The following is a 144,179-nucleotide window of genomic DNA, read 5'->3' as shown; positions in this document are numbered from 1 at the left end:
CTCAGTGAGACGCTGGGACCGACGTCTCCGCTGAGCAGGCTCCACTGCGGCCGATGCAGAATGGAAGACCGCAGCAGACACGGATCGAGATTCCTCCTGTGCAGCAGAGGAAACTTGACTCCTAACATTACCCCCCTCCTAGGGCCCCCCTCCTTGAGCCTCGCTGCGCTCAAAAGCTGCAATGAGTAGCGGAGCCCGAATGTGCTCCACAGGCTCCCAGGTTCAGATGAAACTCGACTCCTAACAGAAGCTTTCCGCAACCTGATGGCAGTGGCCGTCCCAAGGTACTCAATCCCCAGTCGCCACTATTTCTCCCAGGGTGCCGTACCGCCATTACTCCAGCATGTGTCCCACAACATTACCCGTGCCCTCAACAATGCTGTTACTGTGAAAGTCCACCTAACCACAGACATGTGGACAAGTGCTTGTGTGCAGGGATGGTACATCTCACTTACGGCACACAGGGTTAACATAGTGGATGCCGGGACCCAGTCACACCTTGGGATGGAACACATCCTCCCGATGCCAAGGATTGCAGGCCCTACATCAATCAGGGTTGCCTGCACAGTCTACAGCTCCTGTACCTCCTCCTCCACTACAGCCTCCTAAGCCAAGCGGCAACAGGCTGTGCTGAAGCTAATCTGCTTAGGTGACACAATGCTGAAGAGTTGTGGATAGCGCTGAAAGAGCAGTCAGAATTTTGTCTGACACCGCTGAACCTACAGCCAGGCATGGTTGTGTGTGCCAATGGCCAGAACCTGATGGCGGCTCTGAGGCGAGGTGCGCTCACACACGTACCTTGCCTGGCCCATGTGCTAAATGCTGTCGTGCAACGTTTTCTCAAAAGCTACTCTGAGATGCCAGATCTGCTAGTGAAAGTACGCCGCCTGTCTGCCCATTTTGGAAAGTCAGCTACAGCTTCAGCCACCCTTGCCTTGCTTCAGCAGCGTTTGCAGCTTCCAGCTCACCGACTGGTGTGTGATGTCCCCAAGCGTTGGAACTCTACACTGCATATGTTGGAAATGATTTGTGAGCAGAAGTGGGCAGTTGTTGACTACCAGCATCAACAAGGTCGTCGTTATTCAGTTCAGAGTCCACATATAAGACTTCACGAGTGGACATTTGTACCATTCTACAAAACTTTGAGGACTGCACTAAGATGGTGAGTGGCGATGATGCCATAATTAGCATCACCATCCAGCTTCTCTGCATTCCGGACACCTCTCTTTTCACAATTAAATAGGATGCATTGCTGGTGGAGCACGAGGACATGGAGCAAGGAACCATGCAGTGTGATTACACACAGCCCAGCCTCATGTCTTCCCAACGTGGATTGGTAGACAATGAGGAAGAGGAGTAGGTAGAACAGGAGCTACTTTCATGCGCTTTAGACGGTACTACATGCACAGCTGTCATACCGTCTGTTCAGCGTGGATGGTCTGAGGACAGAGAGGAGGAAGATGAGAAGAAGGAGGACAGCATGGAAAGTTGTCCTGTTGGTGAGGTCACGAAAGTATTGCCTGTTAGCAGTCTGGCATGCATGGTTTACTTTATGTTGCACTGCGTTTCCCGTGACCCTCGCATTATTAAAATTTTCTGTGAAACTCATTACTGGTTGGTGACACTTCTAGACCCAGGCTACAAGGGGAACTTTCAATCTTTTCTTCCCCAGGCAGCCAGGTGTACTAAAATGGTGCAGTACCAGAGGGCCCTTGTAGCAAAATTACTAAAAAATTTCCCATCTGAGAATGCTGGCAGCAGACGTCAGAGTTTGTTGTACAACCAAGGAGTACAGGAGAGAGAGACAGAAGTACAATCCAGTACAGGCAGGGGAACAATGGCAAAGTTCTGGGACAGTTTTCTCAGACCCTCCCATCGTGTCAGCAGAAAGGCAAGGGGTGCTATTGAACGAAGTGCAATGTTTGGGAAGATGCTGAGGGAGTACCTTGCTGATCTTACAAACATCCTCCGTGATTCCTCTGTGCCTTTTAATTATTTGGTATTGAAGCTGGATACGTGGCATGAACTGGCTCTCTCACCTTGGAGGTACTAACCTGCCCTGCTGCTAGCGTTCTGTTAGAGCAGGTTTTTAGTGCCGGAATTATATCTGATAAGCGCATCCGCCTGTCAACTTTTATAAAAATGAACAAGGGCTGGATTGGGCAAGACTTCTCTACACCACCAAATGAAAACAGCTAAACATAACCTCAAATACATTGTCTTTTTTGGGGAGGTGTATTTTCATGCACCTCTTTACAACCACACATGGGTATACACTTCCTGATTTTGTCTATTTGGTGTTATCTTCCTCCTTAGGGCTTGTTTCCACATGCGAGAATCACGTCCGTGTCTCGCATGTGGAAACCAAGCTCTGGCGCCGCCACTTTGGAGTGGAGCGTGCAGCTCCATGTGTTCGTATGCGGCCGCACGCTCTGCTCCGGAGTGCAGACACCAGAGCTTGGTTTCTACATGCGAGATACGGACGTGTGCCTCGCATGTGGAAATGAGCCCTTATACTCATCCTCATCATCCAGAACCACTATAATACCAGGATGAACACATTCCGTGATGCAAAAGCTACTCAATTTTTGTGCAAGGGTGTTTTTATGATGCCCGTTGTTAGGAGTCGAGTTTCCTCTGCTGCACAGGGGGAATCTCGATCCATCTCTGCTGCGGTCTCCCATTCTCCTTCGGCCGCGGTGGAGCCTGCTCAGCGGAGACGTCGGTCCCAGCATCTCACTGAGTCTGATTCAGTGCAAAGGGTTTTTGCTGCCTCTCCAGGCTCTGCTATTGTACCCTGCACTGATCTACGGTGAACAAGCTTTTCTGGGACTAAGTCCTGCTTTGCACACACTGAGCATGCCCAGGGTAAGATCTCTCAGTGGAGATCAAGGGTCACATGTTCAGGTACTGCAGCCAAGTCTATTGGTCTTTCTAGGAAGGTCCTGTAGTTACGCAGACTCAGCAGCAATCTCGCATTGGTCCTCTTCTTTAAGGTCCTGTACGTGCTGCAGCTATTTAAGGCTCGCATGGCCGCACGGCCATGCGCTAGTATCTTTTAAAGTTACATGCTTTGCGCCACTGTGGTCATATGCGTGAATGTGTTCAGGGACCCGGCTAAAATAAGCCCCTAGAATGCTGGCACCTCCGGCGAGGAGATTGTGTATGAGAGTATTCAGGGACCCGGCTGAAATAAGCCCCTAGAATGCTGGCACCTCCGGCGAGGAGTGTTGTGTGCATGCATGACCACTGACTGCTCTCTTCTGGGTAGTTAGCCTGTGTCTCTGTGAGAGTTAACAGGGCACAGAGCTTTGCTTTCTCGGCTGCTCTGTGAAGCTAACAGAGCTGGTTAATACCGCTATAGTGTCGCCATTTACTTAGCGGCAGGATATTTCCTGCACGGTGGATCCCGGGTAGCGAACGCACCAATCACATCAATAAATATATTCGGTGCGTTCCGCAAACCCTAACACCCGTTACTAATTTGCAACTACAAAATATTTTACTCCTCTGGGGGGAAATGTTTGTCAGCCCATGCACTTAAGGTACCGTCACACTGAGCAACTTTTGAACGAGAACGACGACGATCCGTGACGTTGCAGCGTCCTGGATAGCAATCTCGTTGTGTTTGACACGCAGCAGCGATCTGAATCCCGCTGTGATATCGCTGGTCGGAGCTAGAAGTCCAGAACTTTATTTTGTCGCTGGAACACCCGCTGTCATCGCTGGATTGGTGTGTGTGACACCGATACAGCGATGTGTTCACTTGTAACCAGGGTAAACATCGGGTTACTAAGTGCAGGGCCACACTTAGTAACCCGATGTTTACCCTGGTTACCATTGTAAATGTAAAAAAAAAAAAACAGTAAATACTTACATTCCGGTGTCTGTCACGTCCCCCGCCGTCAGCTTCCCGCACTGACTGTGAGCGCCGGCCGTAAAGTAAAAGCAGAGCACAGCGGTGACGTCACCGCTGTGCTGTGCTTTACGGCCGGCACTGACACAGTCAGTGCGGGAAGCTGACGGCGGAGGACGTGACAGACATCGGAATGTGAGTATGTAGTGGTTTTTTTTTTACATTTACAATGGTAACCAGGGTAAACATCGGGTTACTAAGCGCGGCCCTGCACTTAGTAACCCGATGTTTACCCTGGTTACCCGGGGACTTCGGCATCGTTGGTCGCTGGAGAGCTGTCTGTGTGACAGCTCTCCAGCGACCACACAACGACTTACCAATGATCACGGCCAGATCGTATCGCTGGTCGTGATCGTTGGTAAATCGTTTAGTGTAACGGTACCTTTAGTGTATGGGCATTAAGAGTCTAGCAGATCCGCTCCTTTAAATTGGGCCTATTTTTTAATGAGGCCTTCCTCCACATCTCATCATCCACCGTCACTAGATCACCAGGGTTAATGTGTTCCATGCTGCTACAGACAGTCAATTTTTTGTCAAGGGTGTTTTGATTCCCATAAAATTTGTTTAAAAATTTACCCCCCATGGGGAACTGTTGGTCAGCCCATACACTACTGTATGGGCATTACGAGTCTAGGAGTCCCACTCCCTTAAATTGTGCCTATTTTTTAATGAGGCCTTCCTCCAAGTCTCAATATCCACCTCCACTAGATCACCAGGGTTAACGTGTTCCGTGCTGCTACAGCCAGTCAATTTTTTGGCAAGGGTGTCTATGATCCCCATGAAAATTTTTTAAAAAATGTACCCCCCATGGGGAAATGTTTGTCAGCCCATGCACTTAGTGTATGGGCATTACGAGTCTAGGAGACCCGCTCCTTTAAATTGGGCCTATTTTTTAATGATGCCTTCCTCCACTTCTCATCATCCACCGCCACTAGATCACCAGGGATAATGTGTTCCGTGCTGCTACAGCCAGTCAATTTTTTGGCAAGGGTGTCTATGATCCCCATGAAAAATTTTTAAAAAATGTACCCCCCAAGGAGAAATGTTTGTCAGCCCATGCACTTAGTGTATAAGCATTACGAGTTTAGGAGACCCGCTCCTTTGAAGTGGGCCTATTTTTTAATGATGCCTTCCTCCACGTCTCATCATCCCCCGCCAATAGATCACCAGGGTTAACGTGTTCTGTGCTGTTACAGCCAGTCTGTTTTTTGGCAAGAGTGTCTATGATCCCCATAAAAAAATTTTTTTAAATGTGCCACCATGGTGAAATGTTAGTCAGCCCATATACTTACTGTATGGGCATTACGAGTGTAGGAGACCTGCTCCCTTAAATTGTGCCTTTTTTTTAATGAGGCATTCCTCCACGTCTCATCATCCACCGCCACTAGATCAGCAGAGTTAACGTGTTCCGTGCTGCTACAGCCAGTCAATTTTTTGGTAAAGGTGTCTATTAGTGATGGGCGAGCACTAAAATGCTCGGGTGCTCGTTGCTCGGGTCGAGCAAATTGGAATACTCGGGTACTCGGCCAGAACAATGAGCCCAATGTAAGTCTATGGGAGACCCGAGTATTTTTACCGTGATCCCCCTCGGAGGTGCTTTTAAGGTCTAAAAACATCTGAAAATGATGGAAACACTGCTCAAATGACAAAGGGACATCATGGGGATCGCCCCTGGAAGCATTCCTGACTCCTAGTTCACAGCTTTAATAATTTTTTCCCGAGATTCATGCCATTTTTCCCGATGCCTCAAAAACACATGAAAACGAAACCAAAACGGGTTTTGCTTGGAAATATGTCAAGGTGCATCCTTTGCAGGTTAATGACTTGCCTGTACGGCCATGTATTTAAGCCCAGACCGAAAATTTCCTCTCCCACTTATGCTTAGTTCAGACACAGCGTTTTTGAAGCGTTTTTCAACTTTAACATTGCTTTCAACCACTACAAATGCATTCACTGGGGAAAGTAATTGTAACATTTAACACCCCTAGCTGGCCATGTGTTGTGTGACACATAAGCAGACCCATCTTGTTTCATTTACGAAGGAGGGACTCTTAAAGTCACAGAGCTTACTTTTACTGGTGCATCAGGCGGCATTAATCTTCTTAAAGGGCCATTATGAAACAGTGGGTCTCCTAAGCTGTTGTAGCCTATGCTGTGAGTGGATTGGCTGCCAAGAATTACGAAGCACCACAATACCCCTGTCATAAGATGTCCAGGGGGGACTCCTGAAAAAGTGTTGCATTGATTTCAAGGCCTGCCCTGCTACCAATTCATATGCACCCCAATAAGCCTTTGAACCCACATAGTGGATGGGCCCATGAAAATCCACTTCACAATATGCATTTTGTACTCCGTACTCCTTTGTTTTACACATTGGCGGCAAGGTGAGACCTGCTGCATATTCATATGCACCCCATAATGCCTTAGAACCCACATACTGGATGGGCCCAGGAAAATCCACTTTACAATATGCATTTTGTGCTCCTGTACTCCTTTGTTTTACACATTGGCAGGAAGGCCAGCCCTGCTGCATAGTACAGACCCGTGGAAGCGCAGTGAGAGTGCGAAACAGCTGTCGTCTTCACACTGCTCACAGGAGCTCCTTGTTTACTCTCCCGGCCATGATGTTTTAATGAACATTTAATAAAGCAAAGTCAAGCTTCAGATCGGTGAGTGCCCTCCTTCCTTTCTTATGCAATCCACATAGTGGATGGGCCCAGGAAAATCCACTTCACAATATGTATTGTGTGCTCCATACTCCTTTGTTTTATACATTGGCAGGAAGGCGATCCCTGCTGCATAGTCATATGCACCCTATTAGGCCTTGGAACCCACATACTGGAAGGGCCTTGGAAAAGGCACTTCACAATATGCATTTTGTACTCCCATACTCCTTAGTTTTACACATTGGCAGGAAGGCGAGCCCAGCTGCATAGTCATATGCACCCCATTAGGCCTTGGTATGTTGTTTCGCCCTCTTTGCACAATTATTTACAGGAGAATTTGGCATGTTTTTAACACTAAGGTTCAGATACGGCTTTAAAAAAGGCAAATACTTGCAATACAAGGCAATTGTATTGCAAACTACAAAATTCAAGGAATAGTATGATTGAATAGTGTGAGTACGTACACTTTTGTATGTGCTAACATGCACAGGTTAATAAGTACATATAAGGATTAAATAAATATAGTGATTACGTATATATGAAGATTAACTACATACAGTATACTTACATCATCACCAAGAGGCTTTTAAACATCATCCATCTGGAATATCAGAGAAGCAACAGCAAGACAGAGAACCCCTAGAAAATAAAAGCGACAAGGATTTAGATCAAACCACCACCGACATAGTTTCAGTAAACCTTAATGTTTTACAATGACAAACAGCAAATATATAGAGGCTTAGAACTGTTTGTGAAGTGAATAAACAAACATGTATCAAGATTGTGTCACTATGAGCATTGTCTGTCACATCTCTAAATGTTTTACAAGAAATGCAGCTATGTGATTGTCTGAATGCATTCGGTATAGAGTATTTCAATCTTGTTTACAAAGCGCCATTTGTATATTCTCCATTTGTACATTTTAGGCAGACAAAGTTAAGGCTCGCAAGGAGAGAAACAAATATAGTGGACAAAGCTATATTTTTTATGAACTACTGAGGCAATGTAACAGCATTGCTTTATCAAATTTATATGAAGTGTATTGTGTCCAATGTTAGCAACCAGGCAACACAAAAAGGATCTTTTCAAGTGAGCTCTTTAAGGTACACAAACGTTTTGAAGTGTTTCCAACAAGGATATGGTTTCACCAATGGGGGTACCCAAACTTAGAGCACAGAGATATATGATGGCTGTAACAGAAATACCACACTGGCAAATCTGTGGCCTTTCAATTTTTTGGGATGCTAAATAGCTCTGTATAGAATTTGAGTATCACACAGCCACAAAATAAGTACACCGGCCTCCAATGCCCAAACTTAGAGCAAAAAGATATATGACGGTTGACGGCTGTAACGGAAATACCACACTGGCAAATCTGTGACCTTTCAATTTTTTGGGATGCTAAACAGCGCTGTATAGAATTTGAGTATCACGCAGCCACAAAGTAAGTACACCGGCCTCCAATGCCCAAACTTAGAACACAGAGATATAATGACGGCTCTAATGAAAATACCACACTGGCAAATCTGAGGCCTTTCAAATTTTAATAGTAAATAGCTCTGTATAAAATTTGAGTATCACACAGCCACAAAACAAGTACACCGGCCTCCAATTACCTAACTTGGAGCACAGAGATATATGACGGTTGACGGCTGTAACGGAAATACCACACTGGCAAATCTGTGGCCTTTGAATTTTTTTTAGGCTAAGTAGCGCTATTTAGAATTTGAGTTTCACACAGCCAAAAAATAAGTACACCGGCCTCCAATGCCAAGACTTGGAGCAGAGATATATGACGGTTGTAACATAAATACCACACTGGCAAATCTGTGGACTTTCAATTTTTTTTTTTAGGCTAAATAGTGCTGTATAGAATTTGAGTTTCACACAGCCAAAAAATAAGTACACCGGCCTCCAATGCCAAAACTTGGAGCAGAGAAATATGACGGCTGTAACAGAAATACCACACTGGCAAATCTGTGGCCTTTCCAACTTTTTTTTAGGCTGAGTAGCGCTGTATAGAAGTTGAGTTTCACACAGCCAAAAAATAAGTACACCGGCCTTCAATGCCAAAACTTGGAGCAGAGATATATGGCAGCTGTAACAGAAATACCACACTGGCAAATCTGTGGCCTTTAACCCCTTAAGCCCCGAGGGTGGTTTGCACGTTAATGACCGGGCCAATTTTTACAATTCTGACCCATGTCCCTTTATGAGGTTATAACTCTGGAACACTTCAACAGATCTAGGTGATTCTGACAATGTTTTCTCATGATATATTGTTCTTCATGATAGTCATAAAATTTATTTGATATTACCTGCGTTTATTTGTGAAAAAATTGGAAATTTGGCGAAAATTTTGAAAATTTCGCAATTTTCCAACTTTGAATTTGTATGCAATTGAATCATAGAGATATGTCACACAAAATACTTAATAATTAACATTTTCCACATGTCTACTTTACATCAGCACAATTTTGGAACCAACATTTTTTTTGTTAGGGAGTTATAAGGGTTAAAAGTTGACCAGTAATTTCTCATTTTTACAACACCATTTTTTTTTAGGGACCACATCTCATTTGAAGTCATTTTGAGGGGTCTATATGATAGAAAACACCCAAGTGTGACACGATTCTAAAAACTGCACCCCTCAAGGTGCTCAAAACCACATTCAAAAAGTTTATTAACACTTCAGGTGTTTCACAGGAATTTTTGGAATGTTTAAATAAAAATGAACATTTCACTTTTTTTCACAAAAAATTTACTTCAGCTCCAATTTGTTTTATTTTACCAAGGGTAACAGGAGAAAATGGACCCCAAAAGTTGTTGCACAATTTTTCCTGAGTATGCCGATATCCCATATGTGGGGGTAAACCACTGTTTTGGCACATGGCAGAGCTCGGAAACAAAGGAGCACCATTTGACTTTTCAATGCAAAATTGACTGGAATTGAGATGGGATGCCATGTTGCGTTTGGAGAGCCCCTGATGTGCCTAAACATTGAAACCCCCACAAGTGACACCATTTTGGAAAGTAGACCCCCTAAGGAACTTATCTAGATGTGTGGTGAGCACTTTGACTCATTAAATGATTCACAGAAGTTTATAATGCAGAGCCGTAAAAATAAAAAATCATATTTTTGCACAAAAATGATTTTTTTGCCCCAGTTTTTTATTTTCCCAAGGGTAATAGATTAAATTGGACCCCAAAAGTTGTTGTACAATTTATCCTGAGTACGCTGATACCCCATATGGGGGGGTAAACCACTGTTTTGGCGCATGGGAGAGCTCAGAAGGGAAGGAGCGCAGTTTGACTTTTCAATGGAAAATTTACAGGAATTGACATGGGACGCCATGTTGCGTTTGGAGAGCCACTGATGTGCCTAAACATTGAAATCCCCCACAAGTGACACCATTTTGAAAAGTAGACCCCCTAAGGAACTCATCTAGCTAGATGTGTTGTGAGAGCTTTGATCCCCCAAGTGTTTCACTACAGTTTATAACGCAGAGCCGTGAAAATGAAAATTCTTTTTTTTTTCCACAAAAAATATTTTTTAGCCCCCAGTTTTGTATTTTTCCAAAGGTAACAGTTGAAATTAGACCCCAAAAGTTGTTGTGCAATTTGTCCTGAGTACGCTGCTACCCCAAATGTTGGGGGGAACCATTGTTTGAGCGCATGGCAGAGCTCAGAAAGGAAGGAGCGTCATTTGAAATGCAGACTTAGATGGATTGGTCTGCAGGTGTCACATTGCGTTTGCAGAGCCCCTAATGTACCTAAACAGTAGAAACCCCCCACAAGTGATGCCATATTGGAAACTAGACCCCCCAAGGAACTTATCTAGATGTGTTGTGAGAACTTTGAACCCCCAAGTGTTTCACTAGAGTTTATAACGCAGAGCCGTGAAAATAAAAATCTTTTTTTTTCCACAAAAATTATTTTTAGCCCCCAGTTTTGTATTTTGCCGAGGGTAACAGGAGAAATTGGACCCCAAAAGTTGTTGTCCAATTTGTCCTGAGTACGCTGATACCCCATATGTGGGGGGAACCACCGTTTGGGTGCATGGGAGAGCTCGGAAGGGAAGGAGCGCTATTTGGAAGGCAGACTTAGATGGAATGGTCTGCAGGCATCACATTGCGTTTGCAGAGCCCCTAATGTACCTAAACAGTAGAAACCCCCCCAAGTGACCCCATATTGGAAACTAGACCCCCCACGGAACTTATATAGATGTGTTGTGAGAACTCTAAACCCCCAAGTGTTTCACTGCAGTTTATAACGCAGAGCCGTGAAAATAAAAAATCCTTTTTTTTAAATAAAAATTATTTTTTAGCCTCGAGTTTTGTATTTTTCCAAGGGCAACAGTTGAAATTGAACCGCAAGAGTTGTTGTCCAATTTGTCCTGAGTACGCTGATACCCCATATGTGGGGGGAACCACCGTTTGGGCGCATGGCAGAGCTTGGAAGGGAAGGAGCGCCATTTGGAATGCAGACTTAGATGGATTGGTCTGCAGGCATCTCGTTGCATTCTTAGAGCCCCTGATGTAACTAAACAGTAGAAACCCCCCACAAGTTACCCCATATTTGAAACTAGACCCCCCAAGGAACTTATCTAGATGTGTTGTGAGAACTTTGAACTCCCAGGTGTTTCACTACAGTTTATAACGCAGAGCCGTGAAAATAATAAAAAAAAAATTTCCACAAAAATTATTTTTTAGCCCCCAGTTTTGCATTTTCCCAATGGTAACAGGAAAAATTGGACCCCAACAGTTGTTGTCCAATGTGTCCTGAGTACGATGATAACCCATATGTTGGGGTAAACCCCTGTTTGGGCACACGGGAGAGCTCGGAAGGGAAGGAGCACTGTTTTACTTTTTCAACACAGAATTGGCTGGAGTTGAGATCGGACGCCATGTCGCGTTTGGAGAGCCCCTGATGTGCCTAAACAGTGGAAACCCCCCAATTATAACTGAAGCCCTAATCCAAACACATCCCTAACCCTAATCCCAATGGTAACCCTAACCACACCCCTAACCCTTACACACCCCTAACCCTAATCCCAACCTTATTCCCAAACGTAAATGTAATCCAAACCCTAATACCAACTTTAGCCCCAGCCCAACCCTAACTGTAGCCTTAACCCTAACCCTAGCCCTAACCCTTGCCCTAGCCCTAACCCTAGCCCTAACCCTAGCCCTAGCCCTAGCCCTAACCCTAACCCTAGCCCTAACCCTAACTCTAGTCCTAACCTTAACCCTAACCCTAGCCCTAACTCTAACCCTAGCCCTAACCCTAATGTGAAAATGGAAATGAATACATTTTTTTAAATTTTTTAATTTTTTGATAACTAAAGGGGTGACGAAGGGGGATTGATTTACTTTTATAGTGGTTTTTTTAGTGGATTTTTATGATTGGCAGCCGTCACACACTGAAAGACGCTTTTTATTGCAAAAAATATTTTTTGCATTACCACATTTTGAGGGCTATAATTTTTCCACATTTTGGTCCACAGAGTCATGTGAGGTCTTGTTTTTTGTGGGACAAGTTGACGTTTTTATTGGTAACATTTTTGGGCACGTGACATTTTTTGATCGCTTTTTATTCCGATTTTTGTGAGGCAGAATGACCAAAAACCAGCTATTCATGAATTTCTTTTGGGGGAGGCTTTTATACTGTTCCACGTTTGGTAAAATGGATGAAGTAGTTTTATTCTTCGGGTCAGTACGATTACAGCGATACCTCATTTATATAATTGTTTTATGTTTTGGCGCTTTTATACGATAAAAACTATTTTATAGAAAAAATAATTATTTTTGCATCGCTTTATTCTGAGGACTATAACTTTTTTATTTTTTCTTTGATGATGCTGTATGGTGGCTCGTTTTTTGCGGGACAAGATGACGTTTTCAGCGGTTCCATGATTATTTAGATCCATCTTTTTGATCGCGTGTTATTCCACTTTTTGTTTGGCGGTATGATAACAAAGCATTGTTTTTTGCCTCGTTTTTTTTTCAGTGTACGGTGTTCACTGAAGGGGTTAACTAGTGGGACAGTTTTATAGGTCAGGTCGTTACGGATGCGGCGATACTAAATATGTGTACTTTTAATGTTTTTTTTAATTTAGATAAAGAAATGTATTTATAGGAACAATATTTTTTTTGGGGGGGGGAATATTTTTTGGAATTTTTTTTTTTTTTTACACATGTGAATATTTTTTTTTTACACTATAACATTTCCCCGGGGGGGCATCATGTTATAGAGTAAGATCGCTGATCTGACACTTTGCTGTGCACTGTGTCAGATCGGCGATCTGACGTGCACAGCTCCAGGCTTTACAGGCGCCTGCTCTGAGCAGGCGCTGTGAAGCCACCTACATGCAGGACCCGGATGCCGCGGCCATTTTGGATCAGGCCTGCTGCAGGGAGGCGGAGGCAAGAGACCCTTCGGGGGTGTCAGGGAAGCACGCAGGGATGCTTCCCTATACCGCCGGAACACTGCAATCATGTTTCATCGCAGTGTGCCGAAGGTTAATGTGCCGGGGGTGGTCTGTGACCGCTCCTGGCACATAGTGCCGGATGTCAGCTGACACCAGGCCGCGATCGGCCGCGCTCCCCCCGTGATCGCGGCCAATCGCATATGACGTACTATCCTGTCACTGGGAATTAAGTCCCAGGTTACCTTGATGGGATAGTACATCATATGGGATTAAGGGGTTAAACATTTTTTTAGGCTGAATAGCGCTGTATAGAATTTGAGTATCACACAGCCCAAAAATAAGTACACCGGCCTCCAATGCCAAAACTTTGAGCAGAGATATATGACGGCTGTAACAGAAATATCACACTGGCAAATCTGTGGCCTTTCAATTTTTTTAGGCGAAATAGTGCTGTATAGAATTTGACTATCAGACAGCCAAAATAAAAATACACCGGCCTCCAATGACCAAACTTGGAGCATGCAGATATATCAGGCCTTTTTCGGTGAATTTAAAACACAAAAAAAGGGGCACAAGAGTAGCACGCACAGCTATGCTACGTATGCCTGACAAACTATAACTTTTTAACAGGCCTCAGTCTGACAGAACAGACTGTATAGTTTTCTTTTCGAGGGGGGGGAATTTTTTGGAAAAAAAAAAGTATATAGACAGTAAATAAGCTGCAGCAGCAGGCAGTTATGGAGCGTTGGGAAGGATGCAGTGTGACCAAAGGATGCATGTACAGTGCCTGTTGGCCTTGCACTGATGTGGATATGCTGTGCCCTGCCTGCCTAGCGCTGCAATATCGGGACCCACGAATTAGCCCTAAATAGGACTTTTGGTTTCTGAGGAGTGCTGGATGTAAGCGTTGCAGACCTACACTAACTGTAAAACCATGATTCTGACCCTATCTCGGGCAGCAGCTCTCCCTACTCTCGCTGAAACAGGAACAGAATGTGGCGAGCAGGGTGGCGCCAGGTCTCTTATACTCGGGATGATGCTGTGCGGCCCAGCCAATCACTCCACGACCACAACAAAGATGGCTGTGGCGTTTCATGGCCTGGCAGACAATCCCTGCACCGTGACTGGGTCTCTAAAGTCCGCCAAAAATGCAGGGTGGAGACTGCAGTTACCGCCAAATAATCCCGGAAATGCTCGCTGCCCGCCGAGCATGCTGAGCATAGCGATACTAGGGTGAGTAACGAGTAGTGGCGAGCACGTTCGCCCATCACTAGTGTCTATGATCCCCATGAATTTTTTTTTAAAAAATGTACCCCTCGTGGAGAAATGTTTGTCAGCCCATGCACTTAGTGTATGGGCACTACGAGTTTAGGAGACCTGTTCCTTTAAATTGGGACTATTTTTAATGAGGCCTTCGTCCACGTCTCATCTTCCACCACCACTAGAACACCAGGGTGAACGTGTTCTATGCTGCTACAGCCAGTCAATTTTTTGGCAAAGGTGTCTATGATCCCCATGAAAAAATTTTTTAAAATGTACCCCCCATGGTGAAATATTTGTCAGCCCATACACTTAGTGCATAAGTTAACAGTATGGAAGGACCAACTGAAGAATGTGAAGTGGGTTTTCCTGTGGCCATCCAGTACCTGGGTTCAAAGGCTTATTGGGGTGCATATGACTTAGTAGCAGGGCAGGCCTTGCAGTCAATACATAAGAAAACAGTATGGGAGTACAAAATGAATAACGTGAAGTGGGTTTTCCTATGGCCATCCAGTACCTGGGTTCAAAGCATCCTTGGGGTGCATATGACTTGATAGAAGGGCAGGCCTTGGATTCAATGCAACATTTTTTCAGTAAGCTCTCCTGTACCTCTCGTGAAAGGGGTATTGGGGTGCATCGTAATTCTTGGCAGCCAAGCCACTCACTGCATAGGCAAAAACATCATTGGAGACCCACTGTTCCATAATGGCCCCTTAAGAATATTAATGTTGCCTGATGCTCCTCTAAAAATAGGCTTTGTGACTTTAAGAGTCCCTCCTTCATAAATGAAACAAGATGGGTCTGCTTATGTGTCACACAACACATAGCCAGCTAGGGTTGTTAAATGTTACAATGACATTTTGGCATTTCCAAGTGAATGCATTTTTATTGGTTGAAAGCGATGTAAAAGTTGAAAAACACATCAAAAACGCTGCGTGTGAGCATAGCCCAAGTGATGGAGGAACATTTTGGTCTGGGGTTAATTATTTTGCCTTATATATAAGTCATTACCCTGGAAAGGATGGACCTTAACATATTTCCCTGCAAAATCCATTTTGGTTTAGTTTTTGGTGCACCTGTAAAAATGGCATCAAACTCTGTTATCATTGCTTACAGCTGTGACCTAGGAGTCAGGAATGCTTCCAGGGGTGATCCGCATGAGGTCCCTGTGTCATTTGAGCAGTGTTCCCATCATTTTCAGATGTTTTTAGACCTTAAAATGACCCCGGAGGGGATTGTGATGAAAATGCTCGGGTTTCCCATAGACTTACATTTGGCTCAGTGCTCAGGTCGAGTACCCGAGTATTCCAATTTGCTCGACCCGAGCAACCAGCACTAGAGCATTTTAGTGCTCGCCCATCACTATTCTTTACCTGTTTAGCTCTGCAAAGTCTCTCTATTTTCTTCTGAAAATCTATTGTTCATACTAAAGCCCAATGGATATATTGTCTTCTCCGCCATCAATACTTCCTTCCTGTTGTCAATATTACCCACCGCAAATGTGCTATGTAAATTGATTTTGTGGATTGACCTAAATAAATCAATTTCAAACTCATTCAATTTAAAGCAATTTGTGACACAGAAATTCAGTTCCCTAGAAAGAACAGTTATACACTCATCAAACAGTTCAACTCCTGAAATATTAGTCACAGAAGATGTGCATCATGTTCAATGAGGGTTTTCTCACAAGAAAAATCAGTATTTAGCATCTCCAAGAGACATACTTGCTTCCATGCTTCCTCTGTTGCTTCTTCTGCCTCTGGCAGTCCCTTTTAACCCTTGTCAGGCTGCATAATTTTACAACCTTAACAGGCTGCATAGGTACAATTGTACCTTCACATATACCTCCACTGTGGGAAGACTTTACTTGGTTTCAGAAACTAAAGTTCATTCAGCTACAAATGTTATGCTGATATCTATTGTTCAGTGTTGTTACTGGTCACTTATGTTGCTGTCAATTAAGTTAATTCAAACTGGGAGTGGCTTCTACTTATCTTCCTGCCTCCCTCCTCTCATTAGCCATTTTGCTGTTCATCTCATTGCTGTGAGCACACATTTCTAGGCTTGTGAAGTCTTCAATTTCTTGGAAACGAAGGTAGGAAAGTCTCACAGCATCTAACAGCCAGTTATACCTTTATTCTCATTATGTGGGGACAGAACAGTCAAATTGTCTTTCAGCCTGGACTTGGCTTACATATATTTTGTATGAAACTTATCACTATAGGTATAATTTTTATACGAAAAATGGATAATAATTAGTATCTACATATTGTTTTACGATGTTTTATTTATATTCAGCACAAAATACGAAGCCAAAATTCATCTAGCAAGTCATCATGAGTGATAGTAATGCTGGATCTAGTTTCCGCCATAATCCAAGAAAACGTGTTTGCAGGTTAGTATAATTTTGTGAAAAGCCAATAATGTAGTATTTCGGAAAATTATTTATTTTACATTTTTTCATATTTACAGATTTACGTCTGACGAACTAATGCGAATGCTAGAAGAATCTGATTCTGAGCATGAGGATGAACCATATGTTGCATCTGATGATGAAAACTATGTACCACAAGTGGATGTTACTGAAGAAGATTCAGACATTGAACAAGAAATGGTCATAGAGCATGAAAATGAATACGAATCAGACGAAAGTGTTGAGGATGATTCTGTGCCTCAAAGTGCAGGCGACATTTGGACTGCTAAGGATGAAACTCAATGGTGCAGTAATCCACTGCCAAATGCACAAACAAAATCTCGTAATGTCCTACGACAAAGAGGTGGCCCTGCAGCAATCAGCAACCTATATACAGCAAAAGAGCTATTCAAGTCCATCATGACTCCCGAGATGTGTGACATCATATTACGGGAAACGAATCGAAAGGCCAAGAGAGTTTGTGATGCTTACAACAACGAACTGGTACAACGTTTTCCTGATTCTTCCAAACGGCCACCACAAAAAACATTCAAGCAATTTACTGAAACTGAACTTCATGCATTTTTGGGCATACTGATTGCTGCTGGTGTGCACAGAGCCAACAAAGAGAATCTGGAGGAAATGTGGAATGTTGCTGCTCTGCCTCTTATACGTGCAGCCATGTCTCGTGACCGCTTCAAGATGATACTCAGATTTATCAGGTTTGACAACGAAAATACACGTGCAGAACGTGTGCAAACAGATAAAGCTGCACCAATACGGGACATCTGGACAATGCTGAACAGTAATCTGGAGAGAGCCTACAAGCCATATCATTGTATCACCGTCGACGAGCAATTATTTCCATTTAGAGGTCATACTAAATTTACCCAGTATATACCTTCAAAACCAGCTAAATATGGCATAAAGATTTTCTGGGCTTGTGACTCATCAAATGCCTACCCTTTACAAGGTCAGCTCTACACTGGGAAACCAACTGATGGTCCTCGACAAGTAAACATTGGAGAACGAACAGTATTGGACCTAGTGAGCTCGTATAAAGGCTCTGGAAGAAATGTCACCACCGATAACTTCTTTACAACCATGGAACTAGCTAAGGTATTGAACTCCTGGAACATGACACTAGTTGGTACAGTGAGAAAAAACAAAAGGTTCCTACCTAACAACATGCAGCCTGCCAAAGAAAGGCCTGTAAACTCGACAAATTTTGCCTACAATCATGATGCAACAGTCTGTTCATATGTACCAAAGAAGAACAAATCAGTCGTGCTTCTATCATCTATGCACATGACGGGAGAAGTTGAAGAGACACTAGCAGCCAAGCCAGAGATAATAAAATACTACAACATAACAAAAGGTGGCGTTGATGTTATGGATAAAATGTTGGGAGAGTACACTGTGAAACGACGAACATCACGTTGGACTTTGGCATTTTTCTACAATATGATTGATGTCAGTGGGTTAGCATCCTACATCATCTACAGAGAACACAATCCAAGCTTCAGGGCAAAGGATCAACGAAGAAAGTTCCTGAAAGATCTCGCAAATCAGCTGTGTATAATTGCAATTGAAGATCGTAGTACAAACAAAATGATAATGAGAAACCATTTTCTTCGAGGTGCAGTAGAAATGGTGCTTGGACGATGCATTGTGGTAGCATCGCAGCCAGCAGCTGGCCCCAACATACCTCATGGTAGTCGTGGACCCTCCCCTGTTGTTGGTAGTTGCTATGTCTGCAGAGACCTGAGGCGAAAACAACGCAAGACTAGAAAGTCTTGTGTGGTTTGTGTGAAACCCATTTGCGATGAACACTCTGTAGCAAAGCCAACATGCATTACTTGCAAAGAAAATCAATAAAAAAAAGTTTCTTACATTTTCTTTTATAATGTAAATGAACAGTTTTTTACTTGTTTATAATAGTTAAATAGCATTATCATTAAAAAAAAATTTATGCTTTTTCCCTTGCATTATCTTCATTCAAAATATATGAGGTACATTTGTACCTATGCAGCTTGTTATGGATGCAAAAAGATCTCGACCCCTTATCTCGGAAGCGGGTGGAGATATTTTATTGAAATTTGGCCAATATATTCTGGACCAAAAATGTAGAGATGTCACGAAATTTCAGCCCTCTACGTCTTTTCAAAAAAAAGTTATTGCAATTTTAAAACGGAATAGTTACAATTGTACCTATTCAGCCGGATAAGGGTTAATGGATCTTCTAAAGGGGTTTCACATGTGCATGAAATATTCTCGGAAATGTCCATTTTATGTGCACACCATACAACTTCATTCGTTGTACTGGAATGTGACCCCGAGTTCAATAATCTGTTCTCTTGTATTGTCTTCTCCTATACTTGCTACGATTCTTTTACCAATCTCTTGTCCAATTTGTTTGAAAAATTACTTCATTTAACATCTTCCATTTGCTTCTTTATTTGCATTTTGTTTTTTAACAATTCTTCAGTAGTACCATTATATTTCATTTGGGTGAGTTTTAAAACCAAACGTGTCAATTCCAAGATTAACCGCACATGTGCCTCTTTCCATTCGGCAGTAAACTCCACATAATCTTGGTATTATGAAATTTCTTTATACATTTTTAATCTCATAGAGATCTATTACTATCACAGTAAGATTGTAGAGAATTTCATTGTCCAAAAAACTCTAATCTCCTTTTCAGCGTAAGTCCAAACTTGTGATATTAAAGATTTGGTACTGAGTACCTACAGCTCCTCGGTGGAGTTGCATTGTTTAAAAAAAGTTTCTACATCTTCACACCCCTTTATAAGTGCTCCTGAATTGTTTTCAGATTCAACCCATGTACAGAGGTAATTTCTAGCATAAAAGCAAATGTCCATTAATTGTATAAGAGTGTAAAACTCTGGCACTGCTGACAAGTCCGTATAATTTATAATGAGAACTATCACATTAAATCCGTTCAGCAATCAGGAAAAAACAGTATAAACTGAAAATAGTGATACTGCAAATATGGACAAGAGAAAAGTGTGAAATTAGTGGCACTAACCACTGGTTACTTAATACAGCAACTTTATTGGGGTAACATGTGCAGGACGTTGACCTGAAGAAAACAGATGAGCGACATCGGTATTGGTTCATGATACAAACCCATGAACCACATACAATTAGGATCACTATTGTGTACCTTCCTCATATGGGTAATCAACGTTGGTGAACCTTTTCCGGATGTAAGTGAATGAATATGTTCACTAAAGTGTTTGTATAAAGGGCAAATAGATTGCCCTATATGGAACCTTCGGCAATCACATTAACCCCTTAAGCCCCGAGGGTGGTTTGCACGTTAATGACCGGGCCAATTTTTACAATTCTGACCACTGTCCCTTTATGAGGCTATAACTCTGGAACGCTTTGACGGATCTTGGCTATTCTGACATTGTTTTCTCGTGACATATTGTACTTCATGTTAGTGGTAAAATTTATTCGATATAACTTGCGTTTATTTGTGAAAAAAATGGAAATTTGGCGAAAATTTTGAAAATTTCGCAATTTTCCAACTTTGAATTTTTATGCCCTTAAATCACAGACATATGTCACACAAAATACTTAATAAGTAACATTTCCCACATGTCTACTTTACATCAGTACAATTTTGGAACCAAAATTTTTTTTTGTGACGGAGTTATAAGGGTTAAAAGTTGACCAGCAATTTCTCATTTTTACAACACCATTTTTTTTTAGGGACCACATCTCATTTGAAGTCATTTTGAGGGGTCTATATGATAGAAAATACCCAAGTGTGACTCCATTCTAAAAACTGCACCCCTCAAGGTGCTCAAAACCACATTCAAGAAGTTTATTAACCCTTCAGGTGTTTCACAGGAATTTTTGGAATGTTTAAATAAAAATGAACATTTAACTTTTTTTCACACAAAATTTATTTCAGCTCCAATTTGTTTTATTTTACCAAGGGTAACAGGAGAAAATGGACCCCCAAAGTTGTTGTACAATTTGTCCTTAGTACGCTGATACCCCATATGTGGGGGTAAACCACTGTTTGGGCGCATGGCAGAGCTCGGAAGGAAAGGAGCGCCATTTGACTTTTCAATGCAAAATTGACTGGAATTGAGATGGGACGCCATGTTGCGTTTGGAGAGCCTCTGATGTGCCTAAACATTGAAACCCCCTACAAGTGACACCATTTTGGAAAGTAGACCCCCTAAGGAACTTATCTAGATGTGTGGTGAGCACTTTGACCCACCAAGTGCTTCACAGAAGTTTATAATGCAGAGTCGTAAAAATAAAAAATCATATTTTTTCACAAAAATTATCTTTTCGCCCCCAATTTTTTATTTTCCCAAGGGTAAGAGAAGAAATTGGACCCCAAAAAATGTTGTGCAATTTGTCCTGAGTACGCTGATACCCCATATGTGGGTGTAAACCATTGTTTGGGCGCATGGCAGAGCTTGGAAGGGAAGGAGCGCCATTTGACTTTTCAATGCAAAATTGACTGGAATTGAGATGGGACGCCATGTTGTGTTTGGAGAGCCCCTGATGTGCCTAAACATTGAAACCCCCACAAGTGACACCATTTTGGAAAGTAGACCCCCTAAGAAACTTATCTAGATGTGTTTTGAGAGCTTTGAACCTTCAAGTGTTTCACTACAGATTATAACGCAGAGCCGTGAAAATAATTTTTTTTTTTTTTCTCAAAAATGATTTTTTAGCCCCCAGCTTTGTATTTTTACAAGGGTAACAGAATAAATTGGACCCCAAAATTTGTTTTCCAATTTGTCCTGAGTACGCTGATACCCCATATGTGGGGGGGAACCACTGTTTGGGCGCATGACAGAGCTCGAAAGGGAAGGAGCGCCATTTGGAATGCAGACTTAAATGGATTGGTCAGCAGCCGTCACGTTGCATTTGCAGAGCCCCTGATGTACCCAAACAGTACAAACCCCCCACAAGTGACCCCATATTGGAAACTAGACTTCCCAAGGAACTTATCTAGATGTGTTTTGAGAACTTTGAACCCCTAAGTGTTTCACTAAAGTGTATAGCGCAAAGCCGTGAAAATAAAAATTCTTTTTTTTTTTCACAAAAATGATTTTTTAGCCCCCAGTTTTGTATTTTCACAAGGGTATCAGGATAAATTAGACCCTAAAAGTTGTTGTCCAATTTGTCCTGAGTACGCTGATACCCCATATGTGGGGGGGAACCACTGTTTGGGCGCATGACAGAGCTCGGAAGGGAAGGAGCGCCATTTGGAATGCAGCCTTAAATGGATTGGTCTGCAGGCGTCACGTTGCATTTGCAGAGCCCCTGATGTACCCAAACAGTACAAACCCACCACAAGTGACCCCATATTGGAAACTAGACCTCCCAAGGAACGTATCTAGATGTGTTGTGAGAACTTTGAACCCCCAAGTGTTTCACTACAGTTTATAACGCAGAGCCGTGAAAATAAAACATCTTTTTTTTCCCACAAAAATGATTTTTAGCCCCCCAAATTTTTATTTTCCCAAGGATAACAAGAGAACTTGGACCCCAGAAGTTGTTGTTCAATTTGTCCCGAGTACGCTGATAACCCATATGTTGGGGTAAACCCCTTTTTGGGCGCACGGGAGAGCTCGGAAGGGAAGGAGCACTGTTTTACTTTTTCAACGCAGAATTGGCTGGAATTGAGATTGGACGCCATGTCCCGTTTGGAGAGCCCCTGATGTGCCTGGACAGTGGAAACTTACCAATTCTACCTGAAACCCTAATCCAAACAGACCCCTAGCCCTAATCCCAACGGTAACCCTAACCACACCCCTAGCCCTGACACACCCATAATTCTAATCCCAACCCTAATCCAAACCGTAAATGTAATCCAAACCCTAACCCTAACTTTAGCCCCAACCCTAACCCTAACTTTACCTCCAACCCTAGCCCTAACCCTAACCCTACCCCTAACCCTAACCCTAAACGTGACTGAAATACGTGGCACTGAAATACGTGGCACTGAAATACGTGGCACTGAAATACGTGATACGTGGCACTGAAATACGTGGCACTGAAATACGTGGCACTGAAATACGTGGCACTGAAATATGTGGCACTGAACTACGTGATACGTGGCACTGAAATACGTGGCACTGAAATACGTGGCACTGAAATACGTGGCACTGAAATACGTGGCACTGAAATACGTGGCACTGAAATACGTGATACGTGGCACTGAAATACGTGGCACTGAAATACGTGGCACTGAAATACGTGGCACTGAAATACGTGGCACTGAAACACGTGGCACTGAAATACGTGATACGTGGCACTGAAATATGTGGCACTGAAATACGTGGCACTGAAATACGTGGCACTGAAATACGTGGTACTTAAATACGTGGCACTAAAATATGTGGCACTGAAATATGTGATACGTGGCACTGAAATACGTGACACTTAAATACGTGGCACTGAAACACGTGGCACTGAAACACGTGGCACTGAAATACGTGATACGTGGCACTGAAATACGTGGCACTGAAATACGTGGCACTGAAATACGTGGCACTGAAATACGTGGCACTGAAATACGTGGCACTATGACTGTCAGAAAATGTTCATTAAACGGTTAGGGGTGAGGTTAGGGGTAGAGTTAGGGTTAGGGTTTGGATCCCTTTATCACCTTGATGGTGGTGGGTGGCTTTTCAGTGTGTTTTCTGTTTTTTTTTCGATAAAAACGCATGCGTTTTTAACGCAAACGCATGTGCTTAAAAACGCAAGAAAATACTGCAGGCTGTATTTCTGAAAATGAACACATGCAGAAAAAAAACGCATGCGTTTGAAAACGCGACCAAACGCGTACAAAAAAACGCATGCGTTTTCAATGTTAAATATAGGGAAAAAACGCATGTGTTTTTTTGTGCAAAAAACGCTGCAGACAAAAACGCAAGTGTGAAACCAGCGACGCTTTTTATAGCAAAAAAGTTTTTGCGTCTCCACATTTTGAGACCTATAATTTTTCCACATTTTGCTCCACAGAGTCATGTGAGGTCTTGTTTTTTGCAGGACGAGTTGACGTTTTTATTGGTAACATTTTCGGACACGTGACCATTTTTGATCACTTTTTATTCCGATTTTTGTGAGGCAGAATGACCAAAAACCTGCTATTCATGAATTTCTTTTGGGAGAGGCGTTTATACCGTTCCGCGTTTGGTAAAATTGATAAAGCAGTTTTATTCGACGGGTCAGTACGATTACAGCGATACCTCATTTATATCATTTTTTTATGTTTTGGCGCTTTTATACGATAAAAACTATTTTATAGAAAAAATAATTATTTTGGTATCGCTTTATTCTCAGGACTATAACTTTTTTATTTTTTTGCTGATAATGCTATTTGGCGGCTCGTTTTTTGCGGGACAAGATGACGTTTTCAGCGGTACCATGATTATTTATATCAGTCTTTTTGATCGCGTGTTATTCCTCTTTTTGTTCGGCGGTATGGTAATAAAGCGTTGTTTTTTGCCTCGTTTTTTTTTTTTTTTTTCTCTTACGGTGTTTACTGAAGGGGTTAACTAGTGGGGCAGTTTTATAGGTTGGGTCGTTACGGACGCGGCGATACTAAATATGTGTACTTTTATTGTTTTGGTTTTTTTATTTAGATAAAGAAATGTATTTATGGGAATAATATATATATATTTTTTTATTATTTATTTAGGATTTTTTTTTTTTTTTTTACACATGTGGAAAAATTTTTTTTTTACTTTTTTACTTTGTCCCAGGGGGGGACATCACAGATCGATGATCTGATAGTGTGCACTGCACTTTATCAGATCACCGATCTCACTTACATCGGTGCAGGCTTACCAGCGTCTGCTCTGAGCAGGCGCTCGGTAAGCCACCTTTCTCCCTGCAGGACCCGGATGCCGCGGCCATCTTGGATCCGGGACCTGCAGGGAGGAAGAAGGTAGGAGACCCTCAGAGCAACGTGATCACATCGCGTTGCTCCGGGGGTCTCAGGGAAGCCCGCAGGGAGCCCCCTCCCTGCGCGATGCTTCCTTATACCGCCGGTACACTGCGATCATGTTTGATCGCGGTGTGCCGGGGGTTAATGTGCCGGAGGCGGTCCGTGACCGCTCCTGGCACATAGTGCCGGATGTCAGCTGCGATAGGCAGCTGACACCCGGCCGCGATCGGCCGCGCTCCCCCCGTGAGCGCGGCCGATCGCGTATGACGTACTATCCCGTCATCGGGAATTAAGTCCCAGGTCACCTTGACGGGATAGTACGTCATACGGGATTAAGGGGTTAAATTGCATAAACTATGGCAGCACGGTGGCGCAGTGGATAGCACAGCAGCCTTGCAGCACTGGAGTCCTGGGTTCCAACCCCACCAAGGACAACATCTGCAAAGAGTTTGTATGTTCTCTCTGTGTTTGCGTGGGTTTCCTCCGGGTTCTCTGGTTTCCTCCCACATTCCAAAGACATACTGATAGGGAATTTAGATTGTGAGCCCCATCGGGGACAGTGATGATAATGTGTGCAAACTGTAAAGCGCTGCGGAATATGTTAGCGCTATATAAAAATAAAGATTATTATTATATAAACCAAAAATTTACTTTGGCATGTAATTAAATCATTCAAATTATTAGTACAACTGCCCAATTGCATAAAATTAGTACAATAATAATTACAATGTCTGCACTGGAAATTATCTTTCGATGTACTTCTGTTGAGCCAGTCTGATTTTTAGGGGTTGCGAAAATCTACCTTTATTTAACATGTCAAACTAAGATGTTTGCAATTTTGTTTGCTGAGAAAAGTGATGTACTGCAGGTTGGAGCTGTATAAGAGGAGATGTGTGATATTAAATTAAATGTATCATTATGTACTAAATTTTGAAATACCGTGTAAAACTGTCACTGAAAAAGACTTTGTCTTATGGAAGATCAGCAAATTTAACTTTTGTGAACAGTGTCAGACAGCTGCTGCCAAGCCAGATACAATCTTGGAATGCATTAAAAGAAGCATAAATTCTCATAACAAGAATATAGCTGTCATGGAGTTACCGCGACAGAGCAGTACCAGAAGACCGCAGCATCTGATGGCGCCTGCTTCGCCGCTGAGAAGAAGTACTTCTCCGGCGTATTAAGGGTGTTTGTTTTCTTTCAGCAGGAAAGGGATTAATAGGCCATGTGGAAATCCTGCTTTCAGCTGTGCTCAGTTAAGGTACCTTCACACTAAACGATATCGCTAGCGATCCGTGACGTTGCAGCGTCCTGGATAGCGATATCATTGTGTTTGACAGGCAGCAGCGATCAGGATCCTGCTGTGACATCGTTGGTCGGAGAAGAAAGGCCAGAACTTTATTTTGTCGCTGGATCTCCCGTAGACATCGCTGGATCGGTGTGTGACACCGATCCAGCGATGTCTTCACTGGTAACCAGGGTAAACATCGGGTTACTAAGCGCAGGGCCGCGCTTAGTAACCCAATGTTTACCCTGGTTACCAGCGTAAACGTAAAAAAAAAACCACATACTCACATTCCGGTGCCCGGGGTCCGCTTCACTGCACTCCTCCTGCATCCTGTGTAAGTGCCGGCCGTAAAGCAGAGCGGTGACGTCACCGCTCTGCTCTGTGGGAGATGCCGGAGATGTTCGGCGCTGACACAGGATGCAGGAGGAGTGCAGGGAAGCAGACGCCGGGCACCGGAATGTGAGTATGTGTTTTTTTTTTACGTTTACGCTGGTAACCAGGGTAAACATCGGGTTACTAAGCGCGGCCCTGCGCTTAGTAATCCGATGTTTACCCTGGTTACCAGGGGACTTCGGCATCGTTGGTCGCTGGAGAGCTGTCTGTGTGACAGCTCTCCAGCGACCACACAACGAGTAAACAGCGACGCTGCAGCGATCGGCATCGTTGTCTGTATCGCTGCAGCGTCGCTGAGGGTATGTGCACACGTTGCGGATTTCTTGCAGAAATTTCCTGAAGAAAACCGGAAATTTTCTGCAAGAAATCCGCATTTTTTTTTTGCGTTTTTTTTCCGTTTTTTTCACGTTTTTATAGCATTCTGCAAGCGTAATTAGCTTGCAGAATGCTAAAGTTTTCCAAGCGATCTGTAGCATCACTTGGAAAACTGACTGACAAGTTGGTCACACTTGTCAAACATACTGTTTGACAAGTGTGACCAACTTTTTACTATAGATGCAGCTTATGCCGCATCTATAGTAAAAGATAGAATGTTTAAAAATAATTAAAAAAATAAAAAAATGCTTATACTCACCCAGACATCTCCTCACCGGCGTCCGTTCCTCTTCCTAGCTGGTCTGTGCGCACAGGACCTTCCGTGACGTCACGGTCATGTGAGCGGTCACATGACCGCTCACGACCAATCACAGGAGAGTGACGTCATCGGCAAGGTCCTTCAGCGTACATCAGCTACAGGAACCGAAGCGACAGCATGCAGTGGAGGCGGGAAGACATCGAGGGTGAGTATAGGACTATTTTTTATTTTAATTCTTATTTTTTGACCACTTATATGGTGCCCAGTGCGTGGAGGAGAGTCTCCTCTCCTCCACCCTGGGTACCAACCGCACATAATCTGCTTACTTCCCGCATCGTGGGCACAGCCCCGTGCGGGAAGTAAGCAGATCAATGGACCCCTAGGTGTGCGGAATCCCCTGCAATTCCGCATTTTAATGAACATGTTGCTTTTTTTTCCGCGATGCGATTTTTTCGCGGAAAAAAAGGCTACATTTGCACAAAAAATGCGGAATACACTTAAAATAATAGGAGGCATATGTAAGCGTTTTTTTCGCGTTTTTATCACGTTTTTATAGCGAAAAAACGCGAAAAAAACGCGAAAAATACTTAACGTGTGCACATGGCCTTAGTGTGAAGGTACCTTAAGCCACTCCTCTCTCCTATAAAAGCTAGGCCTTCTGGCCAGATCCTTGTCTGAGATAGCACTTGCTAGATAAACCTGGAGAGTGAGGAGCTGGTGTTTGGAGAACTGGAGGAGGTTGTTGTGTGACTTTTGCTTGGTTTGTACGCTTGGAAATTCCTAATCCTTACCTGCCTTTTTTTCTTCCCCCGACCTTCACACCCTGGTGAATACCTCGGTTATTTGTGAGAGTATATTTTGTGTGAGTGGAGTTTTCCCTTACCTTTGTCTTGGTTCCCCTGTTTGTCGGGTTGGCGTACTGTGGTACACGGTAGCGCCTCTCTTCCCTGGGTGGGGAAGGGGACAGATGCAGGGCTGCAGTTAGGAGACAGGGCAAGGGCGGAGGCCCTGGCATCCTCGCCATCTGAGGTATCCCGGGCTACAGGGCGAGTTAGGGCGTCTCCTAGTGCTAGGGCCAGGAGAGGTGCCCCTGCTCCCAGATTACTCGCCAGTCCAGTCGTGACAATAGCTTTTCCTCTATACAGGTCACTACAGAACCTTACAGAGTATTATTAAATCCAATTACCCATATATAGGTATTATGGGAAAAGGAGGCTAAGGCAACAATGTAACATAAAATAAATTTTTATGAAAATATTTAAAAAACTTGATGAATATACAACAGGAAACTGTTGTGAAATTGGATTTTGGGCTCCCCCGGTGGCCACTGGTGGAATTGAACTGGTGTGCATCATCCTCTCTGTTCACCTGTTTCCATCAGGATGTGGGAGTCGCTATTTAGCCTTGCTCCTCTGTCACTTCCATGCCGGTCATCATTGTAATCAGAAGCCTTTCTGTGCATGTTCCTGCTGCTAGACAACTCCCAGCTAAGTTGGACTTTAGTCCTTGTTTGTTTTTGCATTTTGTTCCAGTTCACAGCTGTAGTTTCGTTTCTGTGTCTGGAAAGCTCTTGTGATCTGAAATTGCCACTCTGATGTTATGAGTTAATACTAGAGTCTTAAAGTAATTTCAGGATGGTATTTTGATAGGGTTTTCAGCTGACCATGAAAGTGCCTTTTCTGTCTTCCTGCTATCTAGTAAGCGGACCTCAATTTTGCTAAACCTATTTTCATACTACGTTTGTCATTTCATCTAAAATCACCGCCAATATTTGTGGGGGCCTCTGTCTGCCTTTCGGGGAAATTTCTCTAGAGGTGAGCCAGGACTATATTTTCCTCTGCCAGGATTAGTTAGTCCTCCGGCCGGCGCTGGGCGTCTAGGGATAAAACGCAGGCTACGCTACCCGGCTACTGTTAGTTGTGCGGCAGGTTTAGTTCATGGTCAGTTTAGTTTCCATCCTTCCAAGAGCTAGTTCTTATGTTTGCTGGGCTATGTTCTCTTGCCATTGAGAACCATAAGAGTTTGACCGGCCATAAAGGGTTAAAGTAATTGACAGAGAAAGGAGAGAAAAGAGAAGTCTGCTGAAGATTTTTTTTTTTTTTTTCCTTCAGTTCTGAGTGTGCTTGTAATTGAATCTCTTGCAAGTCTTCCTATATTGCAGCCTTTCTCTCTCTCTCTCCTTCTAATCCTGGAATGGCTCTGTGTTCACCTGTTTAAAATGGATATTCAGAGTTTAGCTGCAGGTTTGAATAATCTCACCACGAAAGTTCAAAATTTACAAGATTTTGTTGTTCATGTTCCTATATCTGAACCTAGAATTCCTTTGCCTGAATTTTTCTCGGGGAATAGATCTTGCTTTCAAAATTTCAAAAATAATTGCAAGTTGTTTTTGTCCCTGAAATCTCGCTCTGCTGGAGATCCTGCTCAGCAGGTCAGGATTGTGATTTCCTTGCTCCGGGGCGACCCTCAGGATTGGGCTTTTGCATTGGCTCCAGGGGATCCTGCGTTGCTCAATGTGGATGCGTTTTTTCTGGCCTTGGGGTTGCTTTATGAGGAACCTCAGTTAGAACTTCAGGCGGAAAAGGCCTTGATGTCCCTATCTCAGGGGCAAGACGAAGCTGAAATATACTGCCAGAAATTCCGTAAATGGGCTGTGCTTACTCAGTGGAATGAGTGCGCCCTGGCGGCGAATTTCAGAGAGGGTCTCTCTGATGCCATTAAGGATGTTATGGTGGGGTTCCCTGTGCCTGCGGGTCTGAATGAGTCCATGACAATGGCTATCCAGATCGATAGGCGTCTGCGGGAGCGCAAACCTGTGCACCATTTGGCGGTGTCTACTGAGAAGACGCCAGAGAATATGCAATGTGATAGAATTCTGTCCAGAAGTGAACGGCAGAATTTTAGACGAAAAAATGGGTTGTGCTTCTATTGCGGTGATTCAACTCATGTTATATCAGCATGCTCTAAGCGTACTAAGAAGCTTGATAAGTCTGTTTCTATTGGCACTTTTCAGTCTAAGTTTATTCTATCTGTGACCCTGATTTGTTCTTTATCATCTATTACCGCGGATGCCTATGTCGACTCTGGCGCCGCTTTGAGTCTTATGGATTGGTCCTTTGCCAAACGCTGTGGGTATGATTTGGAGCCTCTTGAAACTCCTATACCCCTGAAGGGGATTGACTCCACCCCATTGGCTAGCAATAAACCACAATACTGGACACAAGTAACTATGCGGATTAATCCGGATCACCAGGAGATTATTCGCTTTCTTGTGCTGTATAACCTACATGATGTGTTGGTGCTTGGATTGCCATGGCTGCAATCTCATAACCCAGTCCTTGACTGGAAAGCTATGTCTGTGTTAAGCTGGGGATGTAAGGGGACGCATGGGGACGTACCTGTGGTTTCCATTTCATCATCTATTCCCTCTGAGATTCCTGAATTCTTGACTGAATATCGTGACGTTTTTGAAGAACCTAAGCTTGGTTCATTACCTCCGCACCGGGAGTGCGATTGTGCCATAGATTTGATTCCGGGTAGTAAATACCCTAAGGGTCGTTTATTTAATCTGTCTGTGCCTGAACATGCTGCTATGCGAGAATATATAAAGGAGTCCTTGGAAAAGGGACATATTCGTCCTTCGTCATCTCCCTTAGGAGCCGGTTTTTTCTTTGTGGCTAAGAAAGATGGCTCTTTGAGGCCGTGCATTGATTATCGGCTTTTGAATAAAATCACGGTTAAATATCAATATCCGTTGCCACTGCTGACTGATTTGTTTGCTCGCATAAAGGGGGCCAAGTGGTTCTCTAAGATAGATCTCCGTGAGGCGTATAATTTGGTGCGAATTAAGCAGGGGGATGAGTGGAAAACCGCATTTAATACGCCCGAGGGCCACTTTGAGTATTTGGTGATGCCTTTTGGTCTTTCAAATGCCCCTTCAGTCTTTCAGTCCTTTATGCATGACATTTTCCGTGATTATTTGGATAAATTTATGATTGTGTATCTGGATGATATTTTGATTTTTTCGGATGACTGGGACTCTCATGTCCAGCAGGTCAGGAGGGTTTTTCAGGTTTTGCGGTCTAATTCCTTGTGTGTGAAGGGTTCTAAGTGCGTTTTTGGGGTTCAAAAGATTTCCTTTTTGGGATATATTTTTTCCCCCTCTTCCATCGAGATGGATCCTGTCAAGGTTCAGGCTATTTGTGATTGGACGCAACCCTCTTCTCTTAAGAGTCTTCAGAAATTTTTGGGCTTTGCTAACTTTTATCGTCGATTTATTGCTGGTTTTTCTGATGTTGTTAAACCATTGACTGATTTGACTAAGAAGGGTGCTGATGTTGCTGATTGGTCCCCTGCTGCTGTGGAGGCCTTTCGGGAGCTTAAGCGCCGCTTTTCTTCCGCCCCTGTGTTGCGTCAGCCTGATGTTGCTCTTCCTTTTCAGGTTGAGGTCGACGCTTCTGAAATCGGAGCTGGGGCGGTTTTGTCGCAGAGAAGTTCCGATTGCTCCGTGATGAGACCTTGTGCTTTTTTCTCGCGTAAATTTTCGCCCGCCGAGCGGAATTATGATGTTGGGAATCGGGAGCTTTTGGCCATGAAGTGGGCTTTTGAGGAGTGGCGTCATTGGCTTGAGGGGGCTAGACATCAGGTGGTGGTATTGACTGACCACAAAAATCTAATTTATCTTGAGTCCGCCAGACGCCTGAATCCTAGACAGGCGCGCTGGTCGTTGTTTTTCTCTCGGTTTAATTTTGTGGTGTCCTACCTGCCGGGTTCTAAGAATGTTAAGGCGGATGCCCTTTCTAGGAGTTTTGAGCCTGACTCCCCTGGTAATTCTGAACCTACAGGTATCCTTAAGGACAGAGTGATATTGTCTGCCGTTTCTCCAGACCTGCGGCGGGCCTTGCAGGAGTTTCAGGCGGATAGACCTGATCGTTGCCCACCTGGTAGACTGTTTGTTCCTGATGATTGGACCAGTAAAGTCATTTCTGAGGTTCATTCTTCTGCGTTGGCAGGTCATCCTGGAATCTTTGGTACCAGGGATTTGGTGGCAAGGTCCTTCTGGTGGCCTTCCCTGTCTCGAGATGTGCGAGGCTTCGTGCAGTCTTGTGACGTTTGTGCTCGGGCCAAGCCTTGTTGTTCTCGGGCTAGTGGATTGTTGTTGCCCTTGCCTATCCCGAAGAGGCCCTGGACGCACATCTCGATGGATTTTATTTCGGATCTTCCTGTTTCTCAGAAGATGTCTGTCATCTGGGTGGTGTGTGATCGTTTCTCTAAGATGGTCCATTTGGTTCCCCTGCCTAAGTTGCCTTCTTCTTCCGAGTTGGTTCCTCTGTTTTTTCAAAATGTGGTCCGTTTGCATGGTATTCCGGAGAATATCGTTTCTGACAGAGGTACCCAATTCGTGTCTAGATTTTGGCGAGCATTCTGTGCTAGGATGGGCATAGATTTGTCTTTCTCGTCTGCTTTCCATCCTCAGACTAATGGCCAGACCGAGCGGACGAATCAGACCTTGGAGACATATTTGAGGTGTTTTGTGTCTGCAGATCAGGATGATTGGGTTGCTTTTTTGCCTTTAGCGGAGTTTGCCCTCAATAATCGGGCCAGCTCTGCCACCTTGGTGTCTCCCTTTTTCTGTAATTCGGGTTTCATCCTCGATTTTCTTCTGGTCAGGTGGAATCTTCGGATTGTCCTGGAGTGGATGCTGTGGTGGAGAGGTTGCATCAGATTTGGGGGCAGGTAGTGGACAATTTGAAGTGGTCCCAGGAGAAGACTCAGCTTTTTGCCAACCGCCGGCGTCGGGTTGGTCCTCGGCTTTGTGTTGGGGACTTGGTGTGGTTGTCTTCTCGTTTTGTCCCTATGAGGGTTTCTTCTCCCAAGTTTAAGCCTCGGTTCATCGGCCCGTACAAGATATTGGAGATTCTTAACCCTGTGTCCTTCCGTTTGGACCTCCCTGCATCTTTTTCTATTCATAATGTTTTTCATCGGTCATTATTGCGCAGGTATGAGGTACCGGTTGTGCCTTCCGTTGGGCCTCCTGCTCCGGTGTTGGTTGAGGGCGAGTTGGAGTACGTTGTGGAAGGAATCTTGGACTCCCGTGTTTCCAGACGGAGACTCCAGTATCTGGTCAAATGGAAGGGATACGGTCAGGAGGATAATTCTTGGGTGACTGCCTCTGATGTTCATGCCTCCGATTTGGTCCGTGCCTTTCATAGGGCTCATCCTGATCGCCCTGGTGGTTCTGGTGAGGGTTCGGTGCCCCCTCCTTGAGGGGGGGGTACTGTTGTGAAATTGGATTTTGGGCTCCCCCGGTGGCCACTGGTGGAATTGAACTGGTGTGCATCATCCTCTCTGTTCACCTGTTTCCATCAGGATGTGGGAGTCGCTATTTAGCCTTGCTCCTCTGTCACTTCCATGCCGGTCATCATTGTAATCAGAAGCCTTTCTGTGCATGTTCCTGCTGCTAGACAACTCCCAGCTAAGTTGGACTTTAGTCCTTGTTTGTTTTTGCATTTTGTTCCAGTTCACAGCTGTAGTTTCGTTTCTGTGTCTGGAAAGCTCTTGTGATCTGAAATTGCCACTCTGATGTTATGAGTTAATACTAGAGTCTTAAAGTAATTTCAGGATGGTATTTTGATAGGGTTTTCAGCTGACCATGAAAGTGCCTTTTCTGTCTTCCTGCTATCTAGTAAGCGGACCTCAATTTTGCTAAACCTATTTTCATACTACGTTTGTCATTTCATCTAAAATCACCGCCAATATTTGTGGGGGCCTCTGTCTGCCTTTCGGGGAAATTTCTCTAGAGGTGAGCCAGGACTATATTTTCCTCTGCCAGGATTAGTTAGTCCTCCGGCCGGCGCTGGGCGTCTAGGGATAAAACGCAGGCTACGCTACCCGGCTACTGTTAGTTGTGCGGCAGGTTTAGTTCATGGTCAGTTTAGTTTCCATCCTTCCAAGAGCTAGTTCTTATGTTTGCTGGGCTATGTTCTCTTGCCATTGAGAACCATAAGAGGAAACGTTCTCATAAAAACAATGTGTGCCGAGAACAAACTCTAGGCAGAACACAAACTAATCCAAAAGTATAACACAGTATATAAGTCCACTAATAGCAATGGTATAGAATACACTAAAGCAAATGTGCCACATGGATAATTAGAGACAAAGCACATAAAGGAGACATAGAAACTGATTTCCTATGACCATGTACGGAAAATGTCGCATAAAAGATAATATTACTCCTCTGTCACATAGATAAATTTGCCACATAGATAATTTGAGACAAAGTACAGAAAGGATAATTTCCTATGACCAAATGCGGAAAATGCTGCATAAGAAGTGATATACTACTCTGTCACAAAAGAAAACTACTATTCCGCTAGAGAAACTAACCTAGTGTGAGGCACAGGTTAACTGCATCTAAATGCTAATACCCTTTCAACAACATGTTGAACTGAAGTGCCAATGCAATAAAGAGGAAAACATGGAAACTAATTTCCTATGAATATAAGCGGAGAATACCGCATGAGATGTAATATAGTAACTCTATCACACAAGGAAACCTACTAAACGGCTATAGAGACTAACCTAATGTGGGGCACAGGTAAAGTGCATAAGATACTAATAGCTTATCAACAGCATGTTGAACTGAAGTGCACAGTGCAATCATAAAGTGGACAGTGCATGATGATGTATAAACTTACATGGATAAGTGGCCAAACAAACAGAGTGTTCCACAGCGACCCCTGTCCACATTAGGTTAGTCTCTATAGCCGCTTAGTAGGTTTCCTTGTGTGATAGAGTTACTATATTACATCTCATGCGGTATTTTCCGCTTATATTCATAGGAAATTAGTTTCCATGTTTTCCTCTTTATTGCATTGGCACTTCAGTTCAACATGTTGTTGAAAGGGTATTAGCATTTAGATGCAGTTAACCTGTGCCTCACACTAGGTTAGTTTCTCTAGCGGAACAGTAGTTTTCTTTTGTGACAGAGTAGTATATCACTTCTTATGCAGCATTTTCCGCATTTGGTCATAGAAAATTAGTTTCCATGTCTCCTTTCTGTACTTTGTCTCAAATTATCTATGTGGCAAATTTATCTATGTGACAGAGGAGTAATATTATCTTTTATGCGACATTTTCCGTACATATAATCAAAAAGAACCTAGCACTCAACTTGATGCTTTAGAGTGAGCTTTATTGTAGTGGTACTCAATAAACGTTTCGGTCCTACATATGGACCTTCGTCAGTAACTACATGTGAAAAAACAACCAAATGTGAACAAAAATGACCAAAAAAGTAAATAATAACAAAATAAGCAAAACAATTATAGAAATAAAGTATATACAATAATATTGGAGAAAGATTACAGCATCAATACAAAATTATGGTCAAATGCATCCCAGAAGTATACGCAGGGGAGAAGCCCCAAGTGTCTAGGCTAAAACGTTCCACTTTGACTGAATAGAAGGGGACCGACCAGACATAGTAGTGAGAGGTGAGGTACATACCGTACTAGAGAGTAGAGAAAGGACCATAGGGTCAAGAGGCACAAGGAAGCAGCGTCTGTAGGTGTGCAAAAAACCCCATGTGAGATTCCTATCAGTCGGTAGATGAGTGGTGTGAGGGGATATACGTTAGAACATACTTTATATGTGAGCCAGATAAGAGCGGTACTGTGGGTGTATAATGATAAGGGGTTACATACCGGTAAAGAAACGGCAGAGCAAGACATGCGCTAGTGCTGAGATTTACCTGCGGAGACCGTGATAGATCCTGCGTATACTTCTGGGATGCATTTGACCATAATTTTGTATTGATGCTGTAATCTTTCTCCAATATTCTTGTATATACTTTATTTCTATAATTGTTTTGCTTATTTTGTTATTATTTACTTTTTTGGTCATTTTTGTTCACATTTGGTTGTTTTTTCACATGTAGTTACTGACGAAGGTCCATATGTAGGACCGAAACGTTTATTGAGTACCACTACAATAAAGCTCACTCTAAAGCATCAAGTTGAGTGCTAGGTTCTTTTTGATTATAGTTTACGAAGGTGTGGGAACCTAACCTTAGCACCATCTTTTCCAGTAGTGCACACGGTAATTCTGTATGATTTTCCGTACATAGTCATAGGAAATCAGTTTCCATGTCTCCTTTATGTGCTTTGTCTCTAATTATCCATGTGGCACATTTGCTTTAGTGTATTCTATACCATTGCTATTAGTGGACTTATATACTGTGTTATACTTTTGGATTAGTTTGTGTTCTGCCTAGAGTTTGTTCTCGGCACACATTGTTTTTATGAGAACGTTTCCTGTTGAATATTCATCATGTTTTTTAAATATTTTCATTAAAATTTATTTTATGTTACATTGTTGCCTTAGCCTCCTTTTCCCATAATACCTATATATGGGTAATTGGATTTAATATGTATCTTTTGAGGTATGCACAACACTATTTATGGACATATGATAAAATTGTACCTTACAGAGTATTGTATCATTTGTAAATATTGAAATTCTACTCTGTATGCCCTCCACCAGGTCATTAATAATTAAGTTAAAAAGTAGATGGCCCAATACTGACCCCTATGGTACCACACTGTTAAAAGTGACCCAACCTGTGTGAGTTCCATTAATAACCACCTATCACTAAGCCAGTTGTTAACCCAATTACACTAATTCTCCGGATGTTCCATTGTTCTCATTTTATAATTCAACCTTTTAGGTGGTACTGTATAAAATGCCTTTGAAAAGACCAGGAACGGGACATCCACGTCATTACCTAGGTTCAGTTTGGAACTTATCTTCTCAAAGAACTGAATCAGATTGATAAAATCTTTCCCTCACAAAGCCATGTTAATCTTGAGTCATGAAGTCCAGGATAGTGTCTCATATAAAATGCCCAAAGAAGTGGCGTACCACCAATGGCAGCAGGCCATGCCGCTGTTTTAAGCCTCCCGCTTGTCATGGCATTTTCAACTGTATCAGCTTTCTGGATACATCAGCTGATGATCCTTCCTAAATCATTCTTCCTCTGTGTCTGACGTGTCCGCGCAGCAAGTGCGATGACATCACTGCATTGTGCCTGCTATAATGAAATGTGCTGAGCTTCAGAACCAACATGGCAGAGATCAGAGCAGCGGGGGAATGAGTAGGAGAGGTGAGTATTTTTTTTTTTTTTTTTAAATCAGTGAACATAGTGTGGTGCCCATAAAGCGATGTAAGGGACTATGGGGGTGCATTGTACTATATGGAGGACTATGGGGAGTGCATTATTGTATAAGAAGGACATTGGGGGGTACTTTATACTATACAGAGTACTATAGAGTGCATTATACTATATGGAGATTAGTGGGTGCATGATTCTATATGAAGAACTATGGGTTTCATTATAATATATGGATATATACTGGATAGAGGACTATTGCGGTGTATACTGAAGAACTATAGGGTGCATAATATTATATTGAGTGCTATGGGATGCATTATAGTATATGGGCGTGCATTATGCCATTTGAAGGACTATGGGTAAAGCATTGTACTATATGGAGGACTATGGGTAAAGCATTATACCATACGGAGGGCTATGTGAGGCCAATAATACTATATTGAAGGCTATGTAAGAGCTTTTATAATATTTGGAGGGCCATTATAATATTTGGAAGGCTATGAGGGGCCATTATACTGTATGCAAGCAATTATACAGTGTGAAGGTTTGTATGCGGTCCATCGTACTGTGTGGAGTGCTGTGTGGAAGCCATTATACTGTTTGGAGGGCTAATGCTGACCATTATACAGTGTAGAGAGGTGTAAGGGGCATTATGCTGCATGGAGGGCATTGCGGGGGTCATATTTGGTGGATAATACTGTGTTGGGGTCACCATACTTTGCCAGTGGAGTTGATGTGGGATACAACTAATCATACTGTGCATGTGAAGGGTACTGTGGAGGAATTTACTGTGGGGGTATCATATTGTATTTGCAACATACTTAATGGGTGCAGTGAAAGGGGAATTTAGGGCTGGAGTAGGAGGAAAATTACTTTGTAAGGGCTGCAAAGTTTTGAGATATGCTCTTCTGTGATCGCCAAATAATACATATTTTTTTGGGGAGGAGCAATTACAACTTCTGCTATGGAGCCCAGTGATTAATTTCTTTGTGCGTCCCTGGCTCAAAGGTTTTGCCCACAGTAAAGGTTAAAACTACTGACTTATGAAAGTTTCTTTTTATTTTAAGGATATTGTCCCATTAAGTGGTGCTAACCAAAAAATAGAGAACAGCATCCAGTCCAGGTGAAAAAAAATATACGTTTCGACCATCAAGGTCTTTTTCAAGCAAAGATCTTAACCCCTTAATCCCATATGACGTACTATCCCGACGAGGTGGGGTGGGCCTTAATTCCCACCGACGGGATAGTACGTCATAGCGATCGGCCGCGCTCACGGGGGGAGCGCGACCGATCGCGGCCGGGTGTCAGCTGCCTATCGCAGCTGACATCCGGCACTATGTGCCAGGAGCGGTCACGGACCGGCCCCAGCACATTAACCCCCAGCACACCGCGATCAAACATGATCGCAGTGTACCGGCGGTACAGGGAAGCATCGCGCAGGGAGGGGGCTCCCTGAGTGCTTCCCTGAGACACTCGGTACAAGGCGATGTACTCACCTTGTACCGAGCGTCTCCTCCCTGCAGTCCCTGGATCCAAAATGGCCGTGGGGCTGCATCCGGGTCCTGCAGGGAGTTCTTCCAGGTGCCGTGCAGGCACTGGTAAGCCTGCAGCGATGTGAGTGAGATCGCCGATCTGATAGAGTGCTATGCAAACTGTCAGATTGGCGATCTGTGATGTCCCCCCCTGGGACAAAGTAAAAAAGTAAAAAAAAAATTTGCACGTGTAAAAAAAAATTAAAAAAAAAATTCCTAAATAAAGAAGAAAAAAAAAATATTATTCCCATAAATACATTTCTTTATCTAAAAAAAAAAAAATAAAAAAATAAAAGTACACATATTTAGTATCGCCGCGTCTACCAACCTATAAAACTGTCCCACTAGTTAACCGCTTCAGTGAACACCGTAAGAAAAAAAAAAAAACGAGCCAAAAAACAACACTTTATTATCATACTGCCGAACAAAAAGTGGAATAACACGCAATCAAAAAGACAGATATAAATAACCATGGTACCGCTGAAAACGTCATCTTATCCCGCAAAAAACGAGCCACCATATAGCATCATAAGCAAAAAAATAAAAAAGTTATAGTCCTCAGAATAAAGCGATGCCAAAATAATTATTTTTTCTATAAAATAGCTTTTATCGTATAAAAGCGCCAAAACATAAAAAAATGATATACCGTATATACTCGAGTATAAGCCGAGATTTTCAGCCCAAATTTTTGGGCTGAAAGTGCCCCTCTCGGCTTATACTCGAGTCATGATCGGTGGTGGGGTCGGCGGGTGAGCACTGTCATATACTCACCTAGTCCCGGCGTTCCTGTCGCTCCCCCTGCCTGTCACACTGTCTTCGGTGCCGCAGCCTCTTCCCCTGAGCGGTCACGTGGGACCGCTCATTAGAGAAATGAATAGGCTGCTCCACCTCCCATAGGGGCGGAGCCGCCTATTCATTTCTCTAATCAGCGGTGCCGGTGACCGCTGACAGAGGAAGAGCTGCCGCACCGAAGACCAGCTGTCCGGGGGAAGGAGCGGGACGCCGGGAGCAGGTAAGTATCGCATATTCACCTGTCCTCGTTCCACACGCCGGGCGCCGCGCCATCTTCCCGGCGTCTCTCCGCTCTGACTATTCAGGCAGAGGGCGCGATGACGCATATAGTGTGCGCGCCGCCCTCTGCCTGATCAGTCAGTGCGGAGAGACGCCGGGAAGATGGCGCCGAGGAGCTGCAAGCAAGAGAGGTGAGTATGTGTTTTATTATTTTATTGCAGCAGCACAGCTATGGGGCAATAATGGACGGTGCAGAGCACTATATGGCACAGCTATGGGGCAATGATGCAGAGCACTATATGGCACAGCTATGGGGCAACGGTGCAGAGCACTATATGGCACAGCTATGGGGCAACGGTGCAGAGCACTATATGGCACAGCTATGGGGCAACGGTGCAGAGCACTATATGGCACAGCTATGGGGCAATAATGGACGGTGCAGAGCACTATATGGCACAGCTATGGGGCAATGATGCAGAGCACTATATGGCACAGCTATGGGGCAACGGTGCAGAGCACTATATGGCACAGCTATGGGGCAACGGTGCAGAGCACTATATGGCACAGCTATGGGGCAACGGTGCAGAGCACTATATGGCACAGCTATGGGGCAACGGTGCAGAGCACTATATGGCACAGCTATGGGGCAACGGTGCAGAGCACTATATGGCACAGCTATGGGGCAATGGTGCAGAGCACTATATGGCACAGCTATGGGGCAATGGTGCTGAGCATTATATATATGGCACAGCTATGGGGCAACGGTGCAGAGCACTATATGGCACAGCTATGGGGCAACGGTGCAGAGCATTATATATGTGGCACAGCTATGGGGCAACGGTGCAGAGCATTATATATATGGCACAGCTATGGGGCAACGGTGCAGAGCATTGTATATATGGCACAGCTTTATGTGGAGTATCTATGGGGCAATGGTGCAGAGCATTGTATATATGGCACAGCTTTATGTGGAGCATCTATGGGGCCATAATGAACGGTATGGAGTATCTATTTTTAATTTTGAAATTCACCGGTACCTGCTGCATTTTCCACCCTAGGCTTATACTCGAGTCAATAAGTTTTCCCAGTTTTTTGTGGCAAAATTAGGGGGGTCGGCTTATACTCGGGTCGGCTTATACTCGAGTATATACGGTAAATGAGATATCACTGTAATCATACTGACCTGAAGAATAAAACTGCTTTATCAATTTTACCAAACGTGGAACGGTATAAACACCTCCCCCAAAAGAAATTCATGAATAGCTGGTTTTTGGTCATTCTGCCTCACAAAAATTGTAATAAAAAGCGATCAAAAAACGTCACATGTCCGAAAATGTTACCAATAAAAACGTCAACTCATCCCGCAAAAAAACAAGACCTCATATGACTCTGTGGACCAAAATACGGAAAAATTATAGGTCTCAAAATGTGGAGATGCAAAAACTTTTTTGCTATAAAAAGCGTCTTTTAGTGCGTGACAGCTGCCAATTATAAAAATCCGATATAAAAAACGCTATAAAAGTAAATCAAACCCCCCTTAATTACCCCCATAGTTAGGGAAAAATAATAAAATTTAAAAAAATGTATTTATTTCCATTTTCCCGTTAGGGTTAGGGCTAGGGCTAGGGTTAGGGCTAGGGTTAGGGCTAGGGTTAGGGTTAGGGCTAGGGTTGGGGCTAGGGTTGGAGCTAAAGTTAGGGTTTGGGCTAAAGTTAGGGATAGGGTTGGGGCTAAAGTTAGGGTTAGGGTTGGGGCTAAAGTTAGGGTTAGGGTTTGGATTACATTTATGGTTGGGATTAGGGTTGGGATTAGAATTAGGGGTGTGTCAGGGTTAGGGGTGTGCTTAGGGTTACAGTTGGAATTAGGGTTAGGGGTGTGTTTGGATTACAGTTTCAGGTAGAATTGGGGAGTTTCCACTGTTCAGGCACATCAGGGGCTCTCCAAACGCGACATGGCATCCGATCTCAATTCCAGACAATTCCCTTCCCTTCCGAGCTCTCCCGTGTGCCCAAACAGGGGTTTACCCCAACATATGGGGCATCAGCGTACTCGGGACAAATTGAACAACAACTTTTGGGGTCCAAGTTCTCTTGTTATCCTTGGGAAAATAAAAATTTGGGGGGCTAAAAATCATTTTTGTGAAAAAAAAATAATTTTTATTTTCACGGCTCTGCTTTATAAACTGTAGTGAAACACTTGGGGGTTCAAAGTTCTCACAACACATCTAGATAAGTTCCTTGGGGGGTCTAGTTTCCAATATAGGGTCACTTGTGGGGGGGGGTTGTACTTTTTGGGTACATCAGGGGCTCTGCAAATGCAACATGACGCCTGCAGACCAATCCATCTAAGTCTGCATTCCAAATGGCGCTCCTTTCCTTCCGAGCTCTGCCATGCGCCCAAACAGTGGTTCCCCCCCACATATGGGGTATCAGCATACTCAGGAAAAATTGGACAACAACTCTTGGGGTCCAATTTATGCTGTTACCCTTGTGAAAATACAAAACTGGGGGCTAAAATATCATTTTTGTGAAAAAAAAAAAGAATTTTTATTTTCACGGCTCTGCGTTATAAACTGTAGTGAAACACTTGGGGGTTCAAAGTTCTCACAACACATCTGGATAGGTTCCTTGGGAGGTCTAGTTTCCAATATGGGGTCACTTGTGGGGGGGTTGTACTGTTTGGGTACATCAGGGGCTCTGCAAATGCAACGTGACGCCTGCAGATCAATCCATCTAAGTTTGCATTCCAAATGGCGCTCCTTTCCTTCCGAGCTCTGCCATGCGCCCAAACAGTGGTTCCCCCCCACATGTGGGGTATCAGCGCACTCAGGACAAATTGGACAACAACTTTTGGGGTCAAATTTCTCCTGTTACCCTTGGGAAAATAAAAAACTGGGGGCTAAAATATTATTTTTGTGGAAAAAAAAAGAATTCTTATTTTCACGGCTCTGCGTTATAAACTGTAGTGAAACACTTGGGGGTTCAAAGCTCTCAAAGCACATCTAGATAAGTTCCTTAGGGGGTCTACTTTCCAAAATGTTGTCACTTGTGGGGGGTTTTAATGTTTAGGCACATCAGGGGCTCTCCAAACGCGACATGGTGTCCCATCTCAATTCCAGTCAATTTTGCATTGAAAAGTAAAATGGCGCTCCTTTCCTTCTGAGCTCTGCTATGCGCCCAAACAGTGGTTTACCCCCACATATGGAGTATCATTGTACTCAGGACAAATTGCACAACAACTTTTGTGGTCTAATTTCTTCTCTTACCCTTGGGAAAATAAAAAATTGGGGGCGAAAAGATCATTTTTGTGAAAAAATATGATTTTTTATTTTTACGGCTCTGCATTATAAACTTCTGTGAAGCACTTGGTGGGTCAAAGTGCTCACCACACATCTAGATAAGTTCCTTAGGGGGTCTACTTTCCAAAATGGTGTCATTTGTGGGGGGTTTCAATGTTTAGGCACATCAGGGGCTCTCCAAACGCAACATTGTGTCCCATATAAATTCCAGTCAATTTTGCATTGAAAAGTCAAATGGCGCTCCTTTCCTTCCGAGCTCTGACATGCGCCCAAACAGTGGTTTACCCCCACATATGAGGTATCAGCGTACTCAGGACAAATTGTACAACAACTATTGGTGTCCATTTTCTCCTGTTACCCTTGGTAAAATAAAACAAATTGGAGCTGAAATAAATTTTGTGTGAAAAAAAGTTAAATGTTCATTTTTATTTAAACATTCCAAAAATTCCTGTGAAACACCTGAAGGGTTAATAAACTTCTTGAAAGTGGTTTTGAGCACCATGAGGGGTGCAGTTTTTAGAATGGTGTCACACTTGGGTGTTTTCTATCATATAGACCCCTCAAAATGACTTCAAATGAGATGTGGTCCCTAAAAAAAATGGTGTTGTAAAAATGAGAAATTTCTGGTCAAATTTTAACCCTTATAACTCCCTAACAAAAATAATTTTGGATCCAAAATTGTGCTGATGTAAAGTAGACATGTGGGAAATGTTACTTATTAAGTATTTTGCGTGACATATCTCTGTGATTTAAGGGCATAAAAATTCAAAGTTGGAAAATTGTGAAATTTTCAAAATTTTTGCCAAATTTCCGTTTTTTTCACAAATAAACGCAAGATATATAGAATAAATTTTACCACTAACATGAAGTACAATATCTCACGAGAAAACAGTGTCAGAATCGCCAAGATCCATTGAAGCGTTCCAGAGTTATAACCTCATAAACGGACAGTGGTCAGAATTGTAAAAATTGGCTCGGTCATTAACGTGCAAACCACCCTCGGGGCTTAAGGGGTTAATGGTCGAAAAGTTGCATTATGGCAAAATAAAGATCGACTTTTATTATTTTCACCTTGACTGGATGCTGTTCTCTTTAATTTTTGGCATGTATTTTCAAATTGGGTTCATTGGAATCTGAACGAGCATCCGTATTTTTGAAGTGCTGTCGGCTGCTGCTTTGTATTTACTGTTAAGTGGTACTAAGTCTAACTTTTAGCCATTGGAAATTCACCTTCCTGAAGATTAATGTTCTTGAAGCCACTCCAGTATACATCCTATTAAAGAATACATGAAAAACTTATTAACTTACTGTACTATTATGTGATCACTATTAGACAAGTGACCCCAACATTAACATTTCAAATTCCAGCAAGAAAGTGTCCAAGTCCCCACTTTTGTCCAGCAGGGGTCATAGCATCGGGATCTGGATCTCAGTGGACTCACAACTGGCTGGGGTCTGCCACTGGAGCTGGAAGGGAAGATGAATCATTTGTCACTGGTGCTTGTGCTCATGCTGATGTTCTGCAGCTTCTGGTGCCTTGTGACCTTCTGGTGCCGCCATGAGGGTCTTGTTGGTGGTGTTGTCTCCAGCCTTGAGTCTCATCAGGGCAGTTTGCAATGTCCGATCCTGCCTTGCTGGGGTGAGGGGCAGGTGATGAGTGGCCTACTGTGGGACTTACTGCCAGCGACTGGCTCTTTGGGGAGACTGGGCTGGACTCCCTCTCTGCTCAAGGAACATCATCTTACACCTCCTCCCCACCATCCATAGTTTTGACCATGGCCTTCTTGGCTATGTCCCTGGTTCCACTGGCCATCCTTGCAATCTTTGGTCACAGATACAGAGCTGCAACCTGATGCACCCACACACCTTACAGAATTTGCACTCAGGCTGTCTAGTGCTAAGCTGTTCTTTAGACCCCAGCAGCTAGTGCTAAGCTGTTCTTTAGACCCCAGCATCAAAAGCTACTGCTGGTAGTCTTTTGTGTCTGGAAGTATGGGTTCCACACTCACACACACTATTATCTCAATTCCATTGTGCTGCCACCACATGTGAAGTATGGCACCGAAGAGATCACACAGAATCCCACTGCTGCCACCACATGTGATGAACCCACACCTTGCCACCTTGCCTGACATCACTATTATGTCAGAAGGATCATGTAATATGGTCTCCCCATTATCATTAACATGACATTCCGCACCTGCTGAGGACATGAAAGGTCAGCTGGGTACCATTTTACGTAGACGCCAACTGTCTACACAGTCCCAGGAAAGCACAGGGAGTTAGAGGATGTGACCCACGCAGTCAATGATGTGGCACCACACTCGCTCACAACCCTGGCAGGCTGAGAGGCCCCTTTCACTAGCACTAGGGAAACAGTACCTGGTCAGCCCAGAAGGACTGCCACCAGTTCCTTGTTAAGTATAAGCCCGGTCTGTTAACGGGATTAAATCAGACCAGAAACCAGCCCCAGTAGCATAATAAGTTAAAAATGAATGTGTGGATTTGTGGATCGAGACAAAAGAGCAGCCCAAGGTTAAATTATATATTTAATTGCCATAAGGGATCACTAGACAATACACTATATACATGAAGGTTATATATGTATCCAATAGTCAGATATGCAAATACAAATAGTGGCAGTAGAAAAGATATAAGCAGATGGATAATGTCAATTATCGGGTTGATGTTTAATCATGTGTGTGTGTTGGGCTGCAAGGGTCATGGGCTGCCAGCGTTGAGACTAAACACATGTCTGCTATCTGGTTCCCACTAGCCATTCTATGTAACTTCCCTTCCTGGGGTGATAGAATGGATCAAGACCATGGAAGGTGTTCTGCCCATTCCAGAGATATCAAAAATGTAACTGGTGTGTGGCTAGGACATACGATAAGTCCATGTTCGTCTTATGAAATGTAACAGCTGCATGTTTTCAGGAGGATTGCAAGCTGTCAGTAAATCTCCCCATACTTCACACCTCTCATCAGCAGGACTCTCACTGCAGGCAAAGGGCAGGTTCAGAACGTTATTAAGCTTTTGATTAACCCCATATTTGCACGTTGCCTATGACTAAGGGTGCAGTATCGCACCAGAAATGCGTCAGGTTTTTAATTCACTCCCCTGTTTTTAGCTGCACTTTGTCTCAATAAAAGAATAATCATTTTCACCAACCTCATTGGAGTGCCTGAGAAATCTTTTCCTTCTCTAACTGTACAAATATAGTTGTTTTCCTTAGCTGCAACACAACCTGCAACTTCCTGCAATGGCTGAACTTTATTATAGGAAAAAATGTTTGTAAACAGTAAAAAGAAGGTAAAAGAAGGAAAATGGAAACCATATTTACAATACTGGTAATTAAAGAAATTACTTTAGTTGTATTATGAGCTATGTAAACAACCTTAAAAACAAGTCTTGACAATGAAAATAAAAAAAAAAAAAAAAAACATAAATGAAACTAATATTTACATCTAATATGTCAAGATTTTCTAGTATTTGTGGATATATATAGATCATTTATCACTTTTTGTTAGCTTTCCAAATATAGATCTCCTTCTACCTTGGAGAGACCCATAAAATCTGCAGCTCTTTTTATTCGTCAGTAGGCAAATGCAATGACAGCCTTTATTTCTGTTGAACTAAAACTTATTGTTTCAAAGAAATTCAGGAAGGTTAAGTCTAATATCTTCATTGATATTTATTCTTGGCAAATTACTATTTTAAGTCTAGGGCAATACTAGCTGGAGTTGGTGTTTATATTGGCTAGTTTTTAGAGGATTTCATTAGTGCAAATCTATGAATAACGTTAAATGGCTTTTAAACCTCTATATTATTTCTTTTAAACAATCCTGAAAGCTTAAGAATAATAAAATATATTATAGTTTACTCTCATTTGCTGTTTTCATTCACCATACTTGATGCATCATCTTGAATGTAGAAAGTTTAGAATTAACTGGTTTCATATTAACCAGTTTTCAAAATTTTATATTTATTATATTTTGTCCTGAATGAGCTTTTATTTAAGATTCTTACTTTTCTATATATGTTTGGAATATTTTTTATAGCACAAGTTTGAAGTACAAATAATGTTACTATTTACTTACAAACTAACCTTCACTTAGTATTTTTTACTTATACAATTAATAATATCAGCTTTCTTTACCAAATGTATCTATTTGTCAAAAGAATAGTCTCAAGTGCTTTGAAAAAAAAAAAAAAATGAACAAATTGATGACCATCACCTTTCCTATATCATGGTGCGTTTTTACAACTAGGATACAAGATGCCCACCCTTTTAAAACAAAACATTTCTCCAAGTGTTGCCCCTTTACAAAGCCAAACCACATGTAGTTGCTAATGTCAACCACCAGATTTTTCTGAAACTACAGTGCCTTGCAAAAGTATTCGGCCCCCTGGAACTTTTCAACCTTTCCCCACATATCATGCTTCAAACATAAAAATACCAAATGTACATTTTTGGTGAAGAATCACCAACAAGTGGAACACAATTGTGAAGTTGAAGGAAATTTATTGGTTATTTTAAATTTTTGTGGAAATTCAAAAACTGAAAAGTGGTGTGCAATATTATTCGGCCCCTTTCAGTGCAGCAAACTCACTCCAGAATTTCATTGTGGATCTCTGAATGATCCAATGTTGTCCTAAATGCCTAATGATGATAAATATAATCCACCTGTGTGAAATGAAGTCTCTGTAAAAATGCACCTGCTCTGTAATAGTCTCAAGGTTCTGTTTGAAGCACAGAGAGCATCATGAATACCAAGGAACACAACAGGCAGGTCTATGATACTGTTGTGGAGAAGTTTAAAGCCGGATTTGGATACAAAATGATTTCCAAAACTTTAAACATCCAAAGGAGCACTGTGCAAGTGATCATATTGAAATGGAAGGAGTATCATACCACTGCAAATCTAACAAGACCCAGTCGTCCCTCTAAACTTTCATCTCAAAAAAGGAGAAGACTGATCAGTAGTGTTGAGCGATACTTTCCGATATCGGAAAGTATCGGTATCGGAAAGTATCGGCCGATACCGTCACAGTATCGGAATCCAATCCGATACCGATACCCGATACCAATACAAGTCAATGGGACTCAAGTATCGGACGGTATTCCTGATGGTTCCCAGGGTCTGAAGGAGAGGAAACTCTCCTTCAGGCCCTGGGAACCATATAAATGTGTAAAAGAAAGAATTAAAATAAAAAATATCGCTATACTCACCTGTCCGACGCAGCCGGGACTTCAGCGAGGGAACCGGCAGCGTTGTTTGTTTAAAATTCGCGCTATTACTTGGTTACGTGAATTCCCGGCTTGTGATTGGTCAGGTCGGCCATGTTGCCGGGACGTGGACCAATCACAGCAAGCCGTGACGAAATTACGTCACGGCTTGCTGTGATTGGTCCGCGTCCCGGCAATATGGCCGCCCTGACCAATCACAAGCCGTGACGTCACGGGAGGCTGGACACGCGCTCATTTTAAAATGGGCGCGTGTCCAGCCTCCCGTGACGTCACGGCTTGTGATTGGTTGCGCCGCGATCAACCAATCACAAGCCGGGAGGCTGGACGCGCTCATTTTGAAATGGGCGCGTGTCCAGCCTCCCGGCTTGTGATTGGTTGACCGCGACGCAACCAATCACAAGCCGTGATGTCACGGGAGGCTGGACACGCGCCCTTTTTAAAATGAGCGCGTTTCCAGCCTCCCGTGACGTCACGGCTTGTGATTGGTTAATGGCGGCCATATTGCCGGGACGCGGACCAATCACAGCAAGCCGTGACGTATTTTCGTCACGGCTTGCTGTGATTGGTCCGCGGCCCGGCAACATGGCCGCCCTGACCAATCACAAGCCGGGACTTCGCGTAACCATGTAAAAGCGGGAATTTTAAACAAACAACGCTGCCGGTTCCTGCGCTGAGGTCCCGGCTGCGTCGGACAGGTGAGTATAGCGATATTTTTTATTTTAATTCTCTATTTTACACATTTTAACATTAATGTTGTTCCGATACCCGATACCCGATACCACAAGAGTATCGGAATCCCGGTATCGGAATTCCGATACAGCAAGTATCGGCCGATACCCGATACTTGCAGCATCGGAATGCTCAACACTACTGATCAGAGATGCAGCCAAGAGGCCCATGATCACTCTGGATGAACTGCAGCAGATCTACAGCTGAGGTGGGATAGTCTGACAACAATCAGTTGTACGCTGCACAAATCTGTCCTTTATGGAAGAGTGGCAAGAAGGAAGCCATTTCTCAAAGATATCCATAAAAAGTGTCATTTAAAGTTTGCAGCAAGCCACCTGGGAGACACACTAAACATGTGGAAGAAGGTGATCTGGTCGGATGTAACCAAAATCGAAATTTTTGGCATCAATGCCAAAAGATATTCTCATGATCCGTTCCATGGTTTAGTCCTGTCTGCTCTTTTTCCGGGTGGATCATGTTAACTTTTCTCTGCCTCATTCTGGGCTCAGGTTTGCTATTTAGCTCCCAGGCATCCTGCTGGGGTGTCAGCTATAGTTCTGCCTTTGGCATGTGAACCTGACTCTGGTAACTCTTGATTTGTCCTCCTGTAATCCCTGACTTGTCCCATGTCTGTTTACTCCTTCTGTCTGCCCTTTTCCCAGCATTTCTCTGTTTTTCTGTTTGATTCTCTGGTTCCTGACTTGGCTTGTATTCGGACTCGCTTCTGCTTTCTGACTTTGTCTTATCCGCTTCTGACCGCTGCTGAGCCTCATGGCTTGTTTTTTTACCATGTTTACTGCTTATCCCTTTTTGGTACTTCAGCCTCTGATTGTATTTTGACTCGGCTTGTCTGACCACTCTCTTGCCACTTGGTGGCTCCTGTGCTGCTGCTCTGTGGTGCTTCTCTGTGTACACAGGCTCTCTTCCCTCCCAAACTCCCTCTGTTGGAGACTGCACTATATTGCTCTGCAGCAGCATGACATTATAGCTGACCCTATACATTTAAAGGGATTTCTGCATTTTTTTTCTCTGCTCTGTTTGCCATTGATCCACTCCCTACCTTAGCAGATCAAATGGACAGTTAGACAGTGATGATACAAGACCTGTTTATGGAAAAGAGGGCCTTGTCCTCATCTCATAACCACCTGCAAATGGAGCTTTCTGACACAGTTAAATTGTTGCAAACTGACTGTAAGCACTCTAACACTGTTGATGTCTCATTGCACTCTCCTGAACCTACAGTCAAACTCCCAGATACCTTCTCTGGGGATAGGGAGAGATTCCATACTTTTAAGGAGAGTTGCAAGCTTTTTTTTTCTCTTAGGGTACTGTCACACAGTGGCACTTTTGTCGCTACGACGGTACGATCCGTGACGTTCCAGCGATATCCATACGATATCACTGTGTCTGACACGCAGCAGCGATCAGGGACCCTGCTGAGAATCGTACGTCGTAGCAGATCGTTTGGAACTTTGTTTCGTCGCTGGATCTCCCGCTGTCATCGTTGGATCGGTGTGTGTGACACCGATCCAACTATGCGTTCGCTTGTAACCAGGGTAAACATTGGGTTACTAAGCACAGGGCCGCGCTTAGTAACCCGATGTTTACCCTGGTTACCATCGTAAAAGTAAAAAAAAATAAACAGTACATACTCACATTCCGGTGTCCGTCAGGTCCCTTGCAGTCTGCTTCCCGTTCTGACTGACTCACGGCCGTAAAGTGAAAGCAGATCACAGCGGTGACATCACCGCTGTGATCTGCTTTCACTTTACGGCGGCACTCAGTCAGAGTGGGAAGCAGACTGCAAGGGACCTGACGGACACCGGAATGTGAGTATGTACCTTCGGCATCGTTGGTCGCTGGAGAGCGGTCTGTGTGACAGCTCCCCAGCGACCACACAACGACTTTCCAACGATCATGACCAGGTCGTATCGCTGGTCGTGATCGTTGGAAAGTTGCAGAGTGTGACAGTACCCTTAGACCTCGGTCTTCTAGAGATTAGAGTCAGCTGGTGGGGATAATCATTTTCTTACTGCAGGAGGGACCTCAGTTGTGGGCTTTCTCTTTACCTGCTTCTGCCCCTGAACGTGTGTCTGTGGATAGATTCTCTGAGGCTATGGGACTGATTTATGATGAACCAGACCTGTTCAGGGTAGCAGAGAACATGATCATGAGTCTCTCCCAGAATGAACTCACAGCTGAACAGTGTTGTTCTGAATTAAGGCGGTGGTCCATTGAGGTGTCTTGGGGTGACTCTGCTCTGAGATGCTTGCTTGAGAGAGAACTTACTGATCATCTCAAGGACTCACTGGCCCTTCATATGCCACCCAGTTCCCTGGAGGAGGCCATGACCCAGGCCATTCATATGGACCGGAGGTCACGGGAGAGAGGAATTATCCAGCGTGAGATTCCTGTATTGCCTGCCAAGTCTGAGCTGATCAAGTCAAATAAATAAGGCAGCATACTGTGGCGCCAAAACCTGCAAACATGAAACATGAAAATTGAATTGCATTACTGCACTTGAAATATGAAAAATTGAGAAAGTTTAGCGCATAAATTGGCCAATTTATGTGTACCTTGTAGCCACGTTAAGGCATTTCTCGTATACAAGGTCCTAGCAATGCCTTTCCTCTCTGAGAATAAAGTCTTCATCTGAATGGGAACCTAAAAGGGAGTCCTCTCTTTGACTAAAAATCTCTCTGTGGAGGGGTAGTGGACCTACTGTGATTAAAAACACCTGTGGCTAAAAGGAGGAGTGCTCAGTCAGAAGGCTAATGAATACAAACTTCAAAAAACTGACCGTCACATCCAAACATAGACTAAGTGTGAATAGGTGCTGAACCTAGAGCTACCTACAGTCAAATAAATAAGGCAGCACACTGTGGCGCCAAAACCTGCAAACATGAAACATGAAAATTGAATTGCATTACTGCACTAGAAATATGAAAAATTGAGAAAGTTTAGCACATAAATTGGCCAATTTATGTGTAGCTTGTAGCCACGTTAAGGCATGAAGTTTGAAGATTGAAGTTTGAAGTCAGAGTTGATGTCATTCAAGGAGACTATGGAAGTTGGTGCCCCCAACTTCAAGGAGAAAGAGAGGAAAAGATGACGTGATGAGAAATTATGTTTTTATTGTGGAGATCCGGGACATAGGAAGAAGGACTGCCCCTCTTGTCCAACGAGTAACAAGCTGCCGAGTCTGGGTGAAGGTCTAGGAGGTCATCCAGACGCTCAGGTACCATTTTCATCATTTCAAAAAGTTTTGTTAGAGGTGGAACTTTGTTATGGAGAAGATTTTGCATCCACTTCAGTGTTTGTGGACTGTGGATCTTCCATGAACTTCATTGACTCTAGTCTGGTGTCCAAATTAAAGTTAGGGACAGTTAGGCTAGAGACTCCCATCCATATCGTTGACATTGATAAGACACCGTTGGCTCAAAATGTCCTTAAATTTTTCTCTGAGGAGTTCCTCCTCAAGGTGGGTTCCTTGCACCAGGAATGAATTTCATGTTTTGTTATGAATAATCTTCCTGCAAGACTGGTGCTGGGATTCCCATGGTTGCAGAGGCATTATCCTGTTATAGACTAGGTTTCTTGTGATATTGTTAAATGGGTTCCTAATTGTTCCAATGGTTGTCTTTCTGCAGTTAAGGTGTCTGCCATTATTCCGGGGGGTATTCTGGAGTACCTAAAGGACTTTGGGGACGTGTTCTCCGAAAAATAGGCCGAGGTCTTACCACCCCATCGACCTTATGATTGTATCATCAATCTTATTCCGGGTTCTAAATTGCCCAAAGCCCATTTGTACAGTCTTTCTGGTCCGAAACGTATTGCTATGAAAAACTATATCTCTGATAGTCTACACAAAGGTGACATCCATCCCTCTGTCTCACCTGTGGCCACGGGATTTCTTTTGTCAAAAAACGATGGTGGCTTATGCCCATGCCTCGATTTCTGGGAACTAAATAAAATTACGGAGAGAAATACCTACCCTCTCCCACTCATTCCTGATCTCTATAACCAATTGTCTGGGGCTAAGTGGTTTTCCAAACTTGATCTCAGGGGAGCATATAACCTTATCCGCATTCAGGAAGAGGATGAGTGGAAAAGGGCATTTCTCACCTCCAAAGGTCTGTTTGAAAATTTGGTCATGCCCTTCGGTCTCACGAACGCGCCCGAGGTGTTTCAGTTTTTTCTGACTTTATGGGGCGCTTTATGGTTGAACACCTGGATGACATCCTTGTTTTCTCGCCTGACAAGGAATGCCACATTGGTCATTTACGTGCTGCTCTTCACAGGTTATGGGGAAATTCTCTGTTCGCTAAACCCAAGAAATGTTTGTTTTGTGTCCAGGAGCTTTCTTTTCAGGGAATCTTTCTCTCTGCCAATGGGTTTCGGATGGATCCGGGAAAGGTACAGGTAATTGTTGATTGGGTGCAAACCAGAGACCTCAAGAGGTTGAAGCACTTTCTGAGTTTCGCCAATAATCGAAAATTCATCAAGGGTTTTTTTCAGGTGGTCAAGCCACTCACCGATCTCACTCACAAGGGGGCTGATCTCAAGGTTTGGTCACCCTTGTCGGTTGAAGCATTTGTTACATTACAAAAGTGATTTATGTCTGCTCCTGTTTTGGTTCAGCCCGATCCATCTGAGCCATTCAATGTAGAGGTGGATGCACCAGAGGTGGGAGTGGGGGCGGTGTTGTCTCAGGGACCCGTTACTTTGACCAATTTAAGACCATGTACCTTTTTCTCCAGGAAGTTTTCTTCTGCAGAGAGGAACTATGATGTTGGTAACTGGGAGTTATTGGCCATAAAATTGGCTTTTGAAGAATGGAGGCATTGAATTGGAGCAGGAGATTTGGAAGGCTAAGTCTCTTGCTCCTTCCTCTTTGCCTAACAATAAGCTCTTTGTCCCAGTTCAGTACCGGTTGAGGGTTCTCCGAGAGTTCCACGATTCTGCTCTCAGTGGACACCCGGGGATCTCCACTACCCAGAAAGCCATTGCTAGGCTGTTTTGGTGGCCCTCCATGACCTCTGATATCACTGTGTTTGTGTCTGCTTGTGATACCTGTGCCCGTGCTAAGAGCTCCCATAACCGGCTGGCCGGGGAATTGGTGCCATTGCCAATTCCGGATAGAACTTGGACTCATTTGTTCATGGATTTTATCACTGATCCCCCTCCTTCTAATGGCAAAACTGTAATCTCGGTAGTGGTTGACAGATTCAGTAAACAAGCACATTTTGTGCCTCTGGTGGGACTGCCTAATGCTGAAACACTATCTAAGCTGTTTGCTGAGCACATTGTAAGGCTGCATGGCGTGCATTTAAATTTTGTTTCGGATAAGGGGGTACATTTTGTGTCCAAATTTTGGAGGGCATTTTGTGAAAGATTGGGTGTTTGCTTGACCTTCTCCTCTGCTTACCATCCTGAGACCAACGGTCAGATGGAGAGGACCAATCAGTCACTTGAATAGATTTTGAGATGTCTTGCTACTTCTCAGCAGGATGATTGGTATTCTTCGTTTTCCATGGCTGAGTTTGCATTAATCAATAGGATTAACCAGTCCACGGGCACATCTCCATTCTCCTGTAACTATGGTTTTCACCACCATTTTGGTGAATTTTCTAGGCTGGATTTAGGATATCCAGGGGCTGATACAGCAGTGCAACAATTGGGGGAGATGTGGAGTGAGGTCCAGAACAACATTGGGGAGGCTCAGGGCCAACATAAACTTTTTGCAGATAAGCGACGGTCTGTTGGACCTATATTCCTGGTAGGAGATAAAGTGTGGTTGTCTACCAGGAACATTCATCTTAAGGTTCCTTCTGCTAAGCTAGGTCCCAGGTTTATTGGTCCTTACGAGATCAATTCACAGAAAAAACCCAAAATGCTAAAAGATACCTTTATTACCTTATTCGTTAAAAACTAGTGCACACAAAACCATCACCATAGAAATTTTAGCACTTGAATAGAAAAGACCTAGGGAGGTGCCTATCCCTAATCGCCTATCACTTATCAACACCCTACCTGACAGCGGAGGTTGGCACCCCAGACCTGCGCAATGGCGCCCCCGCTCACCGTCGACTGTCCCTTCTATCCTAACACTCCCTATGAGGGGAGGGATAGAAATGTGTATGTATATAATACTAGCAGATAGGTGCCTGCCTAACAGCGGAGGTTGGCACCCTAGACCTGCGCCATGGGATATGTGGGAAAAGGTTGAAAAGTTCCAGGAGGCCGAATACTTTCACAAGGCACTGTACATGCCATCCTTTAGTATGCTCTGCTGTCTTTATTACGGTACAGACTAGCTCTCAGAATTAATGGTTAAGTATTCTATTGGTTGTGTAACCTTAAATACTGTGAGTCTAAACTACCGTTCTCATTTTTATATTAATTTAAACTTGAGCCAACTCTGTGCACCTATTTATGGTAAAGTTTTAGGCTCTATTTACATGTTTATGGCTTGTATTGCTCTTAAAAAAACAGTACCCCAAACAGAAGCGTGATACAGTGCCTTGTGAAAGTATTCGGCCCCCTGGAACTTTTCAACCTTTTCCCACATATCATGCTTCAAACATAAAGATACCAAATGTAAATTTTTGGTGAAGAATCAACAACAAGTGGAACATAATTGTGAAGTTGAACAAAATTTATTGGTTTTAAATTTTTGTGGAAATTCAAAAACTGAAAGGTGGGGCGTACAATATTATTCGGCCCCTTTAACTTAATACTTTGTTGTGCCACCTTTTGCTGTGATTACAGCTGCAAGCCGCTTGAGGTATGTCTCTATCTCTTTTGTACATCGAGAGACTGAAATTCTTGCCCATTCTTCCTTGGCAAACAGCTCAAGCTCAGTGACGTTTGATGGAGATCGTTTGTGAACAACAGTTTTCAGCTCTTTCCACAGATTCTCAATTGGATTGAGGTCTGGACTTTGACTTGGCCATTCTAACACCTATATATCTTTATTTGTGAACCATTCCATTGTAGATTTTGCTTTATATTTGGGATCATTGTCTTGTTGGAAGACAAATCTCCATCCCAGTCTCAGGTCTTTTGCAGACTTCAACAGGTTTTCTTCAAGAATGGTCCTGTATTTGGCTCCATCCATCTTCACATCAATTTTAACCATCTTCCCTGTCCCTGCTGAAAAAAAGCAGGCCCAAACCATGATGATGCCACCACCATGTTTGACAGTGGGAATGGTGTGTCCAGGGTGATGAGCTATGTTGCCTTTACGCCAAACATATCATTAGTTATTGTTCCCAAAAATTTCAATTTTGGTTTCATTTGACAAGAGCACCTTCTTCCATATGTTTGGTGTGTCTCCCAGGTGGCTTGTTACAAACTTTAAACAACACTTTTTATGGATATCTTTGAGAAATGGCTTTCTTCTTGCCACTCTTCCATAAAGGTCAGATTTGTGCAGTGTACGACTGATTGTTGTCCTTTGGACAGACTGTCCCACCTCAGCTGCAGATCTCTGAAGTTCATACAGAGTGATCATGGGCCACTTGACTGCATCTCTGAACAGTATTCTACTTGTTTGAGATGAAAGTTTAGAGGAACGGCTGGGTCTTGTTAGATTTGCAGTGGTATGATACTCCTTCCATTTCAATATGATCACTTACACAGTGCTCCTTGGGATGTTTAAAGTTTTGGAAATCATTTTGTATCCAAATCCAGCTTTAAACTTCTCCACAACAGTATCACGGACCTGCCTGTTGTGTTCCTTGGTCTTCATGATGCTCTCTGTGCTTCAAACAGAACCCTGAGTCTATCACAGAGCAGATGCATTTATATGGAGACTTGACTACACACAGGTGGATTATATTTATCATCATTACATCATTAGGCATTTTGGACAACATTGGATCATTCAGAAATCCACAATGAACTTCTGGAGTGAATTTGCTGCACTGAAAGTAATGGGGCCTATTAATATTGCATGCCCCACTTTTCAGTTTTTGAATTTCCACAAGAATTTAAAATAACCAATACATTTTGTTCAACTTCACAATTGTATTCCACTTGTTGTTCATTCTTCATCAAAAATTTATATTTGGTATCTTTATGTTTGAAGCATAATATGTGGGAAAAGGTTGAAAGTTCCGGGTCCCGAATACTTTCGCAAGGCACTGTATGTCCCGGTTAAGTAGATGCGAATTGTTAGGACTGATTTCACTTACTTCCTATAAGAGCAACCTTATACAGCACCTAAGAGCACCTTATACAGTGGGGAAAAAGTATTTATTCAGCCACCAATTGTGCAAGTTCTCCCACTTAAAAGGATGAGAGAGGCCTGTAATTGACATCCTAAGTAGACCACAACTATGAGAGTCAAAATGAGAAAACAAATCCTGAAAATCACCTGTCTGAATTGGCAAAATTCATTTTGCAAATTATGGTGGAAAATAAGTGTTTGGTCACCTAAAACATGCAAGATTTCTGGCTCTCACAGGCCTGTAACTTCTTCTTTAAGAGGCTCCTCTGTCCGCCACTCATTACCTGTAGTAATGGCATCTGTTTGAACTTGTTATCAGTTTAAAAGACACCTGTCCACAACCTCAAACAGTCACACCATACCTACTGTGAAGCATGGGGGTGGTAACATCATGCTTTGGGGCTGTTTCTCTGCTAAGGGACCAGCACGACTGATCCATGTACATGAAAGAATGAATGGGGCCATGTATTGTGAGATTTTGAGTGCAAACCTTCTTCCATCAGCAAGGGCATTGAAGATGAAATGTGGACGGTTCGTTCAGCATGATAATTATCCCAAGCACACCGCCAGGGCAAAATAAATCTTGCCAAATCAGACAAGGTGATTTTCTGGATTTGTTTTCTCATTTTGACTTGCAGAGTTGTGGTCTACCTATGATGTCAATTACAGGCCTCTCTCATCTTTTTAAGTGGGAGAACTTGCACAGTGGGTGGCTGACTAAATACAAATCAGATGAGAGGAATTGTTGGAATGAAAACATCTTCTCCTGTGGCACATCCTGTCAAAATGGTTGCCTCAATTACATGTGGAAACAGGTTCTTAATCAAGAGTCTTGTTCCATTACACAGCTTTGGTGGATCCAAATTTCTCAATAGTAGAATAGGTGCTCCAGGTTTTAGAAAGAGGTTGTGAGGAGGATGTCCTTGTGGCTCCAAGGAATTGAGGAACTCAGTTGGATAAAATAATGCTTGAGCAGGGTCTATTACTGTATCTACTGACTTGTAGGTTGTGCACACACCTGGAAGGAGATTTAGAATTTGAAGATTGATCTTGTTGACGCTGTCATTTTTGGGAGCTAGAATAGCCCTTTCACACAGCCAGCCAGAATTTTTGAAGTGGAGTTGAATGTTTGGAAAAACCTTTGCTTTCAACTCCTCAATGGAAGTCACAATGCAACAAAAGTTGCTTGGGAAGGTGATCTGTCCAGTGGTTGAGTTTACTGGTGCCTTGCCATCTCCAATAGTCAACAGCTGGCTCGAAAACAGTCCAGCAGAAATATTGCCTGTCATGTAGACCCTCATGTTTGTGTTCAGTGACATTTTCTTTACTTTTCTCCAAAGATTTGATGCTTTGAGACAGGCATTGAGTTTGTCTGCAGGGGTTGATCTTGGAATAATAGTGTTTGGCGGAAGTCACCTGCCAAAACAACAACTACTCCTCCCATGATATATTTGTTGCTACGCAGGTCTTGCAGCAGTCTGTCCACTGCTTCCAGAGCCCTTTTGTGTGACATGGTGCATTCATCCCAAATGATGGCACTGCATTTTTGAAGCAATTTGGCCAGTCCTGATCCCTTGGCAATATTACACACGGGGCTGTCACTATGAGACAGGTTAAGTTGTGTTTTGAATGTCGAATGTGCTGTCCTGCCACCTTTTAAAAGAGTAGCTGCAATTCCAGAAGATGCCACTGCAAGTGCAATCTTTTTTTGTTGTCGAAATTTTGCCAGGAGCAAGTTGATTACAAAATTCTTTCCTGTTCCACCTGGAGCATCAAGGAAGACAATCCCACCTTTGTTGGTTTCACTGAAACTTAAAATGTAGTTATAGGCGTCCCTTTGATCTGGTACCAATATTGGCTCATTCTGAGACACAAATGCTGTCAGTTCATCAATATTGTAGTTTGTTTCTATGAAAATCTCCCTACACATTTGGATGCCTTCAGGATTTCTTATTGGAGCAGGCAAACCAAGCAACTGTAAGGCTTTTCATGACATTGCTATGCACTGATCTTCAAGAAGCATTAAAGTTTCATTGAACATTTCCTCAGTGAAGTTGATGAGTTGCTGAGGATTTTCCCTTCTAATCTGCATGAGGATGTCCTCACTGAGATCAGTTTTGTACTTTGTCCAAATCTCAAGAGGATTTGAAATGCTACAGGTTATTAGAATAATAGCAAAGAGGTGTCTTAAGGTACCGTCACACTAAACGATATCGCTAGCGATCCGTGACGTTGCAGCGTCCTGGATAGCGATATCGTTGTGTTTGACACGCAGCAGCGATCAGGATCCTGCTGTGATATCGCTGGTCGTTGATTAAAGTTCAGAACTTTATTTGGTCGTCAGATTGCCGTGTATCGTCGTGTTTGACAGCAAAAGCAACGATACCAGCGATGTTTTACAATGGTAACCAGGGTAAATATCGGGTTACTAAGCGCAGGGCCGCGCTTAGTAACCCGATGTTTACCCTGGTTACCAGTGTAAAATGTAAAAAAACAAACAGTACATACTCACCCTCTGATGTCCGTCACGTCCCTCGCCTTCCGCTTCCTGCACTGACTGAGCGCTGGCCATAAAGTGAAAGCACAGCACAGCGGTGACGTCACCGCTCTGCTGTTAGGGCCGGCACTCAGTCAGTGCAGGAAGCGGACGCCGGGGGACGCGAAGGTGAGTATGTACTGTTTGTTTTTTTACATTTTACACTGGTAACAAGGGTAAACATCGGGTTACTAAGCGCGGCCCTGTGCTTAGCAACCCAATGTTTACCCTGGTTACCCAGGAACCTCGGCATCGTTGGTCGCTGGAGAGCTGCCTGTGTGACAGCTCTCCAGTGAACAAACAGCGACGCTGCAGCGATCGGCATCGTTGTCTGTATCGCTGCAGCGTCGCTTAGTGTGAAGGTACCTTTGATCGCTTTGGGGTTTGTGTGGCTGCTGCTTCACTGAGGGTCATGTCCCAGTGTCCATCATTTTCCAGAAGTTTTTTTCTTTGGCAAGCTTCCCTGAATGTTTCACACACATGGCCTCCGATGGTCTTCAGGTCAGAAAATGATGTAGGGCCTTTGACAACATGAAGGTACATGCGCAGGTAGAAGCACTCTGCATTTGACGGATGAACAGTGTAGACACGACCAAGAGTATCAGTTGCTTTCACCCCTGGATAGCCTTCAATATCAAGCCCCCGTTTCCTCCGTTCCAGTGTTTTTCTGGAGGCATTCCAAGTGTAGTACTTTGGTAAATCACAGTAGAGAATTGTTTTTGCAAAAGGGTCTTGTTGACACAGCTCAAAAAATGCCAAGAGGGTGGTCTTAGGTGGTGTTAGGAGCTGCTGCTGCAAGTTTGCTGGGTTAAAATAAATTCTCTGTCCATTTTCCGAATGCACACTCAGATGCACAACTGGTGGGTAGCGCTCATGAATGGAGAATCCTAGTATTCTCCAAACAGCTTCATTGCTGCTTATGTACCTGCCCATCTGGAAAGCCTCCACTTCATCAATAATAGGTCCATTTTTCTGAAGTTCAAAAACTGCTTGATCACTTCTTTTGTGGACATATTTGCAGATATACTTGATTGATTTCACAGAGCGGCAAGATTCGACATTTATGTGGGCCTGGAAGATTTTTGAGAGCAAAGGGTTGTAAGGCACTACCCACCTGTTGTCAATTTCTATCTCTTGGAGTGATGATCCAACACGCATTTTGAGCTTTGCTGTGAAACCACCATCCCCTGGCTTTTTTCTTCGGTAGACTGGATATCCATCTTGTCCTGTTTGGGTTTCTTGGACCAGGGATCGTGGGTAATGCTTTGAACATCAATCATACAGGGAGAATTTTTGTTGAGACTCCCACATGGACCATGGATCATGTTTTTTGTGATGGTGTCAAACAGCAATGGGTCAATCTGAAGGTCTGGCAATTCGGCACTGATGATTTTGTCAATTTCGGTAGGCTGTATTTTTTGCTTCAGCCAGATCAAGATGTGGGCGTGAGGAAGGCCTCTTTTTTGCCATTTAACTGAATACATCCAGCACTGCATCTCACCATAAACATGTGATTTTGTGATGAGATTAGTCATTTTTGAAAGTTTCTGTTTGAAAACCCGAGCAATAAGGTCATGGCGATTCACTGTTTTTTGGCCCGGCAACAGGTGCCCTCCAATTTTCTCCCAGGCAGGATTGCAAGTAAAGGTGATGAAAAGATCTGGACGGCCATACTTTCTCACATAAGTCATTGCATCCTGTGTGCATTCATGCATGTGTCGTTAGCTTCCAGTGACAGTTGATGGAAGAATAACCATTTTCCCCAACTCTTTTGGATCAGCATCATTTGCAACAGCATCTCTAAGGTGAATATATTCCTCTGCCCTGAGCTTCTTTTGATTTAGTCGGATATATAAAAGATGTTCACTCTCAATCTTTGCATACATGTCAACAATAAATTGGTGGAAGAGGTGTTTGCATTTCAAGATGTGATTTTCCTCTGCAAATCTTGTCATGATCCTATATGCATAGAAGTCCATGGCAGACACATTTTTTCCTGAAGGGTTGCCTGTTGTAGGATCTGTCTGAGGTATTCCAAAGTGATAGCCATCCTGTCCCTGCCAAAAGATGATTGGACATTGCAGTGCATCATAGGACCTGTGAGTTTCTGCTACTTGTTGCAAACTATTGTTCCTTTTCTGAAGCACAATGTCACAGCTTTGAAAATCATTACCTACAGTCAAGATGGCTACCTCATCAAATGTGGGAGCATTGAAACGTCGCTGATGTTCACCTTGTGGTGTTTTGTCAGCTTGAATGACAACCTTGTAATCGTCATTTGGCATGCATTCAAGTGCAGTCTTGAAAAGTTGAACATATGGATTGTTGGAGTGAAGGAACTGCTGCAAAATAGTGACAATATCAAGGTGAGTGTTAGGAATTAAAGAGCATCTCTGCTGAGCATCTGCTTCTGCATTTCCCATGAAGAAGAGTTGAAGAAATTGAGGTTCTTCTCCTTGTAATGGAAGCAGTCAGCCAATTGAGTGGTAAACCTGTCCTTGAACTTTAAATGTCGGCATAAATCCTGTTGTAACCATTTCTTTTGTCGCACCAAATAATGTCATTTGGAAGCAGGAGTTGTACTTCCTGATGTTGTCCAAGAAATGCTTTGATATTGTACTGGTACCTGTCATCAGAGACTTTAGGGGATCTGGTGGTGACAGGAGAGGTGGAAGTTTTATCTTGCCATTTGCACAGCATAAACCTGGCGGTTCATCTTTCCATTTTAGGGCACTGCAGTACATGCAGACCACATCCATTTTTCCTATCTGAACTTTAGGATTATCCTGATTCTTTGGTTTATGTCTGACTGGTAACAAAAGGCAACATGTTTCAAATCTCCAACCATTTCCTTTGCCCTGGTGGAAGAAATAGAAATTCTCTTAGCGGCAAGTTGGCCTTCTCTCTGCTGAGATGACTCATTGGCCCTTGAGGAAGCAGCTCTTCTTCTCTTATCTGCAAGCCTCGCTTCCCTCTCCTCAGAAAGTTCATTGGCTCTTGAGGAAGCAGCTCTTGTTTTCATGTCTGCAAGCCTCACTTCCCTCTCCTCAGAATGTTCATTGGCTCTTGAGGAAGCAGCTCTTGTTTTCATGTCTGCAAGCCTCGCTTCCCTCTCCTCAGAAAATTAATTGGCTCTTGAGGAAGCAGTTCTTGTTCTCTTGTCTGCAAGCCTCGCTTCCATCTCCTCAGAAAGTTCATTGGCTCTTGAGGAAGCAGCTCTTATTCTCTTGTCTGCAAGCCTTGCTTTCCTCTGCTCAGAAAGTTCATTGGCTCTTGAGAAAGCAGCTCTTATTCTCTTGTCTGCAAGCCTTGCTTTCCTCTGCTCAGAAAGTTCATTGGCTCTTGAGAAAGCAGCTGCTGTTCTCATGTGTGTCAGCCTTGTTTCTCGGTCTTCACATTTTTCATTGGCCCTTAATGCAGCTTTTCTTTTTGCATCAGCTGACATTCGTGCCATGGAATTCCTTTTATTATGAGGCATTATTGTGGTAAAAATAGTCTGTAACTGGCAGTTTCTATATCCTCTCACATAGAGGTAATGTGACTGACATCAGCCTTTCCACCAACACACCCTAACAACATGCTATTACCTCACACAAGCTTTGTTTTACTGAGAATGTCCTGCCTATATTAACCAATCAGAGCTCAGATTATTTAACTGTAGCAAAGTAGAAGCTGATGTCATGTCGGACGCTGTTCAGACCAGGTCGTTCGACAGACAGCGGTAATTCCGCTTTTGACCACTATGTGCTCATTGGCGTCAGCTAGATTTTATCTAGGTGTTCCAGGGTTAATTTACCTGATCCTCGGATTGGAAGCTGGGCCATGCCCATTGCCTTTAAATAGTTCTCCTGATCATTGGGCGTCGCCGATTATAGCTTCTGTTTTGTGCGTTGTTATCTCAGTTTGGAGTGGAGAGCTGGTTGTTGGACATTCGTTGCTGGTGGTGTATATTCCTTTGTCTTATTTACTCCTTCCTATATTTGTATTTATTTTGCCCTGCACATTTATAGTGTATTCCTGAGTGACTGCGGCGTGGTGTATATTTTCCTTTATCCTTGTCTGTGCTAACTGTGGGTATTGGTGAATTACCTTTTCACTGGGTGGTGGGTCGAGGTTTCAGCCTAGGGTTGAAACAGGAGACAGGGTGAGGTTCGAGGCCTGGACATGCACACCATCAGTGTAAACTCCAGGTAGAGTGTCAGTCAGGATTTCCCTAGTCTGAGGGAAATTGCAGGGGCCCGGGTTATTAGCTCTCGCTCACCTAATCTCCCCGTGACATTACAATCGGCCCAACAACAACAAAAAAAGGGTTTCTTTTTTGTGTTTTGTCATGGATCCCATGACTTCCATAACCGGCCAGTTGGAGGCACTGTCCCTACAGGTCACTGAGTTGAGGGGGGCAGTACAGCAACAGGGACTAGCAGTATCTAATGTGCAAGCTGGAGTGACACGAAGAGTTGCTGAGCCTAAATTCCCTTTGCCTGAAAAATTTGCTGGGGAACGCAGTAAATTTGTTTCTTTTCGAGAAGATTGCAAACTATATTTCCGTATGCGCCCGATCTCCTCGGGTAATGAGGCTCAGCGTGTGGGCCTGATGTTGTCATTATTAAGCGGGGATCCCCAAGCATGGGCATTTTCTTTGCCATCTGATTCTGCTGCATTTGACTCTGTGGAGAGTTTTATTTCCTCTCTTGGAAAAATCTACGATGAACTTGACAGAATGGCTCTAGCAGAATCTAAGATACGCACTATTCGCCAGGGGGAGCGAGTTGCAGAGGATTACTGTTCTGAATTTCATCGCTGGGCGATCGATACACAATGGAATGATCCAGCATTGCGGAGTCAGTTTATTCATGGGGTTTCTGGAAGGGTTAAAAAAGCCCTTCTGATGTACGAGACTCCTGCTTCTCTAGAATCTGCTATGAGTCTGGTTGTCCGCATTGATCGCCGTTTGTGTCAGGGGGAGCATGAGACACCGCCTATGGGAGAGGGTTTAGGTTCACGTGAGGTTGCTGCAGGTGAGCCCACGGAGCCTATGCAAATTGCAGCGGTGTCACATGTGAAGCATCGAGCCCCTGAGCTCAGGAAGAAGGGAGCCTGTTTTTACTGTGGTAAAACTGGTCATTTTATTAACATCTGTCCTCTGCTGTGTAAGAAAAATGCAATGGCGGAAAACTTCTAAGCTCAGAGGGTGTGGAGGAGACCAATCTGAGCTTATGTATATCCTCCATGGTGGTTTCTCAATGCATGCTCCCTGCTAAGGTTTTATCGCTGGCAGTGAGCTGCCAATTACTGTTTTTGTGGATAGTGGTTCAGCCACAAATCTCATTGATGAGGAGTTTGCACGCACAGCAGGTTTTAGGATTGATAAACTGTCTCATCCTATCCGTGTGGTCACCATCAATGCTGCTCCTCTCAGGGGGAGATTACTGAATTTGTACCTGAGGTGAATCTCCACATTGGGGTTCTACATTCCGAGCGGGTTACATGTAAGGTGCTCAGGAATCTTCCTGCTCAGGTGGTTTTGGGTTTTCCTTGGTTGTCTATGCACAACCCGGTAATTGACTGGAAAACTCAGGACATAATTCAGTGGAGCGAGTTCTGCCAGGAAAATTGCCTGGCCACATGTGTGGCTGCGGTGACTTCAAGTGTTCCGGAGTCACTTCTGGATTTTGTGGATGTGTTCTCTGAGAAGGGTTGTTCAGAGTTGCCACCACATCGTCCCTATGACTGTTCTATCAGGTTTAAACCAGGGGCCAAATTAAAGCAAGGATGTTTAACATCTCCGGTCCGGAGAGACAAGCGTTAAAAGATTATATTGCTGAAAGCTTGAGCAAAGGGCACATCAGGCCATCATCCTCGCCGGTGGCAGGAGGGTTCTTCTTCGTGAAGAAGAAAGATGGCGGATTACGCCCGTGTTTGGATTTCAGGGAGTTGAACCAGATTACGGTTCGTGATCCATACCCTATGCCACTGATACCAGATTTGTTCAACCAGGTGGAGGGTGCTAAGTGGTTTACCAAGCTTGACCTCAGGGGGGCGTACAACCTCATAACAGTCCGTCAAGGTGATGAGTGGAAGATGGCTTTTAATACCCCTGAGGGTCATTTTGAAAATTTGGTGATGTCATTTGGGTTGACTAACGCACCAGCAGTGTTCCAACATTTCATCAATGATGTGTTCTCGCATGTTTTGGGGAAATTCGTTATCGTGTACCTAGATGACATTCTCATATATTCTTGCGACCGTGATGCTCATTTAGATCATGTCAGGCAGGTGTTACAGCTTCTCAGAGAGAATAAGCTGTATGCTAAACTTGAGAAATGTGTATTTTTTGTTCAGGAGTTGCCTTTCTTGGGTTATATTGTGTCTGCTTCTGGTTTTAAAATGGACGCCACTAAGGTGCAAGCGGTGCTGCATTGGGAACGTCCTGATGACCTGAAAGCACTTCAGCGGTTCCTTGGGTTTTCTAACTACTATAGGAAATTTATCAAGGATTTTTCCATCATTGCTAAACCGCTAACTGACATGACTAAAAAGGGTACCAATTTCTCCCTTTGGCCTGAGGCTGCTGTGCGCGCATTTGAATTTCTTAAGAACAGTTTTGTTTCTGCCCCCATTCTTGTGCAGCCAGACGTATCGAAACCTGTTGTGGTGGAAGTCGATGCGTCTGAGGTTGGTGTGGGGGCGGTACTATCTCAAGGCTCATCTTTGAGCGGTTTGCGTCCGTGCGCCTATTTCTCCAAGAAACTGTCGTCCGCCGAACGTAACTACGATATCGGCAACAGGGAGTTGTTGGCTATTAAGTTGGCCTTTGAGGAATGGCGACACTTCTTGGAGGTACAGGTACATCAGGTTACTGTTATTACGTAATAAGAATCTGCTGTATTTGGAGTCAGCCAAGCATCTGTCCCCCTGGCAGGCTCGCTGGGCATTGTTTTTCACGCGGTTCAATTTCTTTGTCACTTACAGACCGGGGTCTAAAAACACTAAGGCGGATGCTCTGTCCAGGTGTTTTCCGGGGGGAGAACCTCGGGAGGATCCAGTACCCATCCTACAAAAGGGTGTTGTGGTTTCGGCTCTCACTACCGAGGTTGAGGCTGAGATTGCCGAGGCTCAGGAGGAGGTACCATCTGAGCTTCCCATCAACAAATCTTTTGTACCGCTTCATCTCCGCTTAAAGGTTTTGGCGGAGCATCATGATGCTGTCCTGGCTGGCCACCCAGGGGTTAGAGGTACCTTGGAGTTGGTGTCACGTCGGTTTTGGTGGCCCAAGATCCGACAGGACGTGGTCTCATATGTGTCAGCTTGTACCACGTGAGCTAGGGCTAAGACGCCCCGCTCCCGTCCTGTTGGCACACTACTTCCTCTTGAAGTACCTAGTAAGCCATGGACGGAAATCTCCATGGATTTCATCACTGATTTGCCCTCATCAGCTGGGAACACAGTCATTTTGGTGATTGTTGATCGGTTCTCAAAAATGTCGCACTTTGTGTCTTTGCCTTCGTTGCCTAACGCTAAGACTCTGGCTCAGGTATTTGTGCAGGAGGTGGTCAGACTTCATGGGGTTCCATCTGACATCGTGTCTGATAGGGGGTCTCAGTTTGTGGCAAAATTTTGGAAAGCATTTTGCTCACGGCTGGGGATCAAGTTGTCTCATTCTTCGGCATTCCATCCTCAGTCAAATGGTCAGACTGAGCGTATGAACCAAAATTTGGAAGAGTACCTACGCTGCTTTGTCTCTGATAACCAGGAGGAGTGGTCTACCTTTCTTCCTTTGGCTGAGTTTGCCATCAATAATCACCGCCATGAGTCGTCTGGGGAGTCTCCTTTTTTTGTGTTTACGGGCTACATCCTCAATTTTGTACCTTGAGTCAGAGGGGCTCTTCCGGCGTTCCGGAGGAGGATCAGTTAGGTGCACAATTGTCATCAGTCTGGAGGAGAGTTAAACAGCGCCTGTTGAGTGTGGGTGCTAGGTACAAACTTGTGGCTGACAGTAGGCGTGTGCCAGGTCCGGACCTGAGTGTGGATGACTGGGTGTGGTTATCCACAAAAAACATAAGACTCAAAATACCGTCCCTTAAATTGGGTCCACGGTTTATTGGTCCATTTAGGGTCACCGCCGTCATAACCCAGTAGCGTACCGATTGGAGCTCCCTACGTTGTATAAGATACACAACGTGTTCCACAGGTCTCTTCTAAAGAAGGTGGTGGGTTCTGTGGATGCAGCGCCTATGCCACCTCCAGTCTTGGTGGATGGTAATCTGGAATTTGAAGTCTCCAAGGTGGTTGACTCTCGTGTAGTGCGCCGCACTTTTACAGTACTTGGTACACTGGCGTGGTTATGGGCCTGAGGAGAGGTCCTAGGTACCAGCCTCGGACATTCATGCGGATGGGCTGGTCAGGTTTTTTCATCGTCGCCATCCAGACAAGCCGGGTCCTATAAGCCGTGAGGGCTCTGGGGTCCCTCGTAGAAGGCAGGGTACTGTCATGTCGGACGCTGTTCAGACCAGGTCGTTCGACAGACAGCGGTAATTCCGCTTTTGACCACTATGTGCTCATTGGTGTCGGCTAGATTTTATCTAGCTGTTCCGGGGTTAATTTACCTGATCCTCAGATTGGAAGCTGGGCCATGCCCATTGCCTTTAAATAGTTCTCCTGATCATTGGGCGTCGCCGATTATAGCTTCTGTTTTGTGCATTGTTATCTCGGTTTGGAGTGGAGAGCTGGTTGTTGGACATTCGTTGCTGGTGGTGTATATTCCTTTGTCTTATTTACTCCTTCCTATATTTGTATTTATTTTGCCCTGCACATTTATAGTGTATTCCTGAGTGACTGCGGCGTGGTGTATATTTTCCTTTATCCTTGTCTGTGCTAACTGTGGGTATTGGTGAATTACCTCTTCACTGGGTGGTGGGCGGAGGTTTCAGCCTAGGGTTGAAACAGGAGACAGGGTGAGGTTCGAGGCCTGGACATGCACACCATCAGTGTAAACTCCAGGTAGAGGGTCAGTCAGGATTTCCCTAGTCTGAGGGAAATTGCAGGGGCCCGGGTTATTAGCTCTCGCACACCTAGTCTCCCCATGACAGCTGAGCTGTGATTGGTTGCTATTGGCAGCCAACAGGAAGCCCTCCCCCCTGGCAGTATATATTAGCTCACACATACACATAATAGACAGGTCATGTGGCTGACAGCTGTCGTATTTCCTATATCATACATTTGTTGCTCTTGTAGTTTGTCCGCTTATTAATCAGATTTTTATTTTTGAGGGATAATACCAGACTTGTGTGTGTTTTAAGGCGAGTTTCATGTGTCAATTTGTTTGTGTTGAGTTGCGTGTGGTTACATGCATGTAGCGACTTTTGTGAGATGAGTTTTGTGTGGCGACACACGTGTAGCAACTTTTTGTGTGTCGAGTTGCATGTGACAGGTTAGTGTGTTTTGCCCGTCGAGTTTTATGTGTGGTGCGTTTTGAGTATGTGCAAGTTTTGTGTGAGGCAACTTTTGCATGTGTTGCAACTTTTGTGCATGTGGCAATTTTTCTACGTGTGCAAGTTTTGTGTGTGGCGAGTTTTCCATGAGGTGAGTTTTGCACGTGTGGCGAATTTTGCACGTGGCGAGTTTTGAGCGACGTCTTTTGTGTTTCAACTTTTATGTGGCGAGGTTGGTGCATGTGTGGTGAAATGTGTGCTGAGGGTGGTATATGTGTTCAAGCACGTGGTAGTGTGTGGCGCATTTTGTGTGTGTTCATATCCCCATGTGTGGTGAGTATCCCATGTCGGGGCCCCACCTTAGCAACTGTATGGTATGTACTCTTTGGCGCCATCGCTCTTGTTCTTTAAGTCCCCCTTGTTCACATCTGGCAGCTGTCAATTTGCCTCCAACACTTTTCCTTTCACATTTTCCTCATTATGTATATAGGGGCAACATTGTTTTGTGAATTGGAATGCGCGGGGTTAAAATTTCGCGTCACAGTATAGCCTATGACGCTCTCGGGGTCCAGACGTGTGACTGCAAAATTTTGTGGCTGTAGCTACGACGGTGCAGGTGCCAATCCCGGACATACACACACACATACATACACACACACACTCAGCTTTATATATTAGAATGCGGTTTTTAGCTCCAGTAATATGAACCAAGGAAAACACTTCAGTACATTAATTGCTTTGAGTGGTTAATAAGCCTTGGTTAGGGCTAGGTTGATTGAATGTCTCTTGACTGGATTGAGTCCAGAGGAAAAATACACAGCCTTCTGGCCAATTCAATGTTTGATGTGTCTAGATGTGCAAGCTCAAGAGCTGTGTTTTTTCATGATATGGAAAGCTGAACTTTATGTTGCTTGCTCCTGAGAGAAAAAACTTTCTGATTTTGTTTTCCCATTAGGCCAGAAAGGCTGTGTTTGTTTTGCTAATGCTGCTTTAGTTTATGCAGTAAACTACCTTATACCAGGGGAAGATTTAAAGAGGCAGTGTTCCTATACCTATATGTGCAGCCAAGTGAGCCGATCTACTACAATATACACACTGTGTGCAGAGTTATTAGGCAAGTTGTATTTTGATCACATGATACTTTTTATACATGTTGTCCTACTCCAAGCTGTTCAGGCTTGAGAGCCAACTACCAATTAAGTCAGGTGATGTGCATCTCTGTAATGAGGAGGGGTGTTGTCTAATGACATCAAAACCCTAAATAAGGTGTGCTTAATTATTAGGCAACTTCCTTTCCTTTGGCAAAATGAGTCAAAAGTGAGAGATTTGATGGGCTCTGAAAAGTTCAAAATTGTGAGATGCCTTGCAGAGGGATGCAGCAGTCTTGAAATTGCCAAAATTTTGAAGCGTGATCACCGAACAATCAAGCGTTTCATGGCAAATAGCCAACAGGGTCGCAAGAAGCGTGTTGGGCAAAAAAGCGCAAAATAACTGCCCATGAATTGAGGAAAATCAAGCGTGAAGCTGCCAAGATGCCACTTGCCACCAGTTTTGTCATATTTCAGAGCTGCAATGTTACTGGAGTAACAAAAAGCACAAGGTGTGCGATACTCAGGGACATGGCCAAGGTAAGAAAGGCTGAAAAACGACCACCTTTGAACAAGAAACATAAGATAAAACTCAAGACTGGGCCAATAAATATCTTAAGACTGATTTTTCAAAGGTTTTATGGACTAATGAAATGAGAGTGAATCTTGATGGGCCAGAGGCTGGATCAGTAAAGAGCACAGAGCTCCACTCCGACTCAGACGCCAGCAAGGTGGAGGTGAGGTACTGGTATGGGCTGGTATCAAAGATGAACTTGTGGGACCTTTTCGGGTTGAGGATGGAGTGAAGCTCAACTCCCAGACCTACTGCTAGTCTCTGGAAGACAACTTCTTCAAGCAGTGGTACAGTAAGAAGTCGGTATCGTTCAAGAAAAACTTGATTTTCATGCAGGACAATGCTCCATCACATGCATCCAACTAGGGTTGAGCGACTTTCACTTTTTTAGGGTCGAGTCGGGTTTCGCGGAACTCGACTATCTCAAAAGTCGGGTCGAGTGAAATCGGACGATTATCTCGTAAAGTCGGGATCGGCCGAAACACGAAACCCAATGCAAGTCAATGGGGTAGCATAGTCGGCAGTGAGTGGGGGCCAGGAAAACACCTAGAGTGGCCATTTTAATGCCAAAAACATCCATTCTTGTTAATGAAGCTTGTCAATCTTAATTTCCCTTATAATAATAGTTAGGCAATGGAAATTGGGGGTCATTTGGCTAAAGTTGTTGGGGGTAGGGCTGGTTCAAGTATTTTGTGGGCCCAGGAAATCTGGACCACGTCACGGCAGTGGCGCAGGGAGAGGTAAGTATTTCAACTTTGCAAGTGCTGTGATCCTGAGCAAGCAGGGGGGGGCACACTCATTCGCATTGGCATTGTCACAGGGCCCCTCAAAGTACGGCGGTGTGTTTGCACGGCGAGGGCGCCTCCCACCGGCAGCGACACTTTTGCATACTATGAGGGGCCCTGTGCCAGTGACGTCGCCAACGAGTATTCCCCCCCACCTGATGAAGGAACCAGCACTGTCATCTGCACCTTCCTCTTTGTCCCCGTGTAAGGTGGTATAGTATGCGGGAAGGGGAACCTGACTTTCAGCAGGGACACATTCTGGCTGTGTAGCATGCAAGGGGAATGTAGTGGTCTGGGTCAATGTACCAGCAGACTCATCTAGCAGTGGCTGGGCAATGGGCAGGATGAGGAGGAAACACAGATATAGGGCCAAAGAATAAAGTAGGCTAAATGCAGTTCAAAATTGGTAACAGGACTAAACAGGCGGCATTGCTTTGTTCAGTGGAGGAGCAAACCCAGGAGCAGCAGACACCGTTTTAAGGGCCCAACCACACTAGTAGGCCAAATGCAGTTTAATATCTGCTACTATAGGCCCAAAGCCTAAAGACTGAAGCTCAGCTTTATACAGTGGAGGACAACACCAGGGAGCGGCACACACCATTAGTAGGGCCCAACCAAAGTTGAAGGCCAAATGCAGTTTAATATCTGCTACTATAGGCCAAAAGCCTAAAGACTGAAGCTCAGCTTTATACAGTGGAGGACAACACCAGGGAGCGGCACACACCGTTAGTAGGACCTAACCAAAGTTGAAGGCCAATTGCAGTTTAATATCTGCTACTATAGGCCGAAAGCCTAAAGACTGAAGCTCAGCTTTATACAGTGGAGGACAACACCAGGGAGCGGCACACACCGTTACTAGGCCCCAACCAAAGTAGTAGGGCAACTGCAGTGTGACATTAAAAAATACTTAATGAGAGCCTGAAGGTTGAAGCTCAGACAAGGAAACCAGGAGGAGAACACCAAGGAGGAGGAGAACATCAAGGAGCGGCAGACACCGTTACTAGGCCCCAACCCAGGTAGCAGGGCAACTGCAGTGTTACATTTAAAAATACTTAATGAGAGCCTGAAGGTTGAAGCTCAGACAAGGAAACCAGGAGGAGAACACCAAGGAGGAGGAGAACACCAAGGAGCGGCAGACACCGTTACTAGGCCCCAACCCAGGTAGCAGGGCAACTGCAGTGTTACATTTAAAAATACTTTATGAGAGCCTGAAGGTTGAAGCTCAGACAAGGAAACCAGGAGGAGAACACCAAGGGGCGGCAGACACCGTTACTAGGCCCCAACCAAAGTAGTAGGGCAACTGCAGTGTGACATTAAAAAATACTCAATGAGAGCCTGAAGGTTGAAGCTCAGGTTTTTCAGTGGAGGACAACACCAGGGAGCGGCAGACACCGTTACTAGGCCCCAACCCAGGTAGCAGGGCAACTGCAGTGTTACATTTAAAAATACATAATAAGAGCCTGAAGGTTGAAGCTCAGACAAGGAAAACTGGAGGAGAACACCAAGGAGGAGGAGAACACAAAGGAGCGGCAGACACCGTTACTAGGCCCCAACCCAGGTAGCAGGGCAACTGCAGTGTTACATTTAAAAATACTTAATGAGAGCCTGAAGGTTGAAGCTCAGACAAGGAAACCAGGAGGAGAACACCAAGGAGGAGGAGAACACCAAGGAGCGGCAGACACCGTTACTAGGCCCCAACCCAGGTAGCAGGGCAACTGCAGTGTTACATTTAAAAATACTTAATGAGAGCCTGAAGGTTGAAGCTCAGACAAGGAAACCAGGAGGAGAACACAAAGGAGGAGGAGAACACCAAGGAGCGGCAGACACCGTTACTAGGCCCAAACCCAGGTAGCAGGGCAACTGCAGTGTTACATTTAAAAATACTTTATGAGAGCCTGAAGGTTGAAGCTCAGACAAGTAAACCAGGAGGAGAACACCAAGGGGCGGCAGACACCGTTACTAGGCCCCAACCAAAGTAGTAGGGCAACTGCAGTGTGACATTAAAAAATACTCAATGAGAGCCTGAAGGTTGAAGCTCAGCTTTTTCAGTGGAGGACAACACCAGGGAGCGGCAGACACCGTTACTAGGCCACAACCCAGGTAGCAGGGCAACTGCAGTGTTACATTTAAAAATACTTAATGAGAGCCTGAAGGTTGAAGCTCAGACAAGGAAACCTGGAGGAGAACACCAAGGAGGAGGAGAACACCAAGGAGCGGCAGACACCGTTACTAGTCCCCAACCCAGGTAGCAGGGCAACTGCAGTGTTACATTTAAAAATACTTAATGAGAGCCTGAAGGTTGAAGCTCAGACAAGGAAACCTGGAGGAGAACACCAAGGAGGAGGAGAACACCAAGGAGCGGCAGACACCGTTACTAGGCCCCAATCCAGGTAGCAGGGCAACTGCAGTGTTACATTTAAAAATACTTTATGAGAGCCTGAAGGTTGAAGCTCAGACAAGGAAACCAGGAGGAGAACACCAAGGAGGAGGAGAACACCAAGGAGCGTCAGACACCGTTACTAGGCCCCAACCCAGGTAGCAGGGCAACTGCAGTGTTACATTTAAAAATACTAAAAAAAGGAGGAGGAGAACACCCAGGAGGAGGAGAACACCCAGGAGGAGGAGAACACCCAGGAGCGGCAGACATCACTAGTAGGCCCCAACCAAACTAGTAGCCCAAATGCAGTTTCCTATTTTTTAAAAAAGCCCGAAAACCTGAATTGAGGACAATTTGAATTAGGGACTGCAGACAGACTTAGTAGGCTGTCCCCTGTGGACCATGCATCCACCACATTAACCCATTGTGCCGTAATGGACACGTAACCTTCCGTGGCCATGCCTACAGGTCCATGCATCTGTTGTCAGGTTCACCTTTGTACTCACAGATTGCCAGAGTGCATGGACAATGCGGTCTTTTACATGCTGGTGGAGGGTTGGGATGGCTTTTCTCGCAAAAGAAGTGTCAACTGGGTAGCTCGTAGCGTGGTACAGCGTAGTCCATCATGGCTTTATTAATATTAAATAAAATAAAAAAATAGGCTCTATGCAATTTAAAAAAGGTTCCAGGGGTACACGGGCAGCATTGGTGTGGTCAGCGGAGGACGATTGCAAGGAGGGACCGCAGACAGACTTACTAGTCTTAAAATAATAAAATAGGCTCTATGCAGTTTTAAATAGGTTACATGGGTACACAGGCAGCATTGGTGTGGTCAGCGGAGGACGATTGCAAGGAGGGACCGCAGACAGACTTACTAGGCCTAAAATAAAAAAGCAGGCTCTATGCAGTTTTAAATAGGTTACATGGGTACACAGGCAGCATTGGTGTGGTCAGCGGAGGACGATTGGAAGGAGTGTGTGACACAGTTAGTAATCCCAAAAAATAAATAGATGTCTCTCGCAAAACAACAAAACAAAAAACAAAAGTGTGGCATACTTAGGTACAGGGGTGGGCTCCTCTGCTGAGTTTCAGACATAGTAATTTGGCACTAAGTATTTACTGGTGTCAATATAGGACACTGACCCTGACTATTTTAACTAGCATCATACATGTCAACAAATTGGTATTGTCAGTGCCAGGCAGTGAAGGATGTCAGCGCATAGACTAAACACTGTTGGAGCTGTGAGAGATAATTTTGCACGTGGTAGAGCACAGTTTGAGCTGGGGGGGGGAACTCTCTTGTGGCCGGCGGTACAGGCCCAGGGCCCCTCATGTTACAAAGGTGTGTCTGACGTTGGTTGAGCGCCACCACCGCCAGAGACACTTTATTGTACTATGAGGGACCCAGTGGCAGTGCCGTCGACCAAAAGCGGGCACACCCACCTCTTCAGACAAACAGCACTCTAACGGGTGCTTGCGCCAAGTGGCGAGACCACGGCCCCGTGGGGGGAGTTTTCCCATTTAGGGAGGTGTAAACATGTCGTATGCTGGACAAACAGCTGCTGCAAATTAAGAGATTGGAACACTCAGTAAGACCAGTCCACAAGCAAGACCTTTTTATAGGAAAGCTAGGTGTCAGCCGGGAAAGGTGAGGCAAAATAATTAGAAATCCAGGAGTGGTTCATTTTAATGAAGGTTAGATCATCAACATTTTGGGTAGCCAGATGAGTCCTTTTTTTCGGTTAACATTGAACCAGCAGCACTGAATACTCTTTCAGATAGCACACTAGCTGCTGGGCAAGCAAGCTCCTGCATTGCATATTCTGCCAATTCAGGCCAGGTGTCTAATTTGGATGCCCAGTAATCAAATGGGAATGACGGTTGAGGGAGAACATCGATACGGGATGAAAAATAGTTAGTAACCATAATGGACAAATGTTGTCTCCTGTCACTTTGAATAGATGCTTCAGTACCTGTCCTGTCTGCGGTCATTGCGAAATCACTCCACAACCTGGTCAGAAAACCCCTCTGTCCAACGCCACTTCTGATTTGTGCACCTCTAACACCTCTGCCCTGTTGCCCCCTGCAGCTCGTGTGAGAACCATCACCGGCGCTGTGTGCTGGGAATGCCTGAATCAAACGTTCTACAAGAGTTGCTTGTTTGGTTGCTAATATTTGTTTGAGGTTCTCATGTGGCATGATATTTTGCAATTTGCCTTTATAGCGAGGATCAAGGAGGCAGGCCAACCAGTAATCGTCATCGGTCATCATTTTAATAATGCGTGGGTCCCTTTTGAGGATACGTAAGGCCTAATCCGCCATGTGGGCCAAAGTTCCATTTGTCAAATCTGCGGTTGTGCTGGTTTGAGGGGCAGTTACAGGCAAATCTACGTCACTTGTCTCCCTCAAAAAACCTGAACCTGGCCTTGCCACGCCACCAATTTCAATTGGCCCCGGAGAAGCTTCCTCATTTAAAAAATACTCATCCCCATCATCCTCCTCGTCCTCCTCCTCTTCGCCTGCTACCTCGTCCTCTAGACTGCCCTGACCAGACAATGGCTGACTGTCATCAAGGCTTTCCTCTTCCTCGGCTGCAGACGCCTGCTCCTTTATGTGCGTCAAACTTTGCATCAGCAGACGCATTAGGGGGATGCTCATGCTTATTATGGCGTTGTCTGCACTAACCAGCCGTGTGCATTCCTCAAAACACTGAAGGACTTGACACAGGTCTTGTACCTTCGACCACTGCACACCTGACAACTCCATGTCTGCCATCCAACTGCCTGCCCGTGTATGTGTATCCTCCCACAAATACATAACAGCATGCCTCTGTTCGCACAGTCTCTGAAGCATGTGCAGTGTTGAGTTCCACCTTGTTGCAACATCGATGATTAAGCGATGCTGGGGAAGGTTCAAAGACCGCTGATAGTTCTGCATATGGCTGGAGTGTACGGGCGAACGGCGGATATGCGAGCAAAGTCTGTGCACTTTGAGGAGCAGGTCGGGTAACCCCGGATAACTTTTCAGGAATCACTGCACCACCAGGTTTAAGGTGTGAGCCAGGCAAGGAATGTGTTTCAGTTGGGAAAGGGCTATGGCAGCCATGAAATTCCTTCCGTTATCACTCACTACCTTGCCTGCCTCAAGATGTACAGTGCCCAGCCATGACTGAGTTTCTTTCTGCAAGAACTCGGACAGAACTTCCGCGGTGTGTCTGTTGTCGCCCAAACACTTCATTGCCAATACAGCCTGCTGACGCTTGCCACTAGCTGTCCCATAATGGGACACCTGGTGTGCAACAGTGGCAGCTGCGGATGGAGTGGTTGTGCGACTGCGGTCTGTGGATGAGCTCTCGCTTCTGCAGGAGGACGAGGAGGAGGAGGAGGGGGGGCGAACGCCTACAGCCAACTGTTTCCTAGACCGTGGGCTAGGCAGAACTGTCCCAATATTGCTGTCCCCTGTGGACCCTGCATCCACCACATTCACCCAGTGTGCCGTGATGGACACGTAATGTCCCTGGCCATGCCTACTGGTCCATGCATCTGTTGTCAGGTGCACCTTTGTAGTCACAGATTGCCTGAGTGCATGGATGATGCGCTCTTTAACATGGTGGTGGAGGACTGGGATGGCTTTTCTCGAAATGAAGTGTCGACTGGGTAGCTCGTAACGTGGTACAGCGTAGTCCATCAGCGCTTTGAAAGCTTCGCTTTCAACTAACCGGTAGGGCATCATCTCTAATGAGATTAGTCTAGCAATGTGGGCATTCAAACCCTGTGTAGGCGGATGCAAGGATGAGTACTTCCTTTTCCTAACAAGAGTCTCATGTAGGGTGAGCTGTACTGGAGAGCTGGAGATCGTTGAACTAGCGGTGGTGCCGGTGGACATGGCAGACAGAGAGGGTTAGAGATGGTATTCTTGCCGGTGCCCTACATGCAGTGTTTCCTACTACGAACCTGGTGATTCCCTGACTGCTTTGGCCTGGCGACGAAAGCTGCACAGATACTACAGGTGGTGCCGGAAATGGTGGGCTTACAGTGAGGGAAGGTATGTAGCGTTGCTGACTAGCTTCATTGGCCGAGAGTGCTGCAACCTTTAGGGACGTTTGGTAGTTAGTCCAGGCTTGCAAATGCATGGTGGTTAAATGTCTTTGCATGCAACTTGTATTTAGACTTTTAAGATTCTGACCTCTGCTTAAGGTAGTTGAACATTTTTGACAGATAACTTTGCGCTGATCATTTGGATGTTGTTTAAAAAATGCCAGACTGCACTCTTTCTACTATCGGATACCTTTTCAGGCATTGCAGACTGAGCTTCTTTAACCGGATGGCCATGCTGTCCTCCAACTGGTTTTGGTTTTGCCATGCGTTTTTGGCCAGATACGGGCCCGGCAGATGGAACCTGTTGTGATGTTGATGCCTGCAGCGGCTCCTCCTCCGCTTCAGAACTACTGCCGCCTGCACCCTGTTCCCTCAATGGCTGCCAATCGGGGTCAACAACTGGGTCATCTATGACCTCCTCTTCTATCTCGTGTGCAACTTCGTCTGCATCACCGTGTAAGCCGTGGTATAGCGTTTGTGACGGGGCACCATAGTCTCAGCTGGGTTTGATTCTGGCTCAGTACACTGCGAGGGCAATGTTATGGTCTGAGTCAAAGGAACAGCATAGTAATCTGGCTGTGGCTGTGCATCTGTGCACTCCATGTCCGATTCAACTTCGAATGGGCATGGCCTGTTAACTGTTTCACTGTCTAACCCAGGAACGGTATGTGTAAAGAGCTCCATGGAGTAACCCGTTGTGTCGCCTGACGCATCCTTCTCTCTCTTGTTCTGGGTGAAGAAGACAAGGAAGCGACTTGTCCCTGACCATGAACATCCACTAACGACGCGCTGCTTTTACATTTAGCACTTTCAGAAGAGGAGGCAAAAGAGCTAGAGGCTGAGTCAGCAAGGAAAGCCAAAACTTGTTCTTGCTGCTCCGGCTTTAAAAGCGGTTTTCCTACTCCCAGAAATGGGAGCGTTCGAGGCCTTGTGTAGACAGATGACGAACCTGGCTCAACAACTCGAGACTTAGGTGCTGTATTGCTTTTACCATGACCACCTGATGCTCCACCACCACTACCATCATTACCAGCTGACAATGACCGCCCACGGCCACGACCTCTTCCACCAGACTTCCTCATTGTTTGCAAAACATAACCAAAGTAACGGTATTTGTTACTGTAAAACAACTTATAAGGTGAACTCAAACTTCTGTAGGATTTATATATACCTTTATAGGTGGCTGACACTGAAAGGAAAATCAGGCCCAATGTTACACACTAGGTTTTCTGTGCCCCAATAATTTGAGACAGATGGCACACACAGGATCGGCACTCAAGCAGAAATGCCAATCTTAATCTCCCACTATTTTTTTTGTTTTCAGGGAGAATTAAAAAAAAAAAAATACCAGTATGACACACTAGGTTTTCTGTGCCCCAATAATTTGAGACAGATGGCACACACAGGACGGGCACTCAAGCAGAAATGCCAATCTTAATCTCCCACTAATTTTTTTGTTTTCAGGGAGAATTAAAAAAAAAAATTCCCAGTATGACACACTAGGTTTTCTGTGCCCCAATAATTTGAGACAGATGGCACACACAGGACCGGCACTCAAGCAGAAATGCCAATCTTAATCTCCCACTATTTTTTTTGTTTTCAGGGAGAATTAAAAAAAAATAAAAAAATTCCCAGTATGACACACTAGGTTTTCTGTGCCCCATTAATTTTAGACAGATGGCACACACAGGACCGGCACTCAAGCAGAAATGCCAATCTTAATCTCCCAAAAAATTTTTTTTTCAGGGAGAATTAAAAAAAAAAAAAAAAAAAGGGACTGTCCTACAATTACTATCTCCCTGCAGTAATCTCAGCAAGGTATGGCAGGCAGCAATAACAAGCAGTGGACAGCTGCACAAAAAAAAACAAAAGTGTGGACAAACAAACAAGATAGCTGTGCAGAAAGGAAGGAACAACAGGATTTGTGCTTTGAAAAAAGCAGTTGGTTTGCACAGCGGCGTACACACACAGCAACGCAGCTATCAGGGAGCCTTCTAGGGCAGCCAAATGAGCTACAGCACTGAGGAAAAAAAATGTAGCTTCCACTGTCCCTGCAAACAAAAGGTGGTGTTGGACAGTGGAAATCGCTACAGCACAAGCGGTTTGGGGGTGAATGTACCCTGCCTAACACTATCCCTGCTTCTGACGAAGCGGCACCTCTCCCTACGCTCAGATCAGCAGCAGTAAGATGGCGGTCGGCGGGAACGCCCCTTTATAGCCCCTGTGACATCGCAGAAAGCAAGCCAATCACTGCAATGCCCTTCTCTAAGATGGTGGGGACTGAGATCTATGTCATCACGCTGCCCACACTCTGCGTCCACCTTCATTGGCTGAGAAATGGCGCTTTTAGCGTCATTGAAACGCGACTTTGGTGCGAAAGTCACGTACCGCGTGGCCGACCCCACACAGGGATCGGGTCGAGTTTCATGAAACCCGACTTTTCAAAAAGTCGGCGACTTATGAAAATGATTGATCCATTTCGCTCAACCCTACCTCCAACTACTCCACAGCGTGGCTGGCCAGTAAAGGTCTCAAAGAAGAAAAAATTACATGGCCCCCTTGCTCCCCTGATCTGAACCCCATCGAGAACCTGTGGTCCCTCATAAAATGTGAGATCTACAGAGAGGGAAAACAGTACACCTCTCGGAACAGTGTCTGGGAGGCTGTGGTGGCTGCTGCACGCAATGTTGATCGTACAGAGATCAAGCAACTGATAGAATCTATGGATGGAGGGCTGTTGGGTGTCATCATAAAGAAAGGTGGCTATTAGGGTTGAGCGACCTTTACTTTTTGTAGGATCGGGTCGGGTTTCACGAAACCCGACTTTTTCAAAAGTCGGGTCGAGTGAAATCGGCCGATCCTATAAAAAAGTCGGGAGTCGGGGTCGGCCGAAACTCGAAACCCAATGCAGTGCATTGGGTTTCCAATGGTTCCCAGGGTCTGAAGGAGCGGAAACTCTCCTTCAGGCCCTGGGATCCATATTTAAGTGTAAAATAAAGACTTAAAATAAAAAATATCGCTATACTTACACTCTGACGGGCCCTGGTACTAACCGGGAACCTTCCTTCCATAGAATCAGCCTTCCAAGACCTGCGGTGACGTCACGGTGACGTCGCGGCTTGTGATTGGTCGCGCGGCCCCCATGTGACCGCTCGCGTGACCAATCACAAGCCGCGACGTCACCGTGACGTCACCGAAGGCCCTGGAAGGGCTGATTCTTAGGAAAGAAGGCTGCCGGAACGAAGCCGAGGGTGAGTATATTCCTATTAGGTATATACTCACCCTCGGACACGCCCTGCTTCTTTCCGACAGCCTTCCTTCCTAAGAATCAGCCCTTCCAGGGCCTTCGGTGACGTCACGGTGACGTCGCGGCTTGTGATTGGTCGCGCGAGCGGTCACATGGGGGCCGCGCGACCAATCACAAGCCGCGACGTCACCGTGACGTCACCGCAGGTCTTGGAAGGCTGATTCTAAGGAAGGAAGGTTCCCGGTTAGTACCAGGGCCCGTCAGAGTGTAAGTATAGCGATATTTTTTATTTTAATTCTTTATTTTACACTTAAATCTGAATTCCGATACCAATTCCCGATATCTTAAACATATCGGGAATCGGTATCGGAATTCCGATTCCAGATTCAGAAGATCGCCGACCTCATGGCCGACCCCACACAGGGGTCGGGTCGGGTTTCATGAAACCCGACTTTGCCAAAAGTCGGCGACTTCTGAAAATTGCCGACCCGTTTCGCTCAACCCTAGTGGCTATATTGGTCACTAATTTTGGGGGGGTTTGTTTTCGCATGTCAGAAATGTTTATTTCTAAATTTTGTGCAGTTATATTGGTTTACCTGGTGAAAATAAACAAGTGTGATGGGAATATATTTGTTTTTTATTAAGTTTTCTAATAATTCTGCACAGTAATAGTTACCTGCACAAACCCACTCCAACTTCCAAAAATATTAAGCTTTGATATTTATGAGTCTTTTGGGTTGATTGAGAACATAGTTATTGATCAATAATAAAAATAATCCTCTAAAATACAACTTGCCTAATATTTCTGCATATATGAAACATTTTCTGCATGGTAATGCCAGACTGCATATATTATTTTTTTAATATTTTACTTTTGTTTTTATTGTTCATCACATGTACAGTATGGCACAATAGTATAACATTGTAAGGTATTGCAAAATTACCTGTCTCCAGTGCAGCCAACTGCAGGTGTACAAGCGTGGAAAACATAGGGACATTCAGTAAGTCTCTAAGCTACAATGTCAATAACATTGGCACTTCACAACCATATGAGAGTCAAAAGGCATGCCTTCCCCTATTTCCATCTTCTTAAATGTATCATGATTGAGAGCAAAATTTAAGAGGTTAGATTGCAGTTATTGGAGCTAGCTTTGTAAAACAGCTACAATCTTAGGCTAGTTTTACATTTGCGTCTTTGTGTGCAGCGTTTGAGCCGCATGCATCATGCGTACATATATTTAACATGGTATACGCATGGACATGTGTTCGCATGTTTTTGCGAATGCATGCGTCATTTCGTAGTGTGCGTCAACGAGCGCAACATGTTGCAGTTTTGAAGGCATCAAAAATCCGTCAAATATACGCAGGCAGATGAGTGCGTCAAAAAACGCATTACTGTCTATGGGAATGCATGCATACGCAATTACATGCGTATGCATGCGTTCGATCTGCTTGCATACTTCGGACTGCGCATGTCCTGGAACTGTTTTGAGATACGCCCATTGAGACACACCCTCCTGGAAATATCAAACACATGCACATAAATGAGGCAAGCGCAGGCAAAAACGCATACAAACGCATGCACACACAGCTTTTTTTTGCCGTTATGTGTAAGCCGATGCGGATAACAAACGCTGGGCAAACGTGTGTTTGCATGCGTTTTGGCATGCGTTTGCGTATGCAAATGATACGGTGTGCACATATACCCAAATGTCAATTTAGCCTTACTGTAGAGAGCACAAGTACATGGCGGACATACTGTATGTCACGAATTGATGCCTGGGCAGAGCAGACCCCAGGGGCACACAGGAGGTCTGACACTTGCCCAGTTAGCCTAGTGGTGATGACTAAAATAACATTTGTTTACTCCCTGCAGTTCTAAAGTTTATGAGAACATATAGAATAAAGTGGCAACTCTCACTCACGGCAGCGCTTCCATGGGTCTAAGCTAAGTTTAGATCCGTGGAAGCGCTGCCGTTGGCGCAAAACGGCCGTCGTCACTTCCTGCTCACCTCCTTTCCTCCTGCACTACCCCGAGCCGTGAAGATGTTGGTGTTGTTTTGCATTTTTCAACAAAGGACTCAGACTACACAAGGATGGTGAGTGTTGCCGCTTTATTCTATATGTTCTCATCAGCTGTGCACTTGTTTCAAGCGAGCACCTCTGCCTCGATGTCAGGCTCTCCGTACACACTTTGAATGGACCGCAGTCAGCTCGGGGTCATGACAGGGCTGTGCAGCTCTGCTTTTTTCTTCTTGATCACTTTTTGTAGTTCTAAAGTTTATGTTTGCTGTTTCTTGGATCCTGGAAGTTACATGCAAAACCTAGCAAGTATCCTTTCTTCACAAGTGATTTGAATATAAAGGAAATTATTTAAAATAAAAGTTGCAAGCAAAAAGGGATAACTAAAGTTATGATTTAAAAAAGGTATATGCGGAAACTTTTCTAAATATAAGAGAGGGTTCTGACCTATTGAAAAAAGGTGCAGCATTTAAATCAAAATGCTGACACATACTGTAGCCATGGAGTTTCAATGCATGCTCAGACCAAAGAATGTTGAATATTCATAGTAATTAAACAATTCAAAAGCAAAACATAAACAATTGTTAGATTTTCTAGGATATTTCTGTTGCCGAATTCTCATTTTTGTGAGCACATATTATCTAACGAACAACATCTTACAGAACATTCTAACAATATCTTCAGGCTTTCACTTTGCATTTGTGCGTCCTTTTGGGCCATATAACAGAATTCCAAAAAAACGGGGTTCTGATGTATGTGCCAATGAGCCATAGACTGTAATGGTGACAGCAGAACGGACATGCACTCTGACGTGCTCCTTTTTCAGGAGTGGATGACTACAGGAGGCAGACACTCAGATGCAGTTTACTACGTTAGTGTCCGCCTCCTGCAGACATAGACTCCCGAAAATGATGTACATAGGAACTCATGTTCTATCTGCATCATTTAAGTCTATGGCCTCATTGGAGCACAACTCCAAACTCCATTTTGGGGGGGAGAGGGGGACTTGGACCTATGCCCCGATGAGACACCCAAATGCAATTGTGAAAGCACCCTTAGCCATGTTTTAGCTGAAACATAGGCACAACATTAATTCCCTTTCAGAACAACCAGTTTTGGTTCTTACGTACAGTACCCATTTCAGGTCAATTTCTGATATAGTTCACCGCAATTTGAACATTTTAAGAGACAATGATATTATGGACACTTTACTAAAAGATGGCATTAGAATTGTATCCAGACGTGATCCAACTTTAGCTAATTTGCTTGTCATGTTTCTAACACATCCAACCATTTCATAAAATCGCACAATAGACAAATTGCACATTTTAATGTATTTGCAATAGAACAAGTGCATAAGAATATACGTGGTGGAGATAGAGAAAAGAAACTGCGGGATAGAGAAGCTTTTTGGATCTACCTATTAAATACTCAAAGAACTCTAGGTTTGAACTTGAATAAGGAAATTATGTTGCATTATTGATTGTTCATAGTTAGTATTATTTGTATATGTTATGCACATTTAAAGTTGTCTTTTTGTTTTTTTCTCTGTGCACTTTTCATTGCATGTCATGTCATTCAAGTGTTAATTTCATTCTGTGGAGCAATCATTTCACTCTGTTCCCCACTTGTTTGTGGCATATTTTAACTTGCGGCAAGACTGCTCATTGTGAAACTGAGGACTAAGAGCTTTATACGTGTTTGAAACGCGTTCAGTTACTCAAGACATTCCTTCCTTCGGTATGCACCGGTTTGTCAAGCAGCATATTTTTTAACTTGTCCAAATAAAGACTTTTGATTTTATTTCCTGAGCTGGATACCTTCATTTTCATGATTTTGCATAGCTAGTATAAAGCTAGCATATAGCAAGTGTGAGAAATCCAACATCTATATGTGTTAGGGCTGGTGGATCACATTAAATATAAATCATGATAAAGTGCGATCACAACCTGGGGTCCACCGTGCATAGATGGAAAACTGCAGCTAATGTGAACATTGGTGGAGCACACAGCAAGCGATAACTGTCTCGCACGGAGTTAAACATCACTCAGTGTATAGAACACAAGACTGTGTCACTCGCATACAGTAACGGAAAGGTGCTCTCCAGTAGAGCTGTGTCAATCGCACACATTAACAGAGCAGTTATGGCGCTAAACACCATCCCTTTTAACCTCACAGGAGAACCCAACCTTCACAGGGGCAAGGGAACAGGTAGTGGACACAAACACAGAATGAACACGCACACAAAGTCCTCTCCAGAGGTGCCAGAATTCTAAAGGCTATATCCCTGCCCTGAATTCACCCAAACTCCTCTCCGGAGGTGCCAGAATTCAAAAGGCTATATGCCTGCCCTGAATTCACCCAAACTCCTCTCTGGAGGTGCCAGACTTCTAAAGGCTATATGCCTACCCTGAGCAGACGCAGACAAGTCTACACTACCATTATGTTCCACACACACATATGATAGAAATGATCTTAGTGCACCAACGCACACTCCAGGAAACCTTTTATACATTTCTGTTTAAGTCCAGTCAGACAGGACCTTGCTCGTGGAACAATCCGGAACTGTCACGTCACCCAAGCAGCTGACGACTGACCACCAATGAGAGGTTGCCACCTCACGAGCATGTTCAGTAGGGTGATTTCTGGACTTTGTCTCTGGAACGACTGTTTGCCACTGCCTATTGCTAGTTAATATAGCTTTGGCTGGAGAGCCAGCAGTAACCAAGCGAACAGCATGAGTCTGTGAAAGACGCTGAGACTGATGTCTTTCCTGAGCAGCTCCCACTGCGGCCAAAGTAAAATGGGAGATGGTAGAGGCAGACAAGGCTTGGGATCTATCCTGTGTAGAGAGAGTATCCTGGTGTCTAACAATATGTGAGCTTAATATTTTATGCAACATAATCTCTATTTTGTTACTTAATTTGTAAAGTGCTGCGGAATAAGGTGGCGATATAAATAAAATTATTATTATTATTATCTGACTTTTTACGTATACAGTATCTCAAATTATACTGTTCATTTGATTTGTCTTTATTCTTCCTTCTGCTTTTAAATGTCATATCCTTTGCTCTAATTCTGCTTTCTGGAATAATTAACCACAGTCTTAAGCAAGCAGACATGTCATTGGGGAACCAAACCAACAGATTATATCCAAAAATATATTATAGGGAAGCTTCTTGACATTACAGGTAAATCACATGCTTTTTTCTGTAAATGATGTAATAAAATATTAAAAATGTATTTGATTCCCTCTTATATCATGTACTATGATTGGTTTATCTTTCATATGCATTGATTGATCTTTTATGTGTTATGATGGCTAATATTCTATGTATTATTTAAATCTTATTGGTTACATTCTAAACCTAGTTCTTACTGTAATAAAGTGGGTAACACAGGTTTGGATTGTGGAGAGAGAGACTTTAATGAACACATAATGTGTAAATTTTTTATTTTGCTTCTCTGGTCGGCCTCTCTCTAACACCAGAGGGAGCTAACTTACTCTTATAATCCGGAATCCACAGACAACAGGCTGTAGGGTTCTTCATAAAAATGATATGCATAATATGTCCTCAAAGTAGTCTTCAAAAATCTCAGGTCGACGTTTGCTTTTTTATTGCATTGTTCAGTTTTTAACTGTAACTGATGTATCCATAAGCCTGGAAGATATTGAATGCTGGGTCCAAAAGATCGAATTGCAGATGTGTCTATAAACAAGCGCATATTGAGAGTTTTTTAGGAAGCAAATGTGAAGACACCGGACACCTCTTGTTTTTTCCTTATTGAGCCCATCTGATACTTTAAAGGAACTCTGTCACCCCCTCCAGCCATTAGAAACTAAAAGAGCCAACTTGTGCAGCAGTAATGCGCCTGCCCCAGGCAGAACAAAACAGCGCAGGCGCCGGATTTGATTTGAAAACAGCACGGAGGGGGCGGCACCCGGCGCCGAAGAAGCCTTGAGTGACGGCAGTGTGGCGTGTGCAGCAAGGGGGTTAAGACCTGCCTCCAGGGCTAAAGACAGGTATTTTTGCGAAATTATAAAACGCTTTATTTCTGCTTTGACTGCACCAATAACTAAAAGAGCCACCTTGTCAGAATGCAGCATTACTGCTGCACAAGGTGGCTCTTTTAGTTTCTAACGGCTGGAGGGGGTGACAGTGTCCCTTTAACAGTCAGAGATCTGAACTAGGTCTGTTAAATTGTCTGACCATTAAAGCATCAATTTTGAAAATGTCTCTGTGGACTTAGGTCCTGCTCCATCTGTAAAATAAAGTAAGATCTTAACAAACAAGTAGATGACTATTACTTACAAGGAAAATAATCAATACAGCTATTATAAACTATAATTTGCCAATATTTTATAGTACTTGTGTTGCTGCAAAAATACAGTAAGCTCCAGAAATGGTGCCATGATGCCCCAAGGTTCAGCACAGTGCTAGAGGACCGAAGATTTTAATGTAAGGGCTCGAGATCAGGCAATCTAATGATGACCTGAAGAGTAAGGATGAGTAACTGAGGGATGGAGAGGTTAGTGGAGGGTGAGTGTAATGATTGTTCATATTTTTTTAAATATTACATATATTACAAGAGATCCCAGAGCAAAATAAGGGACATTAAATTTGCAGAAAATAGCTTCTTCGCAAATAAAATTTCCTAGGAAAAATCATGTGACCAGGTGAATTTGAATTGTGCCTGATCCACACACATCTACTACCTAACTTTTCATGTTACGTCATTTTTGTGAAAGAAGTTGAATTTAATTAGAAAATAAACTTTTTTTAAATCAGGACATTAAATTATTCATATCTGTTTTTGCACACTTGTTTTATTAGTCCAATATGATTAATATACACCATACTTATATTTATGCCTGCTGTCTTTATCAACCCCTTTCTGACCCTAGATGTATTCATATGTCCTTGTGAGCTGGTACTTACCGATTTGTACCTTATGGATATGTCTAGGTGATTTTTTTTGCTGCTGGGTGTCAGCTAATTCTGACAGCTGACACCCGTCACTCAGTGCCAAGAGAGCTCCCGCACCGTTCCCGGCACTTTAACCCCAAAATGCTGCGATCGAACTCGATTGCAGCATTTTGGGAGCAGGCAGAGGGAAGAAAGCCCCTCAGCAGTTGGATCAGAGACCTCCTATTTCATTGCGTCATCCCGATCATTGCCATAGTGAACCAATGTCGTCATAACGATATCCAGGTCACAAGAGCTAGCAAAGTTGCTTGATCATGCCCAGAGCATGATGAAGCAACTTTGTCATTACAGCACTGACAGTTTGCATAGTGTAGGGATGCTGCTGCATCCCCATGTTATACAAGCGATCAGCCTGCAAAAAAGTCACATAGTGGGACAAAGTAAAAAAGTTAAGAAAAAAAAACTTTAAATCTTTAAAAAAAATTGTAAAAAAAAAAAAATTTAAATAAAATAAAAAATAAAAATTTATTGTACCTATAAATAAATATTTTTTGAAAAAAAATCTAAACATTAAAAGTACACATATTTAGTATTGTCGCATCTGGAACAACCCGTCCTATAAAACTGTCTCACGAGTTAACCCTTTTAGTGAACACTGTAAAAAAAAAAAAAAAAAAAAAGTCAAAAAAACAATGCTTCATCATCATACCGCCAAACAAAAAGTGGAATAAAACGCGATCAAAAAGACGAATATAAAAAAACATGGTAGCTGAAAATGTCATCTTGTCCCTCAAAAAAATAAGCCATCATACAGATCCATCAGTGGAAAAATAAAAAAGTTATATGTTATGACCCCAATGGCAGAGGGTCTCAGGGATAATTGCTAAGTCTGCAAACACAGAAAACCAGCTCATAGGGCAGTGGTAACTGGGCTGACCATATATCTAATCCTAGCACCACAAATACCAGCAGCCGGGGAACGTGCCTACGATGATTCTAAACGTCTCGCGCCAGCCGGAGAACTAACTAACCCTAGAAGGGAAAAGAAAGACCTTTCTTGCCTCCAGAGAATAGACCCCAAAAGTTGGATACAAGCCCCCAACAAATAATAACGGTGAGGTAAGAGGAAAACACAAACATAAGAATGAGCTAGGTATTTAGCAAAGAGAGGCCCACTAGCTAATAGCAGAATATAGAAAGATAACTTATATGGTCAGCAAAAACCCTATCAAAAATATCCACACTGGAAATTCAAGAACCCCCGAACCGTCTAATGGCCCGGGGGGAGAACACCAGCCCCCTAGAGCTTCCAGCAAGGTCAGGAATCACATTTAGTACAAGCTGGACAAAAATGAGAGCAAGCAAATAACCCAAAAAACAAAGAAGCAGGACTTAGCTTAATTTTGCACGAACCAGGACCAGCAGATAGGAGCAAACAGAATGTGTCTGATTACAACGATGCCAGGCACTGGACTAAGGATCCAGGAGGTTTATATAGCAACACCCCTGAACTAACGACCCAGCTGGGTACAAACTGAGGGAAGAAAATCCCAGAGTCATATCACTAGTAACCACAAGAGGGAGCCAAAAAGTCTAATTCACAACAGTTATAGCTCTCAGAATAAAGCGATGCAAAATCAATTCTTTTTTCTATAAAAATAGTTTTCATGGCATAACAGTGCCAAAACATTAAAAAATACATAAATGTGGTATGACTGGAATCGCACTGACCCGAAGAATAAAGCTGCCAAATTAATTTTACTACACACAGGACATAAAAAAAATCATGAATTGCTGCTTTTTGTTCATTCTGCCTCCCAAAAATCGGAATAGAAAGCGATCAAAAAATGTCCTGTGCCCGAAAATTGAAAAACGTGAACTCCAAAAAACAAACCCTCACATAACTCTGTTAGCCGAAATATGGAAAAATTATAGCTCCCAAAATATAGCAAGGCAAAAATTATTTTTTTCAAAATAAAAAGCATCTTTTAATGTATGACAGCAGCAAAATATAAAAACCAGATACAAATCTGGTATCGCTGTAATCGCACCAACCCAAAGAATAAAGTTGCCTAATCACTTATGCCGCACAAGGAATGGCTTAAAAAATTGATAATACAAATTCTTCACCTGCTGCTGATTTGTCCATTCTGCCTCCCAAAGATCACAGTAAGGCGCAGTGCACATTTATCCTGCGCTCTGCACTGAGTGCTTACATCGGGGTTTCCTAATAGATCTTTTTTAACACAAGAAGTACGCAGGCATCTGGACAAATAAAACATTGACAAATCCCACCAGGCCATATGGCATTCATCCACAAATATTGAGGGAACTGAGCTCAGTAATTGACAGACCTATGTAGCTCATCTTCTTATACTCACTTGTAACAGAGTTGTTGCCACAAGATTGGAGGATGGCTGACATGATACCGAGATTTAACCCCTTCCCGACCCATGACGCCTATGTGCGTCATGGAATGATCGCATCCCTGCAGATCGGGTGAAAGGGTTAATTCCTATTTTACCCGATCTGCAGGGAGAGGGGGAGTTGTACTTCAGCCTAGGGGGGGTGGCTTTGCCCCCACGTGGCTACGATCGCTCTGATTGGCTGTTGAAAGTGCAACAGCCAATCAGAGCAATTTGCAATATTTCACCTATGAAAATGGTGAAATATTGCAATCCAGCCATGGCCGATGCTGCAATAGCATCTGCCATGGCTGGAAATCATGTACTGGCCCCCCCCACCGCCCCCGATCTCCTCCCCAGTCCTCCGTTCTGTCAGGTACCCCCCTCCGTCCCCCTGTTCGCTCCCCCGTGCTCCTGTCCGCTCCCCCGTGCTCCTGTCCGCTCCCCCCGTCCTCCGATCCCCCCCCCTGTGCTCCGATCCACTCCCCCACCACCCCCTCATACTTACCGATCCTCCCGAAGTCGGTCCGTCTTCTCCCTGGGCGCCGCCATCTTCCAAGATGGCAGGCGCATGCTCAGTACGCCCGCCGAATCTGCAGGCTGGCAGATTCGTTACAGGTACATTTTGATCGCTGTGGTAGGTTCTACCACAGCGATCAAAATAAAAAAATAATAAATAAACCCCCCCTTTATCACCCCCATAGGTAGGGACAATAATAAAATAAAGAAAATATTTTTTTTTCTTTTTCCACTAGGGTTAGGGTTAGAACTAGGGGTAGGGTTAGGGGTAGGGTTAGGGTTACGGGTAGGGTTAGGGGTAGGGTTATGGCATGTGCACACAGAGCGGATCGGCCGCGGATCCGCAGCGGATCGGCAGCGGATCCGCAGCGGATCGGCAGCGGATTGGCCGCGGGTCTGCAGCGGATCGGCAGCGGATCGGCCGCGGATCCGCAGCGGATCGGCAGCGGATCCGCAGCGGATTGGCCGCTGCGAATTCGAAGCAGTTTTCCATCAGGTTTACAGTACCATGTACACCTAAGGAAAACCAAATCTGCTGTGCCCATGGTGCGGAAAATTCCGTGCAGAAACGCTGCATTGTATTTTCCGCAGCATGTCAATTCTTTGTGCGGATTCCGCAGCGTTTTACACCTGTTCCTCAATAGGAATCCGCAGGTGAAATCCGCACAAAAAAACACTGGAAATCTGCTGTAAATCCGCAGGCAAAACGCAGTGCCTTTTACCTGCAGATTTTTCAAAAATCGTGCGGAAAAATCTCACACGAATCCGCAACGTGGGCACATACCCTTAGGGTTAGGGTTGGAATTAGGGCTAGGGTTGGAAATAGGGTTAAGAATAGGCTTGTGGTTAGGGTTACGGATAGGGTTAGGGGTGTGTTGGGGTTACAGTTGTGGTTAGGGTTGGGATTAGGGTTACGGTTGGGATTAGGGTTAGGATTAGGGTTGGAATTAGGGTTACGGTTGTGTTGCGGTTAGGGTTGTGGTTAGGGGTGTGTTGGGGTTAGGGTTGTGATTAGGGTTATGGCTACAGTTGGGATTAGGATTAGGGGTGTGTTGGGGTTAGTGTTGAAGTTAGAATTGAGGGGTTTCCACTGTTTAGACACATCAGGGGTCTCCAAACGCAACATGGCGCCACCATTGATTCCAGCCAATCTTGCGTTCAAAAAGTCAAATGGTGCTCCCGCCCTTCCAAGCCCCGACGTGCGCCCAAACAGTGGTTTACCCCCACATTTGGGGTACCAGCGTACTCAGGACAAACTGGGCAACAACTGTTGGGGTCCAATTTCTCCTGTTACCCTTGCAAAAATAAAAAATTACTTGCTAAAACATAATTTTTGAGGAAAGAACAATTATTTTTTATTTTCACGGCTCTGCGTTATAAACTTCTGTGAAGCACTTGGGGGTTGAAAGTGCTCACCACACATCTAGATAAGTTCCTTCGGGGGTCTAGTTTCCAAAATGGGGTCACTTGTGGAGGAGCTCCAATGTTTAGGCACACAGGGGCTTTCCAAACGCGACATGGTGTCCGCTAACGATGGAGATAATTTTTCATTCAAAAAGTCAAATGGCGCTCCTTCCCTTCCGAGCCTTACCATGTGCCCAAACAGTGGTTTACCCCCACATGTGAGGTATTGGTGTACTCAGGAGAAATTGCCCAACAAAATTTAGGATCCATTTTATCCTGTTGCCCATGTGAAAATGAAAAAATTGAGGCTAAAATAATTTTTTTGTGAAAAAAAAGTACTTTTTCATTTTTACGGATCAATTTGTGAAGCACCTGGGGGTTTAAAGTGCTCACTATGCTTCTAGATAAGTTCCTTGGGGGGTCTAGTTTCCAAAATGGGGTCACTTGTGGGGGAGCTCCAATGTTTAGGCACACGGGGGCTCTCCAAACGCGACATGGTGTCCGCTAAAGATTGGAGCCAATTTTTCATTGAAAAAGTCAAATGGCGCTCCTTCCCTTCCGAGCCCTGCCGTGCGCCCAAACAGTGGTTTACCCCCACATATGAGGTATCAGCGTACTCAGGACAAATTGGACAACAACGTCCGTGGTCCAGTTTCTCCTTTTACCCTTGGGAAAATAAAATTTTTTTCGCTAAAATATCATTTTTGTGACTAAAAAGTTAAATGTTCATTTTTTACTTCCATGTTGCTTCTGCTGCTGTGAAACACCTGAAGGGTTAATAAACTTCTTGAATGTGGTTTTAAGCACCTTCAGGGGTGCAGTTTTTAGAATGGTGTCACTTTTGGGTATTTTCAGCCATATAGAACCCTCAAACTGACTTCAAATGTGAGGTGGTCCCTAAAAAAAATGGTTTTGTAAATTTTGTTGTAAAAATGAGAAATCACTGGTCAAATTTTAACCCTTATAACTTCCTATCAAAAAAAAAAATTTGTTTCCAAAATTGTGCTGATGTAAAGTAGACATGTGGTAAATGTTATTTATTAACTATTTTGTGTCACATAACTCTCTGGTTTAACAGAATAAAAATTCAAAATGTGAAAATTGCGAAATTTTCAAAATTTTTGCCAAATTTCCGTTTTTTTCACAAATAAACTCAGAAATTATCGACCTAAATTTACCACTAACATGAAGCCCAATATGTCACGAAAAAACAATCTCAGAATCGCTAGGATCCGTTGAAGCGTTCCTGAGTTATTACCTCATAAAGGGACACTGGTCAGAATTGCAAAAAACGGCAAGGTCATGAAGGGGTTAAGAAAGGTAACAAGGTGGATCCAAGCAACTACTGTCTGGTAAGTCTGACATCAGTAGTGTGTAAAGCTTTTTAGGGCATTGTAAGAGATGACCTGTAGAAATGTATTGTAGAGAATAATAGAATAGCTGACAACCAGCATAGATTCATGAAAGATAAGTCATGTACAACCAACAAGTTGGATTTCTGTGAGGAGGTAAGTTCAAATCTGGAAGTTGGTAATGCAGCTGCTGTGATTTATCTGGACCTTGCAAAGGCATTGGATACTGTGCAAGATAACAGCCATATACTGAAGCTCCAAAAGCTGGTACTGGGGGAAATTTTATGCAGATGGGTAAGGAATAGGCTAAATGACAGGAAACAAAGAGTAGTAAATGGTACATTTTCTAAATGGGATATAGTCAGCTGTTGGGGCACAGCAGGGATCTGTTCTAGGACCGAACCTTTTTAATATCTTTATTAATGACCTTGTGGATGTGATCAAGAGTAAAGTGGCAGTCTTTGCTGATTGCAACAAGCTAAGTTGAATATTAAAAACTGATCTTGACAGTACAATATTACAAAACGATCTGAATAGGATGTTTGAATGGGCAAACACTTGCCAAATGCAGTAATAGGGTAATCCTATTGCTGCACATACATGAAATAGAAGTATACTTCGTGCGGTAACCGCACACGTCAAATCGCCGCATACAACGCATGTCCCTGCGTACCCAATGTTAAAGATAGATACGCATAGAAATGTGGATGCATACAAGAGTAGGCGGAGCTTCAGGAAGGAAGAAGGGAGGAAGTACGCAGCCATCTGCAGCCCTCCTGAACGCAAATGTGAACCTAGCCTAAAGCATCATTTTTGTGGGAAATTTTTATTTTTTATTTTCACAGCTCAACGTTATAAAATTCTGTGATGCACCTGTGGGTTGAAGATGCTCACTATATATATAGATAAGTTTCTAGAGGGGTGTAGTTTTCAAAATGGGATCACCTGTGGGCAGGGTGTTCCACTGTTTAGGCACATCAGGGGCTCTGCAAATGTGACACGGCTTTCACCATCTCTTCCAGCACATTTTGCACGTCCAAAGTTTACTGGCGTTCCATCCCTTGCATGCCGCGCTGTGTGCCCAAACAGAAGTTTTTCATTAAATAAAGAAAAAGGCGATCTAGGGAAAAATGTCACCACAAATTGCATGATTCAGTTGGTCATGTTACCCCTATGGAAATGTGAAATTTGGGGCAAAAGCAATAATTTTGTGGGAAAAATTAGATTTTCATGTCTCAACTTTATAAAACGCTGTGAAGCACCTCTGGGTTCAAGATACTCACCACCCATCTAGATAAATTTCTTGTGGGGGGTAGTTTCCAAAAAGGGGTCACCTGTTGGGGTTACTGTGTCAGCACCTCAGGGGCTCTGCAAATGCAACATAGCGTCCACTATGTAAATTTGCGTGATAAAGTTTTTGCTGATCTCTTACTCTTTTGAGATCTATCAGGTTCTAAAGCCATTTGTAAAGCTTTGGCACTCCAGCGAACCACAAATAGCGAAAACATAGAACTTCCCAGGAGTGGCTGGCTGACCAACTCAAGTAACTCCAAGAGCGCAGCGACGACTCATCTTAGAGGTCACAAAAGAACTCACAACAGCATTAAAAGGACTGCAGGCCTCACTTTCCTCAGTTAAGGTCAGTGTTCTTGACTCCACCATAAGAAAGGGACTCCTCAAAAATTGGGTTCTTCTTTGGGGCCATTCATCCAAGGTAGCAGGCCATACTGGACAGAAGAAGACAGTTCTTATCTGTCGAAATTACTGGTGGCCGACTCTGCACAAAGATATTGCGAGTTTCATCTCTGCCTGTCTTTCATGTGCCCAAATAAAACTCCCGACCGGTCACTTGCTTCCCTTGCCCATTCCTTTTGTCCCCTGGCAGCATATGTCCAGGGATTTTATTACAGATCTGCCATTATCGGCCGGGAGTCCTGTCATCTGGGTGGTTGTGGACTGTTTCTCCAAGATGTCCCACAGGGTCTGTACCACAGGACTGGCGTATAGCAAATGTGGTGCCAATATTCAAAAAGGGGACAAAAACTGAACTCAGTAATTATAGGCCAGTAAGCTTAACCTCTACTGTGGGTAAAATCCTGGAGGGCATTCTAAGGGATGCTATACTGGAGTGTCTGAAGAGGAATAACCTCATGACCCAGTATCAGCATGGGTTTACTAGGGACCGATCATGTCAGACTAATTTGATCAGCTTCTATGAAGAGGTAAGTTCCAGACTGGACCAAGGGAACCCAGTGGATGTAGTGTATATGGACTTTTCAAAAGCTTTTGATACGGTGCCACACAAAAGGTTGATACATAAAATGAGAATAATAGGGATAGGGGAAAATATGTGCAAGTGGGTTGAGAGCTGGCTCAGGGATAGGAAACAAAGGGTGGTTATTAATGGAGCACACTCGGACAGGGTCGCGGTTAGTAGTGGGGTACCACAGGGGTCAGTATTGGGCCCTCTTCTTTTTAACATATTTATTAATGACCTTGTAGGGGGCATTCAGAGTAGAATTTCAATATTTGCAGATGACACTAAACTCTGCAGGGTAATCAATACAGAGGAGGACAATTTTATATTACAGGATGATTTATGTAAACTAGAAGCTTGGGCTGATAAATGGCAAATGAGCTTTAATGGGGATAAATGTAAGGTCATGCACTTGGGTAGAAGTAATAAGATGTATAACTATGTGCTCAATTCTAAAACTCTGGGCAAAATCGTCAATGAAAAAGACCTGGGTGTATGGGTGGATGACAAACTCATATTCAGTGGCCAGTGTCAGGCAGCTGCTACAAAGGCAAATTAAATAATGGAATGCATTAAAAGAGGCATAGATGCTCATGAGGAGAACATAATTTTACCTCTATACAAGTCACTAGATCGACCACACTTAGAATACTGTGCACAGTTCTGGTCTCCGGTGTATAAGAAAGACATAGCTGAACTAGAGCGGGTGCAGAGAAGAGCGACCAAGGTTATTAGAGGACTGGGGGGTCTGCAATACCAAGATAGGTTGATGATTATACATGATAATGTATAAATATATGAGGGGACAGTACAAAGACCTTTCTGATGATCTTTTTAATCATAGACCTGTGACAGGGACAAGGGGGCATCCTCTACGTCTGGAGGAAAAAAGGTTTAAGCATAATAACAGACGCGGATTCTTTACTGTAAGAGCAGTCAGACTATGGAACTCTCTGCCGTATGATGTTGTAATGAGTGATTCATTTCTTAAATTTAAGAGGGGACTGGATACCTTTCTGGAAAAGTATAATGTTACAGGGTATATATATTAGATTCCTTGATAAGGCGTTGATCCAGGGAACTAGTCTGATTGCCATATGTGGGCTCGGGAAGGAATTTTTTTCTCCACGGTGGAGCTTACTCTTACCACATGGGTTTTTTTTGCCTTCCCCTGGATCAACATGTTAGGGCATGTTAGGCTATGGGTTGAACTAGATGGACTTAAAGTCTTCCTTCAACCTTAATAACTATGTAACTATGTAACTTCACCAGCAATCTGATCTTTCATCTTCGCCAGTACTGGCAAAATATTTTTTTCCTCATAATTTTTGCCTCCATGGCCTACCACCTCACATAGAGGCATTCAGTTTACTTCTCATTTCTGTAGGGCCACATATAAGCTACTGGATGTTACTTTGGATTTCTCATCATCCTACCATTCTCAGTCTAATGGCCTAATGGAACCAGTCAATGAGATCCTAACTATTACCTCCAGCACTTTGTCAATGCTCACCACAGTGGCTGGGCTGAACTTTGGCCTTGGGCTGAATTGTCTTCCTAATCTCCACTTATTTTTGTGTTCTATGGTCAGCACCCCAAAGCCCCGTTTCCTGGGAGGACACCAAAGCATCCTTAGCAAAATTCTCTGAGCAGATGAAAAAACATGTGGACCAGAGACGTCTGGATTCTCCTCTGTTTCATCCTGGAGAAAAGGTCTGGCTTTCATCTAAGTATGTCAGTCTCAAAATTCTGTCAAATAAACTGGGTCCTCACTTCATCAGTCCCTTTGAGGTGTTGAAACAAATTAATCCAGTAGCCTACAAACTGAAACTCCAGGCCTCCCTAATTCTTTCCATGTGTCTTTTCTCAAACCCGTTGTCTTCTTTTCTTTCTTCAAGGTTCCTGTTACATGTGCCTTTTTGAGCAGGGGGACCATGTGGGCACTGCAGGATTTTAAACCTTTATGGCATAATGTGTTACCAATGGTTTTCTTGGTGACTGTGGTCCCAGCTGCCTTGAGATCATTAACAAGTTCCCCCGTGTAGTTTTAGGCTGATCTCTCACCTTCCGCATGATCAAGGATACCCCACAAGGTGAGATTTTGCATGGTGCCCCAAATCGATGTCGATAGTCATTTTGTACAGTATTTAGAGATAAGCTGAGACAATTATATTGTTACAACACAAGAATACTAATTACCTATAAAACCTTGAGCAAGGTATGTAATAAAGAGAGATCTGATTTGATTCTTAGTGTATTAAAGTGGCTCATCCATGAACATATTTGAATTTTACAATTTCATTTCAAACAGGCACAACATCTCAGAATGTCCCACATTGGTGATGACATTTTTGAGGTAGAGAACAATCTGGCCATCAAGAGCATTAGAGGAAAGACCTTCTTACTTGTGGATTGGAAGGGGTTTGTTCCTGAGCAGAGGTTCTGGGAGCCCAGGGAGAACATCTATGCCTCTCTCCTCCTGGAAAGATTTCTGGCAGGCTTGAAAAAGAGGGGGCATTAAGGGGGATACTGTAGCATTGGTGTCTTTGCGTGTGGTTCCTCTCCACCTGCAGAGGCGCAAGCATACTCACTGCCGCAGCCACCATCTTGCTCCGTTGCCTAATTACAGGACTGCAACTGCCCAAGGTGCATGCACTGCATGCAGGTCACAGGTACTTTGATTAAAGCACATGAACACTTCCTTTTTCTGAAAGGGGCCACGCGTGATCTTCTAAAGTGTCCCCAGTCAATAGCTGGGGGGTTCTTACTATTTAAAGCACCTCCTCCAACATGGAGGTGCCTGTGCAATGTTATGAGTTTGTTTCCTAATACTCTTGTGATGTTGTGGATTCTGTTTGTGGGCTCCCTCTGGTGGTTACTGCTGGTACTGGGTGACTTTGGTGGGTTGCGGCCTTTGGTTTCCACCTGTCCATCAGAGGCTGGGTGTTTCCTATTTTACCTGGCCTTTCTGTCATTCCCTTGCCGGCTATCAATGTATTCAGATGTGCTCTGTTTGGTTCCTGCCTACCTGCTCCCAGATCTTTCAGGATAAGCTAAGTGCTGATTTTCAGTTGTTTGGTTTTTTTTTTGTCCAGCTTGCTTATTATGTCTCTATGCTAGCTGGTAGCTCTAGTGGACTGAGGTTCTCCCCATGTGCCATGAGTTGGCACATGGGTTCTTGAAATCTCAGGATGGTTTTTTTGATTAGGGTTTTTTGCTGACCGCTCAGTCCCCTTTTGTATCGTTCTGCTTTCTAGTTTACAGCGGGCCTCAATTTGCTAAAACTATATATATCATCTCTATGTGTGTGCCTTCCTCTCATTTCACCGTCAATACATGTGAGGGGGCAACTATATCTTTTGGGGTTCATTCCTCTTGAGGCAAGTGAGGTCTTTATTTTCTCTGCAGTACTAGTTAGATCTTAGGCTGGTGCGTGGCGTCTAGAACCAACGTAGGCACGCTCCCTGGCTATCTCTAGTTGCGTTTGTCAGGCGTAGGGCAGCGGTCAGCCCAGGTTCCATCACCCTAGAGCTCGTCCGTTATCTATTTGTACTTTGCTTGTCCTGTGCTATCCCTAGCCATTGGGGATTCATGACAGTATAGCCGGACCACAAAGTGTTAATTGTTTGGGCTGAAGCAGGAGAAAAAGAAGTGTTTAAGGGAAATTTTTTTTTTTTTTCCCTTCAGAGTTTTGCTGCCTAGCCCTTAATTGCTGTCTAGCTGCTTCTTACCTCCTCTTAACCCTTGAATGGCTCTGATCTTAGCTGTTTAACATGGATGTCCAGAGTTTGGCTTCCAGCCTGAGTAATCTCGCGGCAAAAGTTCAAAACATACAGGATTTTGTTGTTCACACTCCCATGTCTGAACCTAGAATTCCTATTCCAGAGTTCTTTTCTGGAGATAGATCTACCTTCCTGAATTTCAGGAACAATTGTAAATTGTTTCTTTCTTTAAAATCTCGCTCCTCTGGAGACCCTGCTCAACAGGTCAAGATTGTAATATCTTTCCTGCGGGGCGACCCTCAGAATTGGGCATTTGCATTGGCACCAGGGGATCCTGCATTGCTCAGTGTGGATGCGTTTTTTCTGGCATTGGGATTGCTCTATGAGGAACCTAACCTAGAGATTCAGGCTGAAAAGGCTTTATTAGCCCTCTCTCAGGGGCATGATGAAGCGGAAATATATTGTAAAAAATTTCGGAAATGGTCGGTGCTTACTCAGTGGAATGAGTGCGCCCTGGCTGCAAACTTCAGAAATGGTCTTTCTGAGGCCATTAAGGATATTATGGTGGGGTTCCCTACGCCTACAGGTCTGAATGAGTCTATGGCTATGGCCATTCAGATTGATCGGCGTTTACGGGAGCGCAAACCCGTGCACCAGTTGGCGGTGTCTTCTGAACAGGCACCTGAGACTATGCAATGTGATAGAATTCAGTCCAGAAGTGAACGGCAAAATTATAGGCGGAAAAATGGATTGTGTTTTTATTGTGGTGATTCAGCTCATGTTATATCAGCATGCTCTAAACGCACAAAAAGGGTTGATAAATCTTTTGCCATTGGTACTCTGCAGCCTAAGTTCATTTTGTCTGTGACTCTGATTTTTTCACTGTCTTCCATTTCCGTCGATGCCTATGTGGATTCGGGCGCTGCCCTGAGTCTTATGGATTGGTCATTTGCTAAACGCTGCGGTTTTAGTCTGGAGCCTCTGGAAGTTCCTATTCCTCTGAAGGGAATTGACTCTACACCATTGGCTATGAATAAACCGCAGTATTGGACACAAGTGACCATGCGCATGACTCCCGTTCATCAGGAGGTGATTCGCTTCCTTGTACTGTATAATTTACATGATGTACTAGTGCTTGGTCTGCCATGGTTACAAACTCATAATCCTGTCCTGGACTGGAAAACAATGTCTGTGTTAAGCTGGGGATGTCAGGGGGTTCATGATTATGCACCTCCGATTTCAATCGCTTCATCTACTCCTTCTGAGATCCCTGCGTTTTTGTCTGACTATAGGGATGTTTTTGAGGAGCCTAAGCTCAATTCGCTCCCTCCTCATAGAGAGTGTGACTGTGCTATAGAATTGATTCCTGGCAGTAAGTTCCCTAAGGGTCGTTTATTTAATCTGTCACTGCCAGAGCATACTGCTATGCGGAATTATATTAAGGAGTCCTTGGAAAAGGGACATATTTGTCCATCTTCGTCCCCTCTGGGAGCAGGTTTCTTTTTCGTGGCTAAAAAAGATGGTTCCCTGAGGCCTTGTATAGATTATCGCCTTCTGAATAAGATTACGGTCAAATACCAGTATCCATTGCCATTATTAACTGATTTGTTTGCTCGCATTAAGGGGGCTAGGTGGTTCACTAAGATAGATCTTCGCGGTGCGTATAATCTGGTGCGGATAAAACAGGGTGATGAGTGGAAAACCGCATTTAATACGCCTGAGGGCCATTTTGAGTATTTGGTAATGCCTTTTGGACTCTCCAATGCTCCGTCAGTCTTTCAGTCCTTTATGCACAATATTTTCCGTGAATATCTGGATAAGTTTATGATTGTGTATTTGGATGATATTTTGGTGTTTTCTGATGACTGGGAGTCTCATGTTCTACAGGTCAGGAAGGTGTTTCAGATTCTGCGGGCCAATTCTCTGTTTGTGAAGGGTTCAAAGTGTCTCTTCGGAGTCCAGAAGATTTCTTTTTTGGGGTACATTTTTTCTCCTTCTACTATTGAGATGGATCCCGTCAAGGTTCAGGCTATTTGTGACTGGACACAACCTACATCTGTTAAGAGCCTTCAGAAGTTCTTGGGGTTTGCTAATTTTTATCGTCGGTTCATTGCTAATTTTTCCAGTATTGTCAAACCATTGACTGATTCGACTAAAAAGGGTGCTGATGTTGCTGATTGGTCTCCTGCGGCCGTGGAGGCCTTTCAGGAACTTAAGCGCCGGTTTTCTTCTGCTCCTGTGTTGTGTCAACCAGATGTTTCACTTCCTTTTCAGGTTGAGGTTGATGCTTCCGAGATTGGAGCGGGGGCGGTTTTGTCACAGAGAAGTTCTAATGGCTCGGTGATGAAGCCATGTGCATTCTTCTCTAGAAAATTCTCGCCCGCCGAGCGCAATTATGATGTGGGTAATCGGGAGCTTTTGGCCATGAAGTGGGCATTTGAGGAGTGGCGTCATTGGCTTGAGGGTGCTAAACATCGTGTGGTGGTCTTGACTGATCACAAGAATCTCATTTACCTTGAGTCTGCCAGGCGTTTGAATCCTAGACAGGCTCGTTGGTCGTTGTTTTTTTCTCGTTTCAATTTCGTGGTTTCATACCTGCCAGGTTCAAAGAATGTGAAGGCAGATGCTCTTTCCATGAGTTTTGTGCCTGACTCTCCTGGAGACTCTGGGCCTACTGGTATCCTTAGGGATGGGGTAATATTGTCCGCCGTATCCCCAGACTTGCGACGTGCATTGCAGGAGTTTCAGGTGGATAAACCGGATCGTTGTCCACCAGAAAGACTGTTTGTTCTGGATGATTGGACCAGTAGAGTCATCTCCGAGGTCCATTCTTCTGTGTTGGCTGGTCATCCTGGAATATTTGGTACTAGAGACTTGGTGGCCAGGTCTTTTTGGTGGCCTTCCTTGTCTAGGGATGTGCGTACCTTTGTGCAGTCTTGTGAAGTGTGTGCTCGAGCTAAGCCTTGCTGTTCTCGGGCCAGTGGGTTGTTGTTGTCCTTGCCCATCCCGAAGAGGCCTTGGACGCACATTTCCATGGATTTTATTTCTGATCTTCCGGTTTCACAGAAAATGTCCGTTATCTGGGTTGTGTGTGACCGCTTTTCTAAGATGGTTCATTTGGTGCCCTTGCCTAAGTTGCCCTCCTCCTCTGAGTTGGTCCCTTTATTTTTTCAGAACGTGGTCCGTTTGCATGGGATTCCGGAGAATATCGTTTCTGACAGGGGATCCCAGTTTGTGTCTAGATTTTGGCAGACGTTTTGTGCCAAGATGGGCATTGATTTGTCTTTCTCGTCTGCATTCCATCCTCAGACGAATGGCCAGACGGAGCGAACTAATCAGACCTTGGAAACTTATTTGAGGTGTTTTGTTTCTGCTGATCAAGATGACTGGGTTGCTTTTTTGCCACTGGCCGAATTTGCTCTTAATAATCGGGCTAGTTCTGCCACGTTGGTCTCTCCTTTTTTTTGTAATTCGGGGTTTCATCCTCGTTTTTCCTCTGGTCAGGTGGAGTCTTCGGATTGTCCTGGAGTGGACGTGGTGGTGGACAGGCTACATCAGATTTGGAATCAGGTGGTGGACAATTTGAAGTTATCTCAGGAGAAGACTCAGCAGTTTGCTAATCGCCGTCGCCGCGTGGGTCCCCGACTTCTTGTTGGGGATTTGGTGTGGTTGTCTTCTCGTTTTGTCCCTATGAAGGTCTCTTCTCCTAAGTTCAAGCCTCGGTTCATCGGTCCTTATAGGATCTCGGAGATTCTTAACCCTGTATCTTTTCGTTTGGATCTCCCAGCATCGTTTGCTATTCATAATGTGTTCCATCGGTCATTGTTGCGGAGGTATGAGGTGCCCGTTGTTCCTTCGGTTGAGCCTCCTGCTCCGGTGCTGGTGGAGGGAGAATTGGAGTATGTTGTTCAGAAGATCTTGGATTCTCGTGTTTCCAGACGCAAACTCCAGTATTTGGTTAAGTGGAAGGGTTATGGTCAGGAGGATAATTCCTGGGTGGTCGCCTCCGATGTTCATGCGACTGATTTGGTCCGCGCCTTCCATAGAGCTCACCCTGATCGCCCTGGGGGTTCTCGTGAGGGTTCGGTGACCCCTCCTCAAGGGGGGGGTACTGTTGTGGATTCTGTTTGTGGGCTCCCTCTGGTGGTTACTGCTGGTACTGGGTGACTTTGGTGGGTTGCGGCCTTTGGTTTCCACCTGTCCATCAGAGGCTGGGTGTTTCCTATTTTACCTGGCCTTTCTGTCATTCCCTTGCCGGCTATCAATGTATTCAGATGTGCTCTGTTTGGTTCCTGCCTACCTGCTCCCAGATCTTTCAGGATAAGCTAAGTGCTGATTTTCAGTTGTTTGGTTTTTTTTTTGTCCAGCTTGCTTATTATGTCTCTATGCTAGCTGGTAGCTCTAGTGGACTGAGGTTCTCCCCATGTGCCATGAGTTGGCACATGGGTTCTTGAAATCTCAGGATGGTTTTTTTGATTAGGGTTTTTTGCTGACCGCTCAGTCCCCTTTTGTATCGTTCTGCTTTCTAGTTTACAGCGGGCCTCAATTTGCTAAAACTATATATATCATCTCTATGTGTGTGCCTTCCTCTCATTTCACCGTCAATACATGTGAGGGGGCAACTATATCTTTTGGGGTTCATTCCTCTGGAGGCAAGTGAGGTCTTTATTTTCTCTGCAGTACTAGTTAGATCTTAGGCTGGTGCGTGGCGTCTAGAACCAACGTAGGCACGCTCCCTGGCTATCTCTAGTTGCGTTTGTCAGGCGTAGGGCAGCGGTCAGCCCAGGTTCCATCACCCTAGAGCTCGTTTGTTATCTATTTGTACTTTGCTTGTCCTGTGCTATCCCTAGCCATTGGGGATTCATGACATGTGAGTTCTCAGGTCCCAGTGCTTGAATCACAGAATTCTGCACCTGCCAGTTGTCTTCTCCATATCAGCCAGTCCCGTTGTACCTGCCAGTGCTCATCTCTGCGTCTGTCAGTCCCGTTACATCTGCAGTGCTCATCTCTACGTCAGCCGGATCCGGTGCACCCGCCAGTGCTCATCTTTACGTCAGCCGATGCAATCTGCATCCATGGTACCTGTTGTCTTACTCCACTTGCCTGCATCTTTTGGACATTCCCTCAAGCCAACCTAGCTACCCATTCCTAGGGGGTCAGCTGCCATCTACCCAAGGTCAGTCCTGGAGTAATATCTGGGCCACATTCCTCATCTCTCCTTGGATCTCGGTATCGCATGCTGCCGCGCATCCATGGTCAGAGATTGGGTGAGGCTCCTAGTCGCACCCCCCCAGGTCTTCCTTGGGCTCTGGCAGACTCGTTCCACCACCCAGCCTGTTGCATAAAGACCTTAGTTTATAAACTGCCTTTTGGGTTTACTTGTGTTACTTTTGTCTAATATTTAAATTTGGTCGGTGTTCTGAAACATTTAAGAGTGACTAACATGCAAAATAATAGGAAATCAGGAATTTTATGCTATAAAAGTCTAATGACACTCCTTCCCTTCCGAAGCCTGCTGTGCTCCTAAACAGTAGTTTTGCTCCATGTATGGGGTATCGGCCGGCGAGCTCAGGAGAAATTTCACAACAAATTGTATGGTGCAATTTCTACTGTTACCCTTGTAAAAACGCAAAACTTGAGGCTAAAAGAACATTTTGGTGGGAAAAATGTAAATACTAATTTTTTACTTCCACTTTAATTGATGTGAAGTGCCAAAGAGGTTAAAAATCAAGAAATTTATGGTTTGAGGGTACAGTTTTTAAAATGGTGTCACTTTGGGGTATTTTCTGTCACATAGGCTCCTCAACGTCGCTTAAATTCTGAAGCGGTCACTAAATAAAATGGTTTTGTAAATGTTGTTCAAAAAAGGAGAATTTGCTTTTGAACAGCTGACATGTGCCCGCAGTAGGCATGGGTGGAATAATTATCCACCAGTGCCTATTAACTAGTTAAAATTGACAGCAGCATTTTAATCATGCTTCCGGCCATCGGGCCGGAAATACACGCAATGCTGACCCCCGTCACGTGATCGGGGTCATCAGTTCGTCGGCATGACAACCAGAGGTCTCCTTGAGACCTCTATGGGTTTCCGTGCTGGATTGCTGTGAGCGCCACGCAGAAGGCTGTAACTCTGCTACATAGAAGTGATCTGAGCATTGGTTCTATGTACCAGAGGTGATCAAGTTATGGCAGCTTCTAGCCTCCCATGGAGACTATTGAAGCATGCCAAAAATAAAAAAAAGTTTTAAAAATATTATAAAAATAAAAAAATGTAAAAGTTCAAATCACCCTCCTTTCGCCCCTTCAAAATAAAACAATAAAAATAAAATCAAATAGAATCACCCGATCCATCATTAAAAAAAAGCATTAACTTGATTGTTGTTAGGGGTCGAGTTACCACCTCTGCACAGGGGGAATCTCGGGCCATCTCCGCTGCAGTCACCCATTTTTCTCCTGCCACAGTGGAGCCTGCTCAGCAGAGACGTCAGTCCCAGCGTCTCGCTCAGTCTGACTCTGTACAAAGAGTTACTGCTGCTTTTCCTGCTTCTGCCATTGAAGTCATAGCTGGGCAGCGGCTAGCAGACACTTCTAGGACTAAGTCCTGCTCTTCTCGTTCTGAGCATGCCCTGAGTAAGATCTCTCAATGGAGATCGAGGGTCACATGGTCAGATACTGCAGCTAAGTCCATTGGTCCTTTTAGGAAGGTCCTGTAGGTGCTAGAACTAAGTCCTGCTTGGCACACACTGAGCATGCCCAGGGCAAGATCTCTCAGTGGAGATTTAGGGTCACATGCTCAGGTATGGCAGCCTCTCATTGGTCCTTCTAGGAAGGTCTTTTACTTGCTGCAGCTATATAAGGCTCGCATGGCCGCACGGCCATGCGCTAGTATTGCTTTCATTTATGTACTTTGCACCAGTGTGGTCTTGTATGAGTGTGTTCAGGGACCCGGCTGAAATAAGCCCTAGAATGCTGGCACCTCCGGCGAGGAGTTTCGTGTGCGTGCAAGACCACTGACTGCTCTTGTTTAGACAGTTAGCCTGTGCCTCTGTGGAGTCTAACAGGGCGCAGCGCTTTGAGTTCACGGCTGCTCTGTGAAGTAAAAGAGTTAGCTAACACTGCCATTAGTTCTGCTATTTGCTAGCAGCAGGTTCTCCTGCACGGTGGACCCCGGGCTGCGAACGCATCTATCCTAATAAAATATATACTTTCATTAGGTGCGTTCCGCTAGCCCTATCATAACATAATACTAGCGCCAGGGTCTGGCTAGTAAATGGCGGACATACAGCAATCTTTGTGGTATATCCTGCAGCTGGAGGGTAGGTTGGCGGCTCTCAAGAGCTCAACCTCAGCTGTGGATATTTCCGCAGTTGCTGTACAGGCTGCTAGCGTGGCTGCAGCAACTTTGTCCACTGCCACCCCTGTTCCAACATTTTCGCGCCTCCCGCTCCCAGAAAAATTTTCTGGAGAAAGCAGATCTTGTAGGGGATTCATGAGTCAGTGCTCTATTCACCTTGAGCTTCTGGCTGCACGTTTTCCCACAGAGCGGGCTAAGGTGGGATTTATTGTGTCCCTCTTGTCGGACAGGGTGTTGGAATGGGCTACGCTGCTGTGGGAGCGTGGCGATTATGTGGTGCAGAGTGCTCCGTTGTTTCTGAGCACTCTGAAACAGGTCTTCCTAGGACCTCAAGTCACCCATGATACGGCGCTCCAACTGCTGGCATTAACTCAGCGTGAGTCCTTGGTCTGCCAATTCGCCATCCGTTTCCGAACTTTAGCTTCAGAGCTGGAGTGGTCGGATAAAGCCCTTATCCCCATATTTTGGAGGGGGCTGGCTGATCACGTTAAGGATGCTCTAGCCACTAGAGAGATTCCAGCCACACTGGAGGAGTTAATAACTGTCTCTACCCGCATTGACCTCCGTTTTAACGAGCAGAGGTTTGAGCGAGCCCAGTGTAGGCAGAGGTTTCGGCTGGCTCCTACCTTCGCCAGACCTCTGGAATCTCCGGTCCTGGTTCCTGAGTCACATGAGGCCAGGGAGGTGTCACGAGCGGATTCTAAGTCCCGGACCGCTTGGGCATCCAAGGTTCGTCATGTTTGCCAGCCGTCCGGACATCTTGCCACCAGATGTTCTCAGCGGTCAAGGAGACGTCAGCCTCTAGTGGTAGTCGGGGGAGGTACACTAGATACGGCGACTTTTGCCTCAAAATTGTCCTTTAAGGGGATAATTAACATTGGCTCATCTTCCCACTCAGTAGAGCTCTGCGTGGATTCTGGGGCAGAGGGCAATTTCATGTCTTCCGCCTTTGCCCAACGTCAGGCAATACCCCTGGTTATGCTAGCGCAACCAGTTACGGTACGAGTGGTGAATGGGTCGACACTAGGGTTGAGCGAAACGGGTCGATCATTTTCAAAAGTCGCCGACTTTTGGCTAAGTCGGCGTCTCATGAAACCCGATCCGACCCCTGTGCTTGTCGGCCATGCGGTACGCGACTTTCGCGCCAAAGTCGCGTTTCAATGACGCGAAAAGCGCCATTTCTCAGCCAATGAAGGTGAACGCAGAGTGTGGGCAGCGTGATGACATAGATCCTGGTCCCCACCATCTTAGAGAAGGGCATTGCAGTGATTGGCTTGCTGTCTGCGGCGTCACGGGGGCTATAAAGGGGCGTTCCCGCCGACCGCCATCTTACTGCTGCTGATCTGAGCTTAGGGAGAGGTTGCTGCCGCTTCGTCAGAAGCAGGGAGAGCGTTAGGCAGGGTCCACTAACCACCAAACCGCTTGTGCTGTAGCGATTTCCACTGTCCAACACCACCTTCGGTGTGCAGGAACAGTGGAAGCTATTTTTTTTTTTTTTCCTCAGCGCTGTAGCTCATTGGGCTGCCCTAGAAGGCTCCGTGATAGCTGTATTGCTGTGTGTACGCCACTGTGGAAACCAACTGCTTTTTTCAAAGCACATATCCTCTTGTTCCTTTCTGCACAGCTATCTTTTTTGTTTGTCCACACTTTTTATTTAATTTGTGCATCAGTCCACTCCTATTGCTGCCTGCCATACCTGGCTTAGATTACTGCAGGGAGATAGTAATTGTAGGACAGTCCCTGTTTTTTTTTTTTTTTGTGGGAGATTAAGATTGGCATTTCTGCTACAGTGCCATCCCTGTGTGTGCCATCTCTCACTGAGTGGGCCATAGAAAGCCTATTTATTTTTTCCGTGATTTGTGTTCTAAATTCTACCTCAACACAAAAACACTACATCAATCAGTGGTAGAAAAATATTGGCCTCAGTCAGGGCTTGTGTGCCACTGCTGTGTGTGCTATCTCTCATTCAGTGGGCTATAGAAAGCCTATTTATTTATTTATTTATTTTCTTATTATTTGGTTTCTAAAGTCTCCCTGAAAAAAATAAAAAAATAAAAAAACAGTGGGAGAGTAATATTGCCCTTTCAGCTTGTGTGCCAGTCTTGACTCCTGGGTGTGCCACCTCTCTCTCATTCAGTGGGCCATAGAAAGCCTATTTATTTTTTTGGTTTTTTTAATATTATTTGGTTTCTAAAGTCTCCCTGAAAAAAAAAAAACATAAAAAAACAGTGGGAGAGTAATATTGCCCTTTCAGCTTGTGTGCCAGTCTTGACTCCTGGGTGTGCCACCTCTCTCATTCAGTGGGCCATAGAAAGCCTATTTATTTATTTTTTTAAATATTATTGGGTTTCTAAAGTCTCCCTTAAAAAACAAAAAATACATAAAAAAACAGTGGGAGAGTAATATTGCCCTTTCAGCTTGTGTGCCAGTCTTGACTCCTGGGTGTGCCACCTCTCTCATTCAGTGGGCCATAGAAAGCATTTTTTTTTTCCTTGATTTGTGTTCTAAAATCTACCTCAACACAAAAACACTACATCAATCAGTGGTAGAAAAATATTGGCCTCAGTCAGGGCTTGTGTGCCACTGCTGTGTGTGCTATCTCTCATTCAGTGGGCTATAGAAAGCCTATTTATTTATTTATTTATTTATTTTCTTATTATTTGGTTTCTAAAGTCTCCCTGAAAAAAAAAATAAAATAAAAAAACAGTGGGAGAGTAATATTGCCCTTTCAGCTTGTGTGCCAGTCTTGACTCCTGGGTGTGCCACCTCTCTCTCATTCAGTGGGCCATAGAAAGCCTATTTATTTTTTTGGTTTTTTTAATATTATTTGGTTTCTAAAGTCTCCCTGAAAAAAAAAAACATAAAAAAACATTGGGAGAGTAATATTGCCCTTTCAGCTTGTGTGCCAGTCTTGACTCCTGGGTGTGCCACCTCTCTCATTCAGTGGGCCATAGAAAGCCTATTTATTTTCTTGGTTTTTTTAATATTATTTGGTTTCTAAAGTCTCCCTGAAAAAAAAAAAACATAAAAAAACAGTGGGAGAGTAATATTGCCCTTTCAGCTTGTGTGCCAGTCTTGACTCCTGGGTGTGCCACCTCTCTCATTCAGTGGGCCATAGAAAGCATTTTTTTTTTTCCTTGATTTGTGTTCTAAAATCTACCTCAACACAAAAACACTACATCAATCAGTGGGAGAAAAATATTGGCCTCAGTCAGGGCTTGTGTGCCACTGCTGTGTGTGCTATCTCTCATTCAGTGGGCTATAGAAAGCCTATTTATTTATTTATTTTTTTTCTTATTATTTGGTTTCTAAAGTCTCCCTGAAAAAAAAAAAAAAAAAAAAAAAAAAAAAAAATTGGGAGAGTAATATTGCCCTTTCAGCTTGTGTGCCAGTCTTGACTCCTGGGTGTGCCACCTCTCTCTCATTCAGTGGGCCATAGAAAGCCTATTTATTTTTTTGGTTTTTTTAATATTATTTGGTTTCTAAAGTCTCCCTGAAAAAAAAAAAAACATAAAAAAACAGTGGGAGAGTAATATTGCCCTTTCAGCTTGTGTGCCAGTCTTGACTCCTGGGTGTGCCACCTCTCTGTCATTCAGTGGGCCATAGAAAGCCTATTTATTTTTTTGGTTTTTTTAATATTATTTGGTTTCTAAAGTCTCCCTGAAAAAAAAAAAAAACATAAAAAAACAGTGGGAGAGTAATATTGCCCTTTCAGCTTGTGTGCCAGTCTTGACTCCTGGGTGTGCCACCTCTCTCATTCAGTGGGCCATAGAAAGCCTATTTATTTATTTTTTTAAATATTATTGGGTTTCTAAAGTCTCCCTTAAAAAACAAAAAATACATAAAAAAACAGTGGGAGAGTAATATTGCCCTTTCAGCTTGTGTGCCAGTCTTGACTCCTGGGTGTGCCACCTCTCTCATTCAGTGGGCCATAGAAAGCATTTTTTTTTTTCCTTGATTTGTGTTCTAAAATCTACCTCAACACAAAAACACTACATCAATCAGTGGGAGAAAAATATTGGCCTCATTCAGGGTTTGTGTGCCACTGCTGTGTGTGCTATCTCTCATTCAGTGGGCTATAGAAAGCCTATTTATTTATTTTTTTTTTTTCTTATTATTTGGTTTCTAAAGTCTCCCTGAAAAAAAAAAAATAAAAAAACAGTGGGAGAGTAATATTGCCCTTTCAGCTTGTGTGCCAGTCTTGACTCCTGGGTGTGCCACCTCTCTCTCATTCAGTGGGCCATAGAAAGCCTATTTATTTTTTTGGTTTTTTTAATATTATTTGGTTTCTAAAGTCTCCCTGAAAAAAAAAAAAACATAAAAAAACAGTGGGAGAGTAATATTGCCCTTTCAGCTTGTGTGCCAGTCTTGACTCCTGGGTGTGCCACCTCTCTCATTCAGTGGGCCATAGAAAGCCTATTTATTTTTTTTCTTAAATATTATTGGGTTTCTAAAGTCTCCCTTAAAAAAAAAAAAATACATAAAAAAACAGTGGGAGAGTAATATTGCCCTTTCAGCTTGTGTGCCAGTCTTGACTCCTGGGTGTGCCACCTCTCTCATTCAGTGGGCCATAGAAAGCATTTTTTTTTTTCCTTGATTTGTGTTCTAAAATCTACCTCAACACAAAAACACTACATCAATCAGTGGGAGAAAAATATTGGCCTCAGTCAGGGCTTGTGTGCCACTGCTGTGTGTGCTATCTCTCATTCAGTGGGCTATAGAAAGCCTATTTATTTATTTATTTTTTTTCTTATTATTTGGTTTCTAAAGTCTCCCTGAAAAAAATAAAAAATAAAAAAACAGTGGGAGAGTAATATTGCCCTTTCAGCTTGTGTGCCAGTCTTGACTCCTGGGTGTGCCACCTCTCTCTCATTCAGTGGGCCATAGAAAGCATTTTTTTTTTTCCTTGATTTGTGTTCTAAAATCTACCTCAACACAAAAACACTACATCAATCAGTGGGAGAAAAATATTGGCCTCATTCAGGGTTTGTGTGCCACTGCTGTGTGTGCTATCTCTCATTCAGTGGGCTATAGAAAGCCTATTTATTTATTTTTTTTTTTTCTTATTATTTGGTTTCTAAAGTCTCCCTGAAAAAAAAAAAATAAAAAAACAGTGGGAGAGTAATATTGCCCTTTCAGCTTGTGTGCCAGTCTTGACTCCTGGGTGTGCCACCTCTCTCTCATTCAGTGGGCCATAGAAAGCCTATTTATTTTTTTGGTTTTTTTAATATTATTTGGTTTCTAAAGTCTCCCTGAAAAAAAAAAAAACATAAAAAAACAGTGGGAGAGTAATATTGCCCTTTCAGCTTGTGTGCCAGTCTTGACTCCTGGGTGTGCCACCTCTCTCATTCAGTGGGCCATAGAAAGCCTATTTATTTTTTTTCTTAAATATTATTGGGTTTCTAAAGTCTCCCTTAAAAAAAAAAAAATACATAAAAAAACAGTGGGAGAGTAATATTGCCCTTTCAGCTTGTGTGCCAGTCTTGACTCCTGGGTGTGCCACCTCTCTCATTCAGTGGGCCATAGAAAGCATTTTTTTTTTTCCTTGATTTGTGTTCTAAAATCTACCTCAACACAAAAACACTACATCAATCAGTGGGAGAAAAATATTGGCCTCAGTCAGGGCTTGTGTGCCACTGCTGTGTGTGCTATCTCTCATTCAGTGGGCTATAGAAAGCCTATTTATTTATTTATTTTTTTTCTTATTATTTGGTTTCTAAAGTCTCCCTGAAAAAAATAAAAAATAAAAAAACAGTGGGAGAGTAATATTGCCCTTTCAGCTTGTGTGCCAGTCTTGACTCCTGGGTGTGCCACCTCTCTCTCATTCAGTGGGCCATAGAAAGCCTATTTATTTTTTTGGTTTTTTTAATATTATTTGGTTTCTAAAGTCTCCCTGAAAAAAAAAAAAACATAAAAAAACAGTGGGAGAGTAATATTGCCCTTTCAGCTTGTGTGCCAGTCTTGACTCCTGGGTGTGCCACCTCTCTCATTCAGTGGGCCATAGAAAGCCTATTTATTTATTTTTTTAAATATTATTGGGTTTCTAAAATCTCCCTTAAAAAACAAAAAATACATAAAAAAACAGTGGGAGAGTAATATTGCCCTTTCAGCTTGTGTGCCACTCTTGACTCCTGGGTGTGCCACCTCTCTCTCTCATTCAGTGGGCCATAGAAAGGCTATTTATTTTTTTGGGTTTTTTAATATTATTTGGTTTCTAAAGTCTCCCTGAAAATAAAAAAAAAAAAACTTAAAAAAACAGTGGGAGAGTAATATTGCCCTTTCAGCTTGTGTGCCAGTCTTGACTCCTGGGTGTGCCACCTCTCTCTCTCATTCAGTGGGCCATAGAAAGGCTATTTATTTTTTTGGTTTTTTTAATATTATTTGGTTTCTAAAGTCTCCCTGAAAAAAAAAAATAAATAAATTAGGTGGGAGATTAATATTGACATTAGTGCTTGAGTGACAGTCCTGCGTGTGTGTCATCTCTGTGATTTTGTGCCACAGAAAACAGAGTGTGTAACATTGTGCCTGATTTTCCTTGTGGTCTCACCAACCTGTTAAGGGATATTGAAATCATACTGAAGTTATAGCTCACCGTGTAAGTTGTTTGACAGCAACAAATAAAGTTACTTTGGTTAAGATTTTAAAACAATGAGGAAGTCTGGTGCAAGAGGTCGTCGTGGGCGTTCATTGTCAGCTGGTAATGATGGTAGTGGTAGTGGAGCATCAGGTGGTCGTGGGGATAAAAATATTCCACCTAAGTCTGGAGCTGTGGAGCCAGTTTCGTCGTCAGGCTACACAAGGCCTCGAACGCTCTCTTTTCTGGGAGTAGGAAAACCGCTTTTAAAGGCGGAGCAGCAACAGCAAGTTTTGGCTTACATTGCAGACTCAGCCTCTAGCTCTTTTGCCTCCTCTTCCGAAACTGGTAAATGTAAAAGCAGCGCGTCGCTTGTGGATGTTCACGGTCAGGGACAAGTCGCTTCCTTGTCCTCCTCAGCAAAAACTACAACAAGAGAGAAGGATGCAGCAGGCGACACAACGGGTCACTCCATGGAGCTCTTTACACATACCGTCCCTGGCTTAGAAAGTGAAACATTTAACAGGCCATGCCCATTACAAGTATATTCTGACATGGAGTGCACTGATGCACAGCCACAGCCAGAGTACTATGCTGCTCCTTTGACTCAGACCACCACATTGCCCTCTCAGGGTACAGATCCACAATCAGACCCTGATGAGACTATGTTGCCCCGCCACGAACGCTATACCACCGACCGACACAGTGACACAGACGAAGTTGCACACGAGCTCGAAGAGGAGGTAATAGATGACCCAGTTATTGACCCCGATTGGCAGCCATTGGGGGAACAGGGTGCAGGCGGCAGTAGTTCAGAAGCGGAGGTGGAGGAGGGGCCGCAGCAGGCATCAACATCGCAACAGGTTCCATCTGCCGGGCCCGTATCTGGCCCAAAACGCGTGTCAAAGCCAAAACCTGTTGGAGGACAGCGTGGCCATCCGGTTAAAGCTCAGTCTGCAATCCCTGAAAAGGGATCCGAGTCTAGGAAGAGTGCAGTCTGGCATTTTTTTAAACAACATCCAACTGATCAGCGCAAAGTCATCTGTCAAAAATGTTCAACTAGCTTAAGCAGAGGTCAGAATCTGAAAAGTCTAAATACTAGTTGCATGCATAGACACTTAACCACCATGCATTTTCAAGCCTGGACTAACTACCAAACGTCCCTTAAGGTTGTAGCACCCTCGGCCAATGAAGCTAGTCAGCAACGCAACATCCCTTCCGTCACTGTAAGGCCACCATTTTCCGCACCACCGGCAGTATCTGTGCAGGTTTCTTTGCCAGCCAAAAGCAGTCAGGGTCAGGGAACCACCAGTTTTGTAGGAGGAAATATTGCATCTAGGGCACCGGCGGAAACAATACCGTCTCCAACCGTCTCTCAGTCTGCCATGTACACCGGCACACCCGAAAGTTCCACGATCTCCAGCTCTCCAGTCCAGCTCACCCTACATGAGACTCTGGTTAGAAAAAGGAAGTACTTATCCTCGCATCCGCGTACACAGGGTTTTAACGCCCACATAGCTAGACTAATCTCGTTAGAGATGATGCCCTACCGGTTAGTTGAAAGCGAAGCTTTCAAAGCCCTGATGGAGTACGCTGAACCACGATACGAGCTACCCAGTCGACACTTTTTTACCAGAAAAGCCATCCCAGCCCTGCACCAGCATGTTAAACAGCGCATCGTCCATGCACTCAGGCAATCTGTGAGTACAAAGGTGCACCTGACTACAGATGCATGGACCAGTAGGCATGGCCAGGGACGTTATGTGTCCATCACGGCACACTGGGTGAATGTGGTGGATGCAGGGTCCACAGGCGACATCAATTTAGGGACAGTTGTGCCTAGCCCACGGTCTAGGAAACAGTTGGCTGTAGGCGTTCGCACCCCCTCCTCCTCCTCGTCCTCCTGCAGAAGCTACAGCTCTTCCACAGAACGCAGTCTGCCAACCACTCCATCGGCAGATGACACTGTTGCACACCAGTTGTCCCATTATGGGCCAGCTACTGCCAAGCGTCAGCAGGCTGTATTGGCTATGAAGTGTTTGGGCGACAACAGACACACCGCGGAAGTTCTATCCGAGTTCTTGCAACAAGAAACGCAGTCGTGGCTGGGCACAGTAGATCTTGAGGCAGGCAAGGTAGTGAGTGATAACGGAAGGAATTTCATGGCTGCCATCTCCCTTTCCCAACTGAAACACATTCCTTGCCTGGCTCACACCTTAAACCTGGTGGTGCAGTGCTTATTGAAAACTTATCCTGGGTTCTCCGACCTGCTCCTCAAAGTGCGTGCACTTTGCTCACATATCCGACGTTCGCCTGTACACGCCAGCCGTATGCAGACCTATCAGCGGTCTTTGAACCTTCCCCAGCATCGCCTAATCATAGACGTTGCAACAAGGTGGAACTCAACACTGCACATGCTTCAGAGACTGTGCGAACAGAGGCGTGCTGTTATTTATTTGTGGGAGGATACACGGGCAGGCAGTAGGATGGCAGACATGGAGTTGTCAGGTGTGCAGTGGTCTAAGATACAAGACATGTGTCAAGTCCTTCAGTGTTTTGAGGAATGCACACGGCTGGTAAGTGCAGACAACGCCGTAATAAGCATGAGCATCCCCCTAATGCGTCTGCTGATGCAAAGTTTGACGCACATAAAGGAGCAGGCGTCTGCACCAGAGGAAGAGGAAAGCCTTGATGACAGTCAGCCATTGTCTGGTCAGGGCAGTGTACAGGACGAGGTAGCGGGCGAAGAGGAGGTGGAGGACGAGGAGGATGATGGGGATGAGTATATTTTTAATGCCGAACCTTTCCCGGGGGCACAGGAAATTGGTTGCGTGTCACGGCCGGGTTCTGGTTTTTTGAGGGACACAAGTGACGTAGATTTGCCTGCAACTGCCCCTCAACCAATCACAACCGGAGATTTGACAACTGGAACTTTGGCCCACATGGCGGATTATGCCTTACGTATCCTAAAAAGGGACACACGCATTACGAAAATGATGAACGATGACGATTACTGGTTGGCCTGCCTCCTTGATCCACGCTATAAAGGCAAATTGCAAAATATTATGCCACATGAGAACTTGGAACTAATATTAGCAACCAAACAATCAACTCTTGTTGACCGTTTGCTTCAGGCATTCCCAGCACACAGCGCACGTGATCGTTCTCACACGAGCTCCAGGGGGCAGCAGACTAGGAGTGTTAGGGGTGCACACATCAGAAGTGGCGTTGGACAGAGGGGTTTTCTGACCAGGTTGTGGAGTGATTTTGCTATGACCGCAGACAGGACAGGTACTGCTGCATCAATTGAAAGTGACAGGAGACAACATTTGTCCAGTATGGTTACTAACTATTTTTCATCCCTTATCGATGTTCTCCCTCAACCGTCATTCCCATTTGATTACTGGGCCTCCAAATTAGACACCTGGCCAGAATTGGCAGAATATGCATTGCAGGAGCTTGCTTGCCCGGCAGCAAGTGTCCTATCAGAAAGAGTATTCAGTGCTGCAGGTTCAATATTAACCGAAAAAAGGACTCGTCTGGCTACCCAAAATGTTGACGATCTAACATTCATTAAAATGAACCACAACTGGATTTCGAAATCTTTTGCCCCACCTTGCCCGGCCGACACCTAGCTTTCCTATGAAAAGCTCTTGCCTGTGAATTACTTTTCTAATGTCTAATTTGCTGCAGCTGATTGTACAGCATACGACATGTTTACACCTCCCTAAATGGCAAAACTCCCCACACGGGGCCGTGGTATCGCGACTTGGCGCAAGCACCCGTGAGACTGCTGTTTGTCTGAAGAGGTGGGTGTGCTCGCTTTTGGTTGACGGCATTGCTACTGGGTCCCTCATAGTACAATGTAGTGTCTCTGGCGGTGGTGGTGCGCACCCAACGTCAGACACACCGTTGTAACATGAGGGGCCCTGGGGCGGTCCCGCCGGCCTCAAGAGAGTTCCCCCCTACCCCAGCTCAAAATGTGCTCTACCACGTGCAAAATTATGTCGCACAGCTCCACCAATCTTTAGTCTATTCAATGACATCATTCAATGTCTGGCACTGACAATACAAATTTGTAGACATCTATGATGCAACTTAAAGTAGTCTGTGTCTGTGTCCTATATTGGCACCATTAAATAGTTACTGCCAAATTACTATGTCAGAAACTCAGTAGATGAGCCCACCCCTGTACCTAAGTATGCCACCTTTTTTTTTGTTTTGGTTGTTTTGCGAGACATTAACATCTATTTATATTTTGGGAGTACTGGGACAGACACTCCTTGCACTACTCCTCCACTCACCACCAAGCTGCCTGTGTATCCATGTAACCGCTGTAAAGCTGCCATGAGCCTATTGTTTGTTATTTTAGGCCTTTGATAGCCTGTCTGCAGTCCCTACTTTAAATACTCCTCCACTCATCACCAGCTGCCTGCCCGTGTATCCATGTAACCGCTGTAAAGCTGCCATGAGCCTATTGTTTGTTATTTTAGGCCTTTGATAGCCTGTCTGCAGTCCCTACTTTAAATACTCCTCCACTCACCACCAAGCTGCCTGTGTATCCATGTAACCGCTGTAAAGCTGCCATGAGCCTATTGTTTGTTATTTTAGGCCTTTGATAGCCTGTCTGCGGTCCCTACTTTAAATACTCCTCCACTCACCACCAAGCTGCCTGTGTATCCATGTAACCGCTGTAAAGCTGCCATGAGCCTATTGTTTGTTATTTTAGGCCTTTGATAGCCTGTCTGCGGTCCCTACTTTAAATACTCCTCCACTCATCACCAGCTGCCTGCCCGTGTATCCATGTAACCGCTGTAAAGCTGCCATGAGCCTATTGTTTGTTATTTTAGGCCTTTGATAGCCTGTCTGCGGTCCCTACTTTAAATACTCCTCCACTCACCACCAAGCTGCCTGTGTATCCATGTAACCGCTGTAAAGCTGCCATGAGCCTATTGTTTGTTATTTTAGGCCTTTGATAGCCTGTCTGCGGTCCCTACTTTAAATACTCCTCCACTCATCACCAGCTGCCTGCCCGTGTATCCATGTAACCGCTGTAAAGCTGCCATGAGCCTATTGTTTGTTATTTTAGGCCTTTGATAGCCTGTCTGCGGTCCCTACTTTAAATACTCCTCCACTCACCACCAAGCTGCCTGTGTATCCATGTAACCGCTGTAAAGCTGCCATGAGCCTATTGTTTGTTATTTTAGGCCTTTGATAGCCTGTCTGCGGTCCCTACTTTAAATACTCCTCCACTGACCACCAAGCTGCCTGCCCGTGTATCCATGTAACCGCTGTAAAACTGCCATAAGCCTATTGTTTGTTATTTTAGGCCTTTGATAGCCTGTCTGCGGTCCCTACTTTAAATACTCCTCCACTCACCACCAAGCTGCCTGTGTATCCATGTAACCGCTGTAAAGCTGCCATGAGCCTATTGTTTGTTATTTTAGGCCTTTGATAGCCTGTCTGCGGTCCCTACTTTAAATACTCCTCCACTCATCACCAGCTGCCTGCCCGTGTATCCATGTAACCGCTGTAAAGCTGCCATGAGCCTATTGTTTGTTATTTTAGGCCTTTGATAGCCTGTCTGCAGTCCCTACTTTAAATACTCCTCCACTGACCACCAAGCTGCCTGCCCGTGTATCCATGTAACCGCTGTAAAACTGCCATAAGCCTATTGTTTGTTATTTTAGGCCTTTGATAGCCTGTCTGCGGTCCCTACTTTAAATACTCCTCCACTCACCACCAAGCTGCCTGTGTATCCATGTAACCGCTGTAAAGCTGCCATGAGCCTATTGTTTGTTATTTTAGGCCTTTGATAGCCTGTCTGCGGTCCCTACTTTAAATACTCCTCCACTCATCACCAGCTGCCTGCCCGTGTATCCATGTAACCGCTGTAAAGCTGCCATGAGCCTATTGTTTGTTATTTTAGGCCTTTGATAGCCTGTCTGCGGTCCCTACTTTAAATACTCCTCCACTGACCACCAAGCTGCCTGCCCGTGTATCCATGTAACCGCTGTAAAACTGCCATAAGCCTATTGTTTGTTATTTTAGGCCTTTGATAGCCTGTCTGCGGTCCCTACTTTAAATACTCCTCCACTCACCACCAAGCTGCCTGTGTATCCATGTAACCGCTGTAAAGCTGCCATGAGCCTATTGTTTGTTATTTTAGGCCTTTGATAGCCTGTCTGCGGTCCCTACTTTAAATACTCCTCCACTCACCACCAAGCTGCCTGTGTATCCATGTAACCGATGTAAAACTGCAGTATTTTGCTTATAAAAAAGAAAATACTGGAGAGATATCAAATGCAGACATTTTAACATTAAAAACAAAAACACATACAACAAAAAACTGGTACAGTACAAAAAGTGGCCACCAGCTACAAAAACTTTCTCCTGCAAGTAGTTAACTGAAAGGTTTTTTTCCATTGAAAACACAGATATGGCATCCACCGAGTGTTGTCCTGTCGCGTCTTCTTTATATTATTGCCAAGAAGCTGCAACTGAATAAAGCTGAGCTTCTACCTTCTGCCTCTTATTAACTGCTTTTTTTAAAAAAAATTGTCCACCAGCTACAAAAACTTGCTCCTGCAAGTAGTTAACTGAAAGGTTTTTTTCCATTGAAAACACAGATATGGCATCCACCGAGTGTTGTCCTGTCGCGTCTTCTTTATATTATTGCCAAGAAGCTGCAACTGAATAAAGCTGAGCTTCTACCTTCTGCCTCTTATTAACTGCTTTTTTTTTATAAAATTGGCTGTTCCGGCCTACTAAAGGTGTCTGTCTGCCCCTGCCTGGTGTTGTCCTCAACTGAATAAAGCTGAGCTTCAACCTTCTGTTCCAAATTACCATTTTTAAAAATGCAATTGGCTGTTCCGGCCTACTAAAGGTGAATGTCTGCCCCTGCCTGGTGTTGTCCTCAACTGAATAAAGCTGAGCTTCTACCTTCTGTTCCAAATTACCATTTCTAAAAATGCCATTGGCTGTTCCGGCCTACTAAAGGTGAATGTCTGCCCCTGCCTGGTGTTGTCCTCAACTGAATAAAGCTGAGCTTCTACCTTCTGTTCCAAATTACCATTTCTAAAAATGCCATTGGCTGTTCCGGCCTACTAAAGGTGTCTGTCTGCCCCTGCCTGGTGTTGTCCTCAACTGAATAAAGCTGAGCTTCAACCTTCAGTTCCAAATTACCATTTTTAAAAATGCAATTGGCTGTTCCGGCCTACTAAAGGTGAATGTCTGCCCCTGCCTGGTGTTGTCCTCAACTGAATAAAGCTGAGCTTCTACCTTCTGTTCCAAATTACCATTTTTAAAAATGCCATTGGCTGTTCCGGCCTACTAAAGGTGTCTGTTTGCCCCTGCCTGGTGTTGTCCTCAACTGAATAAAGCTGAGCTTCAACCTTCAGTTCCAAATTACCATTTTTAAAAATGCAATTGGCTGTTCCGGCCTACTAAAGGTGTCTGTCTGCCCCTGCCTGGTGTTGTCCTCAACTGAATAAAGCTGAGCTTCTACCTTCTGCCTCTTACTAACTGCTGTTTTTTTAAAAAATTGGCTGTTCCGGCCTACTAAAGGTGTCTGTCTGCCCCTGCCTGGTGTTGTCCTCAACTGAATAAAGCTGAGCTTCAACCTTCTGTTCCAAATTACCATTTTTAAAAATGCAATTGGCTGTTCCGGCCTACTAAAGGTGTCTGTCTGCCCCTGCCTGGTGTTGTCCTCAACTGAATAAAGCTGAGCTTCTACCTTCTGCCTCTTACTAACTGCTGTTTTTTTTAAAAATTGGCTGTTCCGGCCTACTAAAGGTGTCTGTCTGCCCCTGCCTGGTGTTGTCCTCAACTGAATAAAGCTGAGCTTCAACCTTCAGTTCCAAATTACCATTTTTAAAAATGCAATTGGCTGTTCCGGCCTACTAAAGGTGAATGTCTGCCCCTGCCTGGTGTTGTCCTCAACTGAATAAAGCTGAGCTTCTACCTTCTGTTCCAAATTACCATTTTTAAAAATGCCATTGGCTGTTCCGGCCTACTAAAGGTGTCTGTCTGCCCCTGCCTGGTGTTGTCCTCAACTGAATAAAGCTGAGCTTCAACCTTCAGTTCCAAATTACCATTTTTAAAAATGCAATTGGCTGTTCCGGCCTACTAAAGGTGTCTGTCTGCCCCTGCCTGGTGTTGTCCTCAACTGAATAAAGCTGAGCTTCTACCTTCTGCCTCTTACTAACTGCTGTTTTTTTAAAAAATTGGCTGTTCCGGCCTACTAAAGGTGTCTGTCTGCCCCTGCCTGGTGTTGTCCTCAACTGAATAAAGCTGAGCTTCAACCTTCTGTTCCAAATTACCATTTTTAAAAATGCAATTGGCTGTTCTGGCCTACTAAAGGTGTCTGTCTGCCCCTGCCTGGTGTTGTCCTCAACTGAATAAAGCTGAGCTTCTACCTTCTGCCTCTTACTAACTGCTGTTTTTTTAAAAAATTGGCTGTTCCGGCCTACTAAAGGTGTCTGTCTGCCCCTGCCTGGTGTTGTCCTCAACTGAATAAAGCTGAGCTTCAACCTTCTGTTCCAAGTTAACATTTTTAAAAATGCAATTGGCTGTTCCGGCCTACTAAAGGTGTCTGTCTGCCCCTGCCTGGTGTTGTCCTCAACTGAATAAAGCTGAGCTTCTACCTTCTGCCTCTTACTAACTGCTGTTTTTTTTAAAAATTGGCTGTTCCGGCCTACTAAAGGTGTCTGTCTGCCCCTGCCTGGTGTTGTCCTCAACTGAATAAAGCTGAGCTTCAACCTTCAGTTCCAAATTACCATTTTTAAAAATGCAATTGGCTGTTCCGGCCTACTAAAGGTGAATGTCTGCCCCTGCCTGGTGTTGTCCTCAACTGAATAAAGCTGAGCTTCTACCTTCTGTTCCAAATTACCATTTTTAAAAATGCCATTGGCTGTTCCGGCCTACTAAAGGTGTCTGTCTGCCCCTGCCTGGTGTTGTCCTCAACTGAATAAAGCTGAGCTTCAACCTTCAGTTCCAAATTACCATTTTTAAAAATGCAATTGGCTGTTCCGGCCTACTAAAGGTGTCTGTCTGCCCCTGCCTGGTGTTGTCCTCAACTGAATAAAGCTGAGCTTCTACCTTCTGCCTCTTACTAACTGCTGTTTTTTTAAAAAATTGGCTGTTCCGGCCTACTAAAGGTGTCTGTCTGCCCCTGCCTGGTGTTGTCCTCAACTGAATAAAGCTGAGCTTCAACCTTCTGTTCCAAATTACCATTTTTAAAAATGCAATTGGCTGTTCTGGCCTACTAAAGGTGTCTGTCTGCCCCTGCCTGGTGTTGTCCTCAACTGAATAAAGCTGAGCTTCTACCTTCTGCCTCTTACTAACTGCTGTTTTTTTTAAAAATTGGCTGTTCCGGCCTACTAAAGGTGTCTGTCTGCCCCTGCCTGGTGTTGTCCTCAACTGAATAAAGCTGAGCTTCAACCTTCTGTTCCAAGTTAACATTTTTAAAAATGCAATTGGCTGTTCCGGCCTACTAAAGGTGTCTGTCTGCCCCTGCCTGGTGTTGTCCTCAACTGAATAAAGCTGAGCTTCTACCTTCTGCCTCTTACTAACTGCTGTTTTTTTAAAAAATTGGCTGTTCCGGCCTACTAAAGGTGTCTGTCTGCCCCTGCCTGGTGTTGTCCTCAACTGAATAAAGCTGAGCTTCAACCTTCAGTTCCAAATTACCATTTTTAAAAATGCAATTGGCTGTTCCGGCCTTCTAAAGGTGAATGTCTGCCCCTGCCTGGTGTTGTCCACAACTGAATAAAGCTGAGCTTCTACCTTCTGTTCCAAATTACCATTTTTAAAAATGCCATTGGCTGTTCCGGCCTACTAAAGGTATCTGTCTGCCCCTGCCTGGTGTTGTCCTCAACTGAATAAAGCTGAGCTTCAACCTTCAGTTCCAAATTACCGTTTTTAAAAATGCAATTGGCTGTTCCGGCCTACTAAAGGTGTCTGTCTGCCCCTGCCTGGTGTTGTCCTCAACTGAATAAAGCTGAGCTTCTACCTTCTGCCTCTTACTAACTGCTGTTTTTTTTAAAAATTGGCTGTTCCGGCCTACTAAAGGTGTCTGTCTGCCCCTGCCTGGTGTTGTCCTCAACTGAATAAAGCTGAGCTTCAACCTTCTGTTCCAAATTACCATTTTTAAAAATGCAATTGGCTGTTCCGGCCTACTAAAGGTGTCTGTCTGCCCCTGCCTGGTGTTGTCCTCAACTGAATAAAGCTGAGCTTCTACCTTCTGCCTCTTACTAACTGCTGTTTTTTTAAAAAATTGGCTGTTCCGGCCTACTAAAGGTGTCTGTCTGCCCCTGCCTGGTGTTGTCCTCAACTGAATAAAGCTGAGCTTCAACCTTCAGTTCCAAATTACCATTTTTAAAAATGCAATTGGCTGTTCCGGCCTACTAAAGGTGAATGTCTGCCCCTGCCTGGTGTTGTCCTCAACTGAATAAAGCTGAGCTTCTACCTTCTGTTCCAAATTACCATTTTTAAAAATGCCATTGGCTGTTCCGGCCTACTAAAGGTGTCTGTCTGCCCCTGCCTGGTGTTGTCCTCAACTGAATAAAGCTGAGCTTCAACCTTCAGTTCCAAATTACCATTTTTAAAAATGCAATTGGCTGTTCCGGCCTACTAAAGGTGTCTGTCTGCCCCTGTCTGGTGTTGTCCTCAACTGAATAAAGCTGAGCTTCTACCTTCTGCCTCTTACTAACTGCTGTTTTTTTTTAAAATTGGCTGTTCCGGCCTACTAAAGGTGTCTGTCTGCCCCTGCCTGGTGTTGTCCTCAACTGAATAAAGCTGAGCTTCTACCTTCTGTTCCAAATTACCATTTTTAAAAATGCAATTGGCTGTTCCGGCCTACTAAAGGTGTCTGTCTGCCCCTGCCTGGTGTTGTCCTCAACTGAATAAAGCTGAGCTTCAACCTTCTGTTCCAAATTACCATTTTTAAAAATGCAATTGGCTGTTCCGGCCTACTAAAGGTGTCTGTCTGCCCCTGCCTGGTGTTGTCCTCAACTGAATAAAGCTGAGCTTCTACCTTCTGCCTCTTACTAACTGCTGTTTTTTTTTAAAATTGGCTGTTCCGGCCTACTAAAGGTGTCTGTCTGCCCCTGCCTGGTGTTGTCCTCAACTGAATAAAGCTGAGCTTCTACCTTCTGTTCCAAATTACCATTTTTAAAAATGCAATTGGCTGTTCCGGCCTACTAAAGGTGTCTGTCTGCCCCTGCCTGGTGTTGTCCTCAACTGAATAAAGCTGAGCTTCAACCTTCTGTTCCAAATTACCATTTTTAAAAATGCAATTGGCTGTTCCGGCCTACTAAAGGTGTCTGTCTGCCCCTGCCTGGTGTTGTCCTCAACTGAATAAAGCTGAGCTTCTACCTTCTGCCTCTTACTAACTGCTGTTTTTTTAAAAAATTGGCTGTTCCGGCCTACTAAAGGTGTCTGTCTGCCCCTGCCTGGTGTTGTCCTCAACTGAATAAAGCTGAGCTTCAACCTTCAGTTCCAAATTACCATTTTTAAAAATGCAATTGGCTGTTCCGGCCTACTAAAGGTGAATGTCTGCCCCTGCCTGGTGTTGTCCTCAACTGAATAAAGCTGAGCTTCTACCTTCTGTTCCAAATTACCATTTTTAAAAATGCCATTGGCTGTTCCGGCCTACTAAAGGTGTCTGTCTGCCCCTGCCTGGTGTTGTCCTCAACTGAATAAAGCTGAGCTTCAACCTTCAGTTCCAAATTACCGTTTTTAAAAATGCAATTGGCTGTTCCGGCCTACTAAAGGTGTCTGTCTGCCCCTGCCTGGTGTTGTCCTCAACTGAATAAAGCTGAGCTTCTACCTTCTGCCTCTTACTAACTGCTGTTTTTTAAAAAAATTGGCTGTTCCGGCCTACTAAAGGTGTCTGACTGCCCCTGCCTGGTGTTGTCCTCAACTGAATAAAGCTGAGCTTCAACCTTCTGTTCCAAATTACCATTTTTAAAAATGCAATTGGCTGTTCCGGCCTACTAAAGGTGAATGTCTGCCCCTGCCTGGTGTTGTCCTCAACTGAATAAAGCTGAGCTTCTACCTTCTGTTCCAAATTACCATTTTTAAAAATGCAATTGGCTGTTCCGGCCTACTAAAGGTGAATGTCTGCCCCTGCCTGGTGTTGTCCTCAACTGAATAAAGCTGAGCTTCAACCTTCAGTTCCAAATTACCATTTTTAAAAATGCAATTGGCTGTTCCGGCCTACTAAAGGTGTCTGTCTGCCCCTGCCTGGTGTTGTCCTCAACTGAATAAAGCTGAGCTTCAACCTCCAGTTCCAAATTACCATTTTTAAAAATGCAATTGGCTGTTCCGGCCTACTAAAGGTGTCTGTCTGCCCCTGCCTGGTGTTGTCCTCAACTGAATAAAGCTGAGCTTCTACCTTCTGCCTCTTACTAACTGCTGTTTTTTTAAAAAATTGGCTGTTCCGGCCTACTAAAGGTGTCTGTCTGCCCCTGCCTGGTGTTGTCCTCAACTGAATAAAACTGAGCTTCAACCTTCGGTTCCAAATTACCATTTTTAAAAATGCAATTGGCTGTTCCGGCCTACTAAAGGTGAATGTCTGCCCCTGCCTGGTGTTGTCCTCAACTGAATAAAGCTGAGCTTCTACCTTCTGCCTCTTACTAACTGCTGTTTTTTAAAAAAATTGGCTGTTCCGGCCTACTAAAGGTGTCTGTCTGCCCCTGCCTGGTGTTGTCCTCAACTGAACAAAGCTGAGCTTCCACATTCTGGCTTTCGCCCTATACTATCAGATATTAAACTGCATTTGGCCTACTAGTGTGGTTATGCCCTTGAAACAGTGTCTGCTGCTCTTGGGTTTGCTACTCCACTGAACAAAGCAATGCCGCCTGTTTAGTCCTGTTACCAATTTTGAACTGCATTTAGCCTACTTTATTCTTTGGCCCTATATCTGTTTCCTCCTCATCCTGCCCATTGCCCAGCCACTGCTAGATGAGTCTGCTGGTACATTGACCTAGACCACTACATTCCCCTTATACTCTACACAGCCAGAATCTGACCCTGCTGAAAGTAAGGTTCCCCTTCCCGCATGTTATACCACCTTACACAGGGACAGAGAGGAAGGTGCAGATGAAAGTGCAGGTTCCTTCATCAGGTGGGGGGGCATACTCGTTGGCGACGTCACTGGTACAGGGCCCCTCAGAGTACACAAAAGTGTCGCTGCTGGTGGGAGGCGCCCCCGCCATGCAAACACACATCGCTGTACTTTGAAGGGCCCTGTGCCAGTGCCAATGCGAACGAGTGGGCCCCCCCTGCTTGCTCAGGATCACAGCACTTGCAACGTTGAAATACTTACCTTTCCCTGCAACACCGCCGTGACGTAGTCCGCATTTCCTGGGCCCACGAAAAACTTGAGCCGGCCCTACTCCCCCCACAACTTTTGCCAAATGACCCCCAATTCCCTATGCCCAACTATTATTATAAAGTTAATTAAGATTGACAAGCTTCAGAAACAAGAATGGATGTTTTTGGCATTAAAATGGGCACTGTAGGTGTTTTCCTGGCCTCCACTCACTGCCGACTATGCTTCCCCATTGACTTGCATTGGGTTTCGTGTTTCGGTCGATCCCCGACTTTTAGCGATAATCGGCCGACTGCACTCGACTCGACTCTGGACAAAATCGGGTTTCACAAAACCCGACTCGATCTTAAAAAAATGAAAGTCGCTCAACTCTAGTCGACACTATATTCACAGATAACTCACCAGACCATTCCTTTTACTCTGTCCATGTCGCCATCCCATCAGGAGACAATATCTCTGCTTGTCATACCTGAAGGTAGTGATGAGGTCCTGTTGGGGATACCTTTGTTACGTTACCACTCTCCACATATCTAGTGGTCTTCTGGCAGAATTTTGGGATGGGGTGAGTCTTGTGAGGGTAGGTGTCAAAGGGAGTGCGTTCAGGTTGCTACTACTGAGGTACCCGCAGATCTATCCTCTCTCCCCAAGCAATACTGGTCTCATGCGGACGTGTTCTTCAAAAAGGCAGCGGAGATCCTTCCGCCTCACCGCCCCTATGACTGTCCTATTGACCTCTTGCCTGGTGCTGAGCCTCCCCAGGGTCGAGTTTATCCGTTATTTCTCCCGGAGACGGAGGCTATGTCTCAGTACATCCAAGAAAATCTGGCAAGAGGGTTCATCAGGAAGTCAGTGTCGCCTGCTGGGGCTGGGTTCTTCTTTGTTCAGAAGAAGAATGGGGAACTGCGTCCATGTATTGACTACAGGGGTCTTAACGCCATCACCGTTAAGAACAGATACCCATTACCCCTGATATCTGAGCTTTTTGATAGGCTACGGGGGGCAAGGGTATTTACAAATATGAAAACAAGGGTGCTCACTGTTCTTTAGAAGGGGTGCTCAGGAGAAAAAAAGTCCAATATACTATAGATCACTCCGGCACACCAAATATTTCCAACAGTTAGTATATTTTTATTATTTGTGTTTCAATTCAGCAAATAGTGGGATGCCATACAAAAAGAAATGATCACAGCTGTAGACATATAGGAGTTGTCCCCAACGTTTCGGCACTTAATTGCCTTTCTCAGGGGATATTAGTCTATCTGAAATATACATAAATAAAAAAATGAATAATGTGTACATAATGAATGCAATACATAGCGTCCAACAAGACATATGGAAAAAATATAAGCAAAAAGCAAGAGAAAACAAGAAAAAAAGGAAGAAGGCATCCTATATAAACTGTACACGGTATGTATCCAACCATCTGTGTGAAACTACGTGTTTCATAACATCCATGAATACAAGTACATATAATACATATATACATTGTTATATTTTGCCTAAAGTCCCAGTCTAGATAGAGGACATCTGTCTAGAAGGTAAGAAAAAGAAAACAACAATGACAGAACCATTCTTATTCATAAGAGAATGACAAGATACCATACAGCCAATACAGTAAGAAGCTGTGGAGCCAATGCAAAAAACTCTAAAAAGAGTATATATAAGTGCCGCCATACCAGGATATAGTACTCTTTATGAGTCAGTGATGTAGAAAATACATTATATAATGAGAAAGAGTGAGAGTCACCTATAGTGTCTGAAAAAAAGAAATACATTACTTGTAATGTGACCAGCAAGGTATGTGGCTCCCTCTGTAAGGGGAAACAATATGCTAGATGAGCATGTTAAAAGACAAAAGCTTGTGGAAGTAGCAACCCAAAGGAATAACATGTGGATGCCAATACCTTATAGTAGCAGTCTAGACGGCGTCCGGAACAGGGCTCCAGGTGAGGACAGATTGCCGTGTGCAGGTGAATGGCTTGTGCTCGGAAGCCGCTTCTTATACAATACCGGAACAAGCCGGCATTGGTACTTCCGGGTGAAGGGTGGAACATGTGATCGGGAAATCCCGAGAGCGGAACGAAAAAAGCCGACAAGTGCCGAACCAGTGACTGCGCGTGCGTAGTGATAAGGTGACTCAGAATCTAGGTTCCTCCCGTGTGCTGTCGGAAGAAGAAAGAAACAAAACTGTAAACAATAAGTGACATTAGGTAATAGGAGAATGGTGTGCATGCATGACTGTATTCACTGCGGAGTCAACAACTGTTAAAGTAGTGTAGGTACTGAAAGGGATGAATTGGCACCTGGTAGGGCTTGCACAAGATTGATAGAGATAAAAAAGAAAACTTTTTGGACCTAATGAGACAGAACAAGTCAATAAATGGGAGACACATCATGGTACAGTAAAATATGATAAAAGGATATCAATATATGGAAAAAATACCAATAGGTGAGCGCACAGTAAATGAAAAACTCTAAGAGGTGTGAAACACCTCAGAACCCAACTTCATACTCCCTGTTTAACCCAAGACGGGACAGGGTTTGTAACGTGTGAATCCAAAAGGACTCACGTTCTTTTAATTTCCTAATCCTGTCACCTCCCCTTCTGGCCAATGGAACATGGTCTATAACTTGGTACTTAAGCTGGGCAACACTATGGTTGTTATGTATAAATGTGACGGGATAGGCAATAGTATCCTACCACACCTAATGGTGGACTTGTGCTGGGAGATGCGGTCACGGATATGCTGGGTAGTCTCCCCAACATATCCGAGACCGCAAGGGCATTTGATGAGGTATATGACAAAAGATGAGTTACATGTGAAATGGCCATTAATGGGGAACCTTTTACCCGATCGCGGGTGTGTGAAGGAATCACCTTTTGTGACATTAGAACACTGATAACAACTCAAACATGGAAATGTCCCATTTCGGGGTGTGGAAAAGACCCTTTGTATTAAGCCCCGATTACTGGGACCGACATCTGCCCTGACAAGAAGATCTATGATGTTGGTACATCTCTTGTTGCTAATAAGCGGTTTAGAGCTAAATTCTTTGACTTGAGGATACGCTTGTTTCAGAATGTCCCAGTGTCGGAGAATACTTTTATTAAAAAGGTAATTGAAGGGATGAAATGTACTGACAAAGGCCATGCGAGGAGTCGCCTGACTTCTATTAGGCGTAGCTAGCCTGGATGTAGAAAGAATGCGTTTAGGATATCCCCTATCGCGAAATTTATTATTCATATCTTGATGTCTGATACGACTGGTCTCGGGATTGGAAACAATCCTATCCACCCTGTCGTGTTGGGATTTTGGGAGACTTTTCTTTATGTGTCGTGGATGGCAGCTATCGTACATCAATAGGCTGTTCCTATCTGTAGGCTTCACGTATAAGTCAGTTTCAATATCCCCATCCGTATTAATCATGACCATGGTGTCCAGAAAGTTAATGGAGGAGGGGTCCTGGGACAAGGAAAATGATAGGCCAGGTAAGTAGGAATTAAGATCCGAATGGAAATTGTGTAGGGTATCGATGTCTCCTGTCCAGATTGCAAAAATATCGTCTATGTACCGTCGCCAGTATATCACGTGTGATGTGAAACTGGGATGTACATAGACGTGAGATGTTTCGAAGTAGTCCATGAAAATGTTGGCATATGGGGGTGCATCCCAGTTTCACGTCACACGTGATATACTGGCGACGGTACATAGACAATATTTTTGCAATCTGGACAGGAGACGTCGATACCCTACACAATTTCCATTCGGATCTTAATTCCTACTTACCTGGCCTATCATTTTCCTTGTCCCAGGACCCCTCCTCCATTAACTTTCTGGACACCATGGTCATGATTAATACGGATGGGGATATTGAAACTGACTTATACGTGAAGCCTACAGATAGGAACAGCCTATTGATGTACGATAGCTGCCATCCACGACACATAAAGAAAAGTCTCCCAAAATCCCAACACGACAGGGTGGATAGGATTGTTTCCAATCCCGAGACCAGTCGTATCAGACATCAAGATATGAATAATAAATTTCGCGATAGGGGATATCCTAAACACATTCTTTCTACATCCAGGCTAGCTACGCCTAATAGAAGTCAGGCGACTCCTCGCATGGCCTTTGTCAGTACATTTCATCCCTTCAATTACCTTTTTAATAAAAGTATTCTCCGACACTGGGACATTCTGAAACAAGCGTATCCTCAAGTCAAAGAATTTAGCTCTAAACCGCTTATTAGCAACAAGAGATGTACCAACATCAGAGACCTTCTTGTCAGGGCAGATGTCGGTCCCAGTAATCGGGGCTTAATACAAAGGGTCTTTTCCACACCCCGAAATGGGACATTTCCATGTTTGAGTTGTTATCAGAGCTCTAATGTCGCAAAAGGTGATTCCTTCACACACCCGCGTTCGGGTAAAAGGTTCCCCATTAATGGCCATTTCACATGTAACTCATCTTTTGTCATATACCTCATCAAATGCCCTTGTGGTCTCGGATATGTTGGGGAGACTACCCAGCATATCCGTGACCGCATCTCCCAGCACAAGTCCACCATTAGGTGTGGTAGGATACTATTGCCTATCCCGTCACATTTTATACATAACAACCATAGTGTTGCCCAGCTTAAGTACCAAGTTATAGACCATGTTCCATTGGCCAGAAGGGGAGGTGACAGGATTAGGAAATTAAAAGAACGTGAGTCCTTTTGGATTCACACGTTACAAACCCTGTCCCCTCTTGGGTTAAACAGGGAGTATGAAGTTGGGTTCTGAGGTGTTTCACACCTCTTAGGGTACCGTCACACATTGAAATTTTCATCGCTGCAACGGCACGATTCGTGACGTCGCAGCGTCGTATAATCATCGCTCCAGCGTCGTAGACTGCGGTCACACGTTGCAATCACGGCGCTGGAGCGATGCCGAAGTCCCCGGGTAACCAGGGTAAACATCGGGTAACTAAGCGCAGGGCCGCGCTTAGTAACCCGATGTTTACCCTGGTTACCAGCGTAAACGTAAAAAAACAAACCGTACATACTCACCCGTCGGTGTCCTTCAGGTCCCTTGCCGTCTGCTTCCTGCTCTGAGTGCAGCCGTACAGTGAGAGCAGAGCGCAGCCGTACACCGCTGCGCTCTGCTCTCACTTTCCGGCCGGCACTCAGAGCAGGAAGCAGACGGCAAGGGACCTGAAGGACACCGACGGGTGAGTATGTACGGTTTGTTTTTTTACGTTTACGCTGGTAACCAGGGTAAACATCGGGTTACTAAGCACGGCCCTGCGCTTAGTTACCCGATGTTTACCCTGGTTACAAGCGAAGACATCGCTGGATTGCTGTCACACACAACGATCCAGCGATGTCAGCGGGTGATCAAGCGACGAAAGAAAGTTCCAAACGATCTGCTACGACGTACGATTCTCAGCAGGGTGTCTGATCGCAGTAGCGTGTCAGACACAGCGATATCGTAACGATATCGCTAGAACGTCACGAATCGTAACGTCGTAGCGATGGAAATTTCAATGTGTGACGGTACCCTTAGAGTTTTTCATTTACTGTGCGCTCACCTATTGGTATTTTTTCCATATATTGATATCCTTTTATCATATTTTACTGTACTATGATGTGTCTCCCATTTATTGACTTGTTCTGTCTCATTAGGTCCAAAAAGTTTTTTTTTTTATCTCTAACAATCTTGTGCAAGCCCGACCAGGTGCCAATTCATCCCTTCCAGTACCTACACTACTTTAACAGTTGTTGACTCCGCAGTGAATACAGTCATGCATGCACACCATTCTCCTATTATCTAATGTCACTTATTGTTTACAGTTTTGTTTCTTTTTTCTTCCGACAGCACACGGGAGGAACCTAGATTCTGAGTCACCTTATCACTACGCACGCGCAGTCACTGGTTCGGCACTTGTCGGCTTTTTTCGTTCCGCTCTCGGGATTTCCCGATCCCATGTTCCACCCTTCACCCGGAAGTACCAATGCCGGCTTGTTCCGGTATTGTATAAGAAGCGGCTTCCGAGCACAAGCCATTCACCTGCACACGGCAATCTGTCCTCACCTGGAGCCCTGTTCCGGACGCCGTCTAGACTGCTACTATAAGGTATTGGCATCCACATGTTATTCCTTTGTGTTGCTACTTCCACAAGCTTTTGTATTTTAACATGCTCATCTAGCATATTGTTTCCCCTTACAGAGGGAGCCACATACCTTGCTGGTCACATTACAAGTAATGTATTTCTTTTTATCAGACACTATAGGTGACTCTCACTCTTTCTCATTATATAATGTATTTTCTACATCACTGACTCATAAAGAGTACTATATCCTGGTATGGCGGCACTTATATATACTCTTTTTAGAGTTTTTTGCATTGGCTCCACAGCTTCTTACTGTATTGGCTGTATGGTATCTTGTCATTCTCTTATGAATAAGAATGGTTCTGTCATTGTTGTTTTCTTTTTCTTACCTCCTAGACAGATGTCCTCTATCTAGACTGGGACTTTAGGCAAAATATAACAATGTATATATGTATTATATGTATTATATGTACTTGTATTCATGGATGTTATGAAACACGTAGTTTCACACAGATGGTTGGATACATACCGTGTACAGTTTATATAGGATGCCTTCTTCCTTTTTTTCTTGTTTTCTCTTGCTTTTTGCTTATATTTTTTCCATATGTCTTGTTGGACGCTATGTATGTATTGCATTCATTATGTACACATTATTCATTTTTTTATTTATGTATATTTCAGATAGACTAATACCCCCTGAGAAAGGCAATTAAGTGCCGAAACGTTGGGGACAACTCCTATATGTCTACAACTGTGATCATTTCTTTTTGTATGGCATCCCACTATTTGCTGAATTGAAACACAAATAATAAAAATATACTAACTGTTGGAAATATTTGGTGTGCCGGAGTGATCTATAGTATAAGGGTATTTACAAAATTAGATCTGCGGGGTGCTTACAATCTGATTCGCATCTGTGAGGGGGACGAATTGAAGACGGCTTTTAACACCAGGGATGGGCACTATGAGTATCTGGTGATGCCCTTCAGGCTCTGTAATGCCCCAGCCGTTTTCCAAGACTTTGTGAACGACATCTTCCGGGATATGCTCACCACCTCGGTCGTAGTCTATCTGGATGATATTTTCATCTACTCTCCAGATATCGACTCCCATCGGAGAGATGTTCGCAAAGTCTTCGACCTCTTACGGGCAAACTCCCTCTATGCCAAGTTGGAGAAGTGTGTGTTTGAGCAGGAGTCCTTGCCATTTCTTGGTTATATCATCTCTGCCAAGGGTTTGGCTATGGATCCTGCCAAGCTACAGGCTGTGATGGACTGGCAGGAACCCCATTCTCTTAAAGCGGTGCAGCGCTTTATGGGGTTCATTAACTACTATCGACAGTTCATTCCGCACTTCTCAACGTTGGTAGCTCCCTTGGTTGCCCTTACCAAGAAGGGAGCACATCCCAAATTGTGGTCTATGGAGGTCTCCAAGGCCTTTAATTCCATAAAGTCACATTTCGCTAGCGCTCTCATCCTACATCGCCCCGATGTAGACAAACCCTTTATCATGGAGGTGGATGCCTCATCTGTTGGTGCAGGAGCAGTCCTCTTCCAAAAGGATGCTCAAGGTCGGAAGCATCCTTGCTTCTTCTTTTCAAAGACTTTTTCACCAGCAGAGAGGAATTATTCCATCGGGGACAGGGAGTTGCTGGCCATGAAATTGGCCTTCTCGGAGTGGAGACATCTCTTGGAGGGAGCTTGTTTTCCTTTCCAAGTCTTCACAGACCATAAAAATCTGGTGTACCTACAGACAGACCAGTGGTTAAATTCTCGCCAGGCTAGATGGTCCTTGTTCTTCTCCCAGTTCCATTTCACCCTCCATTTTCTTTCTGGGGAGAAGAACATTCGTTCCGACGCTCTATCTCCCTCCGTGGTGTCATCAGTGGAGGAGGAAGAGGAGCCTCAGCTTATTGTTTCCACTGAGAGCCTGAGACCCATAGCCCCGGTTTTGCTAGAGTCTGTGCCTCCGGGCAAGACTTTTGTACCACCCAATTTGCGACCGGAGGTTCTCTCGTGGGCTCATTCGTCCAGGGTGGGTGGTCATTTTGGGACTAAAAGGACATCTGAGCTGTGGTGAGGACGTATTGGTGGCCACATATGGTCCGTGATGTCAGGGATTATATTCTGGCGTGTGTCTCCTGTGCCAAAAATAAGTCTCCTCGACAACGGCCAGCTGGGTTACTCTATCCATTGCCGGTGGCAGACAGGCCCTGGGAGATGGTCGGGATGGACTTTGTGGTGGGTTTGCCCAAGTCTCGGGGCTGTACCATCATTTGGGTTATCACCGATCACTTCTCCAAAATGGTGCATTTGGTGCCGCTTCCGCGGTTACCTTCGGCAAGGGCCTTGGCAGAGTTGTTCATAAAGCACATCTTTCGCCTACACGGTATGCCAGACAAGATTGTCAGTGACCGGGGTCCCAGTTTGCGTCTCGGTTCTGGAAAGAGCTTTGTCGTCTTCTCAGCATTGAGTTAAATCTCTCCTCCGCATATCATCCCGAGACGAATGGATTGGTAGAGAGGGCCAATCAGACCTTGGTCACATATCTGCGACATTTTGTTTCAGCCAGACAGGATGACTGGGCATCCTTGCTACCATGGGCAGAGTTTGCGCTGAACAATGCGGTTGCCGATTCCACTGGACAAACCCCATTCCTCCTCAACTATGGTCAGCATCCGCGGGTACCTGTGCCTATGCCCGTGTCTTCTGCCAACTCCAGGGTGGCAGACTGGGCTATGGAAGCACGGGATATTTGGGACCGCACTCAGGATGCCATTCAGGCCTCCAAGGAGAGAATGAGGTCCTCCACCAATGCACATCGGTGCCCCACTCCGACCTTTGCTCCAGGCGACTTAGTGTGGCTCTCCGCCCGTAACATCAGGCTGCAAGTGGAGTCCGCTAAGTTTGCACCTTGCTACTTGGGTCCTTTCAAGGTCCTCGAACAGGTTAATCCTGTGGTCTATTGTTTGGCCTTTCCACCACGCCTGAGTATCACCGACACCTTTCATGTGTCCCTCTTGAAACCCGTATACATGTCCCAGTTTTCCGAGTCATCTGCTGGGACATCGGGTTTGTCAACGGACGATTACGAGGTGAATGCTATTTTGGGGTGCAAGGTGGTACGTGGCAAAAAATTTTATTTGGTGGATTGGAAGGGTTATGGTCCTGATTACAGGTCCTGGGAGTCTGTTGAGCACATTTGGGCTCCGCAGCTCATTGCTGCCTTCGAGCGTGGCGAGGCCCAAGGAGGAGGGGCCCTAGGAGGGGGGGTAATATTAGGTGTCGAGTTCTTGCCTCTGCACTGGGGGAATCTCGGGCCATCTCCGCTGCGGTCTCCCATTCTTCTCCTGCCGCAGTGAAGCCTGCTCAGCGGAGACGTCGGTCCCAGCGTCTCGCTCAGTCTGACTCTGTACAAAGAGTTACTGCTGCTTTTCCTGCTTCTGCCATTGAAGTCAGTGCTGGGCAGCGGTGAGCAGACACTTCTGGGACTAAGTCCTACTCTTCTCGTTCTGAGCATGCCCTGAGTAAGATCTCTCAGTGGAGATCGAGGGTCACATGGTCAGATACTGCAGCTAAGTCCATTGGTCCTTTTAGGAAGGTCCTGTAGGTGCTAGAACTAAGTCCTGCTTGGCACACACTGAGCATGCCCAGGGCAAGATCTCTTAGTGGAGATTTAGGGTCACATGCTCAGGTATGGCAGCCTCTCATTGGTCCTTCTAGGAAGGTCTTTTACTTGCTGCAGCTATATGAGGCTCGCATGTCCGCACGGCCATGCGCTAGTATTGCTTTCATTTATGTACTTTGCACCAGTGTGGTCTTGTATGAGTGTGTTCAGGGACCCGGCTGAAATAAGCCCCTAGAATGCTGGCACCTCCGGCGAGGAGTTCGTATGCTTGTGTGTTCCGGGACCTGGCCGAAATAAGCCCTTAGAATGCTGGCACCTCCGGCGAGGAGTTTCATGTGCGTGCAAGACCACTGACTGCTCTTGTTTAGACAGTTAGCCTGTGCCTCTGTGGAGTCTAACAATTCTGGTGGAGTCTAAAATTACGTTTTTTTTGTTAATGTAACATTGCATTAAAATGCAATAACGGGCAATCAAAAGATCGTATCTGCACCAAAATGGTATCATTAAAAGTGTTAGCTTGGCGCTCAAAAAATAAGCCCTCACCCAACCCAAGTTCACAAAAAATGTAGACTCTATGGGTATCGGAAAATTGCGCATATTTTTTTTTAAGCAAAGTTTGGAATTTTTTTCGACCACTTAGATGGAAAATAATCTAGACATGTTTGGTGTCTATGAAGTCGTAATGACCTAGAGAATCATAATGGCAGATCAGTTTTAGCATTTACTGAACCTAACAAAAAAGGGAGACAAAAAACAAGTGTGGGATTGAACTGTTTCTCCCACCGTTTTCTAGTACATGACGTCGTAAAGCCAATGATGTTGTTCAAAAGCAAAAATAAGCCCTCACATGGCCACATTGATGGAAAAATTAAAAAGTTATGGCTCTGGGAAGGAGAGGAGTGAAAAAGGAAAAACCCAAAACCGAAAAAAGCTCCGGTCATGAAGGGGTTAAAGTCTTTTCAGGTCTGATAACAAAGCGGTTTAATTCTGTTATTTTACTACACCTGACAGTCATGCAAAGTAACATACTTTAAAAATAATGAGCCTATGTCTCAGTGTACTAGATTAAAAACCATGCTTTTACAATCTTTATGATATGTTTTGTGCAGAAAAATGTTGCAGCCTGAGGGTGCCTACTAGAAAAGCCTAATGTTATTACATGAACTTTGACAATTGTTAAGGCAATCATCAATATATGTGTAAAGAAGCGAATGCAGTTTAATAAAACACCAACACTTCGCTTGAAATTCAGTTAGTCAAGGGACATAAAAAGACCTCATACTGTCAAAATGGGATTTCATTTACATTACGGGAGAAGAATGGATATAAGAAAGCTGAATCACAAGCTAGGAAGGAATATTGTACTCTGGGGTTCTCGGTAACTGCTGTTAAATAATAATAATAATGTCTTATATTATTTTGTTAAAGCTCTTAAAGGGTTTTTCCCTTTTCAGAAAACTTTTCCTGGTACTTAGTTTATTGTATAAAAACAAAGTGTGCATTACTATTCCTCATGGAGTCCAGCACTGTGTCTGTCACTGCCCTGATATTTGTCACTTGTCTTTACCAGGAAAAAAACATAGATGGTCTGATGCTGAGGAAGCAGAGTGGTGAATAGGCTGGTTCTGAAATGGCAAGTGAGACGCCAGCATGACAAATGGAAAATAGTCAGAAGTGGAGTACTGCCAAGATCTATGTTAGGATTAAAGACCTTGTAGATGGGACTGAAAGTCTACGTAGGATATTTAAACCTGTCTGTGACATTGTAATGCTTCAAAACGATCTGGATAAGATGTCTGAATGGGCAAAAACACTTGGCAAATTAAATTTAATGTTGATAAATGTAGAGTAATGCATCAAGGACAGAAAAATCCTATTGCTGCATATACATTAAATAAGAGTGTACTCGGGACTACAGAATAGGAGGAGGACTTGGCTATTCTGGTTACAAGTAAGCTGAGCAGCAGTACTCAATGTCAAGCAGCAGCGACAAAAGGAAACAAGATTTTAGGGTTTATAAAAATAGAGCTAAAATCCTGTGATCCTCACATATTGTCAATAAATCACTTGTGAAGACACATCTAGCATATGAGATCCAGTTTTGGGCTCCACATTTTAAAAAGGATATTCAGAAAATAGAGGCAGTTCAAAGGCAGGCAACTAGATTATTACAAGGGATGGAAGGCCTCTCCCATGATGAGAGGTTGGAAAAGTTGGGCCTGTTTAGCTTAGAAAAAAGACGTCTCAGAGGAAATCTCATTTACATGTATAAATAAATGTGTGGTCAATAAAAAGGACTGGCACATGACTTGTTCCTTCCAAAGACCATACTAAGGAACAGTATTGATGGAGAAAGGTTGAACTTGTTGGACCTAGGTCTTTTTTCAAGCTATGTAACTATAACAAAGCTTGATTTTAAACAGACTAAAAATGTATTTTTTAATGTTGAGCAGATTGACCTAAAGTAGGAAGAAAATAATTCCATCTCACAAAGGAATAAGTTTGGCTATGGCTGGAGTGTAGACTAAGGTTGCCGTCTAAAATGGAGTCATATTATGACAACCAGAATATTCAAGTAGAAAATACAAATTCAATAACTAGGTCACTTGGATTATGTAATTCGCTGCACATAGTAGAAATAAGTATGAGAGTCAGTGTGAGGTCAGTGGACATAAAAGCGTCAAACATGGCCTAAAGAGTGCAAAACTAAATCAAGTACCAGAAATATGGGTTTAGAGTCAGTAGACATAGGTTTTCTTGCAATCTATGCCTGGTCTCCAAATCAGAATAACTTGATTTAGCATATGGAGAGGTAGGGCATTGGTGATTGGGACCATTCATATTAATTATACACTCTGACGTGGTTGGATGGCTTTTACGCACTTTGATAATAAAAAGTACGGTAAGTACCTTATGTTTTGAAAGTTTAAAGTAATACTGGAATTTAGGTATTCATTAATCACAGTGTGCTGACACATCATGTATGTACGTTTGTATTTTGGCCACAGAGCGTATTTGTGCACCTGTACATTACTAAATTCTAAAGGTGTGTACACCCAATTTTTTTCATTTTTTTAAGCGTGACCATAAAAATATATATATATATATATATATATATATATATATATATATATATATATATATATATATATATATATATATATATATCATACTAGAGGAGGAATTCAAAATAATCTTTAAACAGTTATATAATATGGACTCCCAGCCACCCGACTCTCCTATTAATAAAAGGGAGATAATTACTGTAAATGCTTACTTCAATCTACCCCCTTACCCACCCCTACAGAGGTCCATGTAAACACCTTGAGTTCCCCTACTCTGAAAAGGAGATTGTAGAAGATACAGGTCCTTCTCAAAAAATTAGCATATAGTGTTAAATTTCATTATTTACCATAATGTAATGATTACAATGAAACTTTCATATACTATAGATTCATTATCCACCAACTGAAATTTGTCAGGTCTTTTATTGTTTTAATACTGATGATTTTGGCATACAACTCCTGATAACCCAAAAAACCTGTCTCAATAAATTAGCATATCAAGAAAAGGTTCTCTAAATGACCTATTACCCTAATCTTCTGAATCAACTAATTAACTCTAAACACATGCAAAAGATACCTGAGGCTTTTAAAAACTCCCTGCCTGGTTCATTACTCAAAACTCCCATCATGGGTAAGACTAGCGACCTGACAGATGTCAAGAAGGCCATCATTGACACCCTCAAGCAAGAGGGTAAGACCCATAAAGAAATTTCTCAACAAATAGGCTGTTCCCAGAGTGCTGTATCAAGGCACCTCAATGGTAAGTCTGTTGGAAGGAAACAATGTGGCAGAAAACGCTGTACAACGAGAAGAGGTGACCGGAACCTGAGGAAGCAGTGGACTGAGTCTGGTGTGGAAACATCCAGAGCCACTGTGCACAGGCGTGTGCAGGAAATGGGCTACAGGTGCCGCATTTCCCAGGTAAAGCTACTTTTGAACCATAAACAGCGGCAGAAGCGCCTGACCTGGGCTACAGAGAAGCAGCACTGGACTGTTGCTAAGTAGTCCCAAGTACTTTTTTCTGATGAAAGCAAATTTTGCATGTCATTCGGAAATCAAGGTGCCAGAGTCAGGAGGAAGACTGGGGAGAAGGAAATGCCAAAATGCCTGAAGTCCAGTGTCAAGTACCCACAGTCAGTGATGGTGTGGGTGCCATGTCAGCTGCTGGTGTTGGTCCACTGTGTTTCATCAAGGGCAGGGTCAATGCAGCTAGCTATCAGGAGATTTTGGAGCACTTCATGCTTCCATCGGCTGAAATGCTTTATGGAGATGAAGATTTCATTTTTCAGCACGACCTGGCACCTGCTCACAGTGCCAAAACCACTGGTAAATGGTTTACTGACCATGGTATTACTGTGCTCAATTGGCCTGCCAACTCTCCTGACCTGAACCCCATAGAGAATCTGTGGGATATTGTGAAGAGAAAGTTGAGAGACGCAAGACCCAACACTCTGGATGAGCTTAAGGCCGCTATTGAAGCATCCTGGGCCTCCATAACATCTCAGCAGTGTCACAGGCTGATTGCCTCCATGCCACGCCGCATTGAAGCAGTCATTTCTGCCAAAGGATTCCCGACCAAGTATTGAGTGCATAACTGAACATTATTATTTGATGGTTTTTTTGTTTGGTATTAAAAAACACTTTTATTTGATTGGTCGGGTGAAATATGCTAATTTATTGAGACAGGTTTTTTGGGTTATCAGGAGTTGTATGCCAAAATCATCAGTATTAAAACAATAAAAGACCTGACAAATTTCAGTTGGTGGATAATGAATCTATAGTATATGAAAGTTTAATTGTAATCATTACATTATGGTAAATAATGAAATTTAACACTATATGCTAATTTTTTGAGAAGGACCTGTATTATCTCATTGCCAAAAATTAAAATGTCAGACGCTGATGGATTCACCCCTTTCTACAGCAACACTTGCAAAGAGACATTACTACTTTATTTAACTAAATTCTTCAATGAAGCATTAAATTGGGTCCCCGTTCATGCACACACCCTTGCAGCAGCAATATCACTAATTCCTAAAGCAGGGAAAAACCCTCTCTGCCATAATTACAGGCCAATCTTACTCCTCAACACAACCTCAAAATATTTGCAAAAATATTATTCTTAAGGCTCCATAAACTCTTACCTTCAAAAGTTAATTGTGTGCGATCGAGTGTGCTTTGTTCCCAACTGAGAGGGGGGAAGATAATATAAACAGGGTCATTAAACTCATTAATTATGCCTAAAACACTTCTACACCAATAATACTACTTGAAACTGAGGCAGAAAAAGCCTTCAACTGTGTTGACTAGACTTACATGCAAGAAACAATGCAAGCTTTCCAAATCCCTGAGCAATATATTCCACTGTGTTTTCAATGTATAGTGATTAGTGTTGAGCATTCCGATACCGCAAGTATCGGGTATCGGCCGATATTTGCTGTATCGGAATTCCGATACCGAGATCCGATACTTTTGTAGTATCGGGTATCGGTATCGAAACAACACTAATGTGTAAAAGAAAGAATTAAAATAAAAAATATTGCTATACTCACCTCTCTGACGCAGCCTGGACCTCACCGAGGGAACCGGCAGCGTTGTTTGCTTAAAATGCGCGCTTTTCCTTCCTTCCGTGACGTCACGGCTTCTGATTGGTTGCGTGCCGCCCATGTGGCCGCGACGCGACCAATCACAGCAAGCCGTGACGTAATTTTCAGGTCCTTCTAGGCATTCAATATTTTAAAATTACGTTCCGGCTTTGTGATTGGTCGCGTCGCGGTCACATGGGCGACGCGGCCAATCACAAGCCGTGACGTCACGGGAGGCAGGAGACGCGTGCATTTTAAAATGCGCGCGTGTCCAGCCTCCCGTGACGTCACGGCTTGTGATTGGTCGCGTCGCCCATGTGGCCGCGACGCAACCAATCACAGCAAGCCGTGACGTAATTTCAGGTCCTTCAGGATTTTAAAATTACGTTCTGGCTTGTGATTGGTCGCGTCGCGGTCACATGGGCGACGCGACCAATCACAAGCCGTGACGTCACGGGAGGCTGGACACGCGCGCATTTTAAAATGCGCGCGTCTCCTGCCTCCCGTGACGTCACGGCTTGTGATTGGTCGCGTCGCCCATGTGACCGCGACGCGACCAATCACAAAGCCGGAACGTAATTTTAAAATACTGAATGCCTAGAAGGACCTGAAAATTACGTCACGGCTTGCTGTGATTGGTCGCGTCGCGGCCACATGGGCGGCACGCGACCAATCAGAAGCCGTGACGTCACGGAAGGAAGGAAAAGCGCGCATTTTAAGCAAACAATGCTGCCGGTTCCCTCGGTGAGGTCCAGGCTGCGTCGGAGGGTGAGTATAGCAATATTTTTTATTTTAATTCTTTATTTTACACATTAATATGGTTCCCAGGGCCTGAAGGAGAGTTTCCTCTCCTTCAGACCCTGGGAACCATCAGGAATACCGTCCGATACTTGAGTCCCATTGACTTGTATTGGTATCGGGTATCGGTATCGGATTAGATCCGATACTTTGCCGGTATCGGCCGATACTTTCCGATACCGATACTTTCAAGTATCGGACGGTATCGCTCAACACTAATAGTGATACTTCTGCATCAGCACGCATCTTAGTGAATGAACATCTCTGGACTTCCTTCCCCATCACCAATAGTACCTATCAGGGTTGCCCCCTCTCACCTCTCCTTTTTGTTTTTACTATATAAATGCTGTTGCAAAAACTAAGAGTGGATGAGTGGTTTGAGGAGCTTAGATGTGGAGGAAAAGAACATAAAGCTGCATCATATGCAGATATCCTGCTGCTCATAAGAAACCCCTACAGAGCACTACCAATAATTTTGGGAACACTTGATAACCTTGAAAGTTTGTCAGATTTTAAAGACAATAGGACTAAATTCCAAGTGCTAGACATTTTTCTCCTCAGGGGTATTAAATCACATTTGATTTTAGACTGCTCATTTAATTTCTCTTCCTCTAGCATCCGTTTTTAAGTTATAACATTTTCCCTAATTTGAAGGAACGATACAAAGGTAGCTTCCCATCCTATGCTTTCTAGTATATGCAAGCTGATCTCTTCCTGGTACACTCCTTACATTTCCTTGTTATGAAAGAAAAATCAGAAGAAATGTGTCATCTTGTCCAAAATCGCATACCTAATACAATCTCATCATATGCTTCTCAAGTCTTT

The sequence above is a fragment of the Ranitomeya variabilis genome, chromosome 5 (assembly GCF_051348905.1).
Source record: "Ranitomeya variabilis isolate aRanVar5 chromosome 5, aRanVar5.hap1, whole genome shotgun sequence".
Lineage (NCBI taxonomy): Eukaryota > Metazoa > Chordata > Amphibia > Anura > Dendrobatidae > Ranitomeya > Ranitomeya variabilis.
This window is presented reverse-complemented; position numbering follows the sequence as displayed.